The following is a 144179-nucleotide window of genomic DNA, read 5'->3' as shown; positions in this document are numbered from 1 at the left end:
TCTTATAACCCATTATTTTAACCTGATAATAACATAACAGTGTTTGCATAAACAAACAAGCAAAAAGACAACTAATCAAAAACCAGATGCCTTAGCTTTATCCCCCACTTTTTAACTTTTGTTGTTTATACTTATGTCTTATTGTACTGCATATCTCTTGAAAAGTTGTAATTATTATTTTTGTTTCATCATTTAGTCTTTCTACGTAAAATAAGAGTTGGTTATACACCACAGTTACAGTGTTATAGTATCATGTATCATGTGTTTTTTTTCTGTTTATTTATTATTACCAGTGAGTTTTGCACCTTCAGGTGATTACTTATTGCTCATTAATATCCTTTTCATTCTGATTAAAGTACTCTCTTTAGCATTTCTTATAAGACAGGTCTGGTGTGGATGAAATCCCTAAGCTTTTGTTTGTCTGGTAAAGTCTTCATTTCTCCTTTATTTTTGAAAGATATTTTTGTTAGATATACTATTGTAGGATACAAGTTGTTTTTTTTTTTTCATTCAGCACTTTAAATATGTCATGCCACTCTCTCCTGGCCTGTAAGGTTTCCACTGAAAACTCTGTTGGTAGACATAGTAGAGCTCCATTTGTTTCTTTTCACTTGCTGCTTTTAGGATTCTTTTCTTTTCACTTTTTGCTTTTAGGATTCTTTATCCTTCATATTTTGGAGTTGGATTATTAAATGTCTTGAGGTGGTCTTATTTGGGTTAAATCTGCTTGGTATTCTATATCCTTCTAGTACTTTGATATTGACATCGTTCTTTAGGTTTGGGAAGTTCTCTGTTATTGTCTCTTTGAATGAAGTTTATATCTCTATCTCTTTCTCTACCTCCTCTTTAAGGTCAATAACTCTTAGATTTGCCCCTTCAGGCTATTTTCTAGCTTCTGCATGTGTGCTTCATTGTTTTTTTGTCTTTTTTTTTTGTCTCCTCTTATTGTGTATTTTCAAACAACCTGTATTCAAGCTCACTAATTCTTTCTTCTCCTTGATCCATTCTGCTATTAAAGGACTCTAACGCATTATTCTGTATGCAAATTGCATTTTTCAGCTCCAGAATTTGTGCTTGATTCTTTATAATTAATGCAATCTGTTTGTTAAATTTATCTGACAGAATTCTGAATTCCTTCTTTGTATTATTTTGACTTTCCTAGATTTTCCTCAACACAGCACTTTTGAATTATATGTCTGAAAGGCCACATATCTCTGTTTCTCCAGAATTGGTCTGGTCCCTGGTGGCTTATTTAACTTGGTGAGATAATATTTTCCTGGATGGCGTTGATGCTAGTAGATATTCTTTGGTGTCTGGGTACTAAAAAAATCACTACTTATTGTGGTCTTCACTATCCGGGCTTGTTTGTACCCATCCTTCTTGGGAAGGTTTTGCAGATATTTGAAAGAACTTGGGTGTTGTGATCTAAACTATATCTCCTTTGTGGGACATCTCAAGCCCAATATTGCTTTGGTTCTTGTAGACTTGTAGAGGTACTACCTTGATGGTCTTGGACAAGGTCTCAGTGAATACTTTGGATTACCACGCGGAGACTCTTGTTCTTTTCCGTTACATTTGCCCTAACAAATTTGAGTTTCTCTCTGTTCTAAGACACCTAAAGCTGGGGGTGGAGTGACACAAGCAGCCCTCTGGCCACCACTAGTAGGACTGCACTGGATTAAACCTGAAGCCACCACAACACTGGGTCTCACCCAAGACCTGCTGTAACGAGTTAACGAGTCTCTGGCTATCGCCTATGTTTGCTCAATGCCCTAGAACTGTACAATCAGCAGATGGAAAAGCCAGTCAGGCCTGTGTCCTTCCCTTCAGAGTAGCAAGTTCCCCCAGGCCCTAGGTTGGTCAAGAGTTGCTGTTGGGGAGTCAGGGACTAGAATCAAATCCTTAGATGTCTACCTCATGTTCTATTGTACTGTGGCTAAGCTGGCACTGAAACCACAAGACACTGTTCTTCTCACTCTCCTCTCCCCTTTCCAAAAGGAGAAGAGCCTCATCTCGTAGCCACCACCACCACCACCACAGGCCACAGGAAGTCTTGCTGGACTATCTGTGATGTTCCCTTAAGGTCTAAGGGCTCTTCTTGGGACTCATCCTTCAGGGCAGTGGGCTCCCCTGTGGCCCATCACAGCTTCAGAAATGCTGTCCAAGAGTCAAGTCCTGGAACTAGGGACCCTAAGTGCCTGCTTGGTGCTCTAACCCCTGTGGCTATGGTAGTACCTAAAGTACAAGACAAAGTCCCCTTTACTTTTCCCTTTGCTTTTCTCAAGCAGAAAGAATTTTGCCCTGTGGCCACCACAGGTGGTAATGTGCCAAGTCTCACCTGAAACTAGCAAATCTCAGAGGTTGACCCAAGGCCCTCAACGCAGTACCTAGGTATCACTGCTGGTTATTCAGGGCCCAGGGCTCTTCAGTTGACAGGTGATAAACGCTGCCACGCTGCCATGATGGGGTCCTTCCCTGTAAGGCAGTGGGTTTCCTTCTGGCCCAGGGTGTGTTTATAAATTTCATCCAGGAGCTAAGGTCTGGAATGAAGCCCACATGACACTGACTGGTGCCCCATTTTGCTGTCACTGAGCTGGTATCCAAGATGCAAGACAAAGTTCTCCCCACTCCTCCCTCTGCTCTCCTCAAGTGGAAGGAAGGGGTCTCTTTTGGAGCCAGAAGCTGTGCAGGCTGGGGCTAGGGGAAGGGTGATGCCAGCACTTCCTTAGCCATCCCAGCTGGTATCCCTGTAGATCCTGTGTCTCCCCAGTCCAATGTCTCTGGTCCCATTTCAGTAGTAGGACTTGCCTAAGAGTTGCAGTGCTTATGGCCTAGACTGCCTTTCAAATTGACTTAAAGGCCCAGAGAACTTTAGCCTGTGGTGGCGAGACTTCTAAGAACTCAAGTTTAGACTGCTGGGATTGGGGAGTCCCCTCTGGCTGGGACTGGTTTAAATGCTTCTTCCATGGGTGGGCATCTGCTGAGTTTTGTCTGGTTTTCCTTTCTGCTCTATCATGATAGAGCTGAGTTCAGTGCCTCACAATTGCTGTGTTCTCCCTCCCTCAGAGCCCAGAGATGCTCTCTGCACCAGGCCACCACTGCCAGGGGTGGGGAAAGTGTGGCATCATCAATTCATAACTGTTTTTTTTCTACCTCTTCAGTGCCTCTTTCAGTGATAGGAAGTGAAAAGCAGGTACTTTGAGGGCTTACCTGATTTTTTGTCCTTATGAAGGTGTTTTTCTCTTGTGTAGATAGTTGTTAACTTGGTGTCCTTGTGGGTGGGACAATGGTTGGAGCCTCCTATTTTACCATGTTTCTCTGCCTCCCTTCAGTCTACTCATCAGTGTTTTGAATTATCCTTGTAGAGATCTTTCACTTCCTTGGTTAAGTATATTTCTAGGTGTATTTTTTTTTTTCTTTTTTCCTGCTATTGTAAATGGGACTGGGTTCTTAATTTGATTCTCAGCTTGCTCATTATTGATGTTTAACAGTGCTACTGATTTGCATACATTGATTTGGTAACCTGACATTGTTCTGAATTCATTTATCCAATCTAGGAGTCTTTTAGAGGAGTTGCTAGGGTTTTTTATGTATAAGATCATAAGGATTTATGACTAAGACCCCAAAAGCAAATGCAACAAAACTAAAAATAAATCAATGGGACCTAATTAAACTAAAAAGCTGCTGCACAGCAAAAGAAATAATCAAAAGAGTAAACAGACAACCCACAGATGGGAGAAAATATTTGCAAACTATGCATTTGACAAACAACTAGTATCCAGAATATACAAGGAACTCAAATCCGCAAGGAAAAAGCAAATAATCTCATGAAAAAGTGGGCAAACAACATGAACAGACATTTTTCAAAAGATATGGCTCACAAACACATGAAAAAAACTGTTAAGCTCACTAATCATCAGGGAAATGCAAATTAAAGCCATACATGTACCATGGAATACCCCAGTCAGAATGGCCATTATTAAAAAGTCAAAAAACCATAGATCTTGCTGCAGATGCTGTGAGAAGTGAACGCTTATATGCTGTTGGTGGGAATGTAAATTACTACAACCTCTATGGAAAACAATATGGAGATTTCTCAAAGAACTAAAAGTAGGTCTGCTATTTAATCCAGTTATCCCACTACTCGGTATCTTGCCAAAGAAATAGAAGTCATTACATCAAAGAGACACCTGCACTCATATATTTATTGCAGCGCAATTCACAATGGCAAAGGTGTGGAATGAACCTGAGTGCCCATCAACCAATAAGTGAATAAAGAAAATGTGATGTGATGTATGTGTATACATATACCACGGAATACTATGCAGCCATTAAAAAGAACAAAATAATGTATTTTTCAGTAACTTGGATGGAACCAGAGGCCATTATCCTAAGTAAAGTAACTCAGAAATGGAAAACCAAATACTGCATGTTCTCACTTATATTTGGGAGCTAAGCTATGGGCATACAGGGGCATACAGAGTGGTAAAATGGACATTGGGAATTCAGATGCAGGGAGAGTGGAAGGGGGGCTGAGGGATGAAAAATTACCTGTCGGGTACAATGTACACTCTTTGGGTGATGGCTACACTAAAAGCCCAGAATTCACAATTATACGATTCATTCATATAACCAAAAACCACTTGTACTTCTAAAGCTATTGAGATTTTTTAAAAAGTAGTATATCCATGCAGTGAAATATTATTCATTCATAAAATCAATTAAGTGCTGGTACATGCTACAACATGAATAAACCTCGAAAAATAAACGAAAGAAGCCAGACACAAGAAACCACATAATATATTATTTCATTCATATGATATGCACAGGTCAGTTTAATTTACAGAAACAAAAAGTAGATTAATTGTAGTTTAGGACTGGGGATGTGATGTAGAGATGTGGTGGGAATGGTAGGGAGATGATACCTATGATTCTGAATTTGTTGTTTGAGGTGATAAAAATGTAAACTTGACTGGTGATGGGTTCACATGTTTGTAAACATAATAAAAATGATTGCATTATACACTGTAAGCATGTGAATTATATTGCATGTGAATTATATCTCATTGAAGCTATTTTTAAAAGTGAGAAAACCACTGTTGATCATCTCCAGGCTTCATAGGTAAATGTCTTGGTATGACCTCAAAAGGTGTCCTTGTTTTGCAATTCTGTGCCCCTATTTACTCTACAGCTGGGCCACATGAAGTTATTTGCTATCTGGGTTTGCAGTCTTTCTAGTTCAAGAAGCTGGTCTCCAGTGATCTGAAAAGCTTCCACCAAAGTTAGCTTGTCTCCTTCAAATAAATCCCACTGGCATGGTAAGATTTTCATGTTTTATTTTACTTTTTTTCTTTACTCTGTTATTTTTCCATTTTTTTATTTTTCTTTGTTCTTTCTTTCTGCTTTTCCATTTTAATATAACTAGTTTTTTAATTTGAATTTTGTCTGGAATTGTGTTTTGACTTCAGCAGAAAGATCAGTTTGGTAGCCTGGGAATAATTTTCATTTCGGATAATTTGGACCCAATTTCTCATCAACTTTCCCTAATTTTAAGCCTATCCTGGGTCACCTTGACCACAAGCCTAGTAGCTAGCCTAGCATATTGCAGGGCTTCTTGGCCATCTCTGCTGAGGAAGATACTATATTGACAACTATCACTCCTTATGATCATCACCAAGGGGAACTTGTCCAAGGTGAAGTTGGCCCAGCACATCCTGACTGGAAAAGAGGGATCCATGACTTTCAGCCTCTACGAAGTATCCCATGAAGTGGGAATCATGAAGGCTTTGAATCATCCCAATGTAGTTAAATTATTTGAGCTGCCCAAGACTGAATAAACACTCTGCGTTGCCATGGAGTACACCAGTGGAAGAGAGATGTTTGATTACCTAGTGGTTTGTGACAGTATAAAAGGAGGAGAATATGGAGTCCAATTCTGCTAGTTACGATCTGCTGTGCAGTACTGTGACTAAAAGTGGATTGTTCATAAAGACCTAAACCAGGAACTCTGCTCTTAGAGGCTGACATGAACATCAAGTTTGACAGATTTGGGCTTCGGCAATGATTTCATCTTCGGTAACAAGCTAAATACCATCTGTGGCAGCCCTCTGGGAGTTTGGCCCAGAACTCTTCCAGGGCAAAACTTATGATGGACTTGAATAAGAGTTGTGAAGATTGGGAGTCATCCTATATGTACTATTAATCTGAGTCCTGCCTTTTGATGCACAGTTCAAGGAATCATGGGAGCAGGTACTGGGTAGAATATACCATATTCTCTTCTGTTTGTCCACAGAGTGTGAAAAAAAAAAGCTAATCAAGAAATGTTTCATTCTCGGTCTCACTGAAAAGGGCATTTTGTAGTACACTATGAAACAGCTATGGATGAATGTGGGCCAAAAGGATGAAGGGCTTATGTAATCCATTCCCTAACCACAAGGACTTTCAGAGGACTGAGTTGACAGTGTCATTGGAGTACAACTGGAAGAAATTAAGGACTTACTGATGGGCCAGAAGTACAATAAGGTGACAGCCACCTGTCTGCTCCTGGGATGCAAGACACCAAAGCTGGAGGGCTTCCCCATCACCCTGAGTCCCCAACATTCTACTCATCTGACCAATAGCGGCACTCCTTCCCCGTCTGATGAGGGACAGCATAGTGTCCCTGCCAACCCCAATAATTGTATTTTCAACAAACATGCTAGTCCTGCCATTTCCACTCCAATTCCTGGAATACTAAGAGTAGCAGTGCAGAAAATCAGCAGCTGCAGGAGATCTAGGAATCAGAACAGAAAGTCAGCAGCGTGGCCCCCATGCTTGCCCCTCATGCTTGCCCCTCCTTACCTGTGTTGCAGAGGAAGAGTATAACCCCTGTCCTCTCCATGAATAGTGGCCTTTCCACCAGCATAAAACAGCTTTTAGAAGCATAAATCCCTGCTTTTAGAGAGGACCACCTTTGACCAGTGCTCCATCCAGACAGCAAAAAGCCTAACTGTGCTAGGATCTGGGGTTTCCAGGGCTTCTGCTGCAGACTGCCTGGCTTAACCCCACCTGTACTAGAACCCCTTTGTGAAGCCCAGCCAGGCCTCTGGGCTTGGTCCTACAAACAGTAACTGTGAGATGTTTCCATGCAGCCCCTTCAGCGTGTCCTTGTTGCCACCTTCCCAGCCTACAACATCAGCAGCAGTGGTAAAACCCAGACTAAACACATTTCCATCTGCTTGGCATCCAAATGAAAATTTTTTCACACCAAGCAGCTTCAACAGGTGCGCAAACAGCAGAATTTGCCCTATGCGGAGACTCCAGCCTTTCTTTCTGGCAATAGCCAGGGCTGGCAGGGGGCCACTGGGAGCTTCTTCAGCAAGTCAATGTTCAAGTTTATATGGCGACATCTGTATTTCAGGTTGCCAGAGGAACCTAAATGAACCTGAAAGCAGAAACCTAGTAAAGATTTTCAAGCCACATGAGCAGCAGAGACAGTGATAAAAAAGAAACAATGAGACTGAGTGGATTTTTTACTCACTACACTTTACATGGAATATGAAGTTCACAACCTCCATGGAGCCTACTGCAAAATATCAAGGTACTGGACATGAATGGCTGCCAGTGTGAGCTAAATAAAAAGCACATGCTCCTATGCATGCACTGCACACCCACCAACACCACGCTGTGGAAAATGGAAATTTGCAAGGTGCCAAGAAGGTCTATATTAGTCAACCTTCTCCAGAGAGACAGAACCAATAGAATAAATAGGACAGATAGAATAGATAGATAAATGATAGAGAGATAGATAGATAGATTTGTGTGTGTGTGAGAGAGAGAGAGAGAGAAAGAGAGATGAGATTAGCTCACATGATTATAGTGACTGAGAAGTCCCACACAGGCTATCTGCAAGCTGGAGACCCTGAGGTGCCAGTAGCATAGCTCAGTCTAAGTCCAAAAGTGACAGAACTAGGGAAGTTGATGGTGTAACTCTCAGTCCAAGGCCAAAGGAGTAAGAACCAGGTGCAGGGTTGGAGTGGGGGTGGGGCAGAGGTGGTTGGTGCAAGTCCCAGGGTCCAAAGGCTGGAAAGCTTGGAGTTCTGATGTCAAGGACAGGAGAAGAAGGGTGTCCTAGCTTCAAGAGAGAAAGAGTGAATTATCCTTTCCTCTGCCCGTTTGCTCTATCCAAGGCCCCCAGCCAATTGGATGGTGCTCAGTCACATTGAGGATAGATTTTCTCCACTCAGTCTACCTACTCACATGCCAATCTCCTCCAAAAACATCCTCACAGACACACCCAGATATAATGTTTTACCAGCTCTCTAGGTTTCCCTTAATCCAGGCAAGTTGGTATCTAAAATTAACCATCACGGGCTCTCTCAATGGGATTCCATTTAAGCAGATATCTAGCATTTCCATAGTCTTCAAAAGCCTTGCCTCCAAAGTAACTGCAACTTAAAACTTTAAAAGGCCGCCAGCATTTCCCGAGGAGACAGGAGGAGAGACTTGCTGGCACTAGCTGCCTGGTTGGCCATTTTGCCCTCATCTGAGTGCAACTACAGAGACTGGACTGATGTGGTTCCCCTGGGGTGCTTCTCCCCTTCCCTGATCTTCTGTTTATGTTTTCTCTTTTTGTAAGAAGGAAGATGGTTCTACAGAAATAAAGGCGGATGATAAAGGCAAGAACATGCACCCATATATATCCTTGCATTCTGCTTTTAGCTAATAATGTTTACTGGCATTTTTTCAAACTGACTAAAGTAAGTCACTCTTTATAATAGACTGCATATAGCATAGTAACTGTGTTTTTGCCATGCCCTCTGGTCCAAAAGGGAAGCATATAGATTTGAAAATCTCTGGGTCAGATGGTTTAAACTGTAATCACTTAAAATCAGGGACGACATGAGAAGACAGGAAAGCACTGAGCTACTTCTTCAAAGAAAATAAATTTCTTTTCTCTGGAATAAGACAATAAAGCTCAACCAAATGACCTCATGCACATAAATGTTTTCCAGGCAAACACTATTAAATGGCAAGATGAACATATGTAACCTGTTGCAATAAAGCTGTTCAGTGGTAAAAGCCCCTGGATTCTGTAGCTCTAGGATGGATTAAATATTTTATCCTCTAAGCAACAATAGTCAGATAAGGAGGGTGAAGGAATTGGCTTTATTTGCTATTCAATTTACTTTCCCTGCCATTTCAATAAGTCACCATTTGGTGTTGGTTTTCAATTCAGCTGCTTTTGTAGCACCAGAATCCTGAGTGATGAAAATAAAAGGGTGGTTTTGTTTATAAGAAGTAAATATTCAGGTGGTTGTGAACCAGGATTTAAAAATCATTCTAACTTGCTAAAAGTAAACAGCCCCAGCACAGTCAAGAAAAATGGCAGAAATACCTGTGTGAATCCAGTCCCTGCGTATAAATGTTTGGCTGGTCACTGGATTGCCTCCTCTTTACTGTTTGCTTCTTTCCTCGTATTCTCTAGGACTCCCTTAACCATTGCCTTTCCAAATTTGCCCCTACAAACCAAATTATTCTTCCTTTCTATTACTTCACTCATTTAATAAATATTTACTGAGTGGGTGCCATGTATCAAGTAGTATGCTCCCATGAAAATACAATAATTTAAATCACTTACAGAAGGCAAATGCATAGACAAAGACACTGTGCTAAGTGCTATTTTAGGGTATCTCCTGAGAGCTGTTGGAACCAAGATAGTGATGTAATTAATTGTGGGTGGAATTATCAATGGGTGAGCAGAAATTGAGCTGTAAAAACATATGGAAGTACATTCTAGGCAGAGAGAGCTGCGGCAAAATTACAGAGTCTTGGAAGGTTCTCTAAGTTACGTAATGGCAAAAATCAGTTGTAGGGAATGTGGCAGGAATGATGGGAGACGATAAAGAAAGATAAATTGGGATCAGATTCTGAAGAACCCTGAAGAGCTGAAGAGTGTGGTCATTATTCAGGAGGTGAATTTTCAATGATTGCCATCAGATGAGGCATGTGTTTTAGGATGATCATGGCAGTTACAGGTGGGGAAGAATTTGCATTGAAAATTCCAGTTTCTAGATTTTCCCACAATATGTGGAAAAAAATTTTAGATCGAAGTTTTTGTATATACATCTCAACTGGTAAGGCTATTGCTTTTAAAAGAAAGACACCTTTTTAGTGAAATTACTGGTGAGCAGAAGTCTCCTCACTATCCAATAGGCTATAGGAAAATGAGTTTATTTTCATCTTGAAATTAAAGCAGAAGGTAATGTGGTGAATAGGAAAGCTCTGAATGTCTGACTCTCTTTTGATCCTCAATGATGAAACTCACCAGTAGAGAAGGAGGCTGAACTAAAACCAATACTCAGTGGGAAATAGCTATCTACAGGAAACATACAAGAATGTTGTCCCAATTCTAATCCCTTCTCTGGTGAACATTCACGTGTACAGCTTCTGTGGAAAGATCTATATTTGATACAATAAGGACCTATCCCCAAACTCTGGCCTAGATAATCAGAACAATGATACACACATGACCTAAGACAAGCAAGCCATTAAATTGGCCTAGTACACCTATTACCACCCAAACTATGATATACGGACAAGCATTTTAGGCGTGGCCAGGTAGCTTGTTAGAAATGCAAAATCTCAGACTCTATCCAAAACTCCTGAATCAGTCTGCATTTTACTGAGATTCCTAGATGATTCGTATTCACATTACATTTTGAGAAGCATGACTAGACCAGAAGGTCTGACTTTCTTGAGGATTTCAGCAAGAAACATGGAAGACACATGAGTTATTGGCATAGAAAGAAACAGACATACAGGTGATGACTGTGTTCATATTCATGGCCAATTACTGGAATGGAAACCCCATGGCTCTTTTTGCCACTGAGGTACTTGGAGCAATCAGATGTCTAGTTTCTCCTTCTAGTTCCAAGTGTTCAGATTGCTCCTGTAATGTTTCTGTTCTTAGATTTCTGTAAGAGCACCACTTTTCATGTGGACACTTATACCTTCTCCTTCTTGGAACCAGCTTGAGATTCTTTGCTTGCTATAGAAAAAGTTGCCAAATAAAGCACTTCTTGTAGTAACAATCACTGAGGAGTTAATGTGAGCAAATCTCCAATTCAACCCAGCAGCTCTAGGAAGAGCAACAATTTCTTTGGTGCATAAAACTGGCAGCAATTCATTTCCCCAGCCAGAGTGGGTCACTGAAGGAAAAGCAGAACACTCCCATTCAGGACACACAGTAATCCCCTCAGGCTAGAAAGATGACACTCCTTGTAGAGAAAATGATTATTTAATCATGATCTGAAGAAAGAAAGAAGCCACATCAAAAGAAGATTGTCCTCCCTTTTCACAGGCAGAGTTTGCAATATTTGTTCAGGGTTACTTGGGGAGAAGATGAGAGGGTCTGATATAGATATTCTAATTTTAAATTCAGTATTTTTGCCTTATTCACAAGAACAGTGCCAGGAGAGTCAGCCTCTATATTCACATTTTCTCTTTTGTTTTCATAGACATCTTCAAAGAAAGTAATATCCATCATGAACATTCTGTCTCCATTCCAAGATAATTGACCTTGAGAAAGTTATTGAAACTTCTGCTTCTCTATTTCTTTATTTACAAAAGGGAGACATAAAAGACCTTTCATTACTCCTATAAGATGCTAGGTAATAATAATCCGATCAAATTTTATATATATATATATATATATATATATAGAGAGAGAGAGAGAGAGAGAGAGAGAGAGAGAGAGAGTAACTTTCCATGACGGTTGTATAAATGCCAGATATCCTTACAATTTTCTATAGTGTCTTAGTATTTTAGCAGTGGAATGTTTTGTTCAAAGAGAATATTGACTGTAAAATGTAAGGGCTGGTGATCTGGTTGAAATAGCTGGATGGTGATGAGGATGCCTGGTGATCTGAGAATCTGAATCTTTAACACTGCAACTAAATACAGGGTTTCATAAAGAATAGTGTGAAAATCAGATTTCTGTATAACTTAAGATATCGTATATTCAATCAAACAATTATTTATAGAATGCCTGAACTCTCTATGGAGAATATGCAAAAAATACAATTTGTTTAGCTGGGAGGTAGATTTAAGAAAAAAAGAACAAGACATATATAGTACTACATGGTATGTATTGCTAATTAATTTTTGAATAAATGTTTCTGAATCACAAATCTCATTGATTATCTCAGCCTAAGGAAAATGGGGGCAAAATTTCACCTGTCTTGTGAAGGTTGGAAAGAAGAAAAGTGAGGTTATATTTAACCTAGGCCTTTAAGAATTTGTGCAAAATTTTGTGTGAAATAAGTAAGGAAAGATTGCTCCAAGGAAAGAAAGGCATAGATAGGTAAAGCCACAGTATTGATATAGGTGAGTGGCTTCAAAAACATCACGTATTCTTATAAGATTGGAGCTTAGTTTATGAAGGTGGGCAAGAGAGTGGTGGAAAAAAGATAAGTGGGGAACAAGTTGTAAACAGCTTTGACTTTCATGAATCCCTTTGTTTTTGGCAGTAAATGTTAATGGGAGGCACCAGCAGAAGGCTGGTAGGGTGGAAGAGAGAGAGACATCAGGTTATTCCTCCTTGCCTTCCAGCTTTCTCCTTTCTGGTTCAGCCTCAGTGAGCTGCATTACTGTACAGTTCCTGTAGTGTGGCTTTTTTCATACTTTGGTAATCATTTCTCCTTTTTTCTTCTCCCCTCTTTATTTATTTATTTATTCTTTGTTTACTTCTGTCCAGACTCAGGCATTCCCAATTTATTCAATGGAGTTACATTCTGTTACCATCATCATTTATTTTTCAAATTGTCACAATCTTGGCCTCTGAGGGCCCTGCAAGTTGGCTCTAATGTCCTTCTGCCATGTCTTACCATTCTTTGAGCACTCGCTTATTTTGAGACTCAACAAAATTTTCCAGGCTTATCTTGTACTTACAGTGCCCAGGCCTGGAATGAGCCATTTCTCCATTGAGTTCTGGTTCCTTTTAGTGACATAGTTCTGCTCATTGCTATTGTGATGCTGCTTCTAGACTCAGTCAGCAAACAGACTAAGGGAAGGCCAATCAATTCCTAGTGATAACTCCACATCTAATCTAACACCCTAGGATTCATCCTAGTCTTCCCCTTGCCATAGGTTTAACTCCCTTCTCCAACCATCAGAAACCTGGTTGCTATTATTCTTAATATATATTTATTTATTTTCCCAATTCTAGAATATGTGTATATTAGTTTCATAATTACCAATTCATATAACTGGAAAAAAAAGCCACTTCAGGTTTAGGGACGTTAGCAGGTCTCTGCTGTCACTAGTCCTGGGATATGGCACCATTCCTTACTGTTTTCCCTAAAACTCCATGACCCCCTTGCTAATAGTCTTTTCATTAGACACATTTTATGTATCCAATTTGACTCTGCCATCTGCTCTCTGCTGGGATAATAACTGATAAAATAGGCTAGAGAGTAACTACTTACAAGGAGGTTACAATATGTAGCTAGAGTCAATCTGCCTTAGCTCTGCATCTGCAGGCACTGAGCATTTTGTGTTAGCACCAAAGGACTTATCCAGGTCCTGAATTAATCATAAGCAAAACTATAGTGAACCATACAAGAAGAAGTTCATGAGATGTATGTAGACAGAAATCTAGAAAAAATGAATTCACCATTGCTATATTTTAGAGAAATACATACATAATGTTTTAGACCACCAAATTATTCCCACTCTGATTAGCGGCACTGTTATTTTGGCTTCTTTACTGGTATATAATCTGGAGACAGCTACCTCTCCACTGGAAGACACGAGTTAATTTCTACAAAAAGCTATGCCACAATGTGGCAGAGAGACATTTTTGGCTGTAAAACCTGAAATTTCTTTAGTAACAATGTGAATATGCACATTACCATCCTGAGTGCTCCTAGACATTTCTGGAAAGAAGAGAAATCAGAGCTGAGATCCTAACATTGAATAAATGTTATGTAGTGGAGTAATCAAAGTTTAAACTATGAGATATGATTTTTCACATACTATATGTTACAAGAAATAAAAATAATATATTGATGATGATAATGGGAAACATGGAGTTCCTAAGTGCCACAACTAAGAATTTAGAGTGCTACAAACTTTCTAAAGGGAAATGTCATTGTTTTACACTCCATTTGTTATAAATTGTTTATATTATTTGATTCTAAAGAAACAAACTCTTCCCTGGTTTATTCTACAAAAAATCACGAGAAATGGCCAGATACTGGTGTTAAATTATTTTCACAACACAATTACATTTAATAATTAAATATAACAATTATTGCATTTAATAATTACATCTTAAAATCTAACAAAAAATATATCATTGCTATATTTCTTAAATCTACTGTGATAAAGCTTTTATAAAGTTTTAATTGGGTTCAATAAATAATTGTGGGCAATTACAACATGTAAAAAGATAAAAGCAAAACAACATGAGGATATCTATTAACTCATATTAAGCACATTAAGAATTAGGGACACAATCCATTAGAGTTTGTAAAGCAATGTTATAAAATATAAATTAAAGAAAATAAGTTGGTCAATTTGGGAATATGTTAGCAAATCAACTTACTATTTTTAAAAATAGTAAATAGAATACAGAATTTGTCTACATCTTTTTCATTAAAAAAATATACCATTGGATAACCAAATATAAGTTTAGGGAAAGTTTTATTTATAGAAGCAGTCCAGGTAATACATTAAGAAAAGTAATATAATTGGATTATCATCATTTGGTCACACTTAATGAATTAATGAACCTAAGCGTTGTCCTTCAATGGCTGCTGGTGCCACCAAAAGAACAATGCCTTGGCATTATGCCTGGAGCCATGGAGGAACACAACACTATCCATGAATATAAAGTATTTTTACCCCCTCAGAAAACATCAAACCTGAGTTAAATCAAGCCTCTAGACCCAAATGTTAATTTAAAGGACATACAGGTGCAGAGGAGCATGTCCAATAACACTTTGATGATACAATCATTTTACAATCTCCATGGTAATTTTTTTCCAAAAAAAAAATTGCAAGAGAGTGAAAAATAATGGAGATGGGCACATATAGATTAAATGAGATTTAAGAATTGAAAAAAAAATGTCATTTTTGCTTTTTAGATACTGATTCAAGCTACTAAAAATTATAACATGAGTCAGTTGGAGAACTGACTGAATTTTTAATGACATAAAGAGATTATTGTTTTAACTTTAGTTGCACAGTAGTTTGGAGACTACGTTAAAGAAAGTTTTTTTTATCTTTTATTGAAATAAGTACAGATAAAATGATTATCTGGAATTTGCTTCAAAATAATTTTGGTGAGAAAGAAGTTGGTAAGGGTTTATAAGAAACACAACTGGCCATTAGTTGATAATTGTGGAATCTAGGTAATAGGTACATTGAGGTTAATTATACTAATTTATCTAATTATGTATATGATTAAAATTTTCCATATTAAAACATAAAAACAAGTAAATAACAAACATACAAGGTAAATAAAATGTGTAACTCTATTAGAGAGATTCAGTAAAGAAGGAAAAATCCTTCATGTTTTTCTCAGAGTGAGCAAACTTGCTAATTTTAAAAATTCCTCCTTTCTTCTGGGCCTGGAATTTTCAGCACCCAAAACTTCAATTGCATTTGCTTTTCCTCATTTTTCTATCAGAAGTCTAGACAAACCAAGAAACTCAGAAAACTTATTACAGGATTTATGACGACGACACTCAAATATCAAGATTTCTGCCTTTTTGCATCATAATTTCTAACTGGTTAGAAATATATACATATATATATACATATATATGAAGGGCATCAACATTACAATATAAGCAAAATTGAATTTTCTCAGTGGTTTTCTTTTTTCTTTTCTTTTCGTTTTTCTTTTTTTTTTTCTTTTTTTGAGACAGGGTCTCACTCTGTTACTCAAGCTGGAGTGCAGTGGCACAATAATTGCTCACTGCAGCCTCAGCCTCCCAGGCTCAAGCAATCCTCCCACCTCATCCTCCCGAGTAAATGGGACTACGGTTGTACATCACCACACCTGGCCAATTTTCATTTTTTTTTTCATAGAGACAGGGTCTCACTATGTTGCCAAGGCATGATTTTCTTCTACAAGAATTTTTTTTTCAATCAATTGTCCTGAATTTCTAAGGTAGATATTACTGACAACTGCAGTAATAAAATATTTTTCTTATTTTTTTTGGTATTTATACTTTCCATTTTATACATTTCTCTGCTTGAGATGTTGATTGATTTCTGATTCATGTGAAATGTTAGTGAAGACAATAACCATTTTTGTTTGTTATTCTCTTAACTACTGATTTTTTGAGACTGTGCCATCTATATTTTAAAATAATATTTAATATTTGAAAAATAATATTATGTTAATTTTAACAGTACTTTTAAAAACATATACTTTTTTCTGTTTCTGCAAGAGGTTTTGTTTTACTAAGAAAAGAATGGTGATTTTCATGAAATGACTTTCCAAAAAATGTTATAAATTATTTCAAACATGCCAAGAAATGCATATAAACTATAAAAATTATCGTCATCATCATGAAAACACTCACCTAAATACCAAACACTCAATTAAGAAATAGAATATCATATTTGAAGCTCATTCAAATGACTTTTCAACACCTATATGCTGCATTTTCTGTTTTGTTTTGTTTTTGGTTATAGATTTTGTTTATGCTCATTAAAAGTAATCTTTAAAACACTAAAAAATATCAAGAATAAAATAAGCAATGTGAAATTTCACCACCTAGCAATGATTATCCTTAACCTTTTGTACACATTCAATGTTTATTATCTGTGGCATTTTTATGTGTTTACAAAATACAATATTTTAACTTGGGTTTTAAAAAATGCTTATGAATATTTTGCTGTTAGAAATATTATTAAAAGTTGTATTTCTGTGAAAATCACTGGTTATTTTCTTATCAAAGACTTTTTATACTGAAGATGGTGGATTAATGGGTGCAAGCATTTTTTAGTTACTAAGTATTCCTAAATAGCTTTTTAGAAAGGTGGAACGCACTTACATTTCAACAAGGATATATTCTGGCATGAATTGTATGCTAATTTCTTACATACAATAACATACAATGATATTTAAGTTTCATAATTTATGCATGCAGTGATATTTTAAATACTCATTTGAAACATTCACACTGTTTTCTTAGGCTACCGACAGATTACTACATATATTTCTTAATTTAAGTTTGTTTTTATTCTACTTTCATCAACATTTTTAAAATTCACAGTTAATAAATGATGTCATTTTCTTGTTAATGATTATGTAGTACAAATAAAACTGAAAAATCAGTTAAAGTCTTTATGCTTTCAATGTATATGTGAAATGATGGATTTTTGATAGTTTGGCTGTTATTTTAGGTCAGACTTGACAGAGTCAATTAAAGTTTCACAGAAGATATCAAACCAGGTGTACTGTAATTCCTCAATATCTGTACTGTACCTCATACTTGTCTGTGTTAAAATTCTAGCCCACCATTTTTTCTTAAGTTAGACATATTGAGAACCACAGAACAAAGTTAAAATGACAGATATTTATTAAACGTCTGACTGCTCTAGCTAACAGGGCTTAGAATGTATTGGATTTCTAGTTTCAACTGCCAGTTACCAAGCAAGTGATTCTATGATAAAGAGTGGCTTTGACGGGGAAGAAGAGAGGAGGGCAATAAGATTTGGGGAAATGCACAAATTTAATGGAGAGTATTTTTAGAGCTGAAAGGAAAATGCTTTCAGAGCTTATTTGCCCTCTTAAGTTGGATACCATTACCACCTTCCTCATCAAACGTGGCAGGAGGAGGTCAAGAAATGCCAGCCCTCCCGTAGATGCAGAGCAGGCTTTCAACAAGTTGAAAATGTGAGTGATTTGGCAGAGGAGTTTAGATGAGGATATGGGGAAAATTCTTTGAGAGGCTCTTCTGACCTCATATTTTTAATATTTTATTTTACTGAATTAATGACTTTTAAAATCTTTCAACTAGGCCCTCTATGGTTCAAAAATGAAAAATACATTGAAAGTCTGACAGTAAAACAAGTTTGGGCAGACTTCATTAAACTTTTTAGGCCAGCCCATATCTGGTTGAATAGCATCTCTCCCGCCATCAGCATGTCATAACATGGCCCATTTGACCTCTCAGCAAATATGCTGCTCACCTGGTTCAATCAGCCCTCTTTATGCATACCTGAGCGCAAGTTTCCCAAGCTCAAGTGGGCATTGACTCATTTTTCTGAGGCTTATTTCATGAAAGCATAGCCCAGTCTCTAGTTCTCTACTAGTATCCAGTTTTTCCCTGACATATAATCCAACTCTAAATTTAACTTTTATAATTATTCTCAACAGATTTTAGGATCAATTTAACAAGCATGAGTGTTTTTTTTTAAAATCTTCTTGAAAATATGCTTAAATTATTACCAAGAAGAATCGTTGAGCATGGTATACTTGCAGATCCTGCATTGCCCTGGTGGTTGTTATCTCCCTAGGAGCACCTGTAGCCATATCCCTCCTTGACCTTCCCAGGTGTGTGTACACCTCCCTGCCATTTGTGGACCACCAATGGTGTCTCCTACGCAAGGCACACAAGACTTCTCTTTCCCTGTCAGGTTTAGCCTGACTTTTCCTTCAATGCTTCTGTCTCTCCCCACCTCCTGCCCTTACATAATTTTATGCAGGAACTCGGGTTTAATAGAACTTTCAATCACCTTTTGATTTATACTGGATCACAAACTTTCTCTGAATATATCTTGGATTTGAAGATAAAAAAGATGTGAAACAACCTAAGAAGTACTAGGGTAGGATGACTCCGTGTAGGTGAGTCCTAAAAATGAACAGTCAATCCTCTTTCCTTTCTTGACATATAATTTAGTTCTATTCGTGTGCACCTTTACTTTGGACACTTAGATATTTTTACATAAGGATTTTCAAAAGGCCTCAACAGTCAGACTCATCAATAACTGGGACTTTTCTTACACGACTTGACTTTAGAAGCGAATATATTCAACATGTATGAAATACTTTTATTTTTGAAGACATTTTAATAACACACTGGCATTTTATATTCAACACGAAGCTGTTGAACAGCACTAAGATTGGATGCAATTGCACGTTTCTGGGTCCGTTTTATAGAAGCTCGTACCTTGGAACTTCTAGCCAAAGTGCTGACATTTTGGCCAAATTTTTCAACAGAGTTGCAATTTTAAAAGGACTCACCTAAACTCTAAACCTAGCAAGAAAATCTTTGCAAATTTTATTTTGTCATTAATTATCTAATAAGTATCCAAAGTATATTCCTTTTGAAGGCAATTACAATGCAGTAAGAACAATACAACAAACAAAATTACATTTGAAGCCAGTGAGATGTAATGGAAAGTGCCAGAAGCTCATGTGTTCATCTACATTTTATGTATTTGATCAGACGGAATACATGTAGGCATTACTTAAGCACTACATTTCTGTGTAAATATTAATTAATATTATTCATAAATCCGAAGATATTTGGAAAGCACTTCCAGCCTACAAATAATAAAACATAAGTGTGGGATGTAGGTTTTCCTCCCAATACTATGGGAAATTTTGCATTTGAACTGTATCTACATGTATTAAATCTTTGATCAAGTATATCAAATGGGCTTCCTTTACCCACATTTTAAAAATGAATAAATTGCAGAGATGTCCAACGTAAACAAGCACACATAACCAATAGTATAGGAATGTTACTTTAAAATAATATATTGATTACCCTATTAAAAGGAACCTGAATGACACGGAATATATTTTCCTCTCCGTGATCTCTACTCAACCAACCAGTAAAGTAATAGCAACAAGCACTCATTGAGTGCTTATTATAAGTTCTATGAAAATATGTTATGTATTATATTATTTTTTAAAGTCCACATATGCCACAAGCATCAAATTGTTTTTGCCTGAAGTAGTGTTGTTAGGGCAATATGAAAATGTAGACCCAGGATTCTTTCATCCTCCCCCCACCACCCCGTGCAAAGTAGTAGATATTGGAGAAAGTAGATAAAGAATATCCTAAAAAAAAAGATTTTCTCAAACAATACCTCATTTAGAGAAGTAACGCACAAAGACAAGCATGACACAAATACAGCAGACAGGGAAAACTGCGTTAAATGACTCAATTCCATTGTGTAAAAATAAAAATAGGGCCAAGCACGGTGGCTCAAGCCTGTAATCCCAGCACTTTGGGAGACCGAGGCAGGAGGATCACTTGAGGTCAGTATTCGAGACCAGCCTGGCCAACAGGGTGAAACCCCGTCTCTACTAAAAATACAAAAATTAGCAGGTCGTGCTGTTGCGCCCTCCTGTAGTCCCAGCTACTCCGGAGGCTGAAGCAGGAAAATCTCTTGAATCTGAGAGGCGGAGGTTGCAGCGAGCCGGGATCAGGCCACTGCACTCCAGCCTGGACAACAGAGTGAAACTCCATCTAAAAAATAAAATAAAATAAAATAAAATGCATATCGTTAACAAGGTATTTCTTCTAGAACTCCATGAAGTAATTCATTAAGTCAACAATTATTTATTAAGGCTTCTGAACATCACACCCATTTCAGGTGTTTTTGTGGATCCTTTGGATAGAGTTGAAATAAGAAAGTATTACTTATATGGAAGATGCATTTTAGTAATGAGATTAGTATTGAATGAAAGTAATCTATAGAACACTATCTAAATTTAAAATGTGTAATATAACAAATATTTTTCAAGAAAATGTGGAAAACTTGAACAGTGAAATAGCCATAAAAAATTAACTTTAATAAACACCATGTACTTCATTTCACATGGTTAACAAAACTGTGTCATCAGTATGCCTGGTGGTAAAACATCCTATGATATCTGAATATCTTTGTGGCTTTTTGTGATAAAGTAAAATAAAAATGTATTTTATTCTTATAGGACGAAATAGATTCACACAAACACTTAAGGTATTGTTTAACAAACCCTTAATATAGCAATTTAACAATTTTATGTAACATTATTCTTTAAAAAATATAATTTAGCAATTTACAAGGACATTTAAAACACATTAAAATCAGCCTGGAATTAATTTATAAATCTGAAATCACAATAAATTACAAATAATAACAGTCACCCATGTATTCATTGCAAAAATGTATATAAGTTGACTTATTAATCTTTGCATTGTATAAATTTTAAATTAAACAATATTGCAGATAAATCTGAAGCTTCTTTTTTATTCTTTCTAGCTCCATTCTCTTCCTTCTTTCCCTCAAGAGCAAATATTGTTGTGTACTTGTTTTGTATAATTTTGGTCCATATTTTAAAATGTTATTATATATTTGCATTCATAATTAATATACCTATCTCTGTTTTAATTTATGTAATTTTAACTTCCTTTTTTATATAATATAGTTTTCAGATAAAGTTGATATAATAGTTCTATTTCAATTATTTAAATTATCTTTTTGTTTTGTGAATACAACATGTTGATTTATCTATTCTTCTTTTTACTTATTTATTTATCGGCGGAGTTTCGCTCTGTCACCCAAGCTGGAGTGCAGTGGCGCGATCTCAGCTCACTGCAACCTCTGCCTCCCAGGTTCAAACAATTCTCCTGCCTCAGCCTCCCTGAGTAGCTGGGATTGCAGGCACGCACCACCACACCAGGCTAATTTTTGTATTTTTAGTAGAGACAGGGTTTCACCATGTTGGCCAGGCTGGTCTCAAACTCCTGATCTCAAGTGATCCACCTGCCTCGGCCTCCCAAAGTGCTGGGATTCCAGGCGTGAGCCATTGTGCCTGCCAAGACATTTTTAATTGAACAGCTTTCACCTCTAGTTCTCCTGCTTACTGCCACCATGTTTTATCATAGTTAGCTGGTGCAACCCAGAACTAGGACCATAAATCTATCCATTTAAATAATCAGTATCACAATTTATATTTCTAGGCTGAAAGTTGCCCTACTCTCTGGCCTACTTTTTAGGTTTATGTAATTTTATCGCTTTTGGGTTATCTGAAATTCAATCTTCTGCACATTAGTATCATATAATGAGAATATCTACCTCAAATGAATCCTCCTAAGACATTGCTTTTACTGTGCCACTTCCGAATTTTAAAAACCCATGATAATTTTGTATTAGGTTATGTTTATTCAACCTAGTATTTGAAGCCTTTTATAATTTGGAACCATCTCTCTACCCATTTGTCCCACTTTTCCTAAGAAATAAAGTTGCTTTTTTCCAAAAGGCAGATTTGTTTCCTTGAGATCTTTTCAGTATATCATTCATGTTTCTTTCTCAAGCCAACCATTTCCTCTGATTTAAATATATCTGTCCTACTTTTCCATTTATCCACACCCTGACTCTTCATTATAACACAGTCAAAATCCCACTACTTAAAATTTCTAGGTCCGGTTTTTTTTTTTAACCTAGAACACATTATTTGTTTATTTTAAAAGTCTGTTGATCTTTATCGTTATTCTTTTTTTATTATACTTTAAGTTCTAGGGTACATGGGCACAACGTGCAGGTTTGTTACATATGTATACATGCGCCATGTTGGTGTTCTGCACCCATTAACTCGTCATTTACATTAGGTATATCTCTTAATGCTATCCCTCCCCACTCCTCCCACCCCACAACAGGCCCCAGTGTGTGATGTTCCCCTTCCTGTGTCCAGGTGTTCTCATTGTTCAATTCCCACCTATGAGTGAGAACATGCAGTGTTTGGTTTTTTGTCCTTGTGGTACTTTGCTCAGAATGATGGTTTCTGGCTTCATCCATGTCCCTACAAAGGACATGAACTCATCCTTTTTTATGGCTGCATAGTATTCCATGGTGTATATGTGCCACATTTTCTTAATCCAGTCTATCATTGACGGATATTTGGGTTGGTTCCAAGTCTTTGCTATTGTGAATAGTGCCACAATAAACATACATGTGCATGTGTCTTCATAGCAGCATGATTTATAATCCTTTGGGTATATACCCAGTAATGGGATGGCTGGGTCAAATGGTATTTCTAGTTCTAGATCCTTGAGGAATCGCCACACTGTCTTCCACAATGGTTGAACTAGTTTACAGTCCCACCAACAGTGTAAAAGTGTTCCTATTTCTCCACATCCTCTCCAGCACCTGTTGTTTCCTGACTTTATAATGATCGCCATTCTAACTGGTGTGAGATGGTATCTCATTGTGGTTTTGATTTGCATTTCTCTGATGGCCAGTGATGATGAGCATTTTTTCATGTGTCTGTTGGCTGCATAAATATCTTCTTTTGAGAAGTGTCTGTTCATATTCTTTGCCCAATTTTTGATGGGGTTGTTTGTTTTTTTCTTGTAAATTTGATTGAGCTCTTTGTAGATTCTGGATATTAGCCCTCTGTCAGATGAGTAGATTGCAAAAATTTTCTCCGATTCTGTAGGTTGCCTGTTCACTCTGATGGTAGTTTCTTTTGCTGTGCAGAAGCTCTTTAGTTTAATTAGATCACATTTGTCAATTTTGGCTTTTGTTGCCATTGCTTTTGGTGTTTTAGACATGAAGTCCTTGCCCATGCCTATGTCCTGAATGGTACTGCCTAGGTTTTCATCTAGAGTTTTTATGGTTTTAGGTCTAACATTTAAGTCTTTAATCCATCTTGAATTAATTTTTGTATAAGGTGTAAGGAAGGGATCCAGTTTCAGCTTTCTACATATGGCTAGCCAGTTTTCCCAGCACCATTTATTAAATAGGGAATCCTTTCTCCATTTCTTGTTTTTGTCAGGTTTGTCAAAGATCTGATGGTTGTAGATGTGTGGTATTATTTCTGAGGGCTCTGTTCTGTTCCATTGGTCCATATCTCTGTTTTGGTACCAGTACTATGCTGTTTTGGTTACTGTAGTCTTGTAGTATAGTTTGAAGTCAGGTAGCATGATGCCTCCAGCTTTGTTCTTTTGGCTTAGGATTGACTTGGCAATGCGGGCTCTTTTTTGGTTCCATATGAACTTTAAAGTAGGTTTTTCCAATTCTGTGAAGAATGTCATTGATAGCTTGATGGGGATGGCATTGAATCTATAAATTACCTTGGGCAGTATGGCCATTTTCACAATATTGATTCTTCCTATCCATGAGCATGGAATGTTCTTCCTTTTGTTTGTATCCTCTTTTATTTTGTTGAGCAGTGGTTTGTAGTTATCCTTGAAGAGGTCCTTCACATCCCTTGTAAGTTGGATTCCTAGGTATTTTATTCTCTTTGAAGCAATTGTGAATGGGAGTTCACTCATGATTTGGCTCTCTGTTTGTCTGTTATTGGTGTATAAGAATGCTTGTGATTTTTGTACATTGATTTTGCATCCTGAGACTTTGCTGAAGTTGCTTATCAGCTTAAGGAGATTTTGGGCTGAGAGGATGGGGTTTTCTAAATATACAGTCATGTCATCTGCAAACAGGGACAATTTGACTTCCTCTTTTCCTGATTGAATACCCTTTATTTCTTTCTCCTGCCTAATTGCCCTGGCCAGAACTTCCACCACTATGTTGAATTGGAGTGGTGAGAGAGGGCATCCCTGTCTTGTGCCCATTTTCAAAGGGAATGCTTCCAGTTTTTGCCCATTCAGTATGATATTGGCTGTGGGTTTGTCATAAATAGCTCTTCCTATTGTGAGATACTTCCCATCAATACCTAGTTTATTGAGAGTTTTTAGCATGAAGGGCTGTTGAATTTTGTCAAAGGCCTTTTCTGCATCTATTGCGATAATCATGTGGTTTTTGTCTTAGGTTCTGTTTATATGCTGGATTACATTTATTGATTTGTGTATGTTGAACCAGCCTTGCATCTCAGGGATGAAGGCCACTTGATCATGGTGGATAAGCTTTTTGATGTGCTGCTGGATTCGGTTTGCCAGTATTTTATTGAGGATTTTTGCCACAATGTTCATCAGGGATATTGGCCTAAAATTCTCTTCTTTTTTGTGGTGTTTCTGCCAGGCTTTGGTATCAGGATGATGCTGGCCTCATAGAATGAGTTAGGGAGGATTTCCTCTTTTTCTTTTGATTGGAATAGCTTCAGAAGGAATGGTACCAGCTCCTCCTTGTACCTGTGGTGGAATTCAGCTGTGAATCCGTCTGGTCCTGGACTCTTTTTGTTGGTAGGCTATTAATTATTTCCTCAATTTCAGAGCCTTTTATTGGTCTATTCAGGGATTCAATTTCTTCCTGGTTTAGTCTTGGGAGGGTGTATGTGTCCAGTAATTTATCCATTTCTTCTAGATTTTCTAGTTTATTTGCATAGAGATGTTTACAGTATTCTCTGATGGTAGTCTGTATTTCTGTGGATCAGTGTTGATATCCCCTTTATCATTTTTTATTGCATCTTTGATTCTTCTCTCTTTTCTTCTTTATTAGTCTTGCTAGCAGTCTATCAATTTTGTTGATCTTTTCCAAAAACCAGCTCCTGGATTCATTGATTTTTTGAAGGGTTTTTTGTGTCTCTATCTCCTTCAGTTCTGCTCTGATCTTTGTTATTTCTTGCCTTCTGCTAGCTTTTGAATGTGTTTGCTCTTGCTTCTCTAGTTCTTTTAATTGTGATCTTAGGGTGTCAATTTTAGATATTTCCTGACCCCTTGCACTTCCTGGGTGAGGCGATGCCTCGCCCTGCTTCGGCTTACGCTTGGTGGGCTGCACCCACTGTCCTGCACCCACTGTCCGACAAGCCCCAGCAAGATTAATCGGGTACCTCAGTTGGAAATGCAGAAATCAACCATCTTCTGCGTTGCTCATGCTGGGAGCTGTAGACTGGAGCTGTTCCTATTTGGCCATCTTGGAACCGCCCCTCTGATTTATCTGTTCTTCTACTGATGCTCTTTTGCCAATTGAAATGAGGTTTTCAATGTTTTGCAAGACATAATTTATCAGACTGGGAATTTTTCTTTTAATTCTATTTTGCTGAGAATATTTTAAAATAATATGTGGCTATGAAAATTTACATATGTATCTTGGGCTTCTCTAATTGTGTTAATTTACCAGCAGTTTGGTCAAATACAACTGTCACTGATGGTCATTTTCAGTATCATATAGCAAAAGTAATAAATATATACATTATCTTTTGTGCAACCAATTTCTCCAAATAGAATTTTTTTAATTAACAACTTTATTGAGATAATTTACATACTCTAAATTTCATGAATTTAAAGTGGTTTTTAATGCTTTTTAATACATTTTCAGGGGAGTATAACCACCACCAAATCTAATTTTAAATTATTTTTATCATCCCCAAAGTAACATAGTAGTTATTAAGAAATAATTCCCACCCCCTATACATTCTTTTCCACCCACTCAGTTCCCACCCAGCCTTAGGAAATCATTAATCTACTTTTAGTATCTATAGATTTGCCAATTCTAGACATTTTATATCAATGTGAATTTCATATCATGAGTAATATTTTATCTCTGCCTTCTTTCACTTAGCATATTATTTTATGATCTTCAAATTCATCCATGTCTTATCAGTAGTTCATTCTCTGCTATTGCAAATGAATTTCATTATAGAGACATGCTATATGTTGCATATTCATGGATTGATTAATGGACATTTGTGCTATTTTCACCTTTTGAGTATTGTGATTAAGGATACAAGGAACATTCGTATATAAGGTTTTGTGTGGATGCATGTTTTGATTTCCCTGAAGTAGAGAACTAGGAGTGGAAATGTTGGGTCATATGCAATTCTATGTTTAACGTTTTGAGGAATAGCCAAACTGTTTCCCAAATGGCTCTACCATCTTGAGTTCTCTCCAGCAGTTTATGAGGGTTCAAATTTCTTAATATTCTTGCCAACACTTGTTACTATCTTTTTAGTTATAGCCATCCAACTGTTTGTAAAGTGATTGGTCATTTTTGTTTTGATTTATACTTCCGTGATGACTGATGGTATTGAACATCTTTCCATGTGCTTATTTGAATTTCTAATCTTCTTTGGAGAGGTGTGTATTTAAATCCTTTGCCCACCTTTAAATTTGGTTGTCTTTTATTTTTTCTTGAGCTGTAAGGGTTTTAAAAATAAATACATTCTGAATGCAATTATCATCAGATCATAATTTGCAGAGTTCTCCTACTCTGCAGTTGTCTTTTCACTTTCTTGATAGTGTTTTTTGAAGTGTAAATGTGATTTTTATTAAGTTCAACTTAATATTTCTTTTATCACTGTTGCTTTTGGTATCATAACTAAGTCATTACTGTCTAATTCAAGATCATGATTTACTCCCATAAATCCTTTTCTTCCAAAAAATGTATAGTTTTAGCTCATACATGTAAGTCTATGATACACATTAACTTTTATGTATGGTGTGAGATAGAAGACCAAATCAATTCTTTTTTATATGGATATCCATTTGTCTCATCAACTTTTTTTTTTCATATCTTACTTCTGCCTCTGTGATCATCATATTTATTTTCTTTAAATCTTAATGGAGTGAATTATATTGATCTTTTCTGGTATTGTACCATCCTTCTACTTCTGTTATAAATCCAATTTTGTCATAATTCTTTATTTAATACAATAGTGAATTCCATTTGTTAATATTTTATTGATGACATTTGTTATTTTTCATCCATGTTTATAAGTAAAATCATTTTGTTGTAATGAAACTATCCTTTGTATTTATTGTACTAATCTTGATCAGACATTGATTATAAGAGCTCATTAAATATAATTTTCTTATTTTTTTATTTGTGCAGCAATTTTATTTATTGATATTCAATAAAATGTTAATTAATGAAGTGACTTTTTCATGTGTGTAAGAGAGAGAGAGAGAAAGAGAGAGAAAGAGTTATAGGAGGGGCTAAAAGGACTTTTACAAATAAAATAACTATTAAAATTATAATTCAAATTTTTATTCCCTTAATTCATTTTTTGTTATGTTTCCCTAAAACCATTCAGTTTAATATTTTTCAAATTTATTGAAATACATGAGTATTTATTATTCTAGATGATGCTCATTCAACATAGTTTTAATTTTTTTAATTCTTCCTTCAGTCTTCAGATGCTTGTATATTTTCAAAGTTTTTCTCAAGATCCAGCTCTCAGTTTTGTCTATTACTTCTATTATTGATTTTTGTTATTTTGTATTACATTAAGTCCTACTTGTTTCTTTTTTTATTTTTTGAAGTTCAGTTAAGATGATTGATGAAAGTCACTCTTTGTCAATCTCTTTGAGTTGATTGTTTCAAATGGTACATAATTTTTCTTCTTATATTTAACTGAATTTAATGCTGGAATTTCTGTATTGCTTTAGCTGCAAGTCATATGTTTTTGACATTACTTGTGCTGCTGTGTAAAACTAGACATTTTATAATTTGTAATACACTTTCTTCTTTAAACCATGGGATAATTTAAGTTATCAATATGGAGAGTTTAAATTATCATTTAATTGCTGATATCTAATTTATTTTATTGTGATAAAATATGTAGTCAGGATAGTGCTGATTCTTTGAAATTAGTTGAAACTTCACTTACAGACTACTCTGTGGTCATTTCTTAAAGTGTTACATCTTTTTAAAAATAAGTTTATTCTTTAGGATTATTAATTGTCTAGCTTTATTTAACTTTACTTTTCAAATCCCTTTTTAACGTTACTGCAACTTCAAAATCTATAAGCCTGTGAGCCATTCTGGCCTCAGCTTCTCATTTTTGCCCTGATGTTAATAATTCTCTTCATTTATTATACCTGGTTATTCCCATCTTTTAACTCTTATTGCTACTATGTACACCAAAGTAACTTTTATTATATTTATCCAGTTATTACCTGTTTGAGAAAATCATTTTGGAAAATAAAGATTCTAGAATAATCAGATTTCAAAATAGTCATAGAATAATGAGGTCGGATCTGTTCTCACAGATATTAAGTCATGCGGGGATTCTCTAATTTGTGTACTTTGAACACGATCATTCTACACATACCATCACCCTTAAACTGCAACTCAGTGGCCAAATCCACACTTTCCTATAAGAATGGTCTAAATAACATTGTGATTCATTATACAGAGGTATTCTCTGTGGTGTTTTTATCAAGTCCAGCAGTAGCCACACTTTTGTACAATATTATTTGCACAGTAGTTAAGATAATTCACTTGCTTTTTTTAAATAAAAATTATTGCAGACTAAAAATGTACGTTTCAGAGCCTTAACATTGTTAAAGTGATGATGACAATCATTGAATGTAGAAAAATAACTGATCTTATAGCCATTGGAACTACAGTCTTGGTCTTACACCCATTGGATTGAGGTTGATATACTATTATTCCTAAAGATCCAATTTCAAGAACAAGCAACTGGAATGGACCTTTTAATAAACTGAGCCCTTGAAGTTAGAGTAAAGCTGGGGTTGGTGCCTCTCTCACTTCTTATGCCTTTACACTTGCTTATCTTCTGCCTTAAGGATAGGGGCTTCGTTTGTCTACTTTATATTTCTATTTCTTGCTGCTAGAACAATGTCAAGCACAGTATGTACTCACTGAATACATGCAAGCACAGGGGATGGATAACCTACTTGGTGTCTTGCACGGCACCATAGTATGCTGAGAACTGGGGATGATGTGAAGATTGGACAAAAGTTGAGGGGCTAGTGAATGGGCAAGAAGAGGTATGTTGAAGTCCTGGTCTGTGGGAGGGGCCATTTCAGTTCTCTCAGCCTCATTTTCTTTCTTTAGATCAAGGACAGGAAAGCAGGGCTCACAGGGAAGGCCACGAACAGGCTGCTCACTAACATAGAGCATCATAGTTAGAAGACTCTGCCCAGAACCAATCCTGGAGGTGTCCTAACAAAATATAAAATCTCGTATCCATTCCTGATAGTCCTGATGGTGGCCATACAAAAGGAGCAGGGGAGAATACTGACGATGGAGCCCATCACAGTGGTCCAGCAGCCTGTGGTCATGTGATTGCTGCTGACAGTGATTATGTCATTGTGCAATTGTGAGTTCACCTTAGAGCTCTGTTCTAACTGAAGAGGGGCAACAAGAGGAAGCCAACACTTTATCAGCCTGGCTGAAGGAGTGATGTGTGGAAATGTTAACATTTACTGGCTTTTCTGAACCCATTGTATCTCCTCACTCTAGTCTGGGAAAACACCTGTTATGCTTCCACAGAGCTGGCCCATTTTTTTCTGCTTTACATGTGGAAATGCAATTTCCTTTAGCCTTCAGAGTTGACATTCGCAGGGAAATCTCCTGCTTGTTTTTCTCATCTCTGTTTCCATTTCAAACTGTCTCAGCAAGTTTTTCTCCAAGCAAACTGTGCATAAATGAATGTATAGCAGCATTTGCTACACATTAGAGTCCAGGGTATTGTGTATACATCGAATAATTTTGTAGAAGAAATCCTCTAGCATGAAGGCAAGAACAAGCTAAGGCAGGCTCTGAGGATTAAGACCTGCAAGTATGTCATTATCACACACTGGCTGACCCTGTGGAGCCCCATTCAAAAAGCCCCAATACATTCAAATTGGTAGGAAGCCTTTCCCACTAGGAAGAGATTTCAGACTGAAGGGGAGCAGTTACAGACTGGGTTTGTTTATCTTGTTACACATCAGCAGGGCAGGGAAGAGCTGCAGCAGCAATTCCTCCTTAACGAATTGGGGCAGGGAAGGAGAGCTGGAGGCAGTTTGGAATATCTTCCTTTACAATGTCACTAAAGTAAGCCAATAAGAAGAAATTAATTTATAGAATATTAGAACAGAATTAAAATGGTTTTAGAAAATTTATTTTATAACATATAACACTTCGCAAGTAATTTTGGTAATTGCAAATAGGAAAGAACAATTTTTACTACTCTATCACCCATAGCTGACTTTTCTTATATCTTGGTGAATTTAATTCTATGGCTATTCTCTACTGATTGTCTCAATCAAAAGAAGCATAATTTATATGTAAATTTATACCCCCTTTTTAGCCAATTTTCTCTAACAAATATTTATCTATATTTCATAAGATACAGTCTTCATAGCCATTATTTTACTGGATGTGAATGCTAAAAAAGGGGTAGTGGGGCCTTAGTCCACCCCTCTTATTTGATAAATGAAGAAGCTTGGTGATATTGTTTGGCTCTGTGTCCCCACGCAGACCTCACCTTGAATTGTAATAATCCCCACATGTCAAGGGCGGGACCAGGTGGAGATAATTGAATTATGGGGGCAGTTTTCCCCATGCTGTTCTCATTATAGTGAGTGAGTTCTCACAAGATCTGTTGATCTTATAAGGAGCATCCCCCTTCACTCAGCACTCATTCTCTCTTCTGCCGCCCGGTGAAGAGGTGCCTTCCGCCATTATTGTAACTTTCCCAAGGCCTCCCCAGCTGTGCTGAACTGTTAGTCAATTAAACCTCTTTCCTTTATAAATTACCCAGTCTTGGGTATTTCTTTATATCAGTGTGAGAATGGACAAGCACACTTGGGAACCTCAAAGATCAGTGACCAGTGCAAGACCTTGCAGTTAATGACAACTGCAAGCCTAAAGCTCATTGAGGGTTCTTCCATTCAGGTCACATTCGCTGAGACAAGCAGGAGGAGAGTGAATTGAACAGGTAGGATAGTGGCTCCAACAAGCTTAGGCACTCTGCATAAATCAGAGTGTGCTCAAGGCAAAAACAGTGACCACATGTTGCAAAATCTGAAGGCACTCAGAGGAATTCGGTTGATGGATATCGTAAAATATATATTTTTAAGTATTCAGTAAAGTGACTACTCCTCATGCTTGAGCCAGATCAAAGGTGATTTCTTAAGGGAAGCCCTGCTGAGCAGAATAATTTTCTCCTTCATTTGCATTTCTATATCACTTTGTTCATAACTATATTATGACATTTACCACATTTATTTTCATTATCTGTTCAAATGTCACCCTCCAACTATACTGGGAATATATTAAGTAGGGCACCATTTTTTAATTAGTTTTTCTAGTCCTAATATTTAACTCTGACACATAGTAGGGGATTAATATATATTTGGTGAACTGAATTGCTACATAGCATTATAATAGGCAGCTTTAAGCATCCAGTTTTTTCTATTTTGCAAAAGCATGGATTGGTTGAGTTTCTTCCAAAAGAGTCAATTAATAAATATTAGTGTTTGCTCTTTGTCGGGGATTGTGCTAAGACTAAGGATAGAAAAGATAAGCCAGTGCTGGTGTCTTTGTTTTCAGTGGGCTTTCCTTTTAATAAATATAGAAAAAAAAAACAAAGTATGATAAAAGTATAATAAAAAATATATAGCCAAAGGACAGGCACTGACTACACAGGGGAGTTCTCCCAGTAAGCTTTCAAGAAAATGATAAAATATAAGGTGAGCCTTGGCAGACAGATGAGAAATTTAGTAGTGAAGAATCTTTCAAACAGGAAAAAAATAGTATATTTCAAAAAGGACAGACATTAATGTGGGTGGGAAGGAGGTGGAAAAAGAACATTGAGGCTGGAACAAGTTAGTCTGAGAAGTGAGTGTTAACGGCAGAGAAGAGAAAATCTTGTCACAATGAGGAATGCAAGAGTAGGGAGTGGAGATAAGCCTCCAGATTTTTGGTAGGAGTGTTGATTTCTGATCTCCTAAAATTAGCTATGAATTTTCCTTCCTAGGAAAGGAATAAAAACTTTCCAGAACTTTTTCCTACATCAATCTGCCCCCATCTTAATATGTGACACCATCATCTACTTAGTCTTGATGGAAACCAATCAAGATCACTAGTATCTCACTTTTTCTTACCCACTTAGCCAAACACCTTAAAGACATTCACTTCTCCATATCTCCACTGTCACCATTCAGGTCTAAGCGTTTTTTCTCTAACCTGGACTATTTTGCTGTCATCCTAACTTGTCTCCCTATTTCCATTCTTACTTTACTTTAAATAAATTTCTACACAATAGTCACAGTAATCTCCTAAATATGTTGATAGAAAAATTCTTCTCTACATTTTCAACTCTTCAATGATTTCTTAATTCTTGTATAATAAAACTCAAGCTCCTCACTTGAACCTACAACTCTCTGCAGGTTGTGGCTCATATATTTATTACCAACTTAATTTCATGGCATTATCCCCCAACTTCATCCTGCTGCAGCAACAGTGACCTGCTTTCAGTTTTCCCACATCCATTTATTCTTATCTTTTCATATTCTTCAAAGGTATGGCTCACTCTCATCCTTCGAGTCTAATCTTAAATCTGACACTTTTTGAGATGTCTTCAAACATGATATGTAAAGGAGTTTCTCTTTTTCAATTTTTAAATTTGTTTTATCTCCTTATTTTAAAATAAAATATAGATACAAAAATGTCTATCAATTGCCTTCACAGCTTAATTATTAAGAGGCTAACAACTGTTACAAGAAAACATTTAGACAAATTAAATGTAGCAGAGTTTATCTGAGTAAAAATGATTCATGGATTGGGCAGCACTTAGAACAACAAGAGGTTCAGAGAGCTCTGCTTTAGCAACATGACACACTGAACATGGAAGCAAAGAAATTACTTGATTGGCTACAGTGTGCCTTATTTGAGCATTAATTGGCTATAATTTGCCTTATTTGAGCATTTGCCTTATTGGAGTATGATCTGGTGCCTAATTAGAGAGAGGTTAATTGTCAGTTTATGATTGATTAAGCTTAAGTTTCATTACATTGCTTACACTGGGCTTCAGTTTTCTCATGTAGAAACCCAAAACACTGAAGTTGTCTTAGCCTAATGGTCTCCTACTTAAATTTTTTGTTAACACATCTTTATTACCAACTGACCAATTAAGTCAAGAACTATTGCTAGCTACTCCAGAATCCCTGCAAAATGCCTTGTAAAGCCCTCCATTCTCCTTAAGCAAATATTCTCTTCACTTTTAGTTAATCATTTCCTTGCAGTGCTTTTGTTTTACCACACATGTATGCATACCAAAAGCCTATGCTTTAGTCTTGTTTTATCACACATGTGTGCATCCCAGAACCCTATGCTTTTATTATTGTTCTTTAATATATTTTTCCTGTGCATTTTGATTTTTAGGTTCCAATTCTGTTCTTTTTTATATAGGTTTTAATGTTTGAAGTTGACTCAATTTACATAAAAGACACAGATTTTAAGTGTACATTTCAGTAAGTTATTCCAAATATATGCATCCTTGTAAGTACTAGGTAATCAGCTCAAAAAACCTTTTTTATCCTTCTTTCCCATCAATCCCATTTCCCAGATGCAACCATTGTCTGCTCTTTATTACCATGGTTTTTTGTTTGTTTTTGTTTTTTGAGATGGAGTCTCACTGTCGCCCAGGCTGGAGTGCAGTGGTGCAATCTTGGCTCACTGCAACCTCCACTGCCTGGACTCAAGCAACTCTCCTGCCTTAGCCTCCTGAATAGCTGGGATTATAGGCATGTGCCACCAAGCCTGGCTAATTTTTGTATTTTTGTTGTTGTTGTTGTTGTTGAATGCTATATAAAGGGAATGATGCAGTGTCATATAAAGGGAATCTTTTGTTTAAAGTTTCTTTCACTCAGCATAATGCTGATTCATGTATTATTAATTTGGTTTCTTTTACTACTCTATAGGATTCCACTATATGAATATGTTACAGCATTTTAAAATCCATTTCCTTGTTCATGGACACATGCGCTTATCACAGCTTTGGGAAAATATCAATAGAATGTGGACATTCTTATATAGATATTTTGTGACAATGTTTTCATTTCTTTTAGGAAAATCCCTAAGTCTGGAATTACTGAATTGTGTAGTAAGCATATGTTAAACTTTCTAAGAAACCACCAGCCGTTTTCCAAAACATTTGTAAAAGCTTTCCAAACAGTAATTCATGAGCCTATAAATTGATTCCCACCTTTGCTAACAATTGGAATTATCCATAATAGTCAGTCTAGGGAGTACGTGGTGGTATCACACTGTGGTTTATTTTATATTTTCTTGCTGATTAATTAGGTTGAACTTTTTTTTTTTTTTTTTTTTGAGACGGAGTGTCACTCTGTCGCCCAGGCTGGAGTGCAGTGGCATGATCTCTGCTCACTGCAAGCTCCGCCTCCCGAGTTCACACCATTCTCCTGCCTCAGCCTCCCGAGTAGCTGGGACTACAGGCACCCACCACCATGCCTGGCTAATTTTTTGTATTTCTTAGTAGAGACGGGGTTTCACCATGTTAGCCAGGATGGTCTCGATCTCCTGACCTCGTGATCCGCCCGCCTCGACCTCCTAAAGTGCTGGGATTACAGGCGTGAGCCACTGTTCCCAGCCAGGTTGAACATTTTATCATGTCCTTTAGAGAATCTTATTTGTAAAGTATCTGTTTAAAGTCTTCCTTATTTTAGTTAGATATTGGATACTTTGTCTATTTTTATGTTGTAGGGGTGCTTCATACATAACACACATGTCATATCTTATACCCTCTAATCTGTTCTATTATTCTATTTTTTTAACCCTTAGTCCAATACAACTGTCTTGAGACCTCCAGATTTCTTATTCTTTTATGACTTTTTTTTTGATTTATCAAAAAGCTGCCAGAATTTTGGCTGGGAGTATATTAAATTTTTCGATTGCTGTTTCTCAACTTTATTATTATTATTGTCACCTTGCCCCATGAGGAAAAATAAATTGTTTAAATTATCTTTAACCAGATAAATTAAAAAATAAGGAAAAAAAATTTATCAGGCAGGGATGAGTTTTGGAAAGTGACAAGCCATTGTAATATCTAAGGGTTTTTGCCCCCTGAGAACCAATTTTCTCCTTTGAGAGGTGGTATTGCTACTGTTGAGAACACAGGCTTTAGATCAATGTGGGAAAAATCTTAGCAATATTCAGTCTTCCATTCCATTAGCTTACTATCTCTTCCCATTTTTTAGATCTTTAATTACTCTTGACAATGCTTTCATGGTTTTAGTGTATAGATATTTCACATAGTTTGCTAAATTTATTCCTAAGCAAATGATTTAGTTTTCTTATACCATTAAAAAGGTACTATTTTTATCACTTTTTTTTTGCATATATAGAAATGCAATTAATCTTATATTGACATTTTAACTTTTTTTTTTTTTTTTTTTGAGAAGGAGTCTCACTCTGTCGCCCAGGCTGGAGTGCAGTGGCACCATCTCGACTCACTGCAACGTCCGCCTCCCTGGTTAAAGCAATTCTCTTCCCTCAGCCTCCCAAGTAGCTGGGATTACAGGCATGCACCACCACACCCAGCTAATTTTTATATTTTTAGTAGAGACAGGGTTTCACCATGTTGGCCAGGCTGGTCGACAATGTAACTTTTGTAACTTTTATTGTGAATTCTGGTAATAGTTTTTATTCCTTTCTGATGAACTCTATACCTCAACCTTGAAGTTGCTGGCAGATGAAGATGACTTCTTTTCTAGTCTTTATGCGTTTCCGTGTTCATTTAGTAACACCTTCCTGAGTGAAGGATTATACAAACTTCAGTGAGAAAATACTTTATAAAGGGAAAGTATTTTTGTAGTTGTTTTCCACTGTTGGTTACCTCTCAATATTAACCAGTAGTGAACCTGCCACAAACCAGTGTGCTCATTATTGTCTTTTCCTTCTCAGGAAACAAGATCTCTGCCAGGATAGATGGACTGAGTTCCTAGACTCTCATAGGAAATATCACAAACACAAGTCTTTCTTTCCTAGAAGCCAGCTGAGGAAAGGGGAGCCTTCCCAGCTGGCCTCCTAAAGATAACACAGCAGAAGGATTTGGCCAGTGACTGTGTTTGTGCCAATGGTGCTTTCTTCCAGCCCCGCTTCTGAGAAGCTCCCTCAAGTATTTGTTGGCCACTGTGGTCCATAGCCAAAGTGTTTCTCAGGATAGACAGATTTTTATATCCCATGAGGCATATAAAAACTGGGATCCTGGCTGAGCTAAGGTCATGAGAAATGAAAAAAAGCAATTAAAGTGGAGATATATTCTATTTTTTTATCATTTTGTGTTTGTGTATGGCTGTGTTAGCTTCAATATTATGCAAACTTGATAATTAGTTCCTCGGAGATTTGTTATACTGCCTTGAATTAAATTGAGGAAAAGACTTTCATCACATATTGTCATATCTAGATATAGAAGAATTGATGTGTAATATAATGGGGAAAAGGAAAAACAGAAGTAAATGAATAAGAGACTGGAAATAGTTTGGTAAAAGAATATACAAAAGGAAAGAAAGAGCTCATAGAAATTTTAAAAACACATCTTGAAAATCTATTCTGTATCATACATTATATATTTCTTCTTTTTATACAGTTTAAATAAAACTTAGACCAAATGTAATATATTCTCATTGTTTGCAAGTTCATTAATTACAGTAAGTTTGTCAATTACAAAGGCATGAAAATTACCAGAAATCCCTGTCATATCATAGTTAATATAATGTTGTATTCCTTTTTACTCACTCTTTGACATTTATCATCTCTATCATCTATCTTATAGAATTTTGACTGGAAAGAATAAGTTATTCCATATCTTACATCTTATTTAACATTATACATTTTAATTAATATTATCAAGGTATAATTTATGTAATAAGAGATCCATTCAAATGGATAGTATGAGTACTGAAAAGTGTTAATTTTTAATTAATTTAATTAAAATCTAAATTTTTAATTTTTAATTAATTTTTAATTAAAATTTAACAAATTTTAATTTGTTAAACATAGCTTCTTCAAGATACAGAGCGCTTCAATTACCCCAGAGAGTTACCTTATGGCTTCTGCATGCAATCATCCCTAATTTATGCCTTGGACAACTACCGATTTCTAAATCTATACATTAGTTTCATACATTAACTATGAATATTTTATGTATATTTATGAATTAAGCATACATGAGTTTTATGTGTTAGTTTTGCAAATTCTACCATTTTATATAAATCAAACCATACTGTAAGTACTTTTATGTTGTTTCTTTGGCTCAGCATGCTCTTTTTACGATTCAACCGGCCGGGAGCCGTGGCTCATACCTGTGATCCCAGCACTTTGGGAGGCTGAGGCGGGCGGATCACGAGGTCAGGAGATCGAGACCATCCTGGCTAACACAGTGAAACCCCGTCTCTACTAAAAATACAAAAAATTAGCCGGGGTGGAGGCTGAGGCAGGAGAATGGCATGAACCCGGGAGGCGGAGCTTGCAGTGAGCTGAGATTGTGCCACTGCACTCCAGCCTGGGTGACAGAACGAGACTCCATCTCAAAAAAAAAAAAAAAAAAGTTCAACCATGTGTAGTTGTATGTGTGTGTATGTGTGTGTACATTATTTTATTGCTGACTTATATTGTTGTATGGATATATCTCCATTTCATTATTCACCTGTAGATGGTTAATTTAGAGCTATCATGAATAAAACTTTCCATTTTAAAGATCAAATAGAATATTATCTATAGGTATTTTGTAAATGCCACTATTAAGTTGAGGAAGATGCCTTCTATTATTACTAATTTGCTGTTTGTTGTTGTTGTTGTTTGTTTTTTATTTGAGACAGAGTCTCGCTCTGTCGCCCAGGCTGGAGTGTGGTGGCGTGATCTTGGATCACTTGAACATCTGCCCCCTAGGTTCAAGCGATTCTCCTGCCTCAGCCTCCTGAGTAGCTGGAATTACAGGCGCCCACCATTATGCCCGTCTGATTTTTTATTTTTAGTAGAGATGGGGTTTCACCATGTTGGCCAGGCTGGTCTGGAACTCCTGACCTCAGGTGACCCGCCTACCCTGGCCTCCTGAAGTGCTGAGATTACATGTGTGAGCCACCATGCCCGGCCTGCTGAAAGTTTCTTAATCATGTTGGATTTTAAATTTCTGCCTCTATTAAATAATTACATAATTTTTCTTCTTTTTTATGTTAATGTGGCAAATCATATTGCTTAATTTTCAAATGTTGAACCAACCTTGCATTATTAAGTTTATCTTACTTGATCATTTTGAAGTATGCTTTTTATATAAGTGTATACTTATTTGCTAGTACTGTATTTGATGTGAATTTTTAAATCCATTATCATGACTAATAGTGGCCTATAATTAAAAATGTCATAATGTCTCTCAGTTTTTGGTATTAGGATTGTGCTGGCTTTATAAAGTGATTGGAGAAGTGTTCTCTCCTTCTCTACTTTCTGAGAAACATTGCATAAGACTGATGTTATATTTTTCTCAAATACTTAATAGAATTAACCAACAAAACCATCTGGGCCTAGAGTTTTGTTGTGTTCATGTGTGTGTCCATGTATGTGTGTGTCAAAAATTTTGATTATAAATTTTTTAATAGATATAGAGCTATTTTAATTTTCTATTGCTTCTTGTGTTAACTTTGGTAGCTGGCATTTTTTAAAGAATTTTTTATTTCATAAAATTTTCTAATCATAAAATGATGTTCATTATTATCCTCTTATTAGATATAGAAACTGGAGTAATTTTTTTTTTTGCTTGTTTTGGGTATTGGTAGTTCATATTTTTTTCTTGATCAGTCCTTCTAAATTTTGATAAATTGTATTAATCTTTTTTAAAAATTAGGACTTTGCTAATTTTTTTTGCTTGTCTGTTTTCTGTTTCATTAATTTATGCTCTACCCAGTATTAACTATTTTCTTCTTCTTACCTTCAATTTAATTTGTGCTTTTTCTTCTCAGATTCTTAATGGGTAAACCTAGATTATTAGTTTTAAATCTAAAAATTTAACCTACATCTTCAAATTAAGATTTCTTTTACTGCATCAAATTAATTTTGATATGATTCACATCCATTATCTTTTTAACATTTTTTCTAATTGCTTTTGTTATTTTATGATACACTTATTTTTAATTTGTAAAAATATAATTTTAAATATTTTGCCATTTTATATATGTATTATTATTAATGGTTTCTAATGAAATTTAATTATGGTCAGAAAACATAGTCTTATTAGCTGTACACAGATTTAGGATTACTACATCTTTCTGATGATTTGCTTTTTTATCATTGTGAAAAGTTTTTCTTTAGCTCTTATAATTCTCTGCCCTGAAGTTTAATGTGTCTGATATTGACACACCTATACCGGCTTTCCTATGTGTAGGAAAATCCTTCTATATCCTATACTCTCCTACTACTCTCTACTATATCCTTCTACTCTCCTACTTTCAGACTATTTGTCTTTAAAGAAAGGGAAATATTGAGTCTTTTTCATCTCTGTATTTTAGTTAACACTGTCATTTGATGTAATTATTGATGTGGTTGAATTTATGTCTACCATCTTGCTATGTGTTTCCCATGTGCCCTTTCTAATTTTTCTTTCTCTTTTGCTCTTTTCTGACTTATTTTGGGTTAATCAAATACTTTCAGTATTCCATTTCTTTTCTTCTCTTTCTTTTCTTTTTTTTTGAGACGGAGTCTAGCTGTTGCCAGGCTGGAGTGCAGTTGCTCAATCTCGGCTCACTGCAACCTCTGCCTCCCGTGTTCAAGCTATTCTCCTGCGTCAGCCTCCCTAGTAGCTGGGATTACAGGCACACGCAGCCACGCTAATTTTTGTGTTTTTAGTAGAGACGGGGTTTCACCATGTTGGCCAGGATGGTCTCAATCTCCTGACCTCATGATCTGCCCACCTCGGCCTCCCAAAGTGCTGGGATTACAGGCTTGAGTCACCGCGCCCGGCCTATTTTATTTTCTTTATTACATTCTTAGCCATGTTACTTTTTATGGTTTCTCTAGAGCTAAAAACATGAATTCTTAACATATTAAAGTCTATTTAGAGTCAATACTGTATGAGTTCATGCCTGACTCACACTTTTTACATTACATTGTACAGTACACATTCAACATCTCACTCTATACTTGACATTTGCTACTTCACAAATAAAATAATTATACTGCATTATTTTTGCATTTGTCCACCTTCTTCATTTGGGTAATTGTTGATGTATGTTTTATTTCTAAATGTTTATTTCTAAAATGTTATTATTTTTGCATTATAGCTGTAGTTCTTTCAGAAATTTAGGATATAAACAATACTTTATATTTATACTTATCATTCTGATTGTGTTTTTTTCTTCCTATAGGTCAAAGTTTCCATCTGGTATCACTTGCCTTAAGCCTGAAAAATATACTTTAGAATTTTTCATAATTTAGCTATGCTGATAATTTATCTGAAAGTAGTTCTTGCTTATCTAAAAATAGCTTAATGTCATACTTCCTTTTTGAAGGATATTGTCACTAGATAATTCTTTTTTTTTCTTTCAGCACTTGAAAATTATTGTACCAGTATCTTTTGGCTTTTACTGTTTATGATGAGAAATCAGTATTTATTATTATCATTGATGTCTGTATATAATTTTTATTTTGTACTCATCACTGTTAAGATTTTCTTTTTATATTTGGTTTTAACCACTATGAGTTTGATGTACCATGTATTTTTTTGTTTTTTGTTTGTGTTGTTTTTGTATTTATCCTTCTTGATGTATCCTGGGATTCTTGGGTATGTAAATAAATATTAATAACCAAATTTAGAGATTTTTCAGCCATTATTTATTTCAATTTTTATATTATTCTTGCTGTCTTATTATTCTAGAATCTTTATTACAAACATGTTAGACCATTTGATGCTGTGCCTCAGTTCCTTAATACCCTGTTCATTATCCTTCAATCACTTTTTCTGTTTTTCAGATTAAATAATTCTATTGATTTATCCTCAAGTTCACTGTTTCTTCTTCTATATTAAAACAGTTCTTAAGACTATTTAGCAAGTTTTTAATTTTTGTTATTGTACCTTTTAGTTCTATAATTTTCATTTGGTTTTATTTTATATATAGTTTTTTTTCAAGTCTCTGTTCATTTATTAAATTTTTTACTTTTTTTTTGCTCTTTGACTATTTATTCCCTTAGTTCTTTGAAAAGATTTGTAATTAATAGCTGCTTGAACGTTTTTGTTTGCTAATTCAACACGTGGCCATTTGAGGTTGGTCTCTACTATATGCTTTTTTTCCTGGACTCTATTATGTTTTTATACCCCCATGCATGTCGTTCGTGTGTGTGTGTGTGTGTGTGTGTGTGTGTGTGTGTATTATACTGGACATTAATTCTTATTCATTGTAGATACTAAAGATTGTGTTGTCTTCCTCAAAGGAGTATTCGTTTTTGATCTGATAGGTCATTCAATTACTGGTTGATCACCTTGAATTTGTGTGTGGTGGGGTTTTGCTCTTTGTTGAGACAGATCTGTAGAAAGCCCAAATTATTTTCTAAGTCAATCTAACTTGGCAGATTCATCCTCCAAACTCTATTGACTCATCAGCTCTTGTTAGGGTCAGTCTTAGACTCTTTTAGGACAGGTCTACAGTAGACTTTATTTTAGAATATGGTTCTTACTTTTAGGTTGTGGCGTTTCTGGTGTCTCAGATAGATGCTGGAAAGTTGATGAGGTCTCTCTACTCTAGATATACTGGACCATTAACGTCCCCAGCACGACTCAACCTTTCTCTGTTACATTTTCAATGCCACACCTTTTGGCATGCACAGCTTATATCTTTGACAGAGTCACTAGGCATCACTACACAGTCTCCTAGTAATCCATCCTTCATGGTGTTATGTCTGCCAGGCTCCACACTTCAGCTGTCTCAACCCTCATGTCTCCCTTTTGTGATGTCTGCTTAGAGTCAGAAAAATGTCCTCAGGCAGCAAGCCAGAGGCTCAGGTTATGAGTTTTCCTTTGTTCAGAATTGAATTTCTGTGTTGCTTTTTGTCTAATGTCTGCATATGGTCATCCCATGGTTGTTAAATCTGGCACTAGCTATTCTATCACAGCTTGAAGCAAAAGTCATAATATTTTATTTGGAACACAAAAAAATTATTGTACCTCTATTAGTCAGTGTTCTCCAGAGAAACAGAACCAATAAGAGAAAGAGAGAGAGAGAGAGAGAGACTGAATGGGCTTAAAATATCACTGGGGCTGGCAGGGGCAAAACCTGTAGGACAAGTCTACAGCGTGGAAATTCAGGTAAGAGCTGATGGTGGAAGTCACAGTCTTGAGTCAGAAATCTGCAAAGCAGGCCAGACAGGCTAGAAACTAAGGCCAGGTTACTATGTTGCAGTCTTGAGTCCAAATTCCTTCTTTTTAAGGAAACTTCAGTCTTCTCACTTTAAGGCCTTCAATTGATTAGATGAAGCTCACCAACATTATGGAAGGTAATCTGTTTAACACTAAGTTTCATGATTTAAATGTTAATCACATGTAAAAAGTACCTTCATAACATCTAGGCTGGTATTTGAACAAACAACTGGGCACTACAGCCTAGTCAAGTTGACACATAAATTTAACTAACACAGTACTCAAGATTTTTTTTTTAGCCCTCTTTGTGATCTGCAGTTGCCTACAATTTATTTTATTATTACTCATTTCTCAGAATTTTCATTTATTTCCTCCTTTTCGATTATTTTATACAAAATATACTTGTTCACATGTCTTTATTTGAAACACTGATTATTTCCTGTGGACAAAGTATAGTCCTAATTAAAAGTATTAAGTCAAATAATTTAAAGGCCATTTGTATATCTTATACCATTTGGCCATCAGAAGAAGTTTAGGATCTTATACATTACCACTATAAATGTATGAGAGTGTCAATATCCTCCCTTGATGGAAAATGCTCAGTGTTTTAAATATTTTGTATTGACTTGAGGAATATTACATTGTTTGTGTTTGAATTTGTTGAAATGTTAATTCCAAGGAGTTTACACACTTTAAAATTATTTTATTACCAATTTCAACTCTTATTTCGAATATTTACTTTGGGCTTATCAGCCTTATTTTTGCAAATTTGTAATAGACAGTTACATAGTTTGGATAAATCTGCTGGGTCTGCCATCTATATATTTCCCACTTTATTAGTTGCTATTTTTTATAATTAAAATTAGAAGAAAGCTTTAAGAGAACAATCTAATTTTTAGCATGTTAAGTTCTGCAGTTTCTCAGATACCAGATTTATAAAAATTTTTGTGTGTTCCTGTTTTTATGTAATATTTCTTACATGGTATTTCATGGTAGAGAAGTATTTTTTAAGAAATTAAATTATTTTTATTTGAAAAAAATCCAAGTATTAAATTTGCCATTTTTTTGGTTTTTATATTACTTAACAGTGGATACTATTTATAGAATAAAGTGTTTTTCTAGCTCCATTATAATCCATACAACATCAAAAAGAATGCCTATGTCAAAGCCCTAGAAAAAGTTCCTACATTTTTTCTCAGTGTACTTCATTGGATATACCCTCTATGTTTTGATATGTAGCTTTCTTACAGTCATTATTTTGGAAATAATAAAAAAAATTCACATTGGATTCTTAATTCAGGAGAATTACAAAAATAACTTCTTATTTCCAAGGGCCTGAGAGTTTTGATTTTGTTTGTGTTTGCTTTTGTATTTACTTCTAATTCTGTATAGTTTTGTTTATATGTATTTAATAGTGTTTGAACACCAGGAAGATGGTGTAATAGCAAGAACAATGTTGGAAAGACAGATGTTGCCTGCAAGAATGCTGCTTTCTTCTCTGCTTTTATTTCAAAATTCTAAAAGTGTGGGGAGACTGTATTGAACATCTAGGTATGATTTAGGACAGAGTAATTTTCTGTAAGCAGACTAGAAGAGACATAAAGAGAAATTCTTGTGGATAAAAGAGATAATCGGAGCCTAGAAGAAGCGGAAAAGAGGTCCATGATTCCTCAAACACAGGGGGATGTATCCTGCTGTCTAATGCTGCAGAAGATGAAGAGACATAAAAAAAAGAATACCTATGTGTTTTCTGGCTTTACCTATATATCCTCTTTGCTCAAGCAAAAAGCCCATTGGCTTGAATAGAAAGTTAGAAAATTTTACATCTGATGGTTGTTATACTGGTAACTGATAACTGCTATGCTGATACTTGAGGACCAGTGAAGCCTTTCAAATTTATTAAGGACGGGTAAGTTTTCAGAATATCACACCCTGAGTGCTAGAAGACCCATAGGAGTCAGATGTTGAATGATTAACTCACCATACAGACTAGAGCTAAGAATCACAGTTAGCTAATTCTCTGAAAATAAATTACTATTTCTTAAAATTTGTAACTATGCACTAAAATTTATAACAGTTTTTATCTAATAAGATTGTTTCTCCATATATTTTACTTTTAAATTTTGTTAATACCTGATATGCTAAATAAGTCTACCATTTTAATGGTGTTTCTGTTCTTCTCTCCTTTATTTTCCACAGCTTTTTTTTCTTGTATTTTGATATCTTGTTAAATGAAAGAATATCATTACAATGTTTTCTCTGTGGGTTTCACATTTTTGTACATTTACATAACATTGCTACTTTTACTAATACAAAATAACTTTCATTCTTTAAATCCTTCAACTTTACCTTGTTTGTTCTTGCCTGAACTATATCTGTTTTTGGTCATCTGTTATGGTAGCACAGTTGTTTTTCTACAGTAATCATTTAATTTATGTGTAGTATATAAACAATATGCAATAAAAGTTTTTTATTCAAAGATTGTCTTTATCTTGGAACATATATTTCATTTTGATTTATCAACTTAACTAATAAGTTTGAATTTTAGTTTTTAAAAAAATCCTTTATTTCAGCCATCTACAATCTAAAATCCGTAGCTCAAATTTGGTCCAGCACCTGTTTTTTTGTGAGCTAAAAATGTTTTTACATTTTTAAAGAGTTACCCCAAAAAAAGGAAGAAGAAGAAAAAGAAAAATACGTGACAAAGACCATATGTGGCACACAAAGCTTAAAATATCTACCATCTGGTCCTTTACAAGAAAAAAAATGTTTGCTGACCCCTGCTCTGTTTTATTTCAAAACACCCTTTTAGCAGATGCTCTCTCTTATCCAATTGCTGGTACATGTGACTCCTTGACTTAGAGAGTGGGGGTTCTATTTGCCATCCCCTGTGGCTAGAGCAGGCTGTAAGTGCCAAGGGAAGAATGCTTCCTGGCAGAAGTCCTCAAGCAATGACTGTATAGTTTGATTAGTGGGTGACTATCCAGCTCCTGCTCCTCACATGGGAGAGCCCTGAGGCACCTGTATACTAGTTTGCAGAGTTCACCAACGTGATCAAGCCCCAGGTGAGTGCAGGGGTGCTGTACCTGATTGCACATACTTTTTGGCTTCCCTGTCTTCCTTCTTTATCGTGCTTTCAGTGTTTCCTGGCATTCTGTCCCAAATACACTATTTACACTCAATCATTGCCTAAAATGAATATTTTCTATTTTTTTCTGCTTCCTTGAATTTGATGGAGCTCCTTAATTTCATCCATAATGCATTCCTGAAAACATGTACTAGTTAAATATGTATAATTTGAAAAGGCCTTATATTTTATACATTCTCAGAGAGCCAAATATATGATTTAAAATTTCTCATGACACTAGCCTTTAGTCACAAATTTCCAAGACACATTTTAAACATATTATATCTAATTATTAATTTTTAAACTTATGCTTTTGCACAATTTTTTGCATGAGCTGGCCATGTTTGTCCGAATGATTGATGGATTTTAAAGACTCATCTCATTAGACACACAATAGTTTCCATCCTTGTCTGAATTTGATTATGTTATATTTGTGCTACCTTTGACTGATAACTTCATTTTTATTTTTTTCTCTTTCTACTTTTTCAATAAATCAAGTCAAAATGAAATTAAGTTTTCAAATAACTGGAAAAAACTGTTCTTCAGATAAAGGCAACAGTGCTGTTGCTAAAATGTACGTTTGGCAAACAAGCAATTTTACCTTGAAATACTTCAATGTCTTTATTCATCAGATGAAGAATGAAAGCCATAATTGACTGGAGAAAGATATTTCAGAGCTAACAATGTATGAGTTTTCTAAAGAATTCCATGCATACAAAGAAAGTTTTTAAAAAAGTAATTAAAAACTGTCTGGTAGCCGTTTTCTCTGCCTCCTCCAGGTGTCCCTATAGTTTTGAACTGCAGTAGCTCAATTCTAGTGATTTTCCTTGCTCTGCTTATTCTTGCAGAATGAGACAATTGCTTACCCAGCATTTATTTATGGCAGTGGTTCACAGCCATCACTGCACAATAAAATCCAGGGTGCTTTAAAGACAGTAGGGAGATCTGGGTCCCTTCTCCAGCAATTCTGATTTAATTGATCTCGGGCGTGGCCTGCTCACTGGGAATTTTGAAGTTTCCCAAGTGATTTTAATGTGCAGCCGAAACTGAGAATGATATAAAGCATCAGGGAGGAGTTCAGATGGATTCTGCTGGACTTTGGTATTTCCTTGTTTGAATGTTTTCCCTAAGGAAAAAAAAAAATGACGTGTATAAATGCACAGTATAGTCCTAGTGGGGGTTCTGTTCCTCTTCTGAAGCACGTCTTAGTCTTGTGCTTTATTTAGAAGGAGGGCATTGCATGTTCTCAGTTCTTTGTGAGACGGTCAGGTGCTCACTTGCTATCACTTTGTCTTCCAGGCTGTCCCTGTACCCCTAGTTCATTGTTTGGTGCTGCCATCCTGGGTACAAATGGACTAGAGGATTCCTAGTGTCACTGCTGTACCGCAAGAGTTGAGCTGGAATCTGGACAGATTCCAAACTTCCTTCTCTCCTCAAGCTCATCACTTCCTCTCTCTCTCTCTTTCTCTCTGCACCTCATTATTATAAGACAGCTTTCATAGACAGCAGAGTAGAAGAGTTTTGCCAGGCTCATGTCCACTAACTCTTTGATTATTTAAGGCAGAAGTGTTCCCAGGCTTTTGTTTTTGAAGAAGATAAAGGCAGCTATACCATTTGAGAGGTCCCTTTCTGTGTCTTTTTGTATATAGCAAGCATGGTGTTATTACCAGGTTCAAATGTTTACTTGGGATTGTTTTAGAGAAGCTCATAGAGATTGCCCTTATGGTTTTGGGTAAGATTGCAGATCTTCTTTCAATTTCATCTGATCATAATTTTCTAGTCAATATAATTTTTTTGGTACATGGCTCCCAAGATTTCCTCATTAGTAATGCAATGAAGTTTCTTTATTTTCACCTTATATTGTTCATTTCAATCATGACCTAAGAGTTGTGAAATAACTGTGGCTGTTCTTTTACATTCTGTGAAAGATGTAATTAGTAACCTTTGATGAAGCATATTGGGTGGTCAGAGTACTCTCCTAGGGCATAGTACTCTGTCAATGAAGCCAATGGCCTTGGGTTCATCCTGAGAGAATAGACTGTTCTAAGATCAGAGTAGCTGCCAACTGATCATATACATGTACAGTGTGAGAGATAGAACTTTCACTCCCACCTACCGCCATCTGGGTGACCCAAGTTATTTCATGTAGCTGCCACTGCCCTTTCTACCATCAAAAAGCATCGGGCTAAGCAAGCAAGGACAATAATAATTTATTTGATAAGCACAGTTTAGTGGTATATGGACAAGCACCTGACATAAGTTGGACCAATCAGAAACCTCCCCAAGACATTAACAGAGAGGCAGAGCCTTAATCCTAGTCTCTCCAGTGATGAAACTTGGACACCTCAGATACAGGAGGAATCAGTGATCTCACTGCTTGATGTGTGGATGAATCCTTTAGACAAACTGATGCTGTCAAGCCAAGTGAGAAGGAATGGAACTCAGAGAGTGTCCTGGGCATGTTCAAGTTTTTGAGGCCTAGCCATCCAGTAGAATCTTAATTTCCATCTTCCTTAATTAAAACCAGTAAATTCCCCTTTTAACTAAAATGAGTTGGGTTTTTGTCATTTCCAAACCAAACAGTCCTGATTAACAACAGCATGAAATTGTAATCAGAAGATCTGAGTTTTAGATTTGGCTCTGATTCTGAGAATTTATAGGCATGCCTATGAAATGACCATAACAACACCAGCACATTAAAGAAAAAAAAAAGAGAAAATTCCTGTCTTGGTATCTGGCATATAATAACAGAATAGAGTAGCACATAAAATGTGTTAATTATTCCCCTTTTTCTGTCCACTCCTCTCCACCCACTAGCAGCAATGAGATCCCAGAGACATCAATAAAAGTGTCTTTCCTTACTTTTAGTCCTCTATGAAAGCGGCTGGTGCGTATGTTCTATTTGGGGGTTCAATATAGTTTGACTTGAACCAAGCCCCTACACCACTGAAGAGAAATCTAAAAGCAACTATTTCTGAGGATTTTCCTTGCCCCAGAATCCTTACATTTCCCTCTCTCTGAGCAATGACATGATTTTTCTTAATGTCTGTGATAATATGAATGTCACATGTCTAGGGACTTAACAGATCTGCAGGTGATTAACCTGCTCCTCTTGACTAGCTGTTCGGAACTAGGAAGTAAGCCATGGTAAAATTTTAAAATACCCACAGAAGTCAAACAATGTAACAGTCAACAGAAAAATAAAAGAACATTTCATGTTATTCAATATCAACAATCTCTGTAAACATCTTGAGGAAGCCAAAGCCTTCTATTGATCAGTTTAGTATGTCATTCTACTCCAGAGTAAAATGGTAATAAAATGAACACATTAAGTGTTCGGAGACTGCATCACAATATACTATGTGTGACAGGCCCCTCTGTGCTCAGAATGTTCCACATTTATAAATAAAAATTGTCTTCTTCGCTTCCTAAAATTGTTCTTTGTTATAAAATTATATCTGTGTAATTTTAACTTTCAAATTCTTATCTTGTTCTTATTTGTGCACTTGCCTCCTGCTTCCAGTTTAGGGAGGGTGATATATTTATATCCATACTTTGAGTTCAGAGACAGCAGAGACAACTGGATAAACACATCAGGGGCTGACAGGGCCATAGAATGTCTCACTCTGTTCCTGTACACTCCTTTTATTACAGAAAGGCAATTTGTCCTTGGAAAAGTATCTGTTTATGTCATATCTTTGGGCACCTCAATGTCTTAATGTCACTCTATTAACAAAGCTCCATCAGATTAAAAAAAAAATCTAAGCCAATGAAAACAACAAGACAGGATTTGGTGTCTCAGAAAACATGGTCAATTAACATGGACCATCATTACTTTGCATATGAATATAAACACCCTGTATATAACCTGTGTTTTTTGATCACTCATTTTTTTAAAGAAAAAGTAGGAGCCTATGGTCAATAGATAATTTTGTTTATTTTCTGTTGACTGATTATTTTTCTCTAAGATAAAACAGTTTATCCCTCTGAGCTTATGTACCTACTTTTCATAAAATGGGAACACTAATAATACATAACCAATAGTTAGTTTAAGGTTAAAATTACATAATGTATGTGAAATGAAATACAAAGCATTTTTTCAAATATTATACATTAGAATCGAATCAACTCAAGAAAAATTTACAGAGGGCTCATTGATATTGTCTTCTGGAACAATAGCCCTGACAAGACAAGTGTCAAAGTGCTTCTTCTTAGGGGGAGAAATGGGAAGTTAAACCACATAATTAGACATCTATGTGTTGTTTGTTTTGTTTTTTCCATCACTCTAACTCTTATTTTCCAGTAATGTTTGAATGACCTAAGTAAGACCAGCTCTCTATTTCTAATGGAAGACAGGTATTCAGATGACTGCAGTAAAATCACCTACTCATCCCTCCGCATTTTAAGACTGTGACAGAGCTGTTGCTCATAATAATCCCAGAATCAAGAAGAAATGCCCTGTGTATCCATCAGATGGAATTCTTACTTGGCATGGAATTAAACCAAGGGAGCTCTTGAGACTTTTAAGTAACCATTTTCAAATTTATTGCATGCAGGCTTGACAGTCTGCAATATGGGATAGTAGAAAGTCAGAGTGATGCTTCCACAACCCAAACACTAAGCATGCCATTTATCTGTTCTGTGCTTGAAGTGACTACCCATGTAGGCCCTGATTCTTCTGAATGATATCCGCAACCTTTTTATGTGGCTTCATTCTCTCCCCTCTCATGCCTTTGTTTCTACACACCTTCACTCCAGACTGGCCACTACAAATTTCAGTGATCCTCAGAGTCTAGGTGGTGTGTGGAAAAAGATATTGGTTTTTGTGTGTGTGCCACATAAGCCTGTATTTTAATATCTCTAAAACTACATTTTCCCAGTAGAAAGTGACTAAGTGCTGATGACGGAGCCTGTGAGGGCTGTATATTCTGTTTCAATGTGAAAAAAATCTCTTAAGAGAGTTAAGATTAGATTGGGCACCTATTTTGATTTTCTTTTGCCATGTGGCTGTCAGCAAGGTCATTTGGGCTGCTCTAGCTTCCAGTGAAAAGTAACTCTCCATCAGGCAGTTGTCATTGACTTCATGATCCTTTCTTATGCCATAATTTTAACTATCATCATGCAGCAAAAGCAAGGGATTTGGATGTTTAACCATTTCATACCAAACCAAGCCAGGTAGTCATTTGTAAAATGTGAAAAGCTACGAGAGTGGCAGGATATGATTCAGAAAAAGACAAATCTTTGGTTAATGTTTTGAAGGATGCCATATACTTGAAAACTGTACTCTTCACTATAGACTCACTGAAATTTTTATTTCCAGTGATGAAAAAATAGCAGAGAATACTATACATAAAATCAACATTTCACAGAGTAAATAGATGTATTTCATTATGAATGGAAATAACTCAGTAAATTCAGAAATGGTTATGGAAAAGATTGTTGCTTATACTGTGGTCATCTTACATTTTTTAACAGAGATGTTTTAGTTTGGGGTAAAGATGTGTTCCTAACTAAAGTATGAGATTAGCAACAACTGCCTCATAGGGCTACTGATGTTCCGATCAATTCTAAATCTAGAATATATAGACATTTTATAATTCTATGGAATATAATGACTATGTTAGCAGCTTTCATACCACATACTTGTATTTGTTTCAAATTATTTCTCTCTAAAAGAAGATTTAAATCAATGTATAGTTGAATCTGAGTCCTATAAAACATATTTGGTGGGCCTTACACTGATGAGAATAAAAATGTCAAAATTTCATCAAAGCTCTAAATTTAAATGGTTCAATGGCTTTCTGCTTGATTAGCAAGAAATCTATTCTTAAAACTACCCAACTACAGAAAATAAATGATGAGAGAAGAAATGAGGAACAAACGACATACAAAACAACCAGAAAACAATCAATAAAATGACAAGACTAAGTCCTCACCTATCAATAATAATCCTTGAATGTAAATGTATTAAATTCCCCATTTAAAATATATGGACTGGTTAAATGGATTAAAAAACAAACAAACAAACAAAAAACAACTATATGCTGCCTACAAGAAACTCACCTCTCCCATAAAAGTATGTAGACTGAAAGTGATGGCATTCAAACAGAAACAAAAGTGAGCAAGAGCAGCTATACTTATATCAGACAAAATGCACTTCAAGTCAAAAACTATATGAGGAGACAAGAACATTATATGATAATAAATGAATCAATTCAGCAAGAGAATATAACAATTGTATATATATGCATCCAATACCAGAGTAGCCAGATCCATAAAGCAAATATTATTAGATATGAAGGAAGAGATGGACCCCAATACAATAATAGTTTGATACTTCAACACTCCACTTTCAGCATTGGAAAGGTCATCAAGACAGAAAATCAACAAAGAAACATTGGATTTCAACTACATCATAGACAAAACACAGCTAACAGACTTGTATAGAACAATTTGTCAAATAGCTGCAGAAAGTACACATAATTTTTTCATCAATACATGGAAAATTCTCCAGGATCATTCATATATTGGAACACAAAACAAGCCGCAAAAAACTTTCAAATTTGAAATCACATCAAGTATCTTATCTGAAAATAACAGAATAAAACTAGAAATAAATAACCAGAGGAACATTTGAACTATACAAATACATGGAAATTAAGCAACATGCTCCTATACAACCAATAGGAGAAGAAATTAAGGAGAAAAGTTAGAAATTTCTTGAAACAAATAAAACAAAAAATACAACATATCAAAACTTATGGGACACAGAAAAAGTAGTATTTAAAGGAAAATGTATAGCAATATATGTCTACATCAAAAATAGAAAAATTTTAAATAAACAAACTGACAATGATCTCAAGGAACTAAAAAAGCAAGAGCAAACCAAACCCCAAATTAGTAGAAGAAAATAAATAATAAAAATCAAAGTGTATCAAATGAATGAAATTAAGACTAAAAAAATACAAAAGGTAAAAAAAGCTTTTAATGATAAATAAAATTGACAAACTATTAATTACACTAAGAAAAAAAAACAAATAAAATTTGAAACCAACAAAAGATTCCACATCAGATACTACAGAAACACAAAGGATCATTAAACTGCTAGCAGCATTTATATGCCAATGAATTTGAAAACCAGGAGGAATCTGATAAATTGTTGGACATATACAAGTGACCAAAATTAAACCAAAAAGATATAGAAAATTTAAACAGGCCAATGAAAAGTAACAAGATTAAATCAGTAATAAAAAGTCTCCCAACAAATAAAAGTCCAGGAGTAGAAGGCTTCAGCAATTCCACAAAACATTAAAGAATAATTAGTACCAATTTTTTCTCACACTATTCCAAAAATATTAAAGCAGAGGGAACTCTTTCTAGCTCATTCTATGAGACCAGCACAACTCTGATATCAAAACCCGACAAGCACACAACAATAAAAAGAAAACTGCAGGGTAATATCCTTGATAAGCAGAGATTTTACAATCCTTAACAAAATACTAGTAAACCAAATTTAACAATACATCAAAAAGATAACACACCACAATCAAGTGGGATTTGTCCTCGGAATGCAAGGATGATGGACCATAGGCAAATCAATAAAAGTGATATATCACATCAACAGAATGAAGAACAAAAACTATACTATCATCTCAATATGTGCACAAAAAGCATTTTATAAAGTTCAACGTGTTTTTTTTTTTCTTTTTTTTTGAGACGGAGTCTCGCTCTGTCGCCCAGGCTGGAGCGCAGTGGCGTGATCTCGGCTCACTGCAAGCTCCACCTCCCAGGTTCACACCATTCTCCTGCCTCAGTAATCCAAGTAGCTGGGACTACAGGCGCCCGCCACCACAACTGGCTAATTTTTTTGTATTTTTTAGTAGAGACGGGGTTTCACCATGTTAGCCAGGATGGTCTCGATCTCCTGACCTCGTGATCTGCCAGCCTCGGCCTCCCAAAGTGCTGGGATTACAGGCGTGAGCCACCGCACCCGGCCCAATGTTTCTTTACAATAAAAACTCTCAATAAATTAGGTACAGAAGGAAAGTACCTCAACACAGTAAAGGCCATATATGGCAAACCCACAGCTAACATCATACAGAACAAGGAGAAACTAAAAGCTTTTCCCCTAAATACTGAAACAAGACAAGGATGCCCACTCTCCTCACTGTTATACAACATAGTACTAGAAGTCTGGGCCAGAGCAATTAGACAAGGGAAATAAATAAAGCCCATCCAAATTGAAAGGAGGTAGTCAAATTGTTTGTTTCCACGCAACAAGCTCTTACCTAGAGAAAAACCTAAAGACTACCAAAAAACTCAGAACTGATGAAGTCAGCAAAGTTGCAGGTTACAAAACTAACATACAAAAATCACTAGCCTTTCTATACATGAACAACACACTAGCTGAAAAAGAAATCAAGAAGACAATCCCATTTACAATAGTTACAAAAATAAAATAAAATACCTAGGAACACATTAAATACAGGAGGTAAAAGATATTTACAAGGAAAACTACAAAATACTTAGAAATTGAAGAGGATACAAACAAATGGAAAGACATCCCATGCACATCGATTGGAAGAATCAATGTTGTTAAAATGACCATGCTACTCAAAGCAATCTACAGATTCAATGTAATTCCTATCAAAATCTTAATGACATTCTTCACCTAAATACAAATTAAAAATTATTTAAATATGTATGGAACCATAAGACACCCCAAATAGCTAAAGCAATCCTGGCAAAAAAAAAAAAAAAAAAAATCTGGAGGCATCACACTATTAGACTTCAAAATATACTACAATGATGAAGTAGCCAAAATAGTGTGACACTACTGCCAAATAAACCAACGGTGAAGAGTGAACCCAGAAATTAATCCACTGTATCTATAGCCAACAGTATCTATAGCTAACTGATTTTTGACAAAGCCGCCAAGAACGCTTATTGGGAAAAAGAGAGTCTCTTCAATAAATGGTGCAGGGAAAACTGGATATTCATATGAGGAAGAATAAAACCAGACCCCGACCTCTCACCCATAAAAACCAGGCCAATGTGGATCAAAGACCTAAATGTAAGATCTGAAACTATAAAACTACTAGAAGAAAACATAGGAGCAAATGCTTCAGAACACTGTTTTGGGAAAAGATTTTATAAATAAGACCTCAAAAGCATAGGCAACATGAAACATAAACTAATGGGATTATATCAAACTAAAAGTTGTGCAGTAAAGGAAACAGTCTGCAGAGTAAAAAGACAACCTACAGAATGGAAGAAAATATTTTTAAACTATTCCTCTGACAGGGAATTTATATCCGGAATATACAAGGAACTCAAATAAACAATCTGATTTAAAAATGGGCAAATAATCTGAACAGACATTTATCAGAAGAAGGCACAAATGCCAACAAATAATATATGAGAAAATGTTCAACATTACTAATCATCAGAGAAATGAAAATCAAAGCCACACTGATGTATCATCTCACCCTGGTTAAGAAGGCTATTTAAAAAAAAATAGCAAATGCTGGTGAAAATGCAGAGAAAAGAAAACTCTTATACACTGTTGTTAAAGTAAACTAGTACAGCCACTATGGAACAGTATGGAGGTTCCTCAAAAAATTACAAATAGAGTGCCCAGATGATTCAACAATTCCACTACTGGGAATTTATTCAAAGGAAAGGAAATCATTATATTGAAGAAACATCTGCACCCCTATGTTTATTGAAGCACTATTCACAATAGCCAAGATAAGAAATAAATCTAGGTTGATTGGATGATGAATGGATTAAAAAACAGATGAATGAATAAAGAAAATGTGGTATACTATTCAGCCATTTAAAAAAAAAGAATGAAATATTGTCTTCTGAGACAACATGGATGGAACTGGAGGACATTATGTTAAGTGACATAAGCCAGGAATAGAAGGTAAAACACCACATGTTCTCATTCATATGGGGAAGCTAAAAAAATGTTGATTTCACAGAAATAAAAAGTAGAACAGAGGATACTAGGGGCTGGGAAGGGTAGCAGAAATAAGGGGTAGGGAGAGATTTGCTAAAGGATACAAAATTATATCTAGATAGGAGGAACAAGTTCTAGTATTTTATACCACTATAGTATGACTAGAATTTCTAATATGTTACAGAAGCATGGTATTGAATGTTCAACAAATAAATGATAAATGTTTGAGATGATGGATATGCTAATTAATTATAATGATTTGATCACTATACATTATGTGTATTGAAACATCAGTATATACCCCATAAATATGTGTAATTATTATATTAAATTTTTAAAGTTGAATAAAATAAACGGAAAGAAAAAAAGAAATCCAGGCTTTCCCTCTATCCTGCTCTTTCATTTTTCCCTTTGAGGTAGTGCATGGTGGTGTGGGAAACTGATGCTTGCCTTTTTAGGATTCTCACATATCCTCAAATCCACCATGGGTGGGGATCTCTCTGCTTCCCTAGAACCTGAGGCTTTTCCCACTCTGTGGCTCTGTTGGAGATACAACCCCAGAGTTCTATAATGCTGGCTGTACTCTTTTGGGATGCTGATGCACTCCATCCTCTCTGCCCAGCAGAACAGTTGTTTCTCCTCCATCTTTCCAGGTATTGTTTTTATATGAAACTACTTAGGGACAGTTTCCAACAAAGGGCTATTGAGTGCACAGTGCTCACAGGTATTAAAGAGAAGAGGTAATCATGGTTGGATGTGGTAGCGAGGCTTGGCTGAGCAGAGAATGGTCAGGGAAGCTTCATACTAATCTGAGACTTCATCCTGAGGGATTAAGAGCAGAGGCCACAGAATCAAAAGTCTTGGCTTTAATCCTAATTAACTAGTCTGTAGCCTTCAGTACCCAACTTAATCTCATCTTTTTTTCCAAAGGAAAATGATAGTAATTCAAGTTCCTGCCTGATAGCCTAATCTGGAAGTACTGAGCCTCATTATTAGTTCAAAGTAAGCACCCTCTGAAAGTCAGCTTGACAGAATAGCCTTCAAAAGTCAAGCCCTGTGATGGTGGTATACCTACATTTTAACCATTACTGATCCATCAGTAATCCAGATTTGGTCAACATTTCTTTCTTATAACGGACCAAATATAGCCTTTCATTAACTTTATCCATGAATTCTGCCCTTAATTTCTATGGTATATAAGGGTTTATGCTCTTCCAGTTTGACTTTTTAAAAATCTAAAGATAACTGTCCTTCCTTCTTAAGTTTTCACCCGTCTAGGATAAATTGGCCCAACAATATCAAAATAAGTAAAATCCTGAAACCATGTTGTTCTCTTTCTCCATATACACTCTAGTTTATCAGTAACTTATTAGAGGTTATGGCCCAGAATATTACAACTATGCTTGGAAATACAAAGTTCAACCAAACTTCTCAGAGCACACTGGCTTTTTCAGCACTCCTGGCACACTGATGATGCAAAGTCAGTTTTAACTCACCTAACCTTCTGGAGTTGTTTACATTCTTGTATATCTTGCATTTGTGCACCTAACTTTTTGAATTTACATACTGAATTTATACTCATATTGGTTAAATTGCATTTATTACATTCAGTAGACTCAGCTCCATAATATCAATGTGCTGATAAATTTTGAATCTCTGGTTTGATTGTTCAATATTGTATATTTCTCCCACCTTTCTGTTGCCTTCAAATGTTACAAGCATGTCATGCATTTTTATTATGCCATTTATTAAAATGTTATTTCCAGCTTCTGGTTAAATCTGATTAATTACACATGATTATTTGTCTCAGCTCCTTTGTAAAAATCTGTTAAAATGTCAGTTGAGGAAGAAAATATATTAATCCATAAGGTAAAGAGAATGAAAGGGGAAAGATGTCAGCAAATTTTTGGAAGATAAACAGTGGATGAAACAATGGTAGCTGACTCAGAGGGAAGAAAGTGAAAACTGAAATGTTTTGAGAGATAGTTGCCTACAAGAAACAAATTTATACCTGCTCCAGAACCTTAGGAAAGCTCTGTAACTGGAGACATCAGATAATCTGGAAGGCTAGGGGCTAGAATACAGGAGTATTTTTCTTTCTTTTCTTTTCTCTTTTCTTTTCTTTCTTTCTTTCTCTTTTTCTCTCTCTCTTTCTTTTTCTTTCTTCTTTCTTTCTTTACTTTCTTTCTTTCTTTCTCTTCTTTCTTTCTTTTTTTTTTTTTGAGACAGAGTCTCGCTCTGTCACCCAGGCTGGAGTGCAGTGGTGCCATCTTGACTCACTGCAAACTCCCGCTCCCAGATTCAAGCGATTCTCCTGTCTCGGCCTCCTGAGTAGCTGGGACTACAGGCACATGCCACCACTCCCGGTTAATGTTTGCATTTTTAATAGAGACAGGGTTTCACCATATTGGTAAGGTTGGTTTCGAACTCCTGACCTCAGGTGATCCACCCACCTCAGCCTCCCAAAGTGCTGGGATTAGAGGCATGAGCTACTGCGCCTGGCCAGTAGTATTGTTTTAATTCCACATAAGGGTCAATGCAACTTTCAGATCTTCCTACTCCTATTATCTATCCTGGTGATTATCTCTCTACTATCCATTGCTCACTGAAATGAATCTTCTGTTTCTCCATATAAACTACAGTGTATCAGTAATATATCGAAGTATGTGACCAAGAAAATTCAAATTCCAAGTCCAGTAAGTGTTCCAAAGAACACTTATTTTGGAGACACAGAATCAGAGTGGTCCTGAATTTGGAAATAGTATGGGCAATTAAGGGTGGAGTTAGGGTGCCATACTGACAGCAGAAAGATACTGTTAAAATTATTAAACCAAATTATTAAAGCATCCCCTACCCACCACCCAAACACCATTTTTTCTCTCAGGTTTAAAATGTTGAAGTGAGATTTCTCTCTTCAAGCAGAAAATTAGGAGATTCCTCTACAGAGTACTGACTACCACAAAAGAAAAAGGTTTAGAGATCCCGAAACATAAAGTGTTCACAGTTCTTCTCAGTGCCTCACTCTAATATGAATTAACAGTCTAGAATAAAGTATGTACAGAAATCGATGGCATGAAAGACAAGGACCAATGAAAGTTTTTAAAAGAAATAAATGTAACTCAAAGAAAGCAGAAAATACAGTAATAGCATTTTAAGTACATCTATTTTATTTATTACATATCCATATTATCTACAGTGATGATACAGTGAATCCATAAAACAAGAAAATGCAGAATGTTAGAAAAAAACAAAACAAGAAAGAGTTCTTGCAAATTTATATATATATTCATATATAGACACAAAATTTTAAATTGCAGTAGAAAGTTTGAAAGTTAAAAAAAAATCTGTAGAAAGTAGAACAAAAGGACAAAATATGTCTCGCAACTAGCAAGAGGTCCACAGAGATAAGAAAAAAAGGAGGGTGGGTATTTTAAATAAATAATAATACAGGATAATTTCCCATTAATAAAAAAAATACCCTGAGATTATGGTGAAAGGACTCAAAAACTGTCTAGCTCATTAAATGATTAAATGTAAAAATAGCACATCAAGACATATTATCATGATATTTCAGCATCCTGGGAATAAAGATCTATTCAAGTCCCAGAGTGGGAAAGAAAAGGCAGGTTTCCTAGATCAGTGGTGAGGTTCATGCCACTGAACATCTCTATGTGCTAGATTTTCTGGAACACTTGAAGCAAAAGAATGATAAAGCAACACCGTCAAAATTCCAGGAGAAAATGATTTCCAAGCTAGAATTCAAATTTTTAAAAACCGACTCCCAAGATGAATATAGTCTTTCTCAAAAAACTACCAGAGGATATGCTCTTGACAAAGGAAAGAATAGCCCAAGAAAAGGAACCCGATGCAACTGGCTGATCTAGGCTGGGCTCAGCAGGCTGACTCTGCTGCAAACTATGGACTGGGCTCAGGTTTGCTCCATGTGTATTCACTCTGAAGCTCAGGGTGAAGGAGAAGACTGCCAGGGGAAGGTCTTTTCATGCTTGGACACCATAGTGTAAGAGAAATAGCCCCATGATGCAAACAAGATTCAAGCCTCTAGTTATGCCAAGCCCATAACATACCTTTGATCCAGTGGTTCTAAACAAGGTAAATTTTATCCCTTGCCCCAGAGGATATTTGGCAATGTCTGGAGATATTTTTGGTTGCCACAACTTGGAGGGAGGCAGGGGTGCTACTGGTAACTAGTGGGTAGAAGTTAGAGGTGACGCTAAATATCAGTCTTTCACAGCAAAGAATTATCTAGCCCCAAATTCAGCTTAGTGCTGAGACTGAGGAACCCTTTATTAACCTTATCAAGTCCTATACACAAGTAAAATGTCAAGGGGTGAAAAAACACTGACCAAGAGGCTAGGGTAAGGACATAAATGTATAACACAGCCTCAAGAAAGTGAAGAATTGGGCAAATGACTTGATATGCTGTATCAGTGATAATAATGTGGACAAACAATGTGGACAAATTTTTCCTAGGAAGTGGGTGAGTGGGTGTGGCCTGTATTTCCTAGAAAGGAAAATAGTGCTTAATACTGCATTTTATTTATTCCAAGATGCATATTTCTTTTCACATTCTTACATCTCTGAAGTAACAAAACATCTTAAGATCAATATGATAAGAAAGTATTGCATTATATTTTCATTGACATATTAAAGATTTTCAGTAGAACATGAAATAATGGTGTCTCTTATTACTGATGATGTGTAGATTTAATGAAACACATTAAATACTTATCATATACTTGCCCTGTTATAAGAGGCAAATTCAAAAGTACTGTTGGAGGTAGAAATAACTGTATTTTGCAGATACAACTAAGGCTCAGAGCCCCACCACCACCGAATCTCTATGCCTAAACAACAGCCTGCCCTTTCACACAGCTTGTAAGAGACAGAATAATAATACAGACATTGCTCTTTCAGCCATAGAGCTACATTTTATAGCAATTGGGGACACTAGAGCACAGTGGTAAACAATATGACTTTTGGCTTCTGAGGTTAAGGGGAACAATGAATGAAAACACAGAATGATATTTGACATATAATATATACACAATAAATATTTATTGTCAACAATATATGCCTGGTACTTTGATAATTGTTTCATATGTGTTATTTCATTTAAATCTCCATATATTCTATGATATGAATCATTTATGTTTTTCAAAGATGGCACCGAGATAGCTAGAGATTAAATAACCCAAAATGACACAGCTGAAGGTGATGTCTTGGGGAGTAGGGTGGTCAGAAGTGGGATTTGAAAATCACATCTGTGATTTTAGTGACTGTGCACTCCTCCCCTTCCTTTTCTTTTTGTTATTATATTTCCCCTTTGAGCCCCTCATCATGCATAACTAATACAGGGGAACTATTCTTCCACTTTTACATATAAGGAAAACAGCTCTATCAATGGTTTCTTGAATAGATTCCTTCATTCACTTATGTAGAAGACAAAAAAGGAGATGACAGTGGGCCATACAAAGAAAGAAAACAATTGATGGTGTCCTTTCTAAGTGTTGTAACTTACAAAAAATATTGATGAAAACAATGATAGACTGGATTAAGAAAATGTGGCTCATATATACCAATGGAATACTATGCAGCCATAAAAAATCATGTCCTTTGTAGGGACATGGATGAAGCTGGAAACCATCATTCTCAGCAAACTATTGCAAGGACTATTGCAAGGACAAAAACATTAGTGAGAACAGCATGTTCTCACTAATAGGTGGCAATTGAATGATGACAACACTAGGACACAGGAAGGGGAACATCACACACTGGGGCCTGTCGTGGGGTGGGGGGAGGGGGGAGGGATAGCATTAGGAGATATACCTAATGTAAATGACGAGTTAATGGGTGCAGCAAACCAACATGGCACATGTATACATATGTAACAAACCTGCATGTTGTGCACATGTACCCTAGAACTTAAAGTATAATAAAAAATATATAAAAAAAGAAAATAATAAGCACCTAATTCTTTCTCATTCAGCTTCTTAGTGAAATGCCCAAAGTGAACTTTCAAAGTATCTATTTAAGCAAACCATAAGACAGCTTAGAAAGTATATTCAGTCTAAGAAAAATGTTAACTGAGCATAGCATTACATTGGCTAGTCCTCAACATTAATTTAGTACTAGATAATTGTGCAACATTGAGTAGATAATAATGTTCTCTGTTCCATCAATATAAAGTGAAGAATTTCACTTATTTTCTAGCTTTAACTTTCAGTGTTTGGTAGGTGAACAACTCTGTAGAGGAGCTGTACTTTTTATTTGATTTGATATATCTCACTAGGCACACTGATAGTAATTGCAGTATTTTTCAGTTCATTAATATATTGTCAAAAGTTAAACCTATGACTTCATAAAATTGAAACAATAAGCTCAGTTAATTATTAGGTGGACAACATTGAAGTCATAGAATCTCTATTTGGTTTTCTCACCTACAAATTGAGGACACTGGTTTCTGTACTTCTAAGTCTTACATTATATAGAATAATACCTACAAAGTGGCTTATCACTTTTGCACAGAAAACATACTTGATAAATGCTACTAAGATATATCTCACATGATTTGGACCCCTGGCAACTATGAACTAAATTTAGTAGTCTGATATTTTCATTTACTTGTAAGGCTTGGGCTTAATGCACATTTTCTTTAACATATATAAACACAGTAGGCTAATCATTGCAACTCTTTTAGAGTTCAGAAACACATTCATAGAGTAATAGTGGAGTCAGCATTTGCAAAGGGAGGTTGAAAAAAATCTTGTGAAATATTTAAAGAAGACAAATGAGTAACACTTTAGCTGGCTTCAATATTTATTCCTCTAGAGCAAAACTTATATCAAACCTCCCATTAAAATTTCCTGTGAGCATCTTATATATTTGTTAATATGAAAATACAATATTTCCTCATACTCTAAATAGTCATGAATATAAATACATATTATTATAAATAGACCGTGGAAATTGACTGCATTTGTAAAGGGGAAAAATCATGTAACAATAAACTCCTATTACTATGGCTGTGGAGGGAAGAAAGTCCTATGTTACTATGGTGAAAGAGTAAAATTATATTTAGTGATGAAAGATAAAAGAAGTCATGAGGGAAGCTGCCTCTTTCCTCTCATGATGGATGTTCCAGCCGTATCTTATATTTGTGTGTTTGCAAGATCAAATTTACTTTTAGCACATTTCTGTTTCTGAGTTAACATTTTAAGATTGACTGTGACTTGGATCATCTGCCTTTCCAACTAGCTCTGGGGTGTGCAAGTGCATACCAATGAAAACTGACAATTCATTTCAGTTAGGCTCAGGGCCATGGCAGCAACAGTCCAGCGCCATCACAGGAAGTGGCTGTCCTCTGTTGGGATCATTCCCTCTGTCAGTTGGCCACTGAGTTACCATTAGTACAATGCACAGAGTCCTGGCATTGTGGAGAGTGAGAGGAAAACATGGCTGGCACCATATTGTGATTATTGTAATATAGCCTCAGTTCTTAACAATACAACTTTTTATTGGTTTATCTTTGTATATTGAACCAGTGCAGTGTGCCAACTTAAGAAGGATGCTCCTAATGATTAAATGATGCACTCAGAAATACTTGTTCTTCAGGGCTTTCTTTCAAATTTCAGAGGACATGGTAATGTCATGGCATCCTAATTCTGGCCATGTAATTATATCAAGCTTTCAAGACAGGCCCAGAGATAGTGTCATTGAATACAGTGAAAGAGTCATAAATTAAGAGAAAAAAAAACTCGGTTTTAGTTTTGACTGTGTGCCTCAGGACCGCAAAGCTCTTTAAATTACTTAACCTCTTGAGATTTCCAAAATTTGGTTGACACAGTGACTATCCGTCCTGGGTGCACATTACAATCACCATAGAAGTCTGTAAAAAATGCTACTGCATGGCCACTCCCAAGCCATTTGGTGAGAATCCTGTGGGGAAAGCTTGAGTGTCTAAATTCTTTGAACACCCCCCAGGGTGTTCTGATGGAAATGACGATTAATACCACTGTGCTACCTGACTCTTAAGAGCCTTTTCATGCTACTCAGTGTGTGTGTGTTTGTGTATGTACGTGTGTGTGTGTGTTGGGGAGGATTTAGCCTGTCTTCGTTCTTTTATGTTTTTCTACCAGTTTTTTTATTTTATTCTTTTCTTTTTCTTCTTATCTGACTTACTCAGCAACCAGAAAGAAATAAAAGTATTTTATCCCAAAGTATATTTCTTTGACATATTTTGAGATGGTTGTCAGAGAAACAGCAACAGGTGTAGTCCTGAAAATCTGTCTTTTGTGGAGGAAATTAGCATCTATAGAGAATCTCCACGATACAGCCAGGCCTTCCCTTCTCTGGTTTTAGGAAAGAAGAACTGAGAGTCTAACATCTCTAAACATCTGAAAGAAACATGTATCATTTATTCTTTCTGTGGGCTGCTACCAGCGAGGTTTCATTGACCTATCAAGAGCACCTTTGCTAGTCAAGTTTTCTCTCCCTCCCTTAACCTATTTGCCACTATAACCTAATTTGACACCATCACCTGTGATACGGTTTGGATGTTTATCCCCTCCAGATCTCATGTTGGAAAGTGATCCCCAGCTGGGCACAGTGGCTCACACCTGTAATTCCAGCACTTTGCGATGCCAAGGCAGGTGGATCACCTGAGGTCAGGAGTTCAGGACCAGCCTGGCCAACATGGTGAAACCTCATCTCTACTAAAAATACAAAAATTAGCTGGGCATGGTGGCACATGCCACTTTCCCAGCTACTCAGAAGGCTGAGGCAGGAGAATCCCTTGAACCCAGGAGGTGCAGGTTGCAGTGAGCCGAGATCATGCTGCTGCACTCCAGCCTGGGTGACGGAGTGATAGAGAGAGATTCTGTCTCAAAACAAAGAGAGGAAGAGAAGGGAAGGGAGAGGAGGGGAGGGGAGGGGGAGAGGGGTGGGGGAGGGGAGGGGGAGAGGGGTGGGGGAGGGGAGGGGGAGAGGGGTGGGGGAGGGGAGGGGGCAGGGAAGGGGAGGGGAGGGGAAGGGAGGGGAAGGGAAAGGAAGGGAAGGGAAAGAAAAGAGATCCCCAATGTTGGACATGGAGCCTGGTGAGAGGTATTTGGATTATGGAAGTGGATCCCTCATGAATGGCTTGGCATCATTCTTACAGAAGTGAGTGAGTGCTCCCTATCAGAACCCATGAGAACTGATTATTTGAAAGTTCCCTAACTCCCTCCTCCCTCGCTCTTGATTTCTCTCTCTTGTTATGTGAGGCCTGCTACCCTTTGCCTTCCATCATAATTGGAAGCTTTCTGAGGTCCTCACAGAAGCAGATGCTGGTGAAATCACCCATACAAAATAATAACAATGAGAGAAAGCTAACATAACTGACTCCATCTTGCTTCTAACCTCATAAGATAAGTGTCATTACCTATTATTGAACTTAGGCCAGGCTAACTATGGAAGGAAATTAGCTTATAGTTTAGCCTTACAACAAGAAGAATAGTAGTCCCTTCCCCAAACTAACCCTCTCCTTGTTCAGGGACTAAAACTGCCTTTGTAAAACTAATGCAAAGCCACATGATTACAACAATGGTAGAAACCTAAATTCTCTTGAGATATAGGCATAGTTAAGTAGTGACCAGCCATTGTTCCCTAAACTGCCTATCTAAAATTGCTTACCACCTAGGAGTAATGTAGCCAGTGGTCACAAGATTTGTAACTTCCCCATTTGCTCTTATAGATAATATTGTTATTGTGAAACTGAAGACTGGTGTTTGAGACATTTTTTAAAATGTTGTATTCTTGTGGACCAACTAACACTACTTGGACCAGTGACCCATACCTGGAAACTAACTCAACTTGTCCTCTGACCCCCATTCCAGTACTGACTCAGCACATGAAGACAATTTTGACACCACTGTGATTTCATCCCTGACCCAACCAATCAGCAATGTTCATTACTTAGTCCCCTCTCTGCCAAACAATCCTTAAAAACCCTAGCCTCCAAATTCTTGGAGAGGTGAATTTGAGAAATATCTCCTATCCTCCTTGCTTGGCTTCCTTCCAATTAGTAAACACTTTCTTTGCTGCAATACCTGCTCTCTGAGTGAACTGGCTTTTTCTGTGCAGTGGGCAAGAAGAACCCATTGGCCAGTGATGTAGTTGAGATGTTCGTTTTCTCCAAATCTCATGTTGAAATGTGATCTCCAATGTTTGAGGAGGGACCTAGTTGGAGGTGTTTGGGTCATAGGGTGCATCCTTCTTGAATGGCTTGGTGCCCTCCTTTTGGTAATGATTTCACACAAGATCTGGCTGTTAAAAAGAGCCTGGCACCTCCTACTCTTTTCCTTGCTTTGTCTCTAACCATGTGACATTCCTCGTCCCCCTTTCACCTCCTTTCATGAGTGAAAACTTCCTGAGGCCTCACCAGAAGCTTAAGGGATGCTGGTGCCACCACTTGTACAGACTGCATAACAATAAAACAAATAAGCCTCTTGTCTTTGTAAACTACCAAGTCTCAGATATTCCTTTATAGCAGTACAAAATTAACTAACACAAAAAATAGTACCAGGAGTAGGGTGTTGCTATGAAGACACCTGAAACTGTAAAAGTGGCTTTGGAACTGGGAAAAGGGCAGATGTTGGAAGAGTTTGGAGGGCTCAGAAGAAGAGAGGAAAATGAAAGAAAGTTTGAAACATCTTAAATACTGGTTAAATGGCTGTGACCTAATGCTGATAGAAATAGGAACAGTAAAGGCCAAACTAATAAGGTCTCAGATGAAAATGAGGAAATCATTGAAAACTGGAGCAAAGGTCACCTTTATTATACTCTAGCAAAGTACTTGGCTACATTGTGTTCATGCCCTAAGGATTTGCAGAAGATTGAACTTAAGAGTAATAACATAGGGTATCTGGAAGAAGAAATTTAAGAAATAACTTAAAGTTGGAACTTGTAATTAAAAGATAAGCAGAACATAAAAAATTAATTAATCCACAACCTGGCTTGTGGTAGAAAAGGAAAGAGTATTTTCAGATGAAGAATTCAGGGGGCCTACAGAGCAACCACTTGCTAAAAAGATTAGCATGACTAAAAGGTAGCCAAGTGCTAATATTCAATATGATAGAAAACAGGTCTTAAAGACATTTCATAAATCCTTCTGACAGCCTATTGTATCATAGGCTGAGAAGCCTAAGAGGAAAGAATTGTTTCTGGGGCCAAGCCCAGAATGCAACTCCCCAGTGCTACCTCTGGACACTATTCCCTGCATCCTGGCTGCTCTGGCTCCAGCTGGGGTTCTAATAGCCCCAGATGCAACTCAGGCTGCTGCTTGAGAGAGCAAAAGCCATAATCCTTGGGAGCTTCTGTGTGTTGTTAAATCTGCAGATATGCAGAATGCAAGAGGGAAAGAAGTTGGCAGCTTCCATTTGAACTTCAGGGCATGTACTGAAAAGCCTGGATACTCAGTGAGCCCCTACTAGGGCAGTGCCAAGGAGAAATGTGGATTAGGAGCCCCCACAGAGAGTCCCCACTGGAGCACTCCCTAGTGAATCTGTGGGAATGGGGCTGCTGCCTTCCAGACCCAGAATGGTAGAACCATAGTCGGCATGTTCATGCAGCCTGGAAAAACTGCATGCACCAGAGTCCAACCTGTGAGAGCAGCCACAGGAGCTGCATTCAACAAACCTATGGGAGTGAAGCTGCCCAAGGCCGTGAGAGCTCACATCTCATACCAGTGTGCCCTGAATGTCAGACATGGAGTCAAAAATTGTTTTAGAGATTTAAGGTTTAATGTTTTTATTTCTGGGTTTCAGATTTGTGTGGAGCTTGTTGGCCCTCGCTTTTGACTAATTTCTCCCTTTTGGAATGAGAATGTTTACCTAATGCCTGTACTATCATTGTATCTTGGAGGTAAATAATTTGTTTCTGATATTACAGGCTCATAGGTGAAAGAAGCTTGCCTTGAGTCTCAGTTGAAACTTTGGACTTTGAATTTTTGAGTCGATTCTGGAAAAAGATAGGACATTTGGGGACTACTGAGAAGGAATGATTGTGTTTTGCAATGCAAGAAAGATATGAGATTAGAGGAACGGGTGAAATAATATAGTTTGGATGTTTGCTCCCTCCAAATCTCATGGGAAATGTGATCCTTAATGTTGGAGGTGGTACCTAGTGGGAGGTGTTTGCGTCATGGGGGCAGATCCCTCTCAGATGGCATGGTGCCCTCCTTGCAGTAATGAATTCATATAAGATCTGGCTGATAAGTCGAGCCTAGATCCTCCTCCTCCTCCCTCCTCCCTCCTCCTCCTCTTCCTCCTCCTCCTCCTCTCCTTTTCTTCTTCCTCCTCCTTCTTCTTCCTCTTTTCTCTCTCTCTTGCTTACTCTCTCACCACGTGACACACCTGCTCCCCCTTCACTTTCCTTCATGAACAAAAATTTCCTGAGGCTTCATCAGAAGCTGAGAAGATGTTGGTGCCATGCTTGTACAGCTTGCAGAGCCATGAGGTAGATAAACCTCTTTTCATATGCATTCTCCAGTCTCAGGTATTTCTTTATAGCAACACAAATGAACAAATACAGTCTGTAACACTGGCGCCATGCTTCTTGTACAGCCTGCAGGACCATGAGCCAAGTGAACCTTTTTTCTTTATAAGTTACTCAGCCTCAGGTATTTCTTTTTAGCAGCACAAAACATACTAAGACAACCTATTCTTGGCCATGCGCTGAACCTTGGTTTACTCTGTTAACCTCAAGATAGTAGAAAAGCTTCTGCATCATCTTAGGGGGTGGGCTGCCACTCTGCGGTTCTCCCCATATACACTGTAGTAATTTAGTATGCCTTTTAAGCAATTAATATGACCTTTGTGAGTTGATTTTTCAGCAAACTTTTAGAGGGCAAAGAGGAAGTTTTCCCTTGTCCCCTACAAACCCAAATTCTAACGTTGTAAGCCCATTTTCACGATGGGTGGCAATATTAACTCGAATGTGCTGTAAACTCAGGTAAAGCTTTAAAGTTGATATTTTCTTCATATGAAGGCATTCAGCAGAGCTGAGTTCAGTCTAAGAGAAATCATAGTTACGTGGGAACTGGGAAGAAATAGCCATGGTTGTCTTTTGGGTGCTTTCTGAGTCTTCTGATAGATGAATTTCTTGGGGAGAAGAAAAAGGTACGTAACTGATAGAATAGCTATTTCTTACTGAAAATTCTTTCTTCTATTTAAAAAAACTCTACTCCTTAAAATGAATTATTTTGGTTATACTGCACTGCTTATGAACTGTGCTTGTGAAGAGCACAAGCCCCACACAAGAGAGATTTCTCAATTTCTCTGACTAAAGAAATTCTGCAGCACATACCATTTTGTATTCCAATGGTGAGAGTCTGAGTTGACAGTCTGGATTAATTCAGCTTTCAGCATCCATCTCAGGAGATTAGCAAATTGTAGGGAAGCTGTGATTGGTGGATAAAACATTGCTATCTGATGTGCTCAAATTGACACCTGGTGGATAGATTCTTTTTCTGTGTCATTGCTTATAAAATTCTTGTAGATAAAAACTCTAATAGAGAACTCGCTTTATTATTTATTTTTGCTTGACTATACCAAATTTACTGCAGCCAGTCATCATTTACTTCATTTACCTCTTTACAGCTCAGAATGAATAACCCAAAATTAATCAACTGATTACAAATTCCTTAATTCTATGCAGCCCATTTCTCATTCTTCTCAGTTCTTTTAACAAGAATTAAGAATTAGACTCATGGGTCTATGCTGTCAGTACTGGCTAGGTGTTAAGTAGAGAGAAACCCACATTCCTTCTATGCCTCTGGGGAGTTTCCAGGGAGGACAAAGTTACATTCATTAAATATCTGAATTACTTGGAAGGTGAATAGGATTCTTTCTGGCCTCCCCCTTGAGAAGTTCACATTTTTATTGCCTAAATTTCTCTTCAGTGGTTCTTTGAGGAATCAGAAAAAAAATCCAATATATCAACCTTCTTTTTGGGTTCTGTAATCACACAGAGCATAAGGTAATTAACTCATTTATTCATTCATTCAAGGAATATTAATGAGCACCTACCATGTGTTAGGCACTGTCACATGTTTGGAGGATAAGAAATAAACAACACTTTGATTCTGGGATTCTGCTGGTAGAGAGAGGTCAAGTGGTGCTAAAATAAATGAACTAAATGAACTAAAATAAAGTAGGCAATGGTGAAAAGAAGAAAAGTGCTGTTTCCTGTATACAGTAGTCAGGGAATTCCTCTCTGATGCAGTGACCTTTGAGGAGTACTTGAAAGAAACAAAGAGATAACTTAAACTGGTATCTGGGGGAAGTTTCAAAGCAGTGGTAATAGAGAATACAAAGGCCCTGAGGCAGGAGGGTCCTTGTATGTTTGTTTAGAGAACATCAGTAAAGTTGATGTGGCTGGAACTGAATGATGAAGAACCAGGTTTGCAGCAGAGAAGGTCAGATGGTCAATAAGGGATGGGTCCCTTAGAGCCCCGTAGGCCATGGTGAGAACTTTGCCTTCCATTCTGAAAGCTCTTAGAGGTTACTGAACAGACCTCATGCCTGTTTTCAAAATATCATTCTGGTTTCTGAGATGAAAATCAGCTTTGTAGGCAAACTTTCGGCAGGGAAACCAGTGTGCAGGCTTCTGATATAGTTCAGGTACGAGAAGATAATGGCCTGGCTTGGGAAAGTGTGATGGAGGCTGTATGAGGTGGTCAAAATCTGGCTCATTTTGAAGACAGAACTAAGAGAATTTGTTGACAGTTTTGGTTTGGCATGAGACAAGAGAAGTCAAGGATGGTTCTCAGTTTTTTCTATAGATCACTGCCTTGAGCTATGTTTTGAAACTATTTCAGGCTTAAGAATGGGTGAGAATAGGATTCAAATTCTTCTACTAACTGATGTTCATAAATGTTATGAGTCTCAGTTTCTTCCAAGGTATGTTAATAATAATTATATCTAGTACATTAGTGTACCTTCAGGGATGAAATTAAGTAATAACAATAACTATGTTACTCTATTATTACATCTTAATTTTCACAACAACTTTGTGAGAGAAGCGATCATGTTATCCCATTCATATGGATCAATAAGCTAATACATGATGATATTACAGAATTTGCTCAAGGTCACACAGAGCTGGATTTGGAACTGAAAATTAAGTAAGTCTGTTTGACATCAGAACCCAAGTCCCCAAACACCATGTTAACAACCACAAAACAATAATGATACTAATAATATGAATAGCAAACATCAGACAACATGCTATGCTTTTTGTTTAATACCTCACATACATTATATTATTCTTTTTAATTTTTAAAACTTCCTAGCAGGTATTATCTTTATTTTACAAATGAGGAAGTAAAGGCTCAGAGAGGTTAAGTATCATGTCCCTGCCACAGAGGCAAGCAGCCAGCACACCTCGAAGCCTGGTTTAAAACTTGGGTCAACATCACACACAGCCGTCTGATTGACTAATGCCCAAGGTGCCTCTCTACACCAAGGAATTCAGTGTGTAAGGTTGTACTCCTCTGGCAGATGTGGGGTGGGGCAAGGGTAGTGAGTAGGGCTGAATCTAGAGATTCTTATGAGAGCCCCTAGATCTCTGAGGAACAACATGTGCCTGCACATCTAAGATGCCAGAGCAATAAGCAAGAACTGACCAGTTTCACTCTCTGGCACATTTCTCTGAAGTTAATATTGCAAGATGTTAGTCTGCTTCTTCCTCCATAAACAGAATTTATTGCATTTTTTATTGCTTTCATTTTTCAGAGATGATGAAGTATTTATCAGAAGGCACGCTTTTGCAATTCATAAGTGCTCTTCTTTCACCAGCAAATTCAATCATTTCATGTTAAAAGGAAAAAAAAAGAGTACGAGTAAAAATCTGGCTATTTTTGGGAGTCTTTTTCCCCCCTCAGAGAAATGAGGGCAAAAAAAAATACATCAGCTATTTCGAAGACAAAATCTGAGTGCATTTTGGAGGATTATAAAGAAGAAAAATGTAATTTCTTATCAAATAACAGTGATAGATTGGTTTCTTTTGTTTTAACTTCAGTGGTTAAGAAGTCCCAATATAAACCAAATGGAATGCTTTTTCAGGGATCTTGCAGTTTATTTTTGTCAAAATTTGGTCAAAAATATCAAAGAAATTAAATCAGTCCTTTGTAAGCTCACTTATAGAAAACAGAGATTAGGCGGTTCCAGAGATAGCAGTGGGCCGAATTCCTCTTTATAACTGCCCTTGGTAATTTAAGTTGGAGAAATCCATTGGCTTTCATGGTGAAATCTAGGACACTATGGGCTACAGGGCTATTTATGTACCTTCTGCAGCACTGTGGAAAAGGCTACAAAGAAAACAGGCAGTATGCCTAATGGCAGTCAAATGATGGTATCTTGAGTTTTAGAAAATTAAGGTTGCAAACAGTTTTTGAACACCCTGAGTGTGCCTCAATGTGTGACACATGGCTAAACATTCACATACGCTAACTAGTCCTTACAACCTATACCTGAGCAAGATAGGTCTTGTCATTTCCATTTCACATATGAGAAAACACAGTCTCAGATGATGCCTAAAACATCTATCTAACACATGGAGGAGCTAGTGGGATATACACCCACATCTGCATGACTCCTATTCATGGCTACTGTGGATTACATTGCTTTCTCTTAGTATCCAAACCTCCACCTTCTCCTCTGTAAAATGGGAGTATGTGTTTTCTAAAATAATTCAGTTTTAAATAGCACGTATAAAAGCATCTAGTCTACTGCCTGGCATATTTTAGAAGGTTACTTTTTTATTCCATTTACTAAGAATGCTTCTTTCTATTTCACAGTTATTCAAATGAAGTATGGAAAAGCAAACCATCAGAATTCTTAATGGTCTCCTGATAAGTAGTGTTTAATATATACATGTATATGTATGTACATTATATATATATATAGAGAGAGAGAGAGAGAGAGAAAGGGAGAGAGAGACTTATTTCAAAAAATTGGCCTACATAATTGTGAGGGTTGGAAAGTCCAAAATTCATGGGGTGTGCCTTCAAGCTGGCAATCTTCAGGCTGCAATTCACATGTAGAATTTCTTCTTCCTCAAGGAAACCTTGCTTTCCCTCTTAAGGCCTTTCAACTCATTACAATTGGCCCACTCAGGTTGTCAAGGATAATTTTTACTTAAAGACAACTGATTAAGAATGTTAACAATATCTACAAAATACTTTCATTGCAATACCTAGATTCATGTTTGACTAAGTAACTGGGTGCTACAGCTCAGTCAAGTTGACATGTAAGGCTATCCGTCAGAGTGCTTATTTGCTATAATGTACAACAGCAAGAAACTTGACTGAATTATTTTATCATATTTGGTAATCAAAGATCCAGCCTATTATTATTTCTTTGATTATCTCCAGTGAAGGTGAAGAAACTAATGGAGGAGAAGCACTTGGCTTTCCTCTATGCCTGGACATTTTTCCTAAAAATTAACTATTGTAGGATTTGTTCTTATATTGATTTATTTGCAAAAATCTCTAAATTCAATATTTTCCTGAAGGCAAACACTTGTTAAATTATTCATAGTGCTACTTTCTAAGAAAAATTAGATTACCTGCTTCCTACACCAGCTAGGAGACTGTGGCAAATGAGAATGTACAATATTATATGTACATTTTTCCTTGATTAATCTAGCCTGTACTTGAAAAGGGGGATAGGATCAACTCTCAAAGCAATTTATGGAGTAAGCTGTCTGGTGATGGAAATTAAGATTTTAGAAAAGTTGATCAGGGAAAGCCTTATTGACAGGTTGACATTTGAATAAACATCAGACAGAAATGAGAAAGACAGCCATGCAGACATCTGAGCAAAACGCATTTCAGGCTAAGTCCCCATGATAGGAGCATGTCTGGTGTGCTCTGAAAAATATGAGGTAGTAGTATGGCTAGAGGGGAATTAACAAGATGATGGTGGTAATAAACAAGGTAAGAGAGGTAAAGAAAAGCTTGATTCATGTAGATGTGTATGTCCCATATTGTTTAATTAGATTATTATTATTATTTACTTTAAGTTCTAGGATACATGTGCAGAATGTGCAGGTTTGTTACATAGGTATATATGTGCCATGGTGGTTTGCTGGACCTATCAACCTGTCATCTAGGATTTAAGGTCTGCATGCATTAGGTATTTGTCCTAATGCTCTACCTCCCCTTGCCTCCTATCCCCCAACAGGCCTCAATGTGTGATGTTCCCTCTGCTGTGTCCATGTGTTCTCATTGTTCAACTCCCACTTATGAGTGAGAACATGTGGGGTTTGGTTTTCTGTTCCTGTGTTAGTTTGCTGAGAATGATGGTTTCCAGCTTCATCCATATGCCTGCAAAGGACATGAACTCATTTTTTAGGGCTGCATAGTATTCCATGGTGTATATTTTCTTTATCTAGTCTATCATTGATGGGCATTTGGGTTGGTTCCAAGTCTTTGCTCCTGTAAATAGTGCTGCAATAAACATACATGTACATGTGTCTTTATAGTAGAATGATTTATAATCCTTTGTGTATATACCCACTAATGGGATTGCTGGGTCAAAATGTATTTCTGGTTCTAGATCCTTGAGGAATCACCACACTGTCTTCCACAGTGGTTGAACTAATTTATACTAACACCAACAGTGAAAAAGCGTTCCTATTTTTCCACATCCTTGCCAGCATTGGTTGTTTACTGACTTGTCAATGATTGCCATTCTAACTGGCATGAGATGGTATCTCATGTGGTTTGATTTGCATTTCTCTAATGACCAGTGATGATAAGCTTTTTTTTGTATGTTTATTGGCCACATAAATGTCTTTTAAGAAGTGTCTGTTCAAAAGTGTCTTTTTGAGAAGTGTCTGTTCATATCCTTTGCCTGCTTTTGGATGGGGTTGTTGCTTTTTTTTCTTGTAAATTTGTTTAAGTTCCTTGTAGATTCTGGATATTAGAACTTTGTCAGATGGATAGATTGCAAAAATTTTCTCCCATTCTGTATGTTGTCTGTTCACTCTGATCATAATTTCTTTTGCTGCGCAGGAGCTCTTTAGTTTAATTAGATCACACTTGTCAATTTTGGCTTTTGTTGCCATTGCTTTTGGTGTTTTAGTCATGAAGTCTTTACCCATGCCTAGGTCCTGAATGGTATTGCCTAGGTTTTCTTCGAGGATTTTTATGATTTTAGGTTTCATGTTTAAGTCTTTAATCCATCTTGAGTTAATTTTTCTATAAGATGTAAGGAAGGGGTTCCAGCTTCAGATTTCTGCATATGGCTAGCTAGTCTTCCCAGCACCATTTATTAAATAGGGAATCTTTTCCCCATTGCTTCTTTTTGTCAGGTTTGTCAATGATCAGATGGTTGTAGATATGTGTTGTTATTTCTGAGGCCTCTGTTCTGTTCCATTGCTCTATATATCTGTTTGGTACCAGTACTATGCTCTTTTGGTTACTGTAGCCTTGTAGCGTAGTTTGGAGTCAGGTAGTGTGATGTCTCCAACATTGGTTTTTGTTTGTTTGTTTGTTTGTTTTTTCCTTACTATTGTCTTGGCTATATGGGCTATTTACTATTGTCTTGGCTATATGGGCTCTTTTTTGGTTCCATATGAAATTTAAAGTAGTTTTTTATAATTCTGTGAAGAAAAATCAATGGCAGTTTGATGGGAATAGCATTGAATCTATAAATTACTTTGTGCAGTGTGGCCATTTTCACGATATTGATTCTCCCTGTTCATGAGCACGGAATTTTTTTTTTCATTTGTTTGTGTCCTCTTTTATTTCCTTGAGCAGTGGTTTGTAATTCTCCTTGAAGAGGTCCTTTACGTCCCTTATAAGTTATATTCCTGCATGATCCTGATACCAAAACCAGGAAGAGATACAACAGAAAAATAAAATTTCAGGCCACTATCCCAACATCAATGAAAAAATCCTCAATAAAATACTTGCAAACCAAATACAGCAGCACATCAAAAAGCTTCTCCATGACAATCAAGCTGGCTTCATCCCTGGGATGCAAGGCTAGTTCAACATATGCAAATCAATAAACGTAATCCATCACATAAACAGAACCAATGACAAAAACCACATAATTATCTCAATAGATGCAGAAAACACCTTCAATAAAATTCAACACCCCTTCATGCTAAAAACTCTCAATAAACTAGGTATTGATGGAACATATCTCAACATAATAAGAGCTGTTTATGACAAATGCACAGTCAATACCATACTGAATGGGCAAAAGCTTGAAGCATTCCCTTTGAAAATGAGCACAAGACAAGGATGCTCTCTCTAACCACTCCTATTCAACATAGTATTGGAACTTCTGGCCAGGGTAATCAGGCAAGAGAAATAAATAAAGTGTATTCAAAGAGCAAGAAAGGAGGTCAAATTGTCTGTTTGCAGATGACATGATTGTACATTTAGAAAACCCCATCGTCTCAGCCCAAAAACTCCTTAAGCTGATAAGCAATTTCAGCAAAGTCTCAGGATACAAAATCAATGTGCAAAACTCACAAACATTCCTATACACCAATAATAGACAAACAGAGAGCCAAATCATGAGTGAACTCCCATTCACAATTGCTACCAAGAGAATTGGATTATTTTTAAATAACCCTCCCTTCCCTACTTCCATTGGAGGAAATACATTCTTGCCCCAATGATGTTGGCTTGGGAATGTGACTGGCATTGCAGCCAAGCCAATGTGTTGCTCACCTCTTCTACAAAGGAAACTGATGATAGGGGTGTAATTGGACTGAGAGCCCTGACTGCTATCCCTCTGATTCATCACCATGTCCAGCTACAGACTATGTTTCTACTGTGTTATTACTAGCCAGTGACTGAGCATTGCATGGGCACTACTGCTGGCACATTTTTATGAAATGCAGGTTCCCTTTCATGAGACTCAAGGATTTGGCATTGTTATATGGCCAAAATTTGCAACTCCACCGCAATCTAGGATTCATCCTACCCATTACTTCTTCCTTTCCCCTTGTCAGGCTTGCATTGTAACTGCATTGAAAGTTCTTCCTGCCTAATATGGCCTACCCCTTTTGTCTTTCACTGACCTTTGCCCCTTGAATCTTTTGGGTATCTAATCCTTTCATAGCATTTGTTTTTGTTATCTAAAATGACAGGCTAGACTTGGTATCATATTGTTGTATTCTACTTCTTGCATCTTGCCTTTGACTTGTCATGCAGCATTCACTGGTAATGATAAAGAATGCAAGAAACAGAATTGGACCCAATCTACATCTTGAACCAAGTGCAAACTGAGCCTAGATGGTCACCATCGAAGCTATGGGCATAAATAAAGTGCTGTAGTTTTAAGTTGTTGAGATTCTGCATAATTTGTTACCCAACATGATTATGACAGTAGGTAATGGTTACACACAGTAAAATTTTGTTGATTTTCTAAATTGGATGAACAATTATTGGGAAGTTTGGAGCACAAGATGCTATGATCTGAATTATCCTATTTTAATAGATTCACTTGTTAATATGTTGATAATAAATGGAAAGAGTTTTATTTCCCTTTTAGAGCAAAAAAGAGAAATCCACTATTTGGCCTCTGAAATAATCCAGTCAAGAGAAAATGGTACTTTCAGCCAAGATGAAGAAAAGCGGTAGAAATCTATCTTTTTCAAAGATAGAAAAGACAGGACTTATTGATAAGATGATGTTTAGTGTGTCATAAACAGGAGAAAATGATGACACCAAGAGTTTTGACCTGAGCAACTGGAATGATTGAAGAGTCTTAACTGAGAGAAAAAACAATTTAAAACCAGGCTATACAGATCCTTGCACTTTTCAGTTACAATCATCTGTATCTTCATCACACTTTAAACATCATCCCCCATAGTTATTTTCTGGGCCTTATTATCATCAATAAATGCATTACTTTTAGCCTTTAGATTTTTGGTATGTCCTATTCTAGTAAGTATCTCTTATTTTTCAAATTTACTGAATCTTGTACGCTACTTTAAAAATGTTTTAATGTCATCAAGGACTAAAAAATTGCATGCTGCCAACATCATAATGATTTTCCCTCTTATGACATAGGACATCATGCTCTTTTACTAAAAAGACTCTCACTATAAATTTTCCTCAGGACTATTCACCCACCTGGCAAAAATCTCAATCCTGGTTATCTGCAATTGCTATCATCTAAGGCCAGTTTATCTCCCATGCTCATTGTTCCTGCAATTGTCTACTCTATCTGCCAAATGACTAGTTTCTGCCTTGCTACTAAGTCTTTTCCATCAGCATACAATGATGCCTCAATAGATCCATGTGCCTCTTTCTAAGCTAGTATGAAATATTTGCTTCTCTCTCCACCACCCAGGATGCCCCATAAGTGGGGATATAGTTCAAACCAACCACATGACCACTGACTGCCACCCAGACAAAAGTTTGGGACCCATGAGTCCTATGTACCAGAAGTCCCTCATCCTCTCATGCACAGACAATGCCAACTGCAGTCTATGGGCTACTGATCCTTCTGGTTCAGGCAACAATGCTCTCCTATTACTATTCCATTGCATCTTTCAGATCAGCTTGTTACAACACTGATATCTGTGACTGGTCACAGATACGAACCCAGAGCTATCACACTGCGGAACAACTTATTGGAGCTCCACTTACTATATCAGTAAAACGGGAAAAATAATATAGCTTCAAAAATTGTAAAGATTAATTGATTCATGCACAGAATAAACTCCTTTCTATTTTACTTTATTTTAGAAACATCTATGAAGAATTTACTGTGTTTAGATTTCATTAGGACACATGGTCAATGACTCTAGTGATCATGTGAATAATATATCCAGCTTAACATTGGGAAATATGCTGTAACAGATAGATAAATGTAAAATAGAAATAAAATTAAGAAATAAAATAGAATATGTAGAGGCAAAAGGATATTACAAAATAAGGAACATGTTCTCAAGAAATATCTCATTAAGATGTAATCAGATTCAAATTAACACACGGATACAAATAGCAATTATTATTCTGTTATTTAACGCAATACAGAAACGTCTAAACATCATGGCTACTAGATGAGACTCATGGAAAATATGAAAATATTTATGATCAAAGAATAACATAACAAGTCTCATAAAATTAGGGGTTTGTTGGCCAGGCTTGGTGGCTCACACCTGTAATCCCAGCACTTTGGGAGGTGGAGGTGGGCGGATCACAAGATCAGGAGATTGAGACCATCCTGGCTAACACAGTGAAACCCCATCTCTACTAAAAACACAAAAAATTAGCTGGGTGTGGTCGTGGGCGCCTGTAGTCCCAGCTACCTGGGAGGTTGAGGCAGGAGAATGGCGTGAACCCGGGAGGCAGAGATTGCAGTGAGCCAAGATTGCACCACTGCACTCCAGCATGGGTGACAGAGCGAGACTCCGTCTCAAAAAAAAAAAAAAAAATTAGGGGTTTGTTTATATTGGAGATTCATGCCTAAATTGAATTTATTTAAGATGTGAAAGTATTATTTAAAATTATAATTGAATCAATATATTTTCTTATTAATATAATATTCATAGAATTAAAAATAAGTGAAAAAATGTATAACTATATCAATATATGCAGAAAAAGCATTTCTTAAAATCAAATTTCTAGCTTAAGTAGGAAAAGACTAAAATTTCCTTAGCATTAAAAACTCTCAATAAACTAGGTATTGATGGGACGTATTTCAAAATAATAAGAGCTATCTATGACAAACCCACAGCCAATATCATACTGAATGGGCAAAAACTGGAAGCATTCCCTTTGAAAACTGGCACAAGACAGGGATGCCCTCTCTCACCACTCCTACTCAACATAGTGTTGGAAGTTCTGGCCAGGGCAATTAGGCAGGAGAAGGAAATAAAGGGTATTCAATTAGGAAAAGAGGAAGTCAAATTGTCCCTCTTTGCAGACGACATGATTGTATATCTAGAAAACCCCATTGTCTCAGCCCAAAATCTCCTTAAGCTGATAAGCAACTTCAGCAAAGTCTCAGGATACAAAATCAATGTACAAAAATCACAAGCATTCTTATACACCAATAACAGACAAACAGAGAGCCAAATCATGAGTGAACTCCCATTCACAATTGCTTCAAAGAGAATAAAATACTTAGGAATCCAACTTACAAGGGATGTGAAGGACCTCTTCAAGGAGAACTACAAACCACTGCTCAATGAAATTAAAGAGGATACAAAGAAATGGAAGAACATTCCATGCTCATGGGTAGGAAGAATCAATATCATGAAAATGGCCATACGGCCCAAGGTAATTTACAGATTCAATGCCATCCCCGTCAAGCTACCAATGACATTCTTCACAGAATTGGAAAAACCTACTTTAAAGTTCATATGGAACCAAAAAAGAGCCCGCATTGCCAAGTCAATCCTAAGCCAAAAGAACAAAGCTGGAGGCATCACGCTACCTGACTTCAAACTATATTACAAGGCTACAGTAACCAAAACAGCATGGTACTGGTACCAAAACAGTGATATAGATCAATGGAACAGAACAGAGCCCTCAGAAATAATGCCGCATATCTACAACTATCTGATCTTTGACAAACCTGAGAAAAACAAGCAATGGGGAAAGGATTCCCTATTTAATAAATGGTGCTGGGAAAACTGGCTAGCCACATGTAGAAAGCTGAAACTGGATCCCTTCCTTACACCTTATACAAAAATTAATTCAAGATGGATTAAAGACTTAAATGTTAGACCTAAAACCATAAAAACCCTAGAAAAAAACCTAGGCATTACCATTCAGGACACAGGCATGGGCAAGGACTTCATGTCTAAAACACCAAAAGCAATGGCAACAAAAGCCAAAATTGACAAATGAGATCTGATTAAACTAAAGTGCTTCTGCACAGCAAAAGAAACTACCATCAGAGTGAACAGGCAACCTACAAAATGGGAGAAAATTTTTGCAACCTACTCATCTGACAAAGGGCTAATATCCAGAATCTACAATGAAAACTCAAACAAATTTACAAGAAAAAAGCAAACAACCCCATCAAAAAGTGGGCAAAGGATATGAACAGACACTTCTCAAAAGAAGACATTTATGCAGCCAAAAGACACATGAAAAAATGCTCATCATCACTGGCCATCAGAGAAATGCAAATCAAAACCACAATGAGATACCATCTCACACCAGTTAGAATGGCAATCATTAAAAAGTCAGGATACAACAGGTGCTGGAGAGGATGTGGAGAAATAGGAACACTTTTACACTGTTGGTGGGACTGTAAACTAGTTCAACCATTGTGGAAGTCAGTGTGGCAATTCCTCAGGGATCTAGAACTAGAAATACCATTTGACCCAGCCATCCCATTACTGGGTATATACCCAAAGGACTATAAATCATGCTGCTATGAAGACACATGCACACGTATGTTTATTGCGGCACTATTCACAATAGCAAAGACTTGGAACCAACCCAAATGTCCAACAATGATAGACTGGATTAAGAAAATGTGGCGCATATACACCATGGAATACTATGCAGCCATAAAAATGATGAGTTCATGTCCTTTGTAGGGACATGGATGAAATTGGAAATCATCACTCTCAGTAAACTATCACAAGGACAAGAAACCAAACACCACATGTTCTCACTCATAGATGGGAATTGAACAATGAGAGCGCATTGACACAGGAAGGGGAACATCACACTCTGGGGACTGTTGTGGGGTGGGGGAAGGAGGGAGGGATAGCATTAGGAGATATACCTAATGCTAAATGACGAGTTAATGGGTGCAGCACACCAGCATGGCACATGTATACATATGTAACAAACCTGCACATTGTGCACATGTACCCTAAAACTTAAAGTATAATAATAATAATAAAAATAAATAAATAAATAAATAAAATAAAATTTCCTTACCATTATAATGACTACCTACTAAAAAGCTATAATAGATTTCGTGCTTAAATTTCACACTGTAGAACTATTCCACTTTGGAAAACAATTTAGCCATCAGCTTAAAATTGAAAATACACATATCCTAATACCCATGCACATCAGTAGTCATTGCTTCTTAATATTATTCAAAGATAAATACAAGGTGGCAAGTTCATATGATAGGGTTCAATGTGTGTCAAACCTCAAAACACAATTCTAGGTAAGGCAAGATATTTAATTGATTATGTTCCAGTTTAATTCAAATGTTTCCAGGCTACATTTCAAAGTAACAATATTGTTACTTAAGTAATTTAACATTAAGAGTCTATGGTTCCCTTACTTTATTTGGAACTATGAGAAATTAATACTGTCTTATGCAAATCTGAACACAGAAAAATTAAATATTGCAAATGTGACAGGTCTTCAAAAATTTTTTGACATGTCTAATATTCTACAGCAAAATTTAGCAAACTTTTTTTCTAAAGGGCCAGGTAGTAAACAGTTCAGTGTTAGTAAGCCACACATGATCTATATTACACATATTTCTTTGCTATTTTTTCAACCAGATAACATGTTAAACAAATAAATAAACAAACATTCTTAGCTCTTTTATACTGATCCAGTGTAAGAACATACAATAACTCTCTAGGCTGCGCAAATAGAGCATTCAACATACTTAGTGACTGTGATTGTGTTATAGGCTTTATTTTTATAAGCAAAACTCCTCCAAGTTCAAAATGGAAACTATTCATAAGTCAGTCCTCACAGAATATATGTTCAACAATCATAATAACTTCAAATAAATAACCATTGTCCCTTTTGTCTGATATGTTATATAAAATGCACTTGACTTCAGAAATTATGATCTGAAAAAATGCAATACAAGGTCATAGCATATTAACCACTGCTAAAATAGTTACTTTGCCCCTTTGCAAGTTCTCTTTCTACCGCCTTTATTCTCCTCAAAACGTTTTGTCTGCCCAATTTAACAGCACCAATCACTTCCTTACTGGCATCATTATAATGTTTCCATGTCTCTTCTACAATATTTTAATAAAAAAGAGAGAAATAAACAAACATGAATGGTGAGACAAGCTTTGATTTTTGCCCTCTCTTGAAGAACTTACCAGTGAAATCTCGGGATTTATATTTTCTAAGATTGCTAAATATTTTGTAAGTACATGTATTTACTTAAATAAAAGAATGATTATGTAATGTAAATACAGAAAAAAGTGTTGGGGATGTATTATTTAAATTATATCCTGGAGGTATGCTAGTCCACAGCATACCTCCAGACCAATAGCAAGACAATTTATTTTCCCATTAGGGAAAGAGACACATATTTAATGCCTACCAAATATTTCAGGAGATTTATATATGGATTCTCACTTGCCCTAATGACAGCTCATGAAATTGGCATTATTAAGGTATACCATATCTGACAGCTGAAGAAACTGAGTTTCCAGGAGGTTAAGTAACTTAACTGAGGTCTCTCTACCTCTCAGACTTTTCTCTCTTCTCAACTCAGCATCGGCAAAATGTTCTGCACATAATTGGAGCTATAAAGATGGAGATGAAACTCAAGAGTTACAGTGCATTGTGGACCAGGAAACAAAGTGAAACCTAAAACTCCATAAAAAATGAGACAAGAATAAAAAAACACATTCTTCATTATATAAATCTCATATCAAGTCAATCAATAAATAATGTTGCATTACCACTATATTCTAGGACAATATTAGGCTTCAGCTTGGGTAGGTAAACACTGCCTCTGACTCAAGGAGTGTATATACAATCTGGTAAGAAAAAAACAATAAACACAGACAATGGATAATTCAGAGCATTATAAATCAACTTGGTTGGAAATAAAATAAATGCTATATGTTCATTTAGGACATTATACAAATTGCCCTCTGAGAATAAAACTTTCACATCACTTGCTTTTTGCTATGTCAAAAGATATAGAATTCGAGCAGAGGCAAAGTAAACAAAATGTTTGACATTCGATTAAATAATAGAAAATTTTCCCTTTGGAAAGAGTAGAGAATAATGTTGCTATTCAGCCATGCATTCAAGAAATGTTTAATATCTGCTGACTTGAGTTATTTTTTCCTCACATCAGTGGATTCTCTGATTCTCCAATATCATCTGGGTATCCACAAATGTAATTCAAATCTGCCACTAGCTATCCAGAGTTAGAAAAGACCCCACAGGTTAAGACCTGAGTCCCTCAAGACTGCCCCAACTTCAGATGCAAGTCAAAAACGGGGTTCCCAAGCTACCCACATTTCTGCTGGAACAACTATAAATTCAGGGATTCTCACAATGTCCCTCATCAGTGTTAGTGATTTCTAGCACAGCTCATAGAATTCAGGAAAGCATTTAACTACCATTGCCAGTGTATTATAAAAGATACAACTCAGCCTGATGGAAGGTGTATTAGTCCGTTTTTGCACTCTATAAGGAACTATTTGAGACTAGGTAATTTATAAAGGAAAGAGGTTTAATTGACTCACAGTTCCCGCATGGCTGGGGAGCCCTCAGGAAACAAGGGTTTCCTGAGGCAGAAGGCTAAGGGGAAGGAAGCATTTTCTTCACAAGGTGGCATGAGAGATGGAGAGTGACAGGGGAACTGCCAAACACTTTCAGAACATCAGATCTCCTGAGAACTCACTCACTATCAGGAGACCAGCATGGGGGAACCACCCCCTTGATCCAATTATCTTCCACCAGGCCCATCCTCTGAAATGTGAGGATTACAATTCGAGATGAGCTTTGGGTGGGGACACAGAACCAAACCATATCAACAGGGATCCATAGAGCCAGGTATGGTGTTAGGGAGTGTGGAGCTTCCATGCCCTCTCCAGATGCACTCCCTTCCCAGCACCTTCGTGTGTCCCCCAACTTGGAAGCTCTCCAAACTTCATTGTTTAGGAGTTTTTATGAAAGTTTCATTATGTAGGCACAATTGTTTAAATCACTGATCACTGCTGATTGAACTCAACCTCCAGCCTCTTTTCCCTCTGGAATTTAGGGTGGCAGGGGCTGAAAGTTGCAAACCCCTAATCATATAGTGTGTTCCTCTGGCTACCAGTCCCCATCCCGAAGCTATCTAGGGGCCCACCTAGAGTCACCTGATTAACAAAAACTCAGGTATGGTTGTTAGGGAACTCATTACTAATAATACACAACACTTGTCACTTAGGAAATTTCTGGGGTTTTAGGATCTCTGTGACAGGAACCAGAGACAAAGATCAAGTATTTTTTATTATACCACATGACTGAATAGTAAATCTTTAGGTCAACTCTTTGTTTATTGTCAAGTTTATTAAACAATGCAGAAACAGCTAAAGGCTAGAAGACACCCTTTTTGATAGCTAATGAAAAGAAACTTGCAGTTCTTATGGGGCAGGTAAATGCATTCAGGTTTGAGTTTGAGGATGGGGTGATGTGTCCCTATCTTATATAAGTCAATATGTGTCCAGGCAGATACATATCTTTCTGTGTGGATTTCAAAAGGAAAACTTTTTTTGTTAGCAAGTTTTTGCCTCTTGGCAATTTTCGCTGATGGAAAGTTAAAACATTTTTGCAATAGAAAGATAAAACTTAGGGCCGGTAAACCAAGAAGATTTATGTGCTACAATATCCATGTTATTCTGGATAAATCTCTGTGCTTTTCTCACGGTGTCTATGCTGAATAGAACACAGGTATTTTTTCACATTTTTGTAGACTGCCAAGTTTACCAAATTATAACTGAAAGCATTCTTTCTCTCCATGTTACAAGCACCTAACTGACTAAATATTTTTCACCTAGAAAAGTGTTTGAGATTTACAGCAAGAGGCTTTTAAGAAATGAAGTAAACAGTTTAGGATAACTAAATGTCTGTTTTATTGTTTTCTCATTATCATTTTTACGGAATTTTTTATAATGTGAATCTCAAATTTTAAAACAGATGGAGCTGCATAATGACCCTAATAAAATTCTTGTTTCCAAGGTTCATGGGTTCTCAATTCTATTAAAAATTATCTATCATCTCTAATATAACCTATATCAATATTTGATTTTATATTATCCAAAACATGTAAAAATTTCATAAACCTGTTGAAAGGTATCTTATTATCACATTTGGTGCTCACTAGTTGGAAGGAGGTTAAATTTCTAAGAAAAATATGATTCTCTATATTGTGGAAGGAAGGAATCTTGTGCTATGCCTAGGTGCATGGCCAGGTAAGGATGTCCAAATTCAGGAAAGGAGCCAACTTCAAGCAGGACTGAAAGCCTGAATTCAGAGACTGAGCTTCTGGGTGCTGAGTACTGAATAGTTTAGGCTAAGGTGGAGTTCAGCAGAAAATAATGAAAGGAAAGAGGTTTAACTATAAAATCAAACAAGTTTTTCAAAAGTTTAATTAGAATAGGACCTATCCTAGTAATTATATGAGCATATTCCAAAGCTGAGACCCAGGACAAGAAAACCCACTAAAAACCGAAGAGAACCAGATATGTTCAGAGTGAGTTTCGGAAATGAATCTTTCTCAGAGAAGACCTGAAACTCTCACTGACAAAGCTTCTTCATAATTTGAAATAGTATATTCTCACACAAGTCTATAAATTTTACCACATTCATGAATTAGGATAACCAACACCAAAGTTAGAATAAAGAAAATATTCATCATCCCTTAAAATTCTCTCATACTGATCGCTGTGTATTCAAACACTCTCAAGAAGGAACATAAAATCAGAATAAGCCTGTATCCAGTAAGATATTGAATCTATAACTTTCTTCTAAGGAATATTCTCTATATATGTGGTCTTACCAATAAATTTCAAACATGAAATAATGCTAATATCACATACACTCTTCTAAAGAAAAGAAGCAGAAAAAGTTCTTCAATTAATTTTATGAAGTCGGGCTAACCTTGATAACACTGCAACCAAGGAAAATTGAATGAATTCCCACCCTGCACTATATGTAAACACTACAGAAATATTATTATCCCACCAAGTCCAGTAACAGTACAAAAAACAATTTATATTTATTTCTAAATATTTAATATAATAATTCTAGTAAAAGGACTCTATATGACAACCAAGTTAAGTTGATTCTGGTACAGCAAGGTTGATTTAGCACTTAAAAGTAAATCACAAAAATTCACTGCATTAACAGGACACATAGAAAATAGCATAAACTCATTAGCTGCGAAAAAAAAACCATTTTTTGTTAAAATTCAACACCCATTCATAATGTGAAATCTTAGAAAATAAGGAGATTAGGACTAGAACAGAACTTTCCTAATCTGGTTAAAAAACAAAGTATGCACAGACAGTATCATCCTTAAGTTTAAAATGTTGAAAACTTTTTTCTGAGTCCAGAAATAAGGCAGAATATCCACGTTATGTTAAATCAACATCCTCTTAGAGAATACAGCTGGTACATTAAGACAAGACAAGAATTAGAACTAGAACTATTTAAGAACTAGAAAGGAAGAAATAGAAATCATTACTTCTAGACTATACAATTTATTATACAGAGGAAATCCAAAATAATGTACATATACATATAATCTATTAAAATTAATTAGTGAATTTAGCATATTTGTAGGTTGAAAGTCATATCAAAATCAATTTTATAGTTACATAAGCAAGAAATAGAAATAATTTGTCAATACTTTGTGTATTATTAAAATCTACTATTATTAAAATTGTGAATTCTGTTTGATATCATCTAGTAATGTTAATAACTATGCCCATGTGTTAATAACTGTGGCAGGGAAATACTGTGGTGTTGAGATTTAAAAGATTAAGTTTCAGAATCATCCAATGTGAAGTCTGATGACATAAGCCTATTAACAGAGCTCAGTAATAAGAGCCACTGAGTGATCACGACCCCCATGAAGGTACAGTGATAAAATCAAAATGAGGTGTTGTTACTTCTGTCCTTTTAGAGTGAGTATCCTTAAATACAAAATTTAAAAAGGAAATTAGAATATATGAGTCAAATTATGTGAGGCATCCAAGATTCGGTCCAAGAATAACTTGTGCAATTTCTCCTTATCATCTTCAAATGTTACTCTCTTTGAGTATGTGTTCTTTTAATGAAATCAATGACTTGAGCAATTATTACCCCTGGAAGTGAGAAGAGCTGTGTCTTCCTTCTTAGTTACAGTGTCAAAGAAAAAACAGAGCGAGATAGTGGTTAAAGTGGTAAAAACAGATTTTACTCAGCACTATTGCAATGGGGGGAAAGAAATCTCAGTGTAGAACCAGGCTCAATTCTGAATAAAGCATGGACAAGTGCAGACTCAGAGCCAAGGAGCAGGGTGAGGGTCAGCAGATAAAAAATTACCAAAAGGAAACCTCAGGGGGAAGAGGGATTCTGGCTAAACTGACCTAAGAGTATTCTTACCAAAGGCAGACCAGGGTGGTCAGACCTGCAGGATGATAGAGGATAAGAAACCTGATGGGATATTGGGGAGGTAGGGGTGGGGGGCCCTGGTTAAATTGACTTAGCACAATTTTAGTTAAAATCGCCAATGTTTACATGAACACAGAACTCGAAAAGCTGAACCTATTTGAAAAGTTCAAGGGAGTCTGAATAGAGTTTGGTCAAGGAAAGTATTTTGGTCGACAGGTTAGTAGAGTTGCAGTAATAAATGGGATGTCCAGTGAGGGGTTCCTGGGCTAACCCTGCATCAGAGGCTGTTAGGTGACTACGGGTGATTATCTGAGGATTTCATGACCATAGGTCATAATAGATGCCTTGACATATGAAAGCATTTGATTTTGTTTCCCTTGCATTGAAACATGACTATACGTTGTGAATATGGAACACACATTTGTCATTTTATATTGTGGCATCTATTTAGAAAAGTATTTTAGATATTTACTAAAAGCAAAAAACATCTATTTCATATAATGCCAACTTTGTTCATTGATTCTTTCACTAAACATGAATGGGCACATCTATGTGCCAAACACTATTCTAGGGGTTAGAGATACTACAATGATTAAAACAAGACCAAAAAGAAAACAAAACAACAACAAAACCCCTCTACCTCTAAGGAACTTAAATTCTAATAGAATTATAATTTAATTCTAATTCTAATGGAATTCTTAAATTCTAATGGAATTTTTAAATTCTAATGCTAATGAAATTCTTAAATTCTAGTGGAATTAGAACTAAGGAACTTAAATTCTAATGGAATTAGAACTAAGGAACTTAAATTCTAATGGAATTAGAACTAAGGAACTTAAATTCTAATGGAATTAGAACTAAGGAACTTAAATTCTAATGGTAGGGGACAGAAAATAAACAAAATAAACATGTAATACTTTTAGTATTGGAGTTGGTGATAATCCTATTGTGCAAGCCGTTTCTACAGTTCACTTATGTGGGAACATAGTATTACAGACTGATGCAGACCAATTGAACCTTATGAAAATTAAATCACTCTGAATTAGAAAAAAACAAAAACATCCCAATCATTGCACGGCCTCATACACAGTTTACTTACTTAGGCCAATCATCAGAACTTAGTAACTAGAATCATCAAGGACTTTACAAGCAACGCAGATTAGTTTTAAAAATGAATTTTATATAGTCAGTACCTAATAATTAAATAAGCTTAAAACCATGACAGAAATGCCTATGAGGAAAGAAGAATTTCACAAAGGCACACACTAATGTGGGTATAAGACAAAATACGAGACTATGAAGAATATAAGTTCCTTCACGTATAACTTTTCCCTGGGACAGGATGGCAAATCGGTTTCATTTTTTTTTTTTTTTTTTTTTTTTTTTTGTCCCAACCCTGATTGCTTGAAGCACTGCGTTTCAGGAGTCAGGCCCTTGGTTGAAAATCTTTGCATGATGGGTTTAAAGCCTGACCATTAGCAATTACAAAGACTTATCCATCAGGCCTCACGAGGGAAACTGACCTGCTCTCCCTGCATTAGATTTGCTCACAGCCAGAGCGCTGCAGTCTCTGAAGGGAGCTGTAGGTGAGAGCACAGGGCCTTTGCGCTACTCATGCTCTTTGCATGTTAGCATCCTGAGCCTCAGCACCTTTATTCCTAGGTCTCATCACGGGAGGCCTTAAACAGAGGTCCTCTTAAGGCGCCTCTGCTGAGACCGCCTTGTGGGAGGGTGGGGGAATCTTGAAGACATCACTCTGACTCGGTACCCAATACTTTTTAAAACCTACTCTTGTCCCCTTTCCCTCCTCCTTGGCCCTTCATCCACACAACTGCAAGAACTTTTGTTTGGGATTCCTTCAACAGTTAGACAACTCTCTCCTGGTTTTTGAAGAGAGAGCCTTTTCAAGGAGAAAAATGAAATGGAGGCAGAGTCGGGGGAGTGGGTGCCTTTCCTAGTTTTAGCCTCTTGCTTACACTCTTGCAGCGAGTGATGAAAGGCTTCACAGTTACCTTCATTGCGGCTTGTTGTGGCTTTCACTGACCATTCCAATACCTAGCAGCCTCTCCAGCTCTGCTGAGATGCTGACAATATTCAGGAGTGTGAGGCCAAGGCACCCTCAAGCAAACAGTAGTTTCTTTTCAGTGACCAGCACCTGCCTAAATCAAGTCTTGGGTCAATTGGTCCCAGTATATGAGACCACTCAGGTGGCCCACAAGGGTGGCGTGGAAATCAGCCAGTTACCACTGTCCACCCATCCACATGGTCTCAACTCTACCTTTACACCTTTATGTCTGCATTGTTTGGATCTAGTGAAAGTTCTCATCTGGGGTTCCTCAAAGTTCGACCCTATCCAAAGCCATACTCTTCTCATTCAGAAGGAGACTGCAGAAAAAACAAGTTCAATTACCCAGTACTAACAATAATAATGAGGAGGTGAGTATCAGAAAAGAGAGATGAAGCACTGTGCAATACCAGGCTTATAAAATGGCATTTGCTTTGTCTGCATCTATACAAGTGCCCCAAAGTGTCACCTACTATCACATAGAAGATGAGTGGTGGCTGCAATGTGCCCTGGGCTCTCAATTGTAAGGGGCTTTGGCCCCTCTGGGTCTAGCTCTGTGCTGAGAAATCAGAGCAACCACAGCAAGACTGACAATTTTATCAATTGCCTAGACCTCAGACAAATTCATGGATTAGGACGACTGGGGTGGTGATTACCTGGATGTAGATAGTGAATGTTCTATAATTATTGTTACCAGATTAAGAAAGAAGAGAATTCCTTAAGGACAGATCATTGGTTTAAAAGTCAAGCATACCCAAACTAAACTCCCAGCTTTGTTTCTGTGTAACAATGTGACATAGGCAAATTATTGTTTCATAGCTGCAAGTCTTCATTTCTGTAACAAGAAGAATGCACACAGTACCTACCAGGCAGGATTACTGATGATTAAAGAAGCTCGTGTATTTAAGGGTCCTAGTCCCCCAATTGTCAGAGAACAGATATTCAATAAGAAAAAGTTACCTTCCCCTCCTCACAGAAAAGTAGAGCTGGGGCTCAAAAAATGATACCCCAAAATGAAGACCTTAGAAGCAGCCTGAGAAGCAAAAGTTTCTCTCTGAGTTCCCCCTGTCCTCCTGCCTCTGGCCCCTCATTCTCCCCTGAGGCTAGTCGTGGAAGCCAGAATCTCTCTTCTCCAAGTGGCTCATAGAAAGCAGAACTCCTTTCCCTCAAAGCCAGGCATAAGATCTAAAAATATTACTCTAATTTTCCCCATGTCTTTCTGTGTAAAACTGGCCAGAAAGAAATGATCTGACCTACCATGTTTGACTGTCATAAGACCCCCATTCCTGAGAGGATCCTTCCCCATGCTCAAAAAGAAGGAATGCTACACAGGGAGGCCAAGAAGAATCTAAACAGAGAGGCCTTGCTGGATTTCCCCATTACGTCTACTCAGATTAGATCATACCCCTTTTGTCCAATCATATTTCTACACAGTTGTCCATACCTTGTCGAACCTAAGCAGAAAAAAGGACAATTTCCCTGTACTTTGGGTCTTAATTCTGAAGGCTACCATGTCACATAAAACTATGATCAGATAAATTTGTATGCATTTTCTTTTATTACTCTGCCTCTTGTCAGTGATTTTTAGTTAACCTTCAGAGGGTGAAGAGAAAGTTTTTCCTTGTCCCCTATAATAGATACAGAAGGGCTGGTCATTGGCAGAGGCAGCTGAAGAAGCTGAGTTTATCTGGAAACTCTCAATGGAAATGTACGACTGTCTCCCCTTATCCATGAAGGATACCTGCCAAAACCCCCAGTGGATGCCTGAAACCATGGAAAGTACCGCAGCCTCTGTACATTGTGTTCTTCCTACACACACAAAGCTATGATAAGGCTGAATTTATAAATTAGGCACAGTAACAGATTAACATTAATGACAAAATAGCACCAGTAAAGCAATGTATCGTTCATAATTTCAGGGATAGAAGACTTATTTTTACTGTAGATCTTAGCAACCTGAACATAAGATATTTTTCTTTCCTTATTAAGTTGAGAGTTTTCACCTATTCACTTAAATAAAACATTTTATGGCTTATCTTTGGCATATTGGAATTGTCAGCATCATTACTCTTGCGCTTTGAGGCCATTATGGAGTAAAATAAGGGTTACTTGAAACAGGAGCACTGTGATACCATGACAGTCAATCTGATAGCTGAGACAGCTACTGCCTCACGGGCACGTAGCATATACAATGAGGAGACCTGGACAAAGAAATGATTCACTTCCCGCGTGGGATACTCACAATACATGGTGCACAATTTTAAATTTAGGAACTGTTTATTTCTGGAGTTTTTGTTTAATATTTTTAAATGATTAACCACAAAGTGAAACCATAGATGACAGGGAAATATGGTATAAGCTCCACATAGGGATATTGTGTTCTAAACGGGGGACTGAGCTGGCTTTGTGGGGTCTTCAAGGATCATTCCAACATGGCCAGCTGTGGAAATTATTCTTGGGGAGGTATATGAAAGTAAAGGATTTATTATCTCATAGGTTGTAGAGAAAGAGGCAGGGTGTCCCAAGGAGCAGCTCAACCAAGCAGGTGGAGAGAGTAAGGACCTGTGGGCAAGTGCCTTTATTGGGATTAGAGTACACAAGCAAAAGGCATGAGAGTATTTTATTGTTGCACTAGAATGTCACTGGGTCACAGTCAAGTGAGGGCAAGAAGGAGAATTTGTGGCACGGACCAGCCTTATAACACTGGTGCAAATGGTTACCTGGCCAAGGTGCTCAACAGCCAGTTCATCAGGATGTTGGGGCATCAAAAAAATACGAATGTTTAAAAAATTACAGTACAGTGTTCTTCATCACCCCAAAGCAGGAAATGTAGCTGAGATGAGCAGGGATTGAAACAAAAATAGAAAGACGTATTTATACGAAATAGGACAAAGCATCTCCTCCTTTCTGTCTTTTTTTTCTGGGGTTGCATAGCCTGTCTGTTTCTCTAAGCTCCTACTTCAATGCATTTCCCTTTACACTTTTAGTAAAATGAATTTTTCAGCTGCATCAAAATATCTCTTCAATCTACCCACTAAGGAGAGACTCACCAGCCTCTATAAGAAGTCTGTAAATCTGAATTATCCAGTACATCTGATTGATTTCATTTGGATCAGATGCCCATGACTAAACCAATTAATATTAGCCTAGGTAGTTGCATTGTATAACTGTAGGTGCAGCTTTGGCTCTAGTTGCACCATGCCATGGGAGAGGACGTGGAAATACTCAGCAAAATGAATACAGTGGAAGTAGGAGGAAAAATAGGCATCTCTACTACAGAAAAATCACCAGTATTTTATTTCCTACTAATCTAATTATGTTAATCATAATTTACATTTTTATTTACATTCTAACTGTAGTTCATTCTGAATGAACTACATACAGTGTGTTGATTATGTGTAATACCCTGAAATAAAAACAAACAACAAAAATAACCAAAACACAAAGGTAAAATTTCTGTATAGGAGCTGTTAACTGATTAAAGATGGGGAGTGAGTCTACTTCAAAGTCACATGCACAGTCATGGGCCACATAATGACTTTTCCGTCAAAAGAGACCTTGTATATGACAGTGGTCCCATAAGATTCTAATACCACATATTTACTGTACCTTTTCTATGTTTACATTATGTTTAGATAAATACTCACCGTTTTCTTACAGCTGCCTCAGTATTCAGTGCAGTAACAGGCTATACAGGTTTATAGCCTAGGAGTAATAGACTATACCATACAACCTAGGGGCACATAGACTGTACCATTTAGGTTTGTGTAAGTACACAACAAGGAAGTCACCTAATAACTCATTTCTCAGCCCATATTCCCTCGTTATGTGAAACGTGACTGTGTCCTTTTAAAAAGTGAGAAAATGCTAAGTGTACCTTTAAAGAAAGGATGGTTTTCCACCAAAAAAGCAAATTGTGGGTATGTTAAGAGCAAACTCAATCTCCATGCAATTCATTTATTGATGTTGCTGTTAAAGAAAATCACACAGTAAAATGAAGGCCAAAGATAATAATACAATAATCTTCAGAGGTCTCTACATACCTTGTAGAAAAATAAATATAATTTTGCGCGAGGACTCACTTTATCATTTTGTGATTACCTTTTTTAACAAATATATATGTGCATGTATATATATGAAATTAAATTGTATACTTTATAAACTGCTCATGCTACACATATAAAAAAGTTCATTGGGTTTAAAAGCAGGATGTAAAATATTTAAAAATGCATATAATACAGATATGTGTGGATGTGTTGTATAAAATTACATAAATAATAAACAGTTTAATTTCTAAAAGATAAGCTTGAACTACAAAATGCAAATGAACTTTCCAGAATAGTACCTTGAATTCAAGGCACTACTAAAGAGCTCAAGGTTTCCTCCATGTTATAAGATATTTGAATATTCCCTAGGACATTAAGAATGTATTCTTTTATATTAGTTAATTAAATTTTTAAATGCTTAATGTTAAAGGTAATCTCATCTTTTCTCTTAATTAGGCTTGCAAGTAATACAAAGTAATACATTTTTATTGGATTAGTTTTCTAAAGAGCATGCTCTGGGTATTTTTATAAATTCTACTCAATATATCTTTGCTAACCGTGCTCTGCTGTTAATGATTTCTTCTGATTTCCATAAAAGTATTAATTTTTATTTTACAAAAGCTTTACATCAAATTCCTTGTTCATTTAATTTTATTTTTCATATTTAATCATAAATAATTTATAGGTATGCGTTATGCACTAATGAAAAGTTGGGCTATATAGCTTACATTTTGGTAGAAAGTGTTTTTATTTTATTTAGTTTGTAACTGTATTATAGTTCCTGTTTTGATCATGTTTTCCCTAAACTTTGTTTATAGACCATCTTAGACAATATTATAGCATTCAAAATTTATTTAAATTCTTATGCTGGTTCTTAGCTTTATTACATTTTTATCATTCAATATGCCTTTAAAATTTAATTATACTAATTGAGACTTTGTTTATATCTTAATACAGAATTGGTGTTCTTGTATTAGCAACTGGACTGAAATATCCACAAAGGGTGGATTTATGAGCAATACGGGAATTTGAGTAATAATCTTCTTACCTGAAAATGTAAAAATTATCCAGAATCAAGAAAGAAAATAATCAGCCCTGTTGAGAATCAGATTGTAGCCGACACAGCAGACACAGACAAAGCGGCTGGCAAAGCCAACATAAAACAATACTACTCCTAAAGCCACGCTACAGCTGCAAAATTGCTTCATCAATGTACACAATTCAAAGCTGATCCTCCCATCTCTATTTCAGAGTCACCCAGCATGAGCTCAAACTCCATGAAAATCCCCTTCCTACTGAAATGCACCATGATTCTCTTTGTCCATCCTTCCTTGTTACAGCAATTTAATAAACCCAACTCATTTAACTACAGGTCTGTTCTTGGTGCTCCTTATTTGATGGATTTATCATTCATTATTCCACAAAAGCACTGAAATTACATATGATAAAATTATTACAAAACATAGAAATATAAATAAATCTGAATAGGTACTATCTATTGATAGGGAGAGAAGGCAGAGAAATTCCAGGCAGAAAAGGGCAAATCCCTGGCAAAGCCACACTCTCAAGCCAAAAACCCTGAGACCACGGCCCAAAGTGAGAACTTATACCCTGTTTTGCCAGTTGAATGTTGCCTTTTCCTCAACTACCTATGACCTGCCCCACCCTCCATTGTGTGCCCATAAAGACCCCATACTCACCCTGCATGCAGAGAGGAGAAGCAGTTGGATGTCAGGGAATATGGCTGGACATCAGAGAGAAGCAGCTTGACTTCAGAGGGACAGCTTGACAGCATAATTTTGGAGAAGAATCTGGCCCGAGGCGGCCGGACTTCAGGGGAAGATTACCTTCCTGCGCCGTTTGCTTTTTGGTTCCTCTTCCCGTGAAAAGCGCCACTTTCGTTGGCAATAAAATCCCCCACATTTATAATTCTTCAATTCATTCGTGTGACCTCATTTCTCCTGGATGCCAGACAAGAGCTGAGGAGCCACGAGTGTGGATACAAAATGCTGTCACACCGACCCTTCGCCCTCGCTGGTAGAAGGCAGCCGCCTCACGTGTAAAGACAGAGGGCCCACTAAGCTGTTAACACTTAAGCCCTCCGCAGACGACAGAGCTAAAAGAGTGTTGTAACACTCCTCTGGGGCTTCAGAGATTGCAGGCACTCCCCCTAGATGCTGCCGCAGGGCCCACACGGAGTTTGCTTCTGTCAGCGCCCAAAAACGCTCTCCTCAGCTCCTGCACCCACTCACCTGTGCGTTTCCTCCCATGAGGGGTGGAGTGCAGCGGGTCCGAGTGAGTGGAGTTAGCTCCTGCTGGGGCCGAAGTGGCCAGCTGAGTCCAGCACTTGTGCACTCCAATTCCTGCCTCATTCACTTGCGCACTACCTCTCGCGAGAAGTTGAGAGCCGCAGGCTAAGTAAATGAGGCACCCCCTTCGCGAGTCCAGGAAAGGGGTCAGGGAAATATCCTGCTTCATCTGGGGGCCTGTCTGAGATATGTCAGAAGGGTGAGTAAATGCGGATCTGCTGGATCTGTCCCTTCATTTTTCCCAAGACTTCTTGTCCTCAGGCTTTCCTCTGAGCTATGCCACTTGCAGGGGTCAGGATGCAATCCTGCCACCTCTCTCTTTCTTTCAGGTGAAAGGAATGTTGGCTCTGTTTCCCATGCAGAGGTCTAGCCATCACGTGGGCCTGGAATAAAGTCCTGGGGCGACTGAAGGCATCTGGCCAAGACCACTTCTTGGTGTTGCCAGAAAGTGCCTAGACTGGACCCTGTCCCTGACCTCACATTATAGTGTCGGCCAGCCAAGACCCCCCAGACTTTTCCATGGTACCTTTCCCTTTCTTCATTCACAGTTTGAAAGGTCTCCTATTTCTTCTTTTATAATGTTAAGGGTATTGCTGCAAACTGCAGAAATGTTACTAGGTAGAATGAGCATTTGGCCCAGCCATCAGATACACAATTCAGAACAATGTGATTTCCATCTGTTCTTAGAGGTGCCATCCCCACCCCCACCCCAACAGCCACAGGTGCACAGCACACAGCAGCCTCCCTCCTCTCCCTTCCTGGCTGGGGCACTTGAGCATGTCCACAGCACGCACTTGCCACACACCCAATGGCCACGTGGGGTGGGAGAGAACCACGGCTGCTGTGCAGGCCCCAGAGCAGTCCTGGGCACCAAGGGCCTCAAGTAACCAGTTGGCCAGCATTTCCCGTTCATCATTCCCTCCCACCACATGCCCATAGAGTCTTTATTCCCCCGGCCGAGGGGTCCAGTTCAATCCAAAGCAGGGGAAGGATACAGTAAATAAAGGAACCTATTTGCACAGAACAAGATGTTCTTCCCTTCCTTAAGCTGTTTTTTTCTTATTTTCTTTGCTCTGTAAGAGGGTTCTTTTTCTCCCTCAGCACTCTGCTTATGATAGGGAAGCAGCAAAGGCATGACCCCACTGGCTAATAACTGAGATTTTGGCAAAGCCTGCAAGAGATTTCATCTAAATGAATCCATGCACCCCCTGAGACACCTTTTTGTCCCAAACTCAATTCCAAACTTCAAGTTGAAGCCCTAGAAAGAAAAAAACAGATCTAAGGGGTCCAAAGAGAGGCAACAGGCACAGTGTCAATGGGCAGGAATAATTCCTGCCAATTAAGCCCTTGCTTCAAAGAAGGAGGCCATGCTCCATGGCATATATAAGGCCCAGGAAACTTAAAGGCTGCCAGCAGTAGCAGGGATGGAGGCATAGGTGAGCACGGATAATTCCTATTCTCTAGGCCCTTCCTTCTTCATGGGTGCAGGCCACAATGGTTTCCATGTGTGGTGTCCATCTAAGGTCGCCAGGACTTGGGGATAAAAAAGATAGAAGAGAAAAGGGGGCACCCATTTTCTCTCCCCATCACAAGCCAAGTTTTCACTGAAAGGAAGGGAATTGAGGGATGCCTATTTCTCTCTCTTTCACCATTGTCAGTCTATACTTTTCTGGAGTATATCCTGAAATATTGGGACTGCTTTGACCCCTCATGTTTTGGAGGAAAAAAGCCTCATAGCCTTTTGCATAAAATTTTGGCCAAATTATGATCTGCAGGAAGGACGGGCCTCAAAAAGGAACCATTCATTTTGATACCATCCTGCAATTGGACCTTTTCTATAAACATGAGGGCAAACGGTCTGAGGCCCCATATGTGCAGATTTTCTTTACCTTGCATGGTAATCCAGACCTTTGTCAACAGTGTAGGATTGATCCAGCCCCCTTGTTTGCCATGTCAGGAGAGGCTGCAAGAAGTAATCCCAGGGAACTAAATAAACAAACCCCAGAGGCACTTCCACCAGGGGAGCCAGCTCTCTTCAGCCCTGCTCCTGGGTCCACCTTGACCTCACTATCCTTTTTCTCTCTGTTGCTTTCCCCCTTTTAGAAATCCTCACCCTAGACAAGGCTCAGTCTCACTCTTGCCCTTCCAACAGATGCTTGGTGAATTTGGTCCCAGTAAGGTCCAGGTTCCCTTCTATCTATAGGACTTAAAGCAAATTGAGGGGGATCTTGGCAAGTTTTCAAATTAACCTGACAGATATATAGAGGCTTTCCAGAATGTAATCCAAGTATTTCAACTTTCCTGGAAAGACGTTATGTTATTTTTTTAATCAAACCCTGACTAATACTGAGAAGCAGCCTGCTCTGCAAGCAGCAGAGAGATTCGGGGATGAGCTTTGTATCACTGTAGTGTCAAGGAAGGGGTCAAACTTTATCCATCTGGAAAAGAAGCAGTACCATTAGATGACCCTAAATGGGATCCCAATGACAAGAAGGGAGAACAGAAGAGGAGATACTTTCAGCTGTGCATAATGGAGGGCTTACGTAGGACTAGAACTAACCCTCTCAATTATACCAAGCTATCCATGATAGACCAGGGATTTTATAAGAATCCCACTGCCTTCCTGGAAAGGCGAAGAGAGGCCTTGGTAAAGCACACCTCTCTATCTTCTGATTCAGTTGAGGGACAACTAATCCTGGAGGATAAATTTATTTCTGAGGCATCCCCTGATATCAGGTGGAAGCTACAGAAACAGGTCCTGGGACCAGGTAGTGCTTTAGAGAACCTTGGTCTTTTATAATAGAGATAGGGAGGACCAAGAGAGAGAGAGGAGACACAGGAAAGAAGTAGAGGCTTTAATGGCTACCATGCAAGCCCACAAACCCCAGAATCCCTGAGATGTGCCTGTTAACTGCTACAGATGTGGCAAGCCAGGGCATTTTAGGAAGGATTGTCAAGGCAGCATTAGGAGCCCACCTTGACCCATCCAATCTGCAGTGGGGACTATTGGAAGGTAGACTGCTCCTGGGGACACTGGTCACTGGGTCCAGAGCCAATCTCTCAAATGGTCCAGCAGTATCAAGGGGTTCAGAAACTCCTCTCTCTGGCTCTGGTGATCCAGACCACCATTACCCTCCAGGAGCCCTAGGTAGTTCTGTAAATTGAAGTGGGGAAAGTGGATCTTCTTCTGGACCCCTCAGGTATCTGAGGTACATGCTAGTCTCTCAGTTCTCCTTTCCAATCCAGGTCCCCTTTCCTCTCTTAGCATGACTATAAGGGGCATCTCAGGAAGGCCTTTAACCCAATAGTTTTCCCAACCCCTTAGTTGTAGATGGGGAGACCTCTTGTTCACCATGCTTTTCTAATTATGCCTGGAAGCCCAACTCCTCTGTTGGGCAGGGATATTCTGGCCCATATGGGGACCACCATCCTGATGGCCCCAGAACAAACTCTTTGTCTTCCCCTAGTGGAGACTGATATTAACCCAGAAGTCTGGGCAATTAAAGGGAAAATTGGCTGAGCCACAATCACCATACTGGTCCAGATCCAACCTCATTTCCTAGCCAGAAACAATATCCCCTGAAACCAGAAGTTAGGAAAAGACTAGATGCCATCATTGATAGCTTAAGGTTGCAGGGCTTCCTTAAACCCTACAACAGCCCTTGTAATGCCCTGATATCGGGGGTACAAAAACCCAATGGGGAATGGAGACTAGACCAGGACCTCCACCTTGTTAATGAGGCTGTGATTCCAGTTCACCCAGTAGTAGTTCCCAATCCATATACCCTGCTAGCTCAAATACCTGAGGGGACTAAATGGTTCATAGTCTTGGACCTGGTCCCTCTAACAAAACCACCTAGTTAACCTGGACAATGTTACCTCAGGCATTCCAAGTCAGCCCCCACTTGTATGGGCAGGCATTGTCAAGAGACCTCTCCAAGTTCCTTTATCTTCAAGTTCAAGTTTTACAATGCATAGATGACATTCTCCTCTGTGCTCCAACTGAAGAAATCTCTCAGGAGGGCAGTAAGGCTCCTCTTAATTTTCTGGCTAACAAAGGATGTAAGGTTTCAAAATCTAAAGCTCAGCTCTCTCAGACTTCAGCGACCTAGGTCTGGTCTTGTCAGAGGGTACCAGGGCATTGGTCGAACAAAGGATTAAACCCATCTCCTACTATTCCCTCCCCAAAACCCCCAAGCAACTGAGGGGATTCTTAGGCATTACAGGATTCTGCAGATTATGGATACCTGGGTATGGTGAAATAGCTTGTCCCTTAAATCACCTAATAAAGGAGACTCAGGAAGCTAAAACTTACTCTCTAATTTGGGAACCTGAGGCTAGAAAGGCCTTTGACCAATTAAAACAAGCCTTGCTTAAGGCACCAACCCTTAGTCTTTCCATAGGGAAGACGTTTAACCTTTATGTGTCAGAAAGGAGGGGAATGGCCCTGGGAGTTCTAGCCCAGGCCCAGGGCCCAGCCCAGCAGCCCATAGGCTACCTAAGAAAGGAGCTTGATTTGGTAGCCAAAGAATGGGCAGCCTGTCCCTGGGCAGTTGCAACAGTAGCCTTGCTGGTACCAGAGGCTACCAAGTTAACCATGGGGACTAACTTAACCATTTACACTCTGCATAATGTGGCAGGACCGCTGTCTTCTACGGGGAGTCTCTGGCTAATGGAAAACCATCTCCTCAGGTATCAAGCTCTGCTATTAGAGTGATCTACAGTCTAACTAAGTATGTGTCCTCCCCTAAATCCAGCCACCTTCGTCCGAGAGGAGGCTGGGGAGTTTGTACATGTCTGCAAACAGATAGTAGTACAAACCTATGTGGCCAGAGAGGACCTCAGGGAAACCCCCTTAGAGAATCCACACTGGATTCTCCTTACAGACAGAAGTTCTTTTGTAGAACAAGGGATCCATAAATCAGGGTATGCAATAGTTACTCTTAATATTGTTGGGAGTGCATCTCTCTCCTCAGGCACAAGTGCTCAAGTAGCCAAACTAATTGCCCTCACAAGGGCATTTGAATTAAGCAAAGGGAAAGCAGTTAACATTTATACTGATTCTAAGTACAATTTCCTAGTCCTCTATGCCCATCCCATTATCTGGAAAAAAAGAGGAACTTCATCACAGATAATGGGTCTCCCATCAAATACCATCAGGAAATTGACAGACTATTATCCTCAGTTTTCATCCCATGGGAAGTGGCAGTAATTCATTGTAAAGGCCACCAAAAGGGGATGGATGAAATAGCTGAAGGAAATAGGTTGGCAGACCAAGCAGCTAGGTCAGCAGTGAAAGGACCCCAGGTTTCTGATCCATTTGAAGCCCCACTGATCTGAGAGGGCCCCATAAGAGAAATAAACCTCAATATTCTCCTGCAGAAATAGAATGGGTCACCTCTCAAGGATATATCTTTTAGTCCTCAGGATAGCTACCGTCAGAGGACAGCAAGTTTCATCTACCAGCTGCCAACCAATGGAAAGTTCTTAAAAGTCTTCACCAGGCCTTCCACCTAGATAAGGATAAAACCTATCAATTGGCCCAGAGATTTCTCAAGTAAAAACCTGATACAAATGGTTAAACAGGTCGTTAATGCTTGTGAGATCTGCCTTAAAGATAATCTGCTCAACCAACGGCTTATTTCCCCAGGAATCCAAAGGACAGGAGGCTACCCAGGGAAAGACTGGCAAGTGGATTTTATGCCAAAGTCAAGGGGCATCCAGTACTTCCTAGTATGGATAGAAACCTTCACTAACTGGGTAGAAACATTTCCATGTTGAACAGAGAAAGCTTCTGAGGTGATACAAATACTAGTTGATGAGATAATTCCTTGCTTTGGAGTCCCTAAGTACCTCCAGAGCAATAATGACCCCTCATTCAAGGCAGCTGTCACCCAGGGGGCCTCAAAGGCACTAGGCATATAGTACCATCTTCATTGTGCCTAGAGACCACAATCCTTAGCAAAGGTAGAAAAGACAAATAATATTATCAAAAGGCACCTCAGGAAACTGTCTCAGGAGACTCATCTGCCCTGGTCTACCCTTCTCTCCATAGCCTTGCTATGCATCAGAAGCACTCCTCCAAGGCTGGATTTGAGTCTCTTTGAAACAATGTATGGATGGCCTTTTCTCACCAATGATTTCTTGCTAGACCAAGAAGGCTCTGATTTGATTAAATATGTAACTTATTTGGGCCATTTTCAGTAGGAACTGAAATAACTTTCCGAGGCCCAATCCCATGAACTAGGACCACTGCTCTTCAACCCCAGGGGAAGTACCAGTAAAGGTACTTCCTCCCCTTTCTACCTCTATAAGTCTGGATTGGGAGGGACCTTATACTGTACTTCTTTCTATTCCTATGGCAGAGAAGGTTGCTGGAATAGATTCTTGGATTCATTATAACTGAGTAAAGGCCTGGGAAATTCGCAGAGTTACCTCTGTCAACCCAAAAGAGCATCCAAAGTGCTGCTGTGAAGAGATTGGGGACCTCAAGCTAAAAATCACAAAATATAAGTGTTAATAATTAACCTTCCATGGATATCCTCTTTACAGTCTTACCTATGCTTGCTGTTTTATCTTCATTCTGTTCTACACCACAGGGTATAATATTGTTTTCAGAATGATTAATATATTTCACTTATTTCTGTAATCTTTGGCACTATAGGCTTTCCTTTTAACCCCCTTTTTTTTGGTATAGTACACATATTTGATCTGTGCATACCTAATCTTGTAAAACTTGTTTTTTCTTGTCTAGAGGCCAACACACTCTAAACGTTCAGGCAACTGGGGCCTTGGAAAATGGCTCCATTTTGCTGGGGACTCTTAGGTAGACCTTTGGGAGAAATCTGACTGCTGTCCTCACCAAAACAATGCCTCCTGTCAGCAGGAAGTAGCTAAGATTGGTCATTGTCTGCATTCTAGCAGCAGTGGGATGTGCCTCCTCAGGGTGGGGAAATGACAGGGACAGGAGGCAGAGAAATTCTAGGCAGGAAAGGGCAGGTCCTTGGTGAAGCCCCACCCTCAAACCAAAAACCCTGAGACCGCGGCCCAATGTGAGAGCTTATAATCCTGTTTTCCTGCTTCAGTGTTACTGGCCCACTCCCACCCCTCCCAATCTATGCCTGTAAAGACACCAGACTCAGCCAGCAGAGAGGAGAAGCAGCTGGATGTTGGAGACTATAGCTGGAAGTCAGAGAGAAGCAGCTTAACTTCAGAGGGACAGCTTGACAGCACAACTTCAGAGAAGAATCTGGCTGGAGATGGCCAGACTTCAGGGGAAGATTACCTTCCCACCCTGTCCCCTATTTAGCTCCTCTTCCTGCTGAAAGCCCCTTTCATTGGAAATAAAATCCCCCACATTTATCATCCTTCAATTTATTCATGCAACCTCATTTCTCCCAGATGCCAGAAAAGAGTTTGGGAGACACGAGTGCAGATACAAAAGGCTGTCACACTGACCGTTTGCCCTCGCTGGCAGAGGGCAGCTGCTCATGTGAAAAGGCAGAGGGCCCACTGACCTGTTAGTACTTAAGCCATCCGCAGATGGCAGAGCTAAAAGAGCACGGTAACACTCCCTCTGGGGCTTCAGAGGTCGGGGGCACCCCACCCAGAGGCTGCTGCAGGGCCTACATGGAGTTTGCTCTTGCTAGCACCCAAAAGCACTCGCCCTGACCCCTGCACGCACCCACTCACCTGTGCGCTCCGTCCTGTGAAGGGTGGAATGCAGTGCATCCGAGTGAGTGGAGTCTGCTCCTGCTGGCACCAAAGTGTCTGGCTGGTTCCAGCATTCATGTACTCCAGTTTCCGCCTCGTTTGCTCACACACTCCCTCCGGCAAAAAGCTGAAAGCTGTGGGCTGGGTAAATGAGGCACCCCCTTGCGAGTCCTGCGAAGGAGTCATGGAAATATCCTGCTTCACTATGATGAAGGATTCTAAAAATCCAACACATTTTAGAAATGTGTATTCTATAACATAACGGTGGAATAAAGCTGCAGGAAGACAGAGAGTGCATGTTAGGAACTCTCCTTGGTGTTTTCTTTTGGTTTCTTTTTGAGCTTCATAAAAACTCTGTGTGGCAACAAAGATGGTGCTTCAGTGGTGGTCTCTGAGCACAACGTCTTCTTTGTTTATTTCTCTACATCTGAGTATCTTGCAGTTAAGTTTCAGCTATGCCTTTTACCTTGTGACCTTGTGACTTCAATTCAATGTTCTCAAATTAAAGGGATAATACCTTTCTCAAGTCGGTTTTGAAATCAAAAGGAAATTGAAACTTTCATCTTGCTATGTAACAAGCATCCATTATTATTACTTACAGTATTCTTATCTAGATAGATAAAGGAACTAAGGTCCAAAGAAGATGAGAGACCCACCTGTTTTCTTACTTACCAGCATCACTTGCCTTGGAAAAGTGACTTTCTTTGTTTTGACTCTGAAATGTGAAATAATCCTGCCTAACCCATAGCAGTGGATGAATTACATCACTGGAGTTGCGTGCAGTGCATAGGAACTGCCTGGCCACATAACAATTGTTCAATTCACCTTAGCAGTTATTGCCAGGCAAGGGCATCTTAGCATCAGATTCTGATTCCAAATCTGGTTCTCTTCTGCTAACCTCTTACCTCACTTTGGAAGTGAATGGGAATAGGTAACATTAATTTGTGAAGTGTCCTACACTGGTAAACATTGAAGGTAGGTTAGTGGCATCTTTGCTGTTATTGCATTTGTTTGGACCCTACTCTATGCATATAAATTTTTTTATCTTGTAGAATTCATTTTAGAATCAAAATTTTTTATTTAAATAAGACACTTTCATAAGAATAAAGCCCTTTAAAGGCAGCTTTTGTCTTCTTCAGAACCTTTGACAGTCTCTGGTTTAGTTGGCTCTAAGTATCTCTTCTGCTACTACGGAGATGTCTTCACATCTCCTAGCAGGATTTCTCAGCAAATATCCTAACAGTTATTCTCCAGTGCTTTTAATACCTTAGCTAACAGATAGGAGTCAAGTTAAAGTAATCCAGTATCAGAAGAAGAAAAAAAAATTTTGCCTGTACCTGGCAAATCGTGAGAAACATAACTGTTAATGAATCCTAATATTTATTATGGTTTTACCTCTTATCAAAGTTCCCTAAACATTCAATGAGTTCTTGTTATCCATATGTAAATTTTACTTAAAAAAATCCCACAATTAGGGGTCACTTAAGGTTCCAAGTTTTCCCTCTCACACACATTTTGCTGGTCATCTAGATATTAAGTACAAACCAAACAAAGTTGACTTTGCTCAGGCCACATTAAATGAACTGGGAAGCAAGGAGATTCGTGTGAGAGACACCAGAGAGGAGCACTCTGTTCAGGCAACTTGGCAAAATAATTTTGGCTGCAATTGCCCTGTGAGTTGCGGATGTTTTCGGTAGTTTTCTTTAACACCACCAGAAGACAGTCTTTATCTGGGAACAATAATGACAAACCAGGCCTCAGGTGCTAACACCTGCCTGGAAAGTAATAGAATGAACTGGACATAATCTATTTCAGTTATTTTCTACTTAAACAATGTACAACTAAAATGCAATGCGACTCTAATATTAACTCCAGCCCCACTTCTTTGGGGGATTGTGGGAATTCTGAGCCTGGCGTACCTGAGGGAAATTCCACTATAATAATCATATTTGGGTCTTCACTTTAAAACTGACTCCTCAGTGACTTTTAAGACCACCGTGATTGAAGCCTTAATCACCAGGCTTTTTTTTTTTTAATGTTTCCCATCGAACATGTCCCTTTACTTCCATATACTTCCAAGATTCTGCCTCCCAAAGGCCCTGACCCATCTTCAGACTGCTTTCTTGTTCTCTGCCTGCCCCCTCAATCTTACTGAGGAAGTTTTGCAGGCCAGTTGGCCAGCTTGAGGCCTGGATGCAGCCTTCACACCTTGGTGGTATGTTCAATATGTGTCTCACTCCTCTCTGTGATCTCTTCTCTGAAAGCACACAGGGCTAGGCCTCCTGCCGGCATTCTCTTCCACCCTGACAGTCTGCAGAGGCCCCTGCCATTCCGCGTTCCACACTGATCCATGTCAGTTTTCCCCCTCATGCAGAGGATTCTCAGTCTGACTGCAGATGCCCAAAATTCAGATGAACAATAAATAACGCTACTAGATAAAATCAGGGTGCCCCGTCAAATTTGAATTTCAGATTTAAAATATTTTCTAAATTATTCACTGTTTAACTAAAAAATTATTAGACATTTACTCAAATATCAAATTTACCTGTATTTTTACTTGCTGAATGTGGCAATTTACTGATTAAAGTAAAGGATCTCACTCATGCTAATGGCATGATTTCTCAGTCTCACTAATGTGTGTTCTCTGCTACATGTCTTCTCTCTGCTACATGTCTTCCTCCTCCCCCACTTCCTTCTTATTTTCTTCTTCCTCTTTTCTTCCCTCTACTCTTCCTCCTCCATGCAAAAACTAGGAATAGCAGGAAATTCATGGGTTTTTCCATAAAATAGATATGAGTATACATTTTCATTCAATCACTCACTAAACAAGTGAACATTGCCTGGTCTATGTCTTCCATCTGGAAATGAAGATAGTATAAGCATACAACTCTCACAGTGCTGTGAAGATTAAATGAGATAATATGTAGATAATTTCTGGTATGTAGTAGTTGCTAAATAAATACTGCTTTCTTTCCTTTCTGACCAGCAACACATAGAATAAATGATGTTAGTATGTAAAAGTGCTTTGCACACTAACATGTGAACACAGCTAGGTAGCTCTTGGGCATGCTTGCTCTTTAAGGATATAGTATAGGTTCATGGGAATATTTCCTGGGGTCTCCACTTTCTAGTTCCCAGATCACTTTCCTTTCAATTAGACAGTCTTTTGCCCTACCACTATTGTCTCCTAAGTGCTTTGATTACTGCCACAGTTAAGGCTTGAACAGTATGTGAAGGCCAGTAACTTCCTTGGGCCCTCCCATTCTTTTTGTGCTTGCTGTCTAAAAGTTCCTCTCTTCTCCACCTGTTACTCCGATCATATCCTTACTTAGAAAACTTTACTTTTTCAGACTTGCCAGTGTGCCTGGTACCTCAACAATTCAGAGATGCAAAAAACAGTTCGCCTTTGAGTGTGAACCTGCCTAGTAAGATATATGTACCAGAAGAAGTGCTCAGTAAATATATCTAATACATGAATGTATAAATGGCTATGCCCTATCCCTCCATATAGAATCCTTCAGCATCTTCTTATCACTCTAAGGGTATAAACAAGTTTCTAACACAGCCTACAAGATCCTGAGTTGTTGGGGCCCTGGGACCTCCCAGCATTACCCTGTACTATTTATTCATTCAGTCAGCCAGCTGATGAATATTTCTCAATCACCTACTGCATGTCAGAAAATGTTCTAGGGTTGGGTGTGGTGGCATACACTTGTAGTCCCAGCTACTTAGAGGCTGAGGCAGGAGGATCATTTAAGGCCAGGAGTTCAAGACCAGCCTGGGAAACATAATGAGACCCCTTTCTCTTAAACAAGCAAAAACAGAAAATGTTTCACAAATTGAATGTAGAAGTATGTGCAGGAGAGAAATCAATTTCCTGATAGATCTTAAATATAGTGAGGATAGACAAGTAGTAAAACACATAATTCAATAATAAATGTAATACGTTGATAGTGTAATGTTCTGAAGAAGAATGAAGCAGAAAACGAGGCGTTTATAATTCTGTTACTCTGAAGAGTACAGCCTTCTGGATCCTTTTCTTACTTTCTTTGTAAATGTCATTCTTTTTGCTTGGAATGGCATTTTCCATAAGGCATTGCCTAGTTTTCTTCTACTCCTCTTGCATTATTTCAGCTCCTGTGTAACTTTCTCATGTCTTCAGGTAAACATTCCCTGAGTGTCCACTTTGCCACGCCATGCCCCCTCTCACCCTCCCATGTTGCCAGATGGCAATTCCCAGTGTTCTGTGCTTTCCTTGGCTGTGATTGATTTTTCCAGAGACTTTGTTTTTTAGTTCGGAATTATCTATTCTTTTCTTGATCAGTTATTTAATTTTTGTTCTCACACTGGAATATAAACTTTGTAAGAACAGGGCAGCATCTGTTTATTTCCCCCCCTCTTTATCCTCGAAACCTAGAACAATTTTGCCTGGGGCCAAAACTGCTGCAAGAAATGCTAAAGATGTTCCACTACTTTCCAGGTAGACTTTTGATATATGGTCACGTGCCATATAATGATATTTTGGTCAACAAGGTACCACATATATGACAGTGGTCCCATAAGATTAAGGTCATGATGCCATATTTTTACTGTGGCTTTTCTATGTTTAAATAAATACTTACCATTGTGTTACAATTGCTTACAATATTCAGTACAGTAACACGCTGTACAGGTTTGTAGCCTAGGAGAAATAGCCTATACCATATAGCCTAAGTGTATAGTACTTTTTACCACCTAGGTTTGTTTAAGTACACTCTGTAATGTCCATACAATGAAATCACCTAATGATGCATTTCTTGTAATCCATTTTTGTCACTGAGCACCACATGACTGTACGTAAGTTATAATCAATAGGGGATCAGAAAATGTCTTTCACTTACTCTGTAGAGCCAAGAATTGAGATGAAATAAATATGGCATAGATACTGCAAATTTTTCTTACATGGGAACTTCCTGCAAAATTTTCTTACATGGGAATCAAGTCCTTGACTTTTTTCAATCGTATCCAAATGTCTAAAAGGAGGTATAAATTTACCATCTGGAATTCTTGTCTAGTTGATGTATTTGATGAAGTTTTGTTTTGCTTTACCAGAAAACTTTTTCCACCCTGGCCTGTGCCCTCTGTGTATTGCTAAAGTTGAAGAATGTATTGTGCCTTCTGCTGCTTTCATTTCCCAGGTCCCAAGTCCCGTCTCCAGAATAAACTCTTTATTCGATGCAAAGACACTGGGAGCTTGAGTGGTGCTAGCAGATCTGTGATTCGTGTATAGGAGAAAATGGCCATCTTTCCCAGGTAGGACAGCAGCTGCCCAGGATGGCGAATCACCCTGACACCATCTGCTTGGCTGACCCACTAATCTGCCAGCCGGTTTTCATGAACACCAGAATTGTTTCCCATTGGAGATTTCTTCAGATATCTCTTACATCAGTTAAAGACTAAAGAACAGATGGTGATTTCTTGAGACAGTGAAGGATTTAACTGATTCATTACTCATGTAGGGAACAGTGATAACCAATTCGGCATCATATGCTTTGACTTACTTTTCTTTTAGGTTGTCAATTCCCAGTGTGTTAGGAGATTACAGATTATAAGAATGTAAATGTGCTTCTATGCTTCTGATTATGAATATTTATCAGGATGCTTCAGGAAGTCAGCAAGCACAGGGATCTGTCCCAGTACCATCAATGTCAGGGCCTTAAATCAATGGAAAGGGTGACCATCACCATTCAGATACCAAAGCAGCACCAAGGACACTCAGCAAAACTAGTAAACACAATAAAATCTGATAATGTTTGACAAAGCATAGTGCTTTGCCTGGCACACAGAAATAGCTCAGCAAACCATAGTTGACATTATACTGCTAACAACAGAAATTCTAGGAATTTAATGGAAGTTTTATTGACCTAATCATTTTGGCATACTATTAAATAGATGTGCCTATATACCTCTAATAATTTTGCCATACTCCTAACTCTATTTTTGACCCTATCTTGTTGTTCCCTTTGGTTTTCTTCCCTTCACTCTTTACCCATCCCCTCTTTCATTTACAACAAAAACTCGTCAAGAGATAGAATTTGATGAGACATGTCATTCACTCTTCATTGTTAGAGCACACTGACTGGGCATTCTTTTGCCAAGCTACTCCTTAAATTGACCCTTAAAACTAACCAATCACTACTTCTCTTTGACCCAAGTGTAGACTCCCGGTGCAAAGCATTCTAGCTAGGTTCACAGGTTTGCATTATAGAAAGCATGGGGAATTATGTCTAAGGATCACCTTGGGGCATTCTGTTTAGAAGGAGACTGAGGATAGAGAATACACTGAGTTGTATGGACTATTCAATACACTAGTAATTCAATTTTCTTTTTCTCTGGAAACTGGTAATAAGGTGCTTTTTATATTGAGGTTAAATCTTTAAAAATCTTTCAATGACCACAAAAGGTTTTGCTCAGGAAGTGGTTGAGTGATGACTTCTTCAGAGCTTAGGGAGCTATTTGGAAAATTTGCAATGATTTTAAAAGAATCTTCCCATCACACATGTCTCCAGGCCTCTGTGGCCTGGCTAAACAATGCCAGTTCAGTTTGGAAGTAATTTCATGACTAAGTAAATACTCACTGACTTCTGGCAAGGTAACAGGATATAGGGAAAATTAGAAAGTAGATCGGCCATAGTTCAAATCTGTCAGCAACTAAGATGTCACTCCACCTCTCTGAGATAAAGTTTACTCTTCTGTGAAAGGAAATTGGTATACAGTTTATATGCAATAATGTATACAAAACACTTGGCACAGAAATTGGAGCTATAAATATTAGTTATTGTTCCCCATGAGGCCTATTCTGAACTCACTGAATAGGTCTTCTAGCCTCCCTCTGCTGGTTAGGCAGTGGTGGGCAATTTAGATGTTTGTATTTACCTGGCTCACACTCTGAGGATGCTCTGTGGAGACAGACATTCACACTTCATTTTGGGAGGCTGGCAGTGCAGTTTCTGCTGGCAGGAAGTCAGCACACTAAGCTGCAAATGAGCAAACACCGAAGGATCCATGTGATGCATGTATGGAACCCTGGTGGAGCGTGGGATCAGATCTTGATGGTGTCAGTCCTTGGACCAGTCATGATACCTCTCTGTATTAGTCAGGACTCTCCAGAGAAACAGAACCAAAAGGATACACACACACACACACACACACACACACTCCCTGTCTCTCTCTCTCTCTGTATATGTGTGTGTGTATGTGTGGGTGTGTGTGTATCTCCAATAGGATATATATAGGATGTGTGCGTATGTATATCATATTGTAAAAAGAAGATTTTATGTGGTGATATATATATGCACATATGAAGTTGATATAGACATATATAGAGATAACTACATAAAAATTTCCATAACCCCATAAGCCTACATTGTCCCCTGAGCCAATTCTCATAATAAATCTCATACACACACACATACACATAGATATAGATCAGTGGATAAATAAATATATAGATATAAATATATGGATATACATGGAGTTTATATGCCTATATCTCTCTATATAAAGATTTATTATGGGAATTGGCTCACATGATTATGGAGGCCAAGAAGTCCCATGATCTGCCAAATGCAAGCTAGAAAATAAAAAAAGCCAGTGGTACAATTTAGTCTGCATCTGAAAGCCCAAAATGAAGGGGAGGGAGGAGCCGATAGTGTAAGTCTAGGATTGTATCTGAAGGCCTAAGAACCAGGAGCCCTGGTGTCCAAAAGCAGGAGGAGATGTATATCCCACCTCGGAGACAAAGTGTGTCCTACCTTTACTGTTTTGTTCTATTCAGGCCTTCAAGGAATTGGATAATGTCCACCCACATTGTGGACTCTGGGTCTTCTTTATTTAGTCTACTGATTCTAATCCCAATCTCTTCAGGAAAACTCTCAGAGAAACATAAATCATGTTTCATCAACTATTTGGGCATCCCTTAACCCAGTCAAGTTGGCACACAAAGTTAACCATTACACTCCATTGTTGATTCAGTAAAACCCAGCATAAAAGTCACAACATGACAGACAGCATGACCTTGGTGATGAATCACTCACTTTCTACCTGCTTGGAACACTTGCTCCCACCCTGACTCTGATTCTGCAGGCATGGATCTTGCTGATTTGAAGCCTATGTCCTGCCTCTGAGTCTTTCCTTTTCAAAATAAATTGCATACTTGAATCTTAAGATTCCTGCTGACCCCATCAACCTCTAAGTAGCATAGTTTTAGAGATCAAAACTTCGTGCAGCATTCCCAAATATCAGTGACTGATGTTAAGGCTTTGTTATTTAAACAGAGGCAGACTGTTTACACTTTAGCTTATGCAGATGCTAACTCCTATTAGAGTGTGTTTATACACATTCCATGCTATAGTGTTAGCTATGTATAAATAGAATACAAATTAATAGATTTTTTGATGATACAGTTTTAAATTTCCTTATTAAAAATACATTTCTTGAAAAAAATTAGACTATTTCTTATATGCTTTTGAATGTTTTCAGTGGTGCTACCTTAAAGATTAAAACATATTAGGTCCTTGATATATATTTGTTTAATGAGTATACTTGGTCATTTTACAAATATATAGCTGTTCTTGGTGTTAATAACCACCCCAGAATATTACTTCTACACAATACCATCTGCTTAAATTATGAGGAATTCTAATTACATCTTCCTGGGTCATCTAATGTCTTATGTTCAGGAAGATTTTAAAGTACTAATTCTGCTCCAAATTTTAGGCTTTTCTACTCTCAACTTCTCTCTGAACTCAAAATTGCAGTGCACCCTCATGAATCTGAGAACAATAAGATTGGCCTAACAAAGTAAACAGGAAGAAAGAATACAATTTGGATGCAGAATATCATTCAAGAAAAACATAGTAAAAGTTATAGATAAATGTAATTACTACTCATTTGCAAAACTGAATAAAATAGATCTATGGCAACTGTTTTAAACAAACAAACAAAAACAAGAAATATAAATGCTCTAAGAAGGAATGAGTAAACAGACATAAAATAGATAAAGATACAGCATTTCCAAATTCCTTTCAAAAAAACACTAAAATTGTAAATGGGATGAAGATAGGGCAAAGTAAGAAGATACAAGACCAGTTTTCTTTTATATCAAGATACAAAATTCTAAATAATACAATATCAAATATTATCCAGCATTTTGTTTAAAGAATAATGACAAATATGGTTTATTCAGAGAATGCACATATGGTTTGATACTGAGTATCCTATTAATATATCTAATCACTGTTATGGGTTAAAGAACCTGAAATTATTAATGTAATCCCAATCTCAGAAAGAAATAAGCATTACATTAAAAAATACGTGGCCCATGAAGATATTGACAGACTTGACTACATACAAATTTAAAACATCCATATATTTTCCTGTAATAACCATCAGTATCAATTTGCTGTGCATATTTTTAGGTTTTTTTTGTGCAGCATACATCTATTCACACATGTACATGCACCTGTAGCAAATCTGGTCAATTTTTATGTATTATTTAGCTTTTACTGTCTTACAGAAACTCCCAAACTTTGTTTTTCAAATATAATACACATTTATTATTGCTCAAGAGTCAACAGGTCCGTGGAAAGTAGGGGAGGTGGCACTGCTGAACTTATTGAAGCTTTCCTGCATATGAAGGAAACCAGAAAATGTCACCCTAAAATATGTCTTATTGACATAAAAATTACTTTTGAGCTAAAGGCAATTAAGAAGCCTTCCCCCTTTTCTGCCTGAAGACAGAATATAAATTTTCCCGTACTGTAGACAACTCATCAGCTCAGAGATGGCACCAGAGGAATCTACAAACAAATCTTACCCCATTAGTTTCTTCCCAAGCATTTACCTTCCACAGTTTCCTGCTTTGGGAGGCCCCAAGCTGCTTTTCTTTGTCCTGTCATTTCTCCATTCATTTATTGTTCTTTGTTGAGAGTGCTACACAAGCCAAGTTTCTCAATCACTGTTTTGAGTTACCCTCCTTTGAGGTTTCTCCTATGTGATGTGCACTGCACACATTAATAAATGTATCTGTTTTTCTCTTGTTAATATGTCTTTTGTTACAGGGGTCTGTCCCAGCTGCAAATTTATGAGGGTTGAAGAGAAATTATATTTCCTCCTGGACACATGTTGGAGGATTGCTTGGCTGCAGAATGGTGTTAAGATTGTCTTTCTTGTGCTCTACAAAGTTACATTGTAAAGAGGGATCCATAATGAGGGAGTGGAGGAGGGGGCGGGGGTGGGGGAGGAGGCGGTGGGGGGGAGGTTGTGATAATCACAGGCATCTTTTTTTTATACAAGCTAACCAGCACAAGAGCCAAGTAAAATACTCTATCATATCCATGTATTCTGATAAGATTTTCGTGAAATTCAATGTCCATATGAAGAGAAAAATAATGCTTAGTGAGATAGCAAGAGAAGTATTTTTGTAAAATAATAAAAGACATAGAACTCATGCCAATAATCAATAACGTTTTTAATAGTAAAATATCTCATGAATTCCTACTAGAATCAACTTAAGACAGGGATGCCCTGTATCATCATTACAGCAGAAACAGGCAGATGAGTAGACTGCTGGAGCACACCCTCTATTTGTCCCTCCTACCTGCATTTTAAGGGCTAATAAACCACGATTTAAATAGATTATCTATAGAGAGTAAAGGAGATTCCCAAATGGTGAGTTACTAATAAGATGCCAATAAACAGGAGTGGCTCTTGGGAGTTGGTTCCATTAGCAGAATGAGAATTGGGGAATAATGGTACCAGTTTTATAGCACTGCCAGCAGTTGCTTCAAATAGAAAATTTGTTCATTCTAATGGCAGCTTGATTTTCTTATTCAGTATATGGTATTACAGGAAAGATGAGAATTTTATTCTGTTGAATATGAAACATCTGACATTATTGTTTATATTATTAAAAACGCAGGTTAAGAAGTCCTACACTGAAGACAAGGTGGTTGGTTTGTGTTGATGATGTAAATACAAATCTTGGTGCAGCACAATATTATGGTACAAACAAAGCTCTTACCTAATTAAGAAACTTTTGGATTGAAAACATATTTGGAATTGGCTATGGTACACATATAATTCATAATTTCATCCAAACAAGCTTCAAACTTGTACCAATCCAAATAGGAGTTATAATTGTAGAAATTTACATGTATTCTATATAGACACATTTAGAATAACTGCAAAACTTTTATGATGATACAAATTTGAATACACAAACATATGTGAGCAGTTTAGTACATGATTTCTGTCTTTGCTGCCTATTATCCTTGGGATGTTAAAATTGTTAGAAGCTTTAGAAATCTACTTTGTAAATCAAACTAAGTTTCTTAAATTGGTACTAACTTTTTTGGTGAGCCAGCTACACTTTGATAGCAATTTCCTTTAATTCTATTGAAAATGTCATTCAAAAAATACTGAAAATAATTGTTGGAAATATAGCTGGCAAACTACAATGTATCTCCCTTAAAACACTAAGGAGAAAATGAACATGTGAAACAACGAAAGCTCAAACAGTTCATAAGGTTTTGAAATTCTATCATTAAATATTATATTAACTTAAATTTTTTATTGCATTTCTATTTTAACTGGATTAATTTTTATTTTGTATCATATTTAAATGAATTGAGAAGTGCCACAATTTTGCATGCATTTACATTTGATGAAATATTCAAAATAATAATTTATATCAACACTGTAATTATTGAGATTGTTGAAGAAAGCAACTCTGAATGGAGGAAGAAAGTAATTGCCTTTCAAAATATGTAGGGAAATGTTTTACATTTACATAAGAAAATAAAATTAAAAATTTTTTTTGCTTAATAAAATTTCATTTGAACTTACAAGATTTCTCAGCATCTATGTAGGATGTTTTCTCAATTCAAATAAACTTCAGACAGCTTGTCATTAAAGGTGCTGACAATTTTACATTCATTAACAATAAAGTAAAACCTCAAAGATTTCAGAAAATTTATTTAAAATTTAATAATAATTATTACAGTTAGGTATTTTTCACAACATATAATTAACATAATATTAAAGATGGATACATCATAAAGTACATGATATGCATTATTCAAAGTTTTTTTAATTTTTAATTTTCACTAACTTTTATTTCAAGTTCAGGGGTATATATGCTTGTTTGTTACATAAGTAAAGGTGTCCTCTTGAAAATGTCTGCTCATGTTCTTTGCTGACTTTTTAAAAAAAAAGTTTTTTTAATTGTAAGTTTATTTAAGTTCCTATAGACACTGGATATTAGACCTCTGTCAGACGCATTATTTGCAAATATTTTCTTCAATTCTGTAAGTTGTCTGTTTACTCTGTTGATAGTTTCAATTCTGTAGGTTGTCTGTTTACTCTGTTGATAGTTAACAGGTTGTCTGTTTACTCTGTTGATAGTTTCTTTTGCTGTGCAGAACCTCTTTTGTTTACTTACATGCCATTTGTCAGTTTTTGCTTTTGTTGTGATTGCTTTTGGCATCTTCATCATGAAATCTTCGCCCTTTCCTGTGTCCAGAATGGTATTGCCTAGTTTGTCTTCCAGGATTTTTATAGTTTGGGGTCTTACATTTAAGTCTTTAATGCATCTTGAGTTGATTTTTGTAAACGGTATAAGGAAAGGGTCTTGTTTCAATCTTCTGCGTATGTCTAGCCAATTATCCCAGCACCATTTATTAAATATGGCATCCTTTCCCCATTGCTCACTTTTGTCAGCTTTTTCAAAGATCAGATGGTTGTAGGTGTGCATCTACCTGTTATTTTTATTTTTATTTAATCAATATAAAAAATCTTTAAAATGTTGCTTTAATTTATAAAGGATTTTATTCTTAAAGATAGCTTTTGAATAGGAATAGAGAATTCCACTAACACAGAGTAAAGACTAGTTTGCCATTTAATAAATATACATTTCAAGAAACTAAATAATCTAAATTGTTTTCATACTCCCTCTTATTCCTAAAGTGCCCTGTTGTGGAAGATAAATTATATGATTATCCTTATTCGGAATGCCAAACAGCATAATTAAGAAAAAAACCAAGACTGAGATACATTGCAGTGAAATTTAAACATCCACAATTATACATTTAAAACACCTATCATCTAAATATGGGGGACAAGAAACATATACTTCATGCACAAAATAATACATAGATTTTGCCACAAAGAAAACAAAATTAAAGGCATTATCAGTTGGGTGACTCTAATAACAAGAGATATAAATTACTAGTGCTAGGAAAGATTTGTAAATTAAGGAAAATGAAACAACAGTAAAATTTATTTTTGTCTTTCCAAATAACAAGGAGAGAAATGAAAAAGTACCATATTTCAGAAAGTATAAGATTAAAATGTTTTTCACATATCAAAGTTTCTGAAATTTTACTAAGTCTCATAATTGCTTTTATCCAGGAAAAAGCCATTATGTAATAGTCACTGAGCTTATGCTCAGCTTGGACGTAGCTCTTCATGCTATCATCATATCAATTTAACTATGTGCATTGTTAATGTTACACATGCAAAGTTAAACTGTTGTTTAAAATGGCTTCTAAATGGATTAACATGATTTTAAGTCATAAAGAAAATATGTCATGTACTCAGAAAGGCATAGAAATACAGCATTAGTTTATACATTGGACATTGTTAAAGCAAATATTCCTCATTGGAAGATTGACAACACTCTCATATATTCCTCTTTCAGAGCAGCAAGCAAAGACTTTACAGCAAATAAGAAAGGAAGCTGCCCACTAGCAGAAGAAACTGTATTACTTTTGCTCCTGAGATGCATTCAGACAATTGACTAATGCAAGATAAGTAGATAAGTATGCAACTAAAGCCTGAAAAACTATCAAATCTCTGGATGTATTGGATGAAATTTTAAATCAAGGAGACATATTAAATGATAAATAAGAGAAGGAACTGGAGAATGTTGGGGAAAACATACAACAGGTCACTGTCTTTTATAGAAGACTGTATGGCTATTGACAAGTTTAATATTAGAAATGTTCAAATATAAGAAAAATGAAAAATTGAGGTTATTTTAATTTTATTAAATTCTAAATATTTTTAAATAATTTTGCATTTTTTTCTCCATGACCCCTGAAATATTCAGAATTGTCAATTTTATTATATGAATGTATGAAGTTGTGTGAACCAGGGTCCTGGCTACAAACAGATCACTCAGGAGTAATTGGAAAGAATATTTAGAATTTATGTTTTGGAGGTAGGACCCAAAAGAGACATTGGTAAATTGGCTTTAAATTCTGAGATAAAGGATTAAGGATAAATCTAAAATTATATTTTCCTGAGGAAGTAGAAAAATATCATTGCCAATATGTGAGACAGTGAGAGATAAAAGAAAGCAGGTTTTGAAGAAAAATCCGAATTTTAGTTTACATCTACTGAATATGAGATGTCTATTAGCTACCCAAATGAGTATGTCATAGGCATCAGATATACGAATCTCACATTCAGAGGAGCACTTTGAGATGGTGACATAATAATTAGCGTCTTTCTAATTACGTTGGTCTTATCATTGATATACTTATGACTTTTGTTTGGCTCATTTTTTAAATCTTTAATATGTGGACAATAATACATACTTGAGAATATTTTTGTGATGCTTCAGAATACTGATTCATCACAAAAATATTCTCAAGTATGTATTATTGTCCACATATTACAGACTTTAAACCAACTTTAAACCACATAAACAGACTTTAAACCAACAAAGATCAAAAAAGACAAACTAGGACATTACATTATGGTAAAGAGTTCAATTCAACAAAAACCTCTAACTACCATAAATATATATATGCACTCAACACAGAAGCACCCAGATTCATTAAACAAGTTCTCAGCAACCTTCGAAGACCCACATATGCAATAAATATGAATTTTTTTAAATTCTTCTTTTTTTTTTCTTTCTTTTCCTTTTCGTTTTAAATCAAATCAAGAGCAGGTCTCCTCCATAGTGAAATGTATCTTTCTTATAGAAATCTCCAGTCTAGACTGAGAACTCATCCTGTTCCTTAATTAGTGATGCACACCAGGCAAGTTATAATTAAATACATACTCCCGATCACTTGCAGGTTAAGTACGTGGTTCATGGAGTCAAACAGGAGGAGACAATTTATAAATGGTGCTCCCAAGAGTAGTGTGTTTCACCATAGAAATTTATTGCCAGGATGAGATTGCTCCTGGTAACATAATTATAGGTTAGAAAAAATGATAGGGCAAACAGCTAAATGTAGAGCATATGCCATTACTGGCATAATCAGGGGTTGACATCCTGCAGGTATCTCTACTTGTATGACTGAAGTCTCCTGACCTCTGCTGCCACTTTGTCTCGCTCGTAAAATTGTTTCACCAGATGTAACTGGGTGATTGAATTCTTCCCAGTAAGCAATGACCTTGCTCTTTGAATAAGGGTCTTAATTTGAGGAAGGTGAGTCCCTAATTCTCAAAAAGTGCATCAAGGAAAAAAATTGTCATTGGGGCCCTCTTCCTATACCTACAAATTAGAAGTGCTTCAGAGGAGATCCATTCCCCTGTCTCAATTAGGTATAAGAACTAGAAATTGGAGAGGAGAAATGTATGTGGCAGGGTATAATTTTCTTTCATCACGTAGGTAGCAGGAACATTAGAAGAGAGGGCAGATGAGGTCTCCATTTCTGACAGTGCAGACATGCTCAAGAATCTTTGCAATGTCCTAGTAACAATTATAAGAGGAGGAATCATTTAAGACAGTGGCAGCCCTAGTCCAATAAAACAGAAGAAAAATTGAACCAAATCCTCATTTTACAGTCTTATATTCATAGTGTGCATGATATCTCTGGACTTTCTAAAGAGGGCCTGTTCTGGGTGCTAAGTTGGGCCATTAATTACATGTAATACACCTTTACCCAAAACTCAACGTGACTCAGACTTCATCCAAATCAGAATACCCCTTTCTTTCTAATATGAAGTTTGGATTTTGTACTTATTCAAAGCACAGACAATGATGCTTATGAGCCTTATGAAAGAGCAATGTCACAATCCAGATCTGCCTCAGGTACTTGGCACAATGTAATAATTTTTAACAGTGAATAATACAACTAATAGGACTAGATTCCAACACAGAAAAAAGTGTGGAGGTAGTAGTTTTGTATATGGTGTACTAGGTGGAATTGAAAATTATAAGAATCTCTTAAGTGACATCAGGCTAGCCATTTAGTGCTCAATATAAATGTGATCATGGTCAAATTCCATCAGCTCTCAGAGAACATTCTTCCTATATGATTCCATTATATCTTTGTGGCACCTCAGCTGACTTCCAGGGGCATTATTTTGATTATGTAACATAATGATGCTTTATTTATTTGACTTTTAGACAGTCTATAACAATGGCTTATCATGATGACTGGTTCAAATCCAAACACATGAATACTAACCTTAAATGTAAATAGGCTAAATGTCCCAATTAAAAGACACAGAGTGGAAAGCTGGATAAAGAACCAAGACCCATCAGTATGCTGTCTTCAAAAGACCCATCTCACATGCAGTGACACAAGAGATGTACAAAGAACAGCTGGTACCATTCCTACTTAAACTATTCCAAAAAATTGAGGAGGATGGACACCCCCCTAACTCATTCTGTGAAGCCAGCATCATCCTGATACCAAAACCTGGCAGATATACAATAAAAAAGAAAACTTCAGGCCAATATCCTTGATTAACAGTGATGCAAAAATTCTCAAAAAACACTGGCAAACTGAATCCAGCAGTATATGAAAAAGCTAATCCACCATGATAGAGTAGGCTTTATCCCTAGGATGCAGGTTTGTTCAACATAAACAAGTCAATAAATGTGATTCATCATATAAACAGAACTAAAGACAAAAACCACATGATTATCTCAATAGATGCAGAAAAGTTTTTCAATAAAATTCAGCATACATTCCTGTTTAAAAAAAACTCGCAATAAAGTAGGTATTGAAGGAACATACCTCGAAATAATAAGAGCCATGTATGAAAAACTCACAGCCAACATCCTACAGAATGGACAAAAGCTGGAAAAAGTCCTCTTGAAAACTGACACAAGACAAGAATACCCTCTCTCACCCCTCTTATTCAACATAGTATTGGAAATCCTGGCCAGGGCAATCAGACAAGAGAAAGAAATAAAGGGCATCCAGATAAGAAGAGAGAAAGTCAAGCTGTCCCTGTTTGCAGATGACATGATCCTATATCTAGAAAACTCCATAGTTTCAGGCAAAAGTTCCTTAAAGCTGATAACTTCAGCAAAGTCTCAAGATACAAAATCAATGTGCAAAAATCACTAGCATTCCTATACACTACCAACAGTCAAGCTGAGAGCTGAATCAGTAACGCAATCCCATTCACAACTGCCACAAAAAGAAGAAAATACCTAGGAATACAGCTAACTAGGGAGGTGAAAGATCTGTACAAGGAGAACTACAAAGCACTGCTCAAAGAAATCAGAGATGAAACAAACAAACGGAAAAACATTCCATGCCCACGAATAGGAAGAATTAACGTCATTAAAATGTCCATACTGCCCAAAGAAATTTATAGATTCAATGCTATACCTATTAAACTATTGACGTTCATCAATGAACTAGGAAAAACTATTTTAAAATTCAAATGGAAGTTAAAAAGAGCCCAAATAGCCAAAGCAATCCTAAGCAAAAAGAACAAAGCTGGAGGCATCACACTAGCTGACTACAAATTATACTACAGAGCTACAGTAACCAAAACAGCATGGTACTGGTACAAAAAACAGACACATAGACCAATGAAACATAATACAGAATCCAGAAATAAGGCCACACACCTACAACTATGTGATCTTCAACAAACCCAACTAAAACAAGAAATGGGAAAATGATTTCCTATTCAATAAATGGTGCCGGGATAACTGGCTAGCCATATGCACAAGATTGAAATTGGACTCCTTCCTTAAACAAATTATAAAAAAATTAACTAAAGGTGGATTAAAGACTTAAATGTAAAACCCAAAACTATAAAAACCCTAGAAGACAACTTGACAATATCATTCAGTACATAGGTGCAGGCAAAGATTTCATGATGAAGATGCCAAAAGCAATTGCAACAAAAGCAAAAATTGACAAATGGTATCTAATTAAAGAGCTTCTGCACAGCAAAAGAAACTATCAACAGAGTAAACAGACAACCTACAGAATGGGAGAAAATTTTTGCAATCTACTCATCTGACAAAGGGCTAATATCCAGAATCTACAATGAACTGAAATAAATTTGTAAGGAAAAAAACAAACAACCTCATTAAAAAGTGGGCAAAGGACATGAACAGACACTTTTCACAAGAAAACATACTATGCAGACAACAATTATTTGAAAAAAAACTCAACATCACTGATCATTAGAGAAACACAAATGAATACCATGTCACACCAGTCAAAATGACTATTACTTAAAAGTCAATAAATAACAGATGCTGGCAAGGTTGTGGAGAAAAAGGAAAACTTATACACTGTTAGTGGTAGTGTAAGTTAGTTCAATAATTGCTGAAGACAGTGTGGTGATTCCTCAAAGACCCAAAGACAGAAATACCATTTGACCAAGCAATCCCATTACTGAGTATATACCCAAAAGAATATAAGTTGTTTTATTATAAAGACACACGCATGTGTATATTCATTGCAGCACTATTCACAATAGCAAAGACATGTGGAATCAATCTAAATGCCCATCAATTATAGACTGCATACAGAAAATGTGGTAAATGTATACCACAGAATACTATGCAGTCCTAAAAAGAATGGGATTATGTCCTTTACAAGAACATGGACAGAGCTGGAGGTCATTATCCTTAGCAAACTAATGCAGTAGCAGAAAACCAAACACTGCATGTTCTCACTTATAAGTGGGAACTAAATGATGGGAACACATAGACACATAAAGTGGAACAAGACACACAGGGGCCTATCATGGGATGGAGGATGGTAAGAAGGAGAGAACCAGGAAAAATAACTAATGGGTACTAGGCTTAATACCTAGGTGATGAAATAATGTGTACAACAAACCCCATAACACAAGTTCACCTATGTAACAAACCTGCACATGTCCCCTGAACTTAAGTGTTAAAAAATACGTATTTTTTATTGAAGACTTCCGATTTTATCTCTGACTTTCAGGGAGCTTAGAACTTGTCATTCCCAAGCTTGGAAGAAAAAAGCTGGGCAAACTGAAAACCAGTGATTTTTTATCTTAGACTCATCTGAGAACTAAGGTTTTAGGGCAGATGACTACCCTAAAATCTGGAGAGATAGGCTTACCAAGAGAGACACAGTTTAGATCTATGTACCTTGAGAAGAAGCTGCTGAAGCCATAACTGCATGTTACAAACACTTAAATGTTAGTTTCAATGAATTGCTGGATGCTGAATATGAACAAATAAGAGAGTGAGAAACTCCTTGGGGACTATACTTCTAGGAGAGGGCCCATGATTTTGTGGGTTTTACCTCAAGGAATACCACCAGTTTCTCACTGTGAAAATCTGAAGAAGATACCCTCCTGGATCTGGAAGGATGAGGAGAAGAGTGAGTAACCATAGTTAAATAAGCCCAGAGCATTCTCCACAACACAGGCCTAATTTGCAGGGGAAAAGACTTCACAGATCTTACCCTACCAGAAGGAAGGACATTTACCCAACTCCAGCCTTCCTGTGGCACCTAAGAGGCGATAGGGGAAATACACTTACAAAGGTTACAGCCCAAAAACACAAGCACACTAAAGACTGTGTTTAAATTACAAGGTTATAAAACACTTTCTCACCATCCACTTAGCAACCGCCACACAAGGCTCCAGTCTAATAAAGGTTGATCGTAACTGAAGAGTTGCCAGGTACAAATTATGTAAAGAAAGTTATTAAGGAAGCTTAAAGATACCAGGGGAGACACTAGCAAGGACACTAGGGGAATTTGAATACTCTAGTGCCTACAGATACAGGAAGCACTAAACATAATCCAACTCTAAAACAGATTAATATAAGGCCTCTTACTAACAGCCTATTTATCTCGGTTTCTATTACCTAATATATCTGGCTTTCAACCAAAATTTGGAAAGCATGCTGAAAGTCAAGAAAAAGCAAGCATCAGAACCAAACTCAGATCTGACACAGATTATTGAAATAATCAGATAGAGAATTTAGAATAATTATGATTACTATCTTATGGGCTCTAATAAAAAAGAAGACAACATATAGGACAGATGGATAGTATAAACAGAGTAATGGAAGGTTTAAGAAAAGATGAAATGTGAATCCTAGAAATAAAATATACTATATTGTAAATTTAAAACTATCTTAATTTAGTTCATTATATGACTGGATATGGTAAGAAAAAAACCACAGAACTTAATGATAAGTTTACTAGAAACTTCCAAAATATAAATGCAATGAGAGAAAAGAGTAGGAAAAGAAAAAAGAAAGAAAAGAAAACAGAACATCTAAGAATTGTGAGACCATTATACAGAATGTAACCTACATGTAACTAGAATGATGGAAGGGAAAGAAAAAGAGGAAAAAGCAAGAAAACAAACAAACAAAAACCAGGAAGAAATAATGGCTGAGAACTTTCCAAACTAAATGACAGAAACCAAACCACAGATCCAAGAAGCTCAGAGAATACCAACTGGGATAAATAACAAAATATCTACACTTAGGCTTATCATATTCAAACTGCAAAACTAAAGACAGGGAAGATTTTTTAAATGAAGCTAGAAGAAGAAAAGTGTCTTACTTATAGAGGAACAAATCTAAGAATTATAGCAGACTTTTCATCAGAAACTATGCTAACAGAATAGAGTAAAATATTTGAAGTGTTAAAAGAAAAAAAACTTAGAATTCTATATTCAAGAAAATTATTCTCTGAAAGTGAAGATTGAACAAATAAATTCTGAGAAAAACAAATCCTGACCGAATTTATTGGCAGCAGATCTACACTGAAGAAGAATTAAATAAACTTCTTCAGAGAGAAGAAAAATAATATGTCAAAAACTTGAATCCACATAAAGAGATTAAGAACATTGGAAAGGAATATATAAGGTTATAAAAATATTTTATTTTTATTATTTATAATTGATCTCAAAAATAATAACTCACCCAACAATGTATTAGGTGAATATAGTATATGGATAGGTGAAATGAATGACAGCAGTGTCCTAAAGGAAGGAGGAACAAATTAAGAATACTTTGATATAAGGGAACTGTACTATATATGAAGTGGTATAGTGTTTGTTGAAGCTGGTCTTATAGTAGCTATAAAAGTCCATTAAAAACCTTTTAACAACTAAATTTTTTAAAAAGCATAATGGATATGCTAAGAGAGTAAATAAAATGTAATCATATAAAGTGATAAATGTAAGACAGAGAATGCAGAAAAATAAGCAGAATAAAGAACACGTGCAATACATGGAAAACAGTTACAAATACAGTAGCTATTAATCCAACAATATCAATAACTACTTTAAATGTAAATTGCAAAAGCAGTTTAATTAAAGGGATTGTCAGAATGGATTTTAAAAAAACAACAACTAAGAATCAATCCTATGTTGTTTGCAAGAAACTTAATTTAAATATAAAGACCCATGTAGGTTAAAAGTAAGGGGATAGAAAAAGACTAAGACTAATCAAAGGAAAGTTGGAATAGGTATATTATTGACACATGAAATAGACTTCAGAACAAAAAAATACCAGGGTTAAAAAGTTATATTATGTGATAATAAAGTGCTCAGTTCTACAAGACATAAGAGTTCTTAATATGTACACGACTAAAAAATAAGTGCTGAAATTCATGAAAAAAAAGTGAAAGAAGTACAAGGAGAATAGGCAAATGTTCTCTCATAGCTGGAGACTTCAGTAATCCTCTTTCAGTAATGATAGTTCAAGCAGCAAAAATTCATAAGGATATGGTTCACCTAAGCAACACTATCAATCAACGTGATCTAATTGATATTTATGGAATACCCTACTAACAATAGCAGAATACACATTTTTTCAAGCTCCCATAGAATATTCACCAAGAGAGACCAGAATCTGAGCTAAATAAATTTTTGAAATTTTTTATTAGAATAAGATATCTACAAAGTATGCTTACAAAAAACAATGAAATTAAACTACAAATCAACGACAGAAATATACTTGTGAAATACCCAAATTAAACAGCATACTTATAAATAACAAACAGGACAAGGGGTAATCTCAAGGTAAATTTAAATAATATTTTGAGCCAAATGAAAATAACCGTGAAATTTATCAAAATTTGTAGGCTGTTGCAAAAACATTGGCTTAGTAATTAAATGTATTAAATACATATATCAGGAAAAAAGAAAAATATCTAAAATCAGAATTCTAAATGTTCATCTTCAGAAACAAAAGAAAGAAGAGCAATTAAAGCATATAGCAAACAGATAAAAAGACATAACAAATATTAGAACAGAAATCAATAAATTAGCAAACAGGCAAACAGTATAGAAATACATCAAAACCAAATGTTGGCTCGTTGAAAAGACTAAATAAAATTGATAAATCTTTAGTCAGGCTAACTAAGAAAAAAAGAAAGAAAAATCAACCATCAGTATCACAAATTTAAAAGGGGCATTATTACTGATTCTGTGAATGTCAAAAGGCTAATAAAAGAATACGATGAAGAATGCTATGCCCACAAATTTGACAATTAGATGAAACAATCCAATTCCTTGAAAGGCAGAACCTACTAAACTCATTGAAAGACCAATAAATGTCTCAATAGGTATATATCTATTTATTTTAATGAATCAATTAATAATAGCCTTCCAAAAAAGAAATCACCAGGCCCAAATGGTTTCACTGGAGATTTCTATTAAACTTTAAGATAAAAGAGGTACAATTTCTCCACAATGTCGTTCAGAAAATAGAAGCAAAGGCAACACTTTCTAACTCATTTGTTGAGGTAGTTTACAAGGAACAAGAATTTATTTCCCACAGTTCTGGAGACTGGGAAGTCCAAGATCAAGATGTCAGCATTAGGTGTCTGGGGAGGGCCTTCTTGCTGCATCTTCACATGGCAGAAAGTAGAAAGGAAAGTGGGGCCAAATACCAGGTGTCTTCTTTTTAAAGATAAGGTTCAATTTTTTTTTTTTTTTTTGAGACAGAGTCTCACTCTGTCGCCCAGGCTGAAGTGCAGTGGCACCACCTCGGCTCACTGCAAGCTCTGACTCTTGGGTTCATGCCATTCTCCTGCCTCAGTCTCCTGAGTAGCTGGGACTACAAGCACCCACCACCACACCCAGCTAATTTTTTTTGTATTTTTAGTAGAAACAGGGTTTCACCGTGTTAGCGAGGATGGTCTTGATCTCCTGACCTCGTGATCCTCCCACCTCGGCCCCCAAAAGTGCTGGGATTACAGGCGTGAGCCATCGCGCCCGGCCCATAAGGGTCAATCTTTAATATGTATTGATAAGTGAAAAAAGTCACTTTGAAATAGCTACATACTATATGTTTCCATTTATGTGATCGTTTGAAAGACATAAAACTTTGGATGCAGTAAAATGATCAGTGGTTGCCAGGCATTTGGGAGCTGGAATAAAGATTTAGTGGGGGAATCATGGTGAATTTTGTTTTAGGGCAAGGAAGCTATTCTGTATAATGCTGTAATTGTGAATATATAATCTTATGCATTTGTAAAAATCCATATAATTTTCTAGTACAAAGTGTGAACCTTGATGTACACAAATTAAATATATATATATATATATATTTAGAGGATCAGGGAGAATGTACTAAAATAACCTAACTCTACTATCCAATTATGAAGCAACCTCACTGAATGAGGTATATACAGGTAGGCAGGAAGTTGCTGACCTCAGTAACTTTGGAAATGAGAGGAGTTTATAAAACTAAAGTCAAAATGCACTGCACATAAACCTTGTAATCTAGTTAATAAAGTTGTTTTCTACACATGGATGGGTTATAACATTCCTGTATTAGTATACAACGTACCAGAATATAACACATAAGTAAATAGAGGAATGAAGTCAGAGCCAAGCTTCTCATTATTGCAATGCATGTTTACAGATAAGCAAGAGGAGAAGCCTAGACTAATCCAAGTTGTTCATGAAGAAAGTCAAACTCTAAAACATTTAAAGAGGTTTATTCTGCGCCAAATATGAGTGACCATGGCTTGAGGCATAATATCAAGAGGTCCTGAGAACATTTACCCGAGGTGGTTGGGTACAGCTTGGTTTTACACATTTTGGGGAGGAGACATAAGACATCATTCAATACATGTGAGGTATACATTGGATTGATATAAAAAGGCTGGACATTTCAAAGTGGGGGCTTTCAGGTCATAGGTGAAGTCAAAGATTTCCTGATTGACAGTTGGTTGAAGGAGTTCAGCTTAAGATAAGGAGGGATGTGGAAGCCAAGGTTCTCGCTGTGTAGATGGAGCCTTCAGGTAACAGGCTTCAGATATAATAGATGGTAAATGTATTTTGTCAGGTTTTAAAAGATGTTAGACTTTTAGTTAAATCTCTCCTGTATTGAGAAAAAACCTGGAAAGGTAAGGATATTCTTTACAGACTGTAAATTTTCTCCACAGAAGAGAGCTTTGCAGCACCGTTTCACAATAATGTTAATGTTAATGCTAGTCAGTTGTACCTGAACTCCAAAAGGAGGAGAGCATAATGAGACATGCCAAACTTCTTTCCTCCTTCTGTCATGACCTGAACTCATTTCTCAGGTTTCTTTGGGTACTCTTGGCTAGAAGGGGGGTCCATTCAGTTGGTTGGGAGGCTTAGAATTTTGTTTTTGGTTTACAAAGTGGTAATAGGTTAAAGTTACAAAGATCAGTATGAACTCATGTTTAACTCGTGGGGGCTATAGGCTGTTGGCCAAGAGTAACTAAACAGCATCTGGGCACAATTGTGAGCCAGTCTCAGGCTGCCAGGATGCTAAAGAATGCGAATAGAAAACTGCATCCTTGAACACCTTGAATTTCTCCCCCTCAGATGTTTTATGAATCCATTCCCTTTGCCTAGAATGCTTCTCTCTTCTCATGGGTTGCAAATGTAATATCCACTGCTAAACTCCAATTTTTGTTCTTTTGTGTTTCTTCCTAAATACTTAACCAAATATACTTTATTTATTTTCTAGATTTCCATACTACTGGCAAAGATCTCACTAATTAGCCCTCATATATTGACTTCCGTTTTCATTTTTCTTCTTTGTAAGTACATAGTTTTAATTCTCCTAACTAAGCAAATCTCATAGAAGGAAGAAAAATTTGTGTTTCTACATCTTTAGTTATTCGCATGGCTTGTTCTATAGCAGACATGAAAAGTTTTTGGAGAAGGTTATTTTAAATGTAACCTCAGTAGCTTAAACTTGTAGCTGTGTGTGAGGGATATTTCTATGAATCCAGGCATCATTACCTAAAAACAGAAATCTATAACCTATGAATTGCATATGTGGACAGCAACTCTGCCTTCCACACTTGCTCCAGTAAATATCATAACAGGATGTGTTTTTAAAATCTCTGCCTGCTAAAATCTTATAGTGTAGAAGAGTGATCAATAGTCTTCACTGTAGGACTTTTATCAAAATCTGTAATTTTGATTTTCTGGATGAGAGATGAATCATATGCCATAAGATGTCACAAATTGTCTTAATGTATAAATTCAGATAGCATCGAGAAAGAGACATTTTACTTGTTGCCCAGTGTCCCCAAAATCCGACAAATTAAGGACATGGCACGTTTACAGATTAAAGTTCTGACAAAACGGAAGGAGCAGTATGGGATGTATTTAGAACACACGTTTATACTTCCATCTATGTTCAAAAAAGAAAAAAGTAGGGCAAAGCCATGGCATTCAGGAACTGGAATGTGGAAATCAGCCTTCAATTAGAATGACTATATGAGACTTTTTTGTTGAAGTACACACAAAAAAAATCATATTTGCATTTGCAGCATGAAATGTTATTGAAACGAAACCAGATGTTACATTCATATTCAAAGCTGTGAAGTTTTCCTAGCGGTGACAGTGCATTAGCAAACAAAGTAAAATAAACAGTATGATAATGTGGGAATGTTCAGCTTGCTGTCAACAAAGGTGAAACATAATCTCAAAGAAAATCACCCAGAATAAGAAAACCAGGGAAGACTGTTATTGGTATTTAACTGAGGAAATCTAGACAGATTGAATATAGGTATGGCTCCAAGGAGAATTTTCCCTAAATTCAATCCAACCAAGATAATCTAAGTCGTGTTTTATTTTGTTTTCTGACACGAATGTTCAGAAACCTTTTTCAGTGTCCTGAGACCTTAACTTAGCTCTTAAGAACAAGTAAAATTAAAAAATGCATTTCATAAGCAGAGTTCAAAACATTAAAATATTTTGTTCATATACTGTACTTTATTGTTTACTAATATGCTATCTGAGTATACCTGGGGCAGGAGTCCGGTGGGGAAGATATGGACTTTGGGGTCAGTCCTTAGTCCAAATCATAGTCTAACATGTGATAGGAAAGTAAAACCAAGTTTCAGAGGTGTTCTTATCCTTAAAATGGAAATAAGAATTACCTTATAGAGGCCGTGCACGGTGGCTCATGCCTGTAATCCCAGCACTTTGGGAGGCCAAGATGGATGGATCACCTGAGGTCGGGAGTTCGAGACCAGCCTAACCAACATGGCAAAACCCCGCCTCTACTAAAAATAGAAAAATTATCTGGGCATGGTGGCAGGTGCCTGTAATCCCAGCTACTCAGGAGGCTGAGGCAGGAGAATCGCTTGAACCCAGGAAGCAGAGGTTGTAGTGAGCCGAGATTGCGCCATTGCACTCCAGCCTGAGCAACAAGAGCAAAACTCCCGTCTCAAAAAAAAAAAAAAAAAAAAAAAAAGGACCTTATAGAGTAAAATGAAAGTGTCTGAAAATGATGCCACATATAAAGAATGTCAAGCCAGATGCCTGGCACCCAAATGACAGTAAATGCTGTTTTTTTTTTAATTATTGTTTTCAGTAAAAAATTAGAGCCAAAAAAAATTGCAAGAGAAGTAACTTAGAAGGCAAGGAGAGGTAAACACAAAACCCTTTCACTGTCCAGCAAGTTTCTGTGAGGGGTCCATGGTAACCTACTGGGAATGTCTCCTCTGAAACAAGGGCCCAAATCTGGGTTATGGTGTTTTGTAAACTGAGGCCCCATTTTGTGTGTGTTGTATTTGGAAATATTTAGTGGCACTGCGCTACAAGATTAGACATTTATTAAACCAGTACTTTAATATTTAAGTTAAAATAAATCACTCTTATACATAAGGTTGGTACATAAATCTAGGGGAGCTTAGTGAGAAGCAAAGCTGAGGGAATTGTTACGCCGTACGCAGAATTCCTCTCTACTCCTGGGGTTTAGCTATGGTGTCAGCCTCATCATGCCTGGCTCTTACTCCTGCCACTGTTAGCTAAAGTTGTTTCTCAACAAACTCTTCAGTCTTTCATTCAAATAGGTATTTATCTGGCATTCCCCTCCCTGCGTTCAAGTGATATGTAAGGGATTTATTTAAAATCTCTATTTTAATGATCCACACCAAGAATATGACAGTTAGAAAACTTCACGTAAATAACAACATACTGTAACAATATGGAATGTCTAAATGCCGTATGCATAAAAAATGACAATTTGCTAATAGGTAATATTTATTGGATACTTACTAAGTGCTAGGCCCTATTCTAAGTGCTATATTTGTATTAAAATATTTTGTTTTTATAACAACCACATAAAGTAGGTATTTCACTTATTTCTATTCTGTAGCTACAGCATACAGAAGGTAATGTAAATGCCATCAACTGAATTGTGCCACCTGCAAATTTAAATACTGAAGCTCTAAACCTCAATATGACTGTATTTGAAAGTAGGAAATAAGGCCTCTACAGAAGTAATTAAGGTTAAATGAGGTAGGTTAAATGAGGTCATAAGAGTGGGGCCCTGGGGTGCTAATATGATAGTATCAGTGGCCTGATAAGAAGAGGAAGACAGAGTTCTTTCTCTGTGTGTACATGCCCCAAGGAACAGGGGAGCACACAGCAGAAGGTGGCCGTCTGCAAGCCAGGAAGAGAGGACTCATCAGAAACTGAATTTGCTGGCACCTTGATCCTGGACTTTTCAGTCTTCAGAAGTATGAGAAAATAAATTTATGTTGTTTAAGCAACCCATTCTATGGTATTCCGTTATGGCAGCCCAAGCTGACTAACACAGTAAATGAAACCCAGGGAGTCTGACTCCAGAACCTGATGTCTTAACCACTGTGTGGTGCTCCAGTCATAGCATAACCCTTCAAAACACCATGGTAGAAAGCGTGTAAGTCACAGATGTTCCATTTTTTTCACCTTTCTTAGATGCTTTTCAACTTAGATAGGATCATATAACTACTTCTGGCAAATTGCCAGTAGGCAGAAATGTGGGACATTACCTCCAGGCTGAAGTACGGAAGAAGCTGGCACATCATCCTTCAGCAACATCTTACCAGTCCCATCAACTGTGAGGGCCACATGTTCCACATGGTGTGGCCACAAGAAGGCAGGTCTCTGCATCAGGGTCTTGAGTGGCTATGGTGGAGCTTAGACATGTTCCTTCATATATACAGAGCATATAAGACAGGGAACACAAAGGAGAGATAAAATGTTGAAAACTTTTTACCTCAGCATATCCTACCTTATCCTAAATAAAACACAGTACACTCTCAAAATTGATAAATTTTTTAAATAAAACAGCGTGAGTTTTGTTTTATCTTTCTGTCTACCTATCAGCCAAGTGTATATCTACAAAATATAATATAAATTGCAAATATTCACAGAATATTATCTGATCATAATAAAATAAAATAAATACATGGATTCGAAAGAAGACTTTCACTGGCTCAAAAAGAAAAACTATTGCAAAACTAAAAACCAAAACTAACAAATTTAATTTCAATCACATTGCCTGTTAAAGTAAAAACAAATTGAATACAGGACTCTAGCCTATAATATAAATAGTCTACTCTGGATCTGTTTTCCAGATCTCTAATATTTTCTCACATATTTTCTATCCATATTGTAAAAATTTTCATACATTTATATATTAAAATACTAATTTGATCTGACATATTTACTTTCAATCTGTTATTTCATCCTTTTATGGATTTAAAAATTGTATATTTTGATATAAAATTTGATGTATATTTTGATATAAAATTTGATATATATTTTATAAATTTTAGGAACTGTAATTTTTGCTTTTTGAACCAATTTAGTACTTACTTTTCTTTACAGAATATTATTGCATTTTGTGAATATAATACTCTTTGTAAATTTTCTGATGATATTAATTAGAAATATTTAAAATTCCTTTTGTCCTTATGGGAATTTCTTGTATCCTCCACTGTCAGGTGATAGTTTGTTCATTTTGGTCCTTCCCAGTTTTTTTTTTTTTTTTTTTTTTTTTTTTTTTTTTTTTTTTTGAGATGGAGTGGAGTCTCACTCTGTCGCCCAGTCTGGAATGCAGTAGCCAGATCTTGGCTCACTGCAAACTCCACCTCCCAGGCTCACACCATTCTCCTGCCTCAGCCTCCCGAGTAGCTGGGACTACAGGTGCCCGCCACCATGCCTGGCAAATTTTTTGTATTTTTAGTAGAAATGGGGTTTCACCGTGTTAGCCAGGATGGTCTTGATTTCCTGACCTCATGATCCACCAGCCTCGGCCTCCCAAAGTGCTGGGATTACAGGCTTGAGCAACTGCACCTGGTTGGTCCTTCTCTTTTATTAATGTTTTTCTTAAATATCAATTGATCCTTGATGAGTTTCTTCATTAATCACATATCGTTTAATTTCTATCATCTAGAAATTTTTTGTTTTCCTTTGTGGTGTTCCGCAGATATCTTTTTCTGTTTTTGACACAGTTGTGTGTGTGGTTTTTTTTTTTTCACATTAACTTTTTTGTGATCCAGTGTGATTCTAGGAGAGAACATTAAACTTGTATGTTCACTTGACAATGTTGATCTAGAGTTCTGCTTTCAACTCCTTTAGGGTAAAATGAATCCTGCTTTGTATCATAGATTTATCCTCAATTGATTGGTGATTCCAGCCCTTTGGTCCAGCACTCAAGCCTGGATCACTCAGTCATCATCTTTATCCACTAACTGCTGGACTCTAATGAAAAGAAAGCTCTTACCTGCCCAACTTATTGCCTCCAAGTGTACCAAGATACGTTTCTCTCTGACATTGCCTATACATTTGCCTGTAGAACTGAATAAATGCCTAAAAAATTAGTGCTAAATGGCAGCAACTAGAGTTTACTTTGAAACTGTTTTATTATCCTTCATTGTGTATAATTCACTGAGAAAAATGACACCTGGATGGTGCCCTTTTCTTGTTTTATAAATATTCATTTCTTCCTGGTGATATAAAAAAGGTTGAAATGAAAGTTTCGGGTTTTCCTGGGGAAAAGAAAGAATGACAATTTTCGATTACTGTGCTGCTTATCACAAAAGTAGTTTCATTTGCCTGATAGCTTCATTGACTGGTGTCAAGATAATGCCAAGTAGAGTGTTTTGCTAGCTTAATGCCACCCACAGAGATAGACAAAATATTACTTTTTACATGCATTATGAAAATAGTAGCTATTAATTGTGCTGCTCAACTGTAAGCTGATCAAACTGCAGAAAACAAGAAATGTGGCATTTACGATTTAGGAAGGCACTTTTCTCAAATTTCCAGTCATTAATTCACAGCTTAAATCTTGGACCTAAGAATATTTACCAAATTCCTCTAAGTTTCCTGATCTACTGAATATTTACTTATTGTTATGTCAATCAAGTAAAATTCTAAGGAGGTTTGAGACTGAGATTTATTATGGCATTATAACTCAATGTTCTGTTTTTCTACTGCAGTTTAATGTTTTAAACGGTTAAATAAGAATTGGTATTTAATGTTAACAATAACCATACCTGTTCATAGACCATTTTCATCAACACTTAAGTATCGGTGCTTATGCCATATCAGGCACTGTTTTAGGCACCACGGAGTATAAAAATGGTAATTTTATAATTGTGTGCTTAAGTTTTAAATCAAGACTGGAATTTAAGATACAAAAAGTATAATGGCAAAATTTTCCAGAAAACTAGACTGGGACTAGATTATGAAGACCTTGAATGCAAGGTTGAGGAATATAGATGTAGAAGGAGCCACTGCAGAAATTCCCCAGGAGAGTGGCAGAGCATGTCTATTCTTTAGAAATGTCACTGTGGTCACAATGCAAATGATTGCTTATGTATGAGAGGGGCCTAGTGCAAGAGGAGCAGAAGTATAGAATGTGCAGGGTTGCATCGAAAGTATAGAGTGTGTAGTGACTGTGAGGATGAAGAGCAGAAATTACAGTCACTAGCATAGAGGCAATGCAGGGTTCTCTTACATGACAATAATGGCATCATTATTATTATTAATTACCAATAATAGCTGTCTTCTATAGCTGGAACAAGACCTCTTGGGTCATTTAGATGGTCCTGATAGCATGATCATAAATGATCTGGGAGATGACTCAAGCAGTCCGTGGTCCAACCCAAGGTCCTGCATTCTTTATCTTCTTGAAGCTATAATGTGTAAGAGTGACTTGAGGGAGAGTGGGAGAGCAACAAAGTTGGCCCCTAGGTGTCATGAAAGGCATGTGTTAGATGCCACGTCTCCAAGCCTTTCAAATATCTTGATCTTTCATCTTCACACCACACTTCTTTCCAAGGTCAGGAGGGGTCAGTGTGGTAACTCACCATGTGACACAGACTGAGCCTGAGATCTGGAAAGTGACTGGCCATTGATCATCTAACATATCATTGGAGGTGGATGAATCCAACAAGCAATGTAGTTTTTGCAACTGATTATTGGCCTGAAAGAGGAAGAGATGAATAAATTTTTATTTAAAATCATGGCAGTTTATTTGACCTGTCTCTTAAGAAGTCATTTACATTGGAATTCGACCATCAAACTTCTCAGCTGACACCCTTCAATAATTGTTGGGAACAGGCCCCCCAAAATCTGTCCATAAACTGGTCCCAAAACTGGCCAAAAACAAAATCTCTGCAGCACTGTAACATGTTCATAATGGCCCTAACGCCCAAGCTGGAAGGTTGTGGGTTTACGGGAATGAGGGCAAGGAACATCTGGCCAGCCCAGGGCAGAATACCGCTTAAGGCATTCTTAAGCGACAAACAATAACATGAACGATCTGTGCCTTAAGGACGTGCTCCTGCTGCAGTTAACTAGCCCAACCTATTCCTTTAATTCGGCCCATCCCTTCGTTTCCCATAAGGAATACTTTTTAGTTAATCAAATATCTATAGAAACAATGCTAATGACTGGCTTGCTGTTAATAAATATATGGGTAAATCTCTGTTCAGGGCTCTCAGCTCTGAAGGCTGCGAAACCCCTGATTTCCCACTTCACACCTCTATATTTCTGTGTGTGTGTCTTTAATTCCTCTAGCGCCACTGAGTTAGGGTCTCCCCGACCAAGCTGGTCTCGGCAAATAATAAGAGCTAGTGTGACATATGACAGATGAAAAGAGATTAATATAGTGGTTATCTTAATAAGAAATCCTACAAATAATTAGCGTGGTAGTAAAAGCATATATTTATAGATCTCAATTTAAATTCTGGGTCTGCTATTGTAAGTCAGATAAACTTGGCAAGTTACTTTACCTTTCTAACCTCAGTTTCTTTACTTTCTGTCAGTAAGATATGAATGCCAACATGATAGAGTTGTTTTTATATTAAAATGAAATACTATACACTTAAGGCAGGTTCTGGGAAATAATAATGGCTCAAAATTTTAGTCATTATTATATAGAAAAATGAATTGCAAGGTCATTTTATGGGACTCTATTTTCAACTTTTATGTGGAACTGCATTGTATGAAACAGCAAAGTACAACTTAGTATCTATTTTGTAAACTCAGCTGTATGGCATTTTTTTTCTTATTATTAAATAAAGTGTTAAGGACAAATCTTAACCCATATAGTCTCTAATATATTAAAATTAATATAATAAATAGTCCCTTTTATTGTATGTGATTTTTATTGATGTTTTAGAAAATAAAGTATTTGTAAATAAATAAAGTAAAATTCCAACAAAATGTTTACAGAATCCAAGAAGCATTCCTGAGGAATTCCAATCTTTTCTAGAACACAATTTTTAAAAAATCAAACAAGAATGTAATATAACCCCTGCACTTCTCATTTTGTAAAAGAGAAACACCCCGAGAAAGATTAAATGACTTGCTCACATGAACAGAACACATCAGGTCAGTGGCAAAGCCGCAACTTGTTCTCCTTTGCTCTTGGGAACAGACAGAGCTAGGGAACAGAATACTTTTTTTTTTTTTTTTTTTAACTTACGGTCTGGCTGGTTTACCCAGGCTGGAGTGCAGTAGTGTGATCTCAGCTCACTGCAATCTCCAACTCCTGGGCTCAAGCGATCCTCCCACCTTAGCCTCCTGAGTAGCTGGGACTACAGGCACACACCTCCATGCCCAGTTTACTTTTGTATTTTTTGTAGAGATGGTTTCACCGTGTTGCCTAGGCTGGTCTGGAACTCCTGGGCTCAGGTGATCTGCCCTCCTCGGCCTCCCAAAGTGCTGGGATTACAGGCGTGAGCCACTGCACCTAGCCATGAACAGTATACTTTTCTGATAACTAAGACACACTCCAGGCAGAACCTGCTCTGTGTGTTCAGCTTTGCTATCAAGACCACTCAGTTGTCTTCATTTCATCTTTCTTAGCAAAGCTATGGAAACAATCATGAATGATGTGAGCAAAACTCATAAATACAGATGTTCTTGAAGGGCAGGGTTTTCAACAGCTTTGTTCACTATTCAATGTCCAATGCCTAAAACAGCCCTGCTCATTACTATTTTCTTATATCTATGGAATACATTCCCATTTTCTGTACCATGATTGGGACTATGGGTGGGCATGACTTCCATAATAATAATAATAATAATAATAATAAAGATAATGATATTAATAAAGATTTACCATATTACAGGCAATATCCTAAGCATTTTATATATAATAAAATATTTCATCATCTCAGTAGATTTACCCAGTAGGTGTTTTCATCTGCATTTTACAGATAAGAAATTTAAGGAATGCACAGTTGAAATCATTTTTCAAAGTTGCAAAGCAAATGAATGGCAGAGCCAGTATTCAAACTAGATGCTAGAGTTTGCACTCCAAACCTCTCGAAAATGACTATAAGATAAAGTATGCAGATCATTTTATTTCTGTGAGTTTATTGTTGTTTCAGAATGAGATTAGGTTTGAAATTATATATGTATACCACATCCAGAGGGGAGAGGTGCCAGTCCCTGTAGAAAATTTGGCAAAGAAGTCAGAACTGGTACCGGATCTGGGCCAGGGATGACCTAAAGTGTCTGATTATCTGCCCGTGGTGGTTTTAACTGTATTACCACAAATTATTTGGTACTTTCCCCTTCAAGAGGTGGAGCCTTACTGTCCTCAGTGTGAGTGTGGGCTGGACTTGGTGATTCACTTCTAGTGAATAGAATGCAGCACATCTGCTGTCGTCACCTGTGAACGTAACTTTAGAGAATGACATGGCTTATGTCTTGGATACCATCTCTGTCCTGATCGCTTGGCCTGAGGAAAGCAAGCTGCCATTTTGTGAACGGCACTATGGATAGGCCTACATGGCAAGAAACTGAGGTACTCAACCATAGCCAGTGAGGAGCTCAAGCCTGCCTATGACCACTTGAGTGAGCTTGAAACTCATCCTCCAGTTCTGAATAACTGCAAGCCTGGCCAAGAGTTGGCTATGACCTTGTGAGAGACCTTAAGCCAGAACCATCCATCTAGGCTACTCTTGGACTCCTCCTGCCCCAGAGGAAGAAAGAGATAATAAATGTCTTAAGATGCTATGTTTTGGAGAAACTGTTGCACGTCTGTAGATAAGTAATATACTGACCTCAGTTATCCAGAGAATGAACTGTATAACTAGAGTTGACATAAGGCAATATTCTTTCTGATTTTTAACCTTTAATCTCCTTGATATATTTATTTAGTTTATTTCATAAAGTGTGAACATTCACTTCTTAGAAGAGGCCTTTATCAAACTGAGTCATGTAAATACCCCCTGTGGGGGTCTTTACCCATGCCCCATACAGAGCCTGAGATGGGCACCTAAGCAGCACTTTTCCACCCCATTTGCTTTATTTACTGAAATCTCAGAGGCCCAAACCATTTCCATCTTAGTGATTATTTTTCCATTGTGCCATTAATAAAAGAAAAAGTACTTGCTGGTCTGGCAGAAGACTAATTGATAGAGGGAAAAGAAATAAACAAATTAGAGCTGGTAATTCTATTGTGATAAAATGCCTTAATGCTAAAATTACATTGTAAAGCTGGATCATATAATTTCTGGGGGAGGCTTTTTAACGTACATTGCACATTAAAATGCATTTGTATGTGCATTTTAATTTGATGAACGGTGACACCTTCCCATTCAAAATGCCAAGTAGTAGTTGACAAAGAGTTCAAGAGGGACTGAAACAAACAAAAGGAAAATGTCTGTGTAAACATTTTGATCCCCTATCAGATCATGCTAAGGTCATGCTCGGAAAATTTTATTAAAGTACAGAAATTAGTATCTCATGCAAAACCAGATGCCAGGCCTTACGCATTCTGTATATATAGTCGTAGTCATTTTTTTTTTTAATTTTAAGAAAAACGGCATTCCAAAGCATACTGGAAAATTTAGATCCTAGCTGATGGTAGCAGAAAAAAAGTATTTTCTTTTCTATGTTCCATTTGCCTGTGATGATAGTGACTTGAACTAGAGTGATAGTTATGAAGGCTGTGAAAAGTAAAAAGTCATTGGGACCAGGATATTTTTGTAAATAGAGTTGGCAGGCTCGTGGGTCAGAGGTGGAGTGTGAGACAGATAGAGTGATAAACCAAGATCAAAATCAAGATTTGTCCTGAGGAATGGAACAATCAGTACTATTATTAACTGTAGTTGAGAACACTAGCAGGTTAACAGATAGGTGGTAGTGAAGGGCAGTGATTCAGGAGTTTCATTAAGCTAGCACTGCTTATTTACACCTAAGTCTAGATGTCAGCTAGGCAATTGTATTTAGGAGTCTATATTTTAAGAAAAAAGTTGGAATTGAAGATATAAATTTTGGTATTATTAGATTATAGATGTGATAGTCAGCCTCCAGAATGGCCTCAAATGTTTCCTGCTTACTTGTATTCACAGCCTTATTTGGTCTCCTCATTCATTTTACCAGGTTGGTACATGTGACTAATAGAAAATGGCAAGAGAGATGCCATGCCACTTCCAAAATTAGGTTATTGTATCATCAGGGTTCTCAAGAGAAACAGAGTCAAAAAGATTTATGCGTGTGTGTGTCAGCACATGCACATATGTGTGCACACACGTGTGAGCATACACAAAGAGGGAGATGTTTATTTTAAGGAACTGGCTCATGCAGTTATGGAGGCTGGAAAGTCCAAGATCTGCAGCATAGATCATTAGTATGGAGACCCAGAAAGAACCATGTCCAAAAGCCATTTGTTAGTAAAATTTGTTCTTGTTCAGGGCAGGTCAGTCTTTTTGTTCTCTTCAAGCCTTTAACTTATTGAATGAGATCAACTCATATTATAGAGGGCAGTTTACTTTACTCAAAGTTCACAGATTAAAATGTTAACATTATCCAAAAACACTCTTACAGAAAAATCCAGAAAAACAAGTGGCCAAATATCTGGACATTGTGGTCCAGCTAAGCTGACACATAAAACTATCCATGTCAATTTTAGAAGACATATGGCTTCATTCTTGCTCTCTCTTGGAACACTTATTTTGGGAGAAGACTGCTGGCATGTCATGGGGATACTCAAGCTCCCCTGTGGAGAAGTGCCTGTGGTAAGGAATAGTTTTCTGCCACTTAACTGAGTCGTCTTGGAAGCAAGCCCTTCATACCAGTCCAGTCTTCAGGTGACCTCAGCTGCAGTCAAGAGTTTGACTGTAACCACATGAGAGAGCCAGAATAAATCCACTCAGCTAATCTGCTCCTGGATTCCTAACCCTCAGAGAAGGTGTAATACATCACGTTTATTATGTTTAAGCTGCTAAATTTTGGGCAATTTGTTATACAGCAACAGAAAACTAAGGCAATGTATTTAAAGCCATTGGTCTGGGGTGACCTTCTAGAGAGTGGATGCACATAGAGAAGCATGGTGTCAGAAAACTTACACCCATGGCCTGCCTGTGTTTAAGTATGAGGAGCCAGGGGAGGAGAAGATACAGCTACATGACTTTGGCAAATTACTGGCATTTAGTTTCCCAATCCATCAACTAGAGATAAGAACAGCCTACACTGATCTGGGAGAAAATTAATGAAGTAGCATCAGTAATGTATATAATATAGTGTCTGCAACAAAATAAGAGTCTCAATTGTTGTTATTTTTCCTCTTCCTTATTCCCTACTTGTGGTAGTTTTAGGTTTTCATTCTCTTTGACAAGACAGAATCTCAGATGCTTGCATAAGCATTGTGAAGTGTAAAAAATTTTCAGAATTATTTTAAAACTAGGTTTACCGTACTTTTAAAGATATCTTCCTTTCTCTTCAAATTAGTGCATTACAAAATCAGTTTTCTAAGGTTGGTAAAATCATTTTATCAAAATATGCACCTATGCCTTTAGAATTACAGTAAGTCCGCACTTAACATCATTCATAGATTCTTGGAAAATGCAGGTTTAAGCAAAATGATTATAGCAGATTCTCTAATATCGTTTCATTCAATATTGTTTTTTGTTATAATTCTGATGAGAAATAAATTGGTTCCATTATACATCATTTAGCTAAAGATGCAGGATCCAAGGATGTATGAACAATGCTAAGTGGGGACTTACTGTATATGCAAGAAATATTTGTGAGGAATGGGCATATTAGGGACTTACAGAATAATTTAAGTTTTACTTTTAGTGTTATTCGTGTTTTTCAAAAATTATTTTATATATCTGAATGCTGTGAAATTGTTTTCAATAGTGCATTTTTTTCTGGATATAATATCCTGGGGATATTTTTAAATAATGAGAAGTTAAAAGGTATCTACTCAAAGCCAATGAGTATAAAATGTATTTTCCTCAGAAATTATTTAATGTCACATTTAGAAATACTATGTAGCTGAAGTTTGAGATTAATAATCGAGCATTTGACAATATTCTTCCTTACTTGGCAGTCAAATGCTTTGAAAAAGACTTAATGCTCTCTCATTTCATAGCATACTGGAAAAATTAGGCTATTATTGATGGATGTAGAACATGGGAGAAGTTATTCATTTTGTTAGACTCCCTTAGAATTTTGGAATGAAGATTCTATAAAACTGTTGATTACATTGTTGTGAAAAAAATATACTGACCAGATCAAAAATTCCATTTTAGACTATGCTGCTTGCATTTCCAAAATTGTAGGTTCAGAATACATTTTTAAATATCTTTTTATGTAAGCCTGCACAGAAAAGGAAATGTAACTTTGTCTGGGTAATATCCTGTAGTAGTCTGTTCTCACACTGCTATAAAGACACTGCCTGAGACTGGGTAATTTATAAAGAAAAAAGGTTTAGTTGACTCACTGCTCTGCATGGCTGGGGAGGCCTCAGGAAACTTACAATCATGATGGAAAGCAAAGGGGGAAGCAAAGACCTTCTTTACATGGAGGCAGGGGAGAGAAGAGCATGTGAAGGAGGAACTGTCAAACACTTACAAAACCGTCAGATCTCGTGAGAACTCATGCACTATCAAGAGAACAGCATGGGGGAAATTGCCCCCAGGATCCAATCACCTCCCACCAGGTCCCTCTCTCAACACTTGGATATTATGGCCATTACAGTTCTAGATGAGATGTGGGTGGGGACACAGAGCCAAGCCATATCACATCCCAAGTCTTAAACGAGAACATGTCTACTATATGGGCACAGTGTATTTGCATATCTAAAATTTTTGTCTGTTGCCTTTTTAATTAATTCTGTTTGAGTCTTTACTGGTACTTAGAGCATGTGGAAAATCTATTACAATCATTCACTTTTTGCTTCCTAAAAAATAAGTTTAATTGCTAGAAATAAATGTTTAATGAGAGAAGATCATGGGGATTTATTCAGTGGTTACTGTGTCCTAGGTCTGGGAACCTGAACACACACTCAGAGATGAAGATTTATGTTCAATGCGTTTATAAATATTTTCCGCAAAATTACCTTAAGAGGCAGAGAAGGAAGACTGGGCAGAGAATAGGTTAACCTGAAGGAATGTAGCAGCGGGATTCTAGAGCTGGATTAGACCTTCATATTTGTTCCAGTACCCCTGAATTGAGCAGTCACTGGATACAGACTGCTCCCAAAGAGAGTAACGTAAGCCTGTAAGTCAGTGGAGTATTGGAACCTGTTTATACTGGCTCAAGAGAGCCAATTATTAAATACCCAGTATTTCGCTACCTGGTTGTTA

This window comes from Gorilla gorilla, chromosome 8, assembly GCF_029281585.2.
Source record: "Gorilla gorilla gorilla isolate KB3781 chromosome 8, NHGRI_mGorGor1-v2.1_pri, whole genome shotgun sequence".
NCBI lineage: Eukaryota > Metazoa > Chordata > Mammalia > Primates > Hominidae > Gorilla > Gorilla gorilla.
Note: the sequence above shows the minus strand (reverse complement) of the source record.